Source organism: Lissotriton helveticus, chromosome 2_1 (genome assembly GCF_964261635.1).
Source record: "Lissotriton helveticus chromosome 2_1, aLisHel1.1, whole genome shotgun sequence".
Lineage (NCBI taxonomy): Eukaryota > Metazoa > Chordata > Amphibia > Caudata > Salamandridae > Lissotriton > Lissotriton helveticus.
Window position 1 is genome coordinate 1,126,402,642 of NC_136059.1, and position 144,179 is coordinate 1,126,546,820.

Genomic DNA, 144,179 nt, shown 5'->3' on the forward strand with positions numbered 1-144,179 from the left:
AGTTCCCCAATTTTCTATATCTTGTGTTAGAGTTGTTTTATGTACCTTTTCCTCTAGTATTGTGATTTATTTTTCATGTGGTTATGGCACCTTAAGGCTAGCAGCCTTTCCCCCCCCCTCGCTTCTGCATCTAGTTACAGCAAGCAAATTTTCTCTGGCCAACCCCTTGGCACATTAGGGACCATTCTTTATTGTTTACTCACACTCCTAGCCACTCATCCATACAGTCAATTACACAGTCACTTACTTGCCCAGTTACTCACACACCAACTTACTCATACAAACAATAACACGAGGTCACTCACCTATACAGTCACTGAAAGAAGCATGCACTCATCCATATAGCTGCTCTCACATTCACTCACTCATGCATACAGTCACTCATATACCCAGTCACTCACCTAAACTGCCTTTCACATACCCAGTTACTCACCCATACTGACACAAGCCTTCAATCACCGACACAGCCATGCAGACACTCACTCACCCATACAGCTTCTCACACACATAATTACTACCCCATACAACCCCTGACTCACCCACTCACTCAGCCGAACAGCCAGTCACCCACCTCCTCACCCACACACACAGACACCAAGACAACCCTAGAGTTAGTCAGACAATCAATCAATCACCAATATAGCCATTCATGTACCCACTAACACACACATACACCCACTTAGACATCAACCGACAGATACGCACATTCACACAACCAGTCACCAACCCATACATTCACTGAGACACCTAATCACTCACTTATACAGTCAGTCACACACCTACTCAGCCATTCATAGTCACTCATACACCCACTGATTCACCAATACACCTAGGTATATATATTTAACACTCATAAACTTTATAAAAACACTCAAAGTCATTGGGTGATGTCATTACTGATGTCCTCAGTGATGACATTTGTGATGTCCCTGACCATGTCATGAGAGATGTAATATGTGAGGTCATAAGCAGTGCATTTCGGGGACGTGAGTTATAGTTAACTCAAGTAACTATAACGGCTCAATTTCAATATATATATATATAAAACATACTGGCGGTCACCAGTATAGAGTTATAGTTAGGGCCTATTTCCATAGGAAAGGCATTTTATGTTTTGCCAATAGCTTTGTTGCAGTTTGATGAATTCTCACGAAAGCTTCAACACTAGCTTGTCACTCACTTCAGCTGCTATCTTAAAAGTTTGAGGGTGATCCATCGAGCAGAGGATGAGAAAAAGGGGGTCCCAAAATGAGTTTCCTCATGCATTTCCCATAGGGATTTTAGACACAGCTGCAGCCCGAACCGCTGAACGGAATAACACCAAATTTGGCAGAAATGTAGATATTGGTCCAGAGAAGGGCCTTTTTCTGATTTGGTGAAAATCCATTAAGCAGTTTTAGAGAATTAACCAAAATCCAAATTTGTATATATAGGGCCGTGGATCATCTGAGGATACAACAGTCCCAGTGCTAAAATGTGATTGACTACCAACACTTCAACCAGGAAGTATTGGCAGCCATCTTGGGACTCAACTTCTATTGAGTTCCACAAAAATATCATTAAAAAAAAGAAAAGGGGTCTGGATAGGAATTCCCTGACCCACTAGGCCTCTTGGATGGAGTCCCGAAGGGAACCCACCTGCGCCAAAAAGCATTTTTTCAAATTTTTCAGCAGGAGTTGCACTGGATCTACAGTTCCCACCCATAAGATTTTTTAAAAAAATGAAGTGTGGGCTCCCATGCTCCCATGCTTCTGTAATGTTTAGCCCCCTGGTGGGCCAGGTCCTGGGAGCATGAGGAGTTAGAAAAAGGAGGAGCGTGCAAGGGTTCCCCCTTCTCAGGCTTATGAAAGCCCCGGGGACCGCCACCTCACTGGGGCACTGCTTTTAATGTATGCAGGTGTGCCCGTGCAATATCCAGCAAACTGGAGACCAGGAGCCAGCCCTGTGAGCAACCTTTCACCTTGTAGACACACATACAGGGACCATCAATATGTTGAAATCAAGGAAAGGATGACACATGATTATTGAGCCCAGGAATTCAACTCTACCACCCACAAAAGGACGAACCAAGAGACACCGTTGTTCACAAAGAACCTATTACCACCTATTATACAGGCCTATTAGCACTCTCACGGGTCAAACAAAGCACTAAAATCATTCAGTTGGAACAGTGATGCTATAACAAAGACAATGACACACTCCTCATACATACCAACACCGAGACAAGAGAAAATATTAGTACTGCTGTACCCTTGCTCACACAACCAGTGTTAGAAACATAGTTGGCAACAGGATACCCTGCAGAATGCAATCTAACACAACTGGTGAGGTAAAAGATAATCATTCATGCTTGTGGAAAAAGCACATTCTTACAGTTTACATTCAAACACAAAACATACAACACAAACATATGCAAGCTAAATTAAAGCAAGAGGAACCATCATTAGAAACTACATTGAAGAGACAAACTGTGCAAAGAGGACTCACGGTTTCAATCGAGTGCAGATATCAACTTGCAATTCTCAGCAACAAGGCCTCAGGCCAGACATGTGATTTTCATAATGGTACCAGAATTATCTCATGGGATGTAGCAGAGTATCACTCAAAACTGTCCAACCAAAAATGTATATATTTTGTTACTGACTATGATGTCATTTGTTGTCGGGAGACATGGGTCATAGACATTTCTGTCTAAATGGTTAATCTTCATTTGATGTCCCGGCTGGATTCTTAGTCGCAGAGGAGGCTGGTACCCTTGATTTCAGTGAAACTCCCTAAACTAGTTGTCAAGGAACTCCATTGCTGTCCTTTTTTTATCAAATGATATTATTCAAATGTTTTGAATTGTTAGATCTACTACTGATTAACTTTTACAATAATCTTTTGATGTTTCAAATTCCCAAGTTGTGGGCGCCCTCGATGAATACCTGACAGACATTTTGCCCAAGCATATAAAAGAGGTCCTAATCTTGAGGGTAGGTGATTTCAACATAGGTGTGTGTATTTTAAGTGATGCAACTATATGCAAGCCGCGAACGACGCCTACCGACGCGCATGGGTACTGCTACGCAAAAAAATTCCGGATCCAGTCTGACGAATGGTGATATTCTAAGGTAAGGAATCTATCACGAACGTGTCTCTTTCAGATGTGGGTATTTAAATCTAGAAGTATTGGGGCTGACGCATCTCAGGCATGTCCTATATGGCGATGTATTGATAGGGTGATACTGTCTAAAAACCTGGGGGCAGATTTGCAATAACTGGAGCGTCCCTGCATATCAGCAGGGATTCGCCAGTTATTGTGCGCCACGGCTCCGCCACCATGGATGTGCCGCATTTACAATGCGGCGCACCATGGGTCAAAAACGGTGCAGATGCGTGACGCATCTGTGCCGTAAAGGCAGCGCATTGCTGGAGTTGCGTCGCAAGCGCGACGCAGCTCCAGCAGTGCTCTGGGGGGCCCTATCTTTACAATGCTGCGTCAATCCTTACGCCTGCTTCAAGCAGGCGAAGGGTTTTGACGCAGCATGGGCTCTAAAGTGACTGAGTGAAATCTTGTAGATTTCACTCAGCCACTTTTAGGAGGCATTCCTGCGCCGGAACGACCCCCCTCCTGCGCAGGAACGCCTACATGTGGTGCAGGGCTTTACAACATGATGCATCTACCAGATGCGTCACGTTGTAAATACTCCGCAGCATGGCGCATCTTTTGCGCCGCCGCTGCATCACAAAAGTGACGCAACGGAGCGTAAAAGAGGTGCAAGGGGCTTGTAAATCTGCCCCCTGGTGTTTGCCCACACTTATAAGACACCACGCTCAATCTTACCTCCTACCTTAAACCCCTTCCACGCTCATGACGAGCTGAGCTCGTCATGAGTTTCGCCGCTCGCATGCTCATGACGAGCTCAGCTCGTCATGTAACGCGTTTTTGTTTTTTAAACGCCGCACAGCGCGAAAAAAGCCGCCGCACGCATGCGGTTAAGGGATCTGTTAATTGCAGCAATATTGACTTCATGTTACTATCGCAGGACCCTTCCCACATTGTTAACAGAGTTTGAAGTGATTACCAGCTGTGTTAGTGACCACAATCCCCTCATTATACATTTAAACCTCACCTTTGCAAAACCATTGTTGTAAATGTAGAAATCGAATATACACAGAACAAAGGGATCAGAAATAAGTGGGAGAAGGTCAACAAAGCTCAATTTATGAACGCAGTATTAAGGGAGAATCAGCCTGCTCTTGCCGTGGCCGCAAGATAAGGAGAAGACCCCGGGGCCATTATTGTGTCCTTTAATTCATTATGCCGCTCGGTCTCCTCTATGGCGAGCCTAGAGCAAAACCTTGGGAGACGTGGATGCCGTGGAGCATCTAAAAGATCCTGCAGTCCTTTGGAACGCTGTAAATCTCCATTTCTTTACAAATTACGAAAGTCCACATGCCGAGTCATTTATAGCTTGACATACATGGGTAGAGCACCTTACCAAGATTTTTGATCCACCTCGCAGAGGCTTAGTGAAAGCCATTATTGAAGAGGCACATTTTGATGTAGATGCTGCCTTTGTTTAAGTGAATCCATTGCTGTCAAGGACATTATCTGTGCAATTAATAAGAGCCCCCCACCCAAAACACCTGTCCCACCTCACCCCCCAGAAGAGCAGCTAGACAGGATGGAGTCCCCATGGACTTATTTAAGAAAATATAGCACGCTGTGCCCCTCTGATAACAAACTTCATTAGAGATGCTATAACAAGCCCTTTGCCTCCCTCAAGGCAATTGTTGCTCCAATATTTAATAGGGGACTAGGAATCTCTGAAATTCCTATTGCCCGATTTCTTTACTGGACAGTACTGTTAATATCTTAGGCAGGGTTATACTGCAAAGGCTCGAGGATTTGGCAAAGGAGAACAAGATTCTATCCAATGCCCAGTTTGGATTTCACTCGGGGGTTGGAACGGTCAATTTACATCTCGGTACAAAAGGGGGTGGCGAGGGACGGATCATCTGAACCAATCAAACACTCACACCCAGTCAACAGATCTGGGTTTAATCCATCACCGTTCTTTAGCCCACTCTGCCACCCCAGTTCAGACATGGCAATATGCAAATCAGTCTGACCCTGTGCCTCATGGGAACAGTCCAGCCCGAACTGCCAAGCCATGCCTTCCCTGGACCGGAAACAAGCTTCCTAGGACCGGTTTCTGGCATTACAGCCGTCTTCAGCCAGGCTTACTTGAATCCAGTGGCAAAGTGAGCAAGGGACTCACGTCTGAGCATACCCTGCCAACTTATGGCGAACAAAGCGGTACAAAAGAGGGTGGTGATGGACGGAGCATCTGAACCAATCAAACACTCACACCCAGTCAACAGATCTGGGTTTAATCGATCACTGTTCTTTAGCCCACTCTGCCACCCCAGTTCAGACATGGCCATATGCAAATCAGTCTGACCCTGTGCCTCATGGGAACAGTCCAGCCCGAACTGCCAAGCCATGCCTTCCCTGGACCGGAAACAAGCTTCCTAGGACCGGTTTCTGGCATTACAGCCGTCTTCAGCCAGGCTTGCTTGAATCCAGTGGCAAAGTGAGCAAGGGACTCACGTCTGAGCATACCCTGCCAACTTATGGCGAACAAAGCGGTACAAAAGGGGGTGGTGATGGACGGAGCATCTGAACCAATCAAACACTCACACCCAGTCAACAGATCTGGGTTTAATCGATCACTGTTCTTTAGCCCACTCTGCCACCCCAGTTCAGACATGGCCATATGCAAATCAGTCTGACCCTGTGCCTCATGGGAACAGTCCAGCCCGAACTGCCAAGCCATGCCTTCCCTGGACCGGAAACAAGCTTCCTAGGACCGGTTTCTGGCATTACAGCCGTCTTCAGCCAGGCTTGCTTGAATCCAGTGGCAAAGTGAGCAAGGGACTCACGTCTGAGCATACCCTGCCAACTTATGGCAAATAAAGCGGTACAAAAGGGGATGGTGATGGACGGAGCATCTCAACCAATCAAACACTCACACCCAGTCAACAGATCTGGGTTTAATCCATCACCGTTCTTTAGCCCAATCTGCCACCCCAGTTCAGACATGGCCATTTGCAAATCAGTCTGACCCTGTGCCTCATGGGAACAGCCCAGGCCGAACTGCCAAGCCATGCCTTCCCTGGACCGGAAACAAGCTTCCTAGGACCGGTTTCTGGCACTACAGCCGTCTTGTTTATGTAGGTTCCATTCCTGCATGTAAACAATCAGAATGGCGTTTTACAGCTTCTATGTGTGCTGCATTAGCACACATAGAACTTGCAAAACATCATTGTTTTAATGATTGTTTACGTGCAGGAAGGGACACCTTCCTGTACATAAACAATCACCAGAGGTGATTTCCTCTATCTATATGTGCTGCAGAATGCAGCACACATAAACAGAGGGAAAAAACAAAGAGAAATGAATACATTTTTCCTCTTTGGGCCTACCCTGGGGAGGCGTGGCATTCAGACGCATTCCCAGATTTACGATTTCTTGTAAATCTGGAAATGTGTCCGGTTCCATGGGTGTTGGGTAGGTGCACCCACAGCAACACCCATGGAACACCCCTTTGACGCAAAGTGCTGCGTCTAAAGGGGGCGTATTTACAAGGACAGGAAACGTCACGCAAGGTGGCTTTTCCTGCCCTTGTAAATATGGGGCAGCAAAATGTGCTGCTGGTGCGTCACAAAAATTGACGCGTCGGTGGCGCAAGGGGCTTGTAAAGCTGCCCCTCAGTCCCAGTACTTTGCCATGGTTTGAATTTTTAGAGCCGCAAATGACTTACAAACGCTTTTAGATGCTTTCGGCACTCTTATGAATGATGTCGATTTAAAGCCCAAGTTGACCAAATCCTTTGTCATGACATCTGGGTCTAAAAACAGCAAAAATAAAAGAAATTCCATGGCGCAAGGGTTGAGGTAGCTAAAGTGCAAAATTTCACACCCCTGGGCATCCCCTTTGATGTAGCTTCTAAATGGAAACTCTTATTCTAAGGTCTCATCAATTCCAAAAGTTTGTTGCTGCCGTTTTTCACTTTGCTTCTAAACTAGGTTATAAACCAGTGAGAGATTTAGGGGCAGATTTACATGAAAGTGACGCATCTGTAGAGATGCATCACTTTCCCTACGCCACCATGCAAAACCCTTGCGTCACCATGGATGCCCCGTATTTACAATACAGCGCACCATGGCGCAAGGATTGACAGATGCGTCAGAAATTCTGAAGCATCTGTTGATGGAAAAGTCACGCATTGCTGGAGTCGTGTCGCAAGCACGACGCAACTCTAGCAATGCATGTTGCGGCCTATTCCCAATACACTGTGTCAATCCTTACGCCGCAGTGGCGTCCTAAAAGTCACGTAGTGAAATCTTGTAGATTTCACTGTCACTTTTACGATGCTTTCCTGCGTGGTAACGCCTACTCTGCATACATTATACTTGACTCAGGTATAATGTCACGAAGGGCTTTACAACGTGACGCATCTCCCTAGATGCGTCACGCTGTAAATGAGCCGCAACTTTTACGCCACTGTTGCGTCATAAAAGTGACGCAATGACGGTGCAAAAGTAACGCAAGGGGCTTTTAAATCTGCCCCTTAATGTGCATTTTTTGGAGCAAATACGCTGCGATAAGAACCTATAGTGCTGGCGTCTGGGGCTAAGCACAGGATGAACGGCTGCAAAGGTTTGAAAGCTGCTTTTTACGAAGGCTATTGTCAGTCTCACAATCTTATCCAACCTTTAAATGTTACTGAAGTTGGCAGGATCACATTAAATTAAGCCCATTGTATGGTTGAGGGTGGTGGAATCCAGAAGCAGAATTTACAAGATCAATTATTCTGGACTGCCTGGCCCTGGATAACGTGCCTGCTATTCTATAGTTAGCTTACATTAAACAAACATTTACAAAATTGGGGGTTCCTGATCTGATTGCAAAGCTGGCACACATTGAAAATAATTCAATAGATTTTGTCAAAAGCCGGTTTCTTAACTTTAAAAAAAAAAAAAAATTGTGTGCAAGAGGCACAAAAATTTCAGACTAGAAGCCTCTGTTGGCAACTGAACCCGTCTTTGGAACCCCATGCTATATTTATCCATCACCACTATTATTCAGCACAGATTTCTCCTCAGCTGTTTAAGTTTAACACTATTCATTTCCCACTGGGATTCCCGTCAAAAGGATCTTTGGGGCATATTACCAAGGGCCATTATCGCCGCTTTAGCGGGACTTTTTCTCGCTAATGCGGCGATAATTTTATCGCCCTATTACCAAGCTGTCGCTAACACCAGTTAGCGACAGCTTGTAGGCGATAGCGGGCATTTAGGGGCCCACTTTGCATGTCAGTGATAATTATCGCTAATGACATGCAAAGTGGGCGTGCCAAAATGTCAGCGACTGAAAACAGTCACTGCAATCGCTATCGCCTATGATCAACACAGGCGTAGTTTTGGAAATATTCGCGCTAAGCGCGAATATCTCCAAAGGCTAACGCCTGCCCTGACCAGTTCTTAGCCATGTTATCCAATGAGAGGTGGATAACATGGCTAAGAGCATTGTCACGGTAATGCCTGAATATCGCTGTATTGACAGCGATATTCACGAATTTCGCCTGTTTTTTATCGCTCCTGAGATAGACCTTGCTAATAGCAAGGTATCTCAGCGATAAAAACAGGTGAAGGGCGGCGATAGAAATATTCCCGCTAAGCCAACTTAGCGATAATTATCGCTAGTTGTTGGTAATATGCCCCATTGTCCCCATCACTTCAGGTGTCCCTGTGATAATGCGCCGATGCAAAGCACCGTGCATTTGATGCTATTTTGTTCCTTGTACACTTCTCATCAATTCGCATGACTTCCTGTCGCTGCCCAGTACTTAGTATGGTTTTTGATTGTTATGCTGGTTTCTTCTGCGCACAATTTCTCTCTATGGTAGTTTTTCTGTATGTCACACATGACGATGTATGTCCAGCAATGACGCTTGTGAGCGGAGCATATGGGCAAACATTCAGGCCGCTGTGATATCCTGTACTGCCTACCTGGCGGGTAAGGTAACTTGTGATTCTTTATTTTTCTTTGTTGTTTCGCGGCCTGATAGACCAACATGTAATGTGATACCTGTGCAGTATTGAAAAAAAAACAAGTAAAAAAAAAACTTCTCATCGGAAATGTTTAGTTCCACATTTCTAGAACTAAACATCAGACAATATAACCAAGCTTTTGCCTAGTTACAGCAGTTAGATTGCCCTGGGGTATGTCATGCCGTGCTCAGCTGTATAAAATGCTCAAGGAGCACGAGAAAGGGATATGGAGAATCTGTTTGAATGCAAGTGCTTCTTTTATGCTGCCAGCAGACGTTTCTATTGTATCTATTTAAATACAAGATTGTCTCGCATATATTGTTTTTAACAGATCTGTATGAATTTGAATATGAATTTTTAATAACTCTTGTTTTTACATCTGTATATATTAGTGAATTTGTAAATATTGACTTATATGGCTAGTTTTAGCCGAATAAAGAGGTTTTGACTGACTGACCTACTGTTGTCCAGACCTGACAAAAAGATGCCAAACCACCATGATTCAGATCAGTGACTTTTCACTCTCCCCCACTCGTTGTCCACTTGCCTGCTTACCGTGAGAGCGAAGATAGATAATATTGGTGACTAGAGACTGGTATCATTGGTGCATTTGCAAGTGCTTTGGAAGAAATGTTCACAGCTAGCAAGTCTGAATTATTGTGAGTCTCTTTCTTGAGGATGTTCATCAACAGCACCTACTAGAACAGCTTTATCAGCTGACATTATGTTTGTCATGGCACACCTTGATTCAAGATGGAAGATGGTCTTGATTATCAATGACGTCCTCCTGCTTGTCCGGCTGTTCGGGCTGAATAAACCAATGGCTCTTACTCTTTTGCTTAGTCTAGGCATGAATGTCCTTGTGCACAGCTTGCCAAATACCAGAGACAAAGTCACACATTGAAAGGGAGTACTTGGCTGCTATGGGCTGTGTAACAATAACCAAAGTGGATTGTGCACCACGTTACAAAAAAAGAGGTACATGTGGAACTGGCACTCTTAGCGATTGAAGAAAGGTTTAGCAACAAAGGGCCTGTTTTAGGTCTTAAGCAGATAGAATACTCCATCACAAACGTGATGAATATCCAGCTTGCCGTATTACAAGTGCATTATATTCTATGGCACTTGTAATTTGGTGAATGGCATATCCATCATGTTTGTGACGGAGTCAGTTTTTAATCATGACCCAGGGTTGAAATCTTGATAGTGGAAACAATATTGATCACTCTGTTTTCGTGTCTTGACGTACAGCAAGGCTCTCCACCTTCAAGTCCCTTGTTCACTATTAAAGCATGTCTGGTGCACTTACTATTGGTTACTAATCATTCTAGCTATAAGTGGGTAGTCAGTGTAGTGTGTATGTGTGTTTTTTGTTTTGCTTGTGCCCACCTTCTGTAACACTTTTGTAGTCCTGGATGCTGGGTTAAAATAAAGTATTTTTTTAGGTTTAACCTGTAATGGCACTTGCACCATTCATGGCTAATATTGTATTCTATGCATACGCTCTGTTTCAGTATCTTTTTTCCATTGACTTCCTTGACTCAGGAACGTTCACCAATGGCTTAGGGCATTGTCCGTCGCATCTTGGATGAACACACTAGTATTTCTTTCTCCCTCTTCCAATTGGTGTGTTTGGCTGTATCCTTCCGCATCCACTAGAATGCATGAGGGACTGTTTTACATCCGAAGTATACACCTGTCACACCATCATATCTGAGCCATTCATATTGATTGTTCTAAGGGGTCTCCATAGACAATCCTCACCTACCACCCTTAACTTGTTTAGTTTAATGAAGTATACCTATCATACCTACTTACCTAACCTGCCCCCACTTCTGCAGTGCCTACATTTAGCACACGCCATGAGGTGGTTGATTTTGTATAACAAAAATAAAAGAATTAAAGGCAAGTTATTCCATTCCAACTGCAAGTATTTGCTTACAGTATTGCGGCGTGCTAAAGCTGCACTGGGAGGGGGCTGACAGGACATTTTGATGGGGTTAAAATGTGTGCCATTGCTATTGTAAAAATATCACCACCTCGTGGCTTTGCCACTGCTTGTTTGACTTGCTTTTGTTGGAACGTGACTATCAAACCATTGGCAGTAGTTGTTTTTACTGAGTGAAGTCCTATCGAGGACTGTGTGTCATGTTGCTTTAAATCTATTTCAGGTCAGGTTGTAGAATGTTTTTATTCAACATGATTCTATTGTAGTTTGCATTCTTGTACAGAGCCAGCAGGACAGTTGCTGGGAATTAAGTCCTGTGTAGGCTGCGCCCTACCTTGCTCCTGTGTTTCTTTTAATAAACCCTTACCTCTTTTATATCTGGAAGAGTCATACTTTACAATTGGCGACGCGGTTGGAGAAGAAACACTAGGAATCCCTGAACTGATTTTTTTTTCCATCAATTTCATTTCGAATTGGATTTACTTCTTTACATTTCCTTCAGCGGATTCAAGACTTCTACATTTCTGACAAATAGAAATGTTTTGTGAGTACTCTGCTAAGAATTTTATTTAAGACAAGACTATTTTTACTAGCTGGAATATGACTTAGCGTTTGTGATGATTTATTTTTAATATTTCAACATCGTTTATTTTCTGGACTTATTATAAGCCTCCGTTTGTTATAAAAGACTATCGTTTGAATGTCTTCTGGGTAATTTTGATGCCTGTCAAGTTTCATCAAGCTGCACAGAAACTAATGCTTCAAATATCGCCGCGCATCTTTTAACTCGTTTGTTACCTGTTGGGAGATTTGCGCAAGGGATTCTGTGCTGACAAGGCTGTGGAGACATTCTTTTGGTGACGTTTCAGCGCTGGATTCTACTGCTTCGTCCGAACGCTGCTCCTTACTTTCTTCTTCAGTGTGTCTGCAACGTTGCGTTCACGCTGGTCATGTGATACTGCGTGATGACGCAGGACGTCGGCGTCCATTTTAAGTTTCCGAGACAACGGAAAACAACACTGGAAGCTGATTCTTCGTTTCTTCACGCCGGCAACTAGCAACTTCATCGTTTTGTCTCACGATTTTACATTTTATTTTATAACATTCAAATAGCGTTTTGGTAATTTAAGTAAAGAAAGTTACATTTTTTATTTTAAAAAAAATTATTTTCTTTAACATCTTAACCTTGGAAAAGAAGACTTTGGCTCAAGTACTTTTAGTAAGATTTTCATTTATTGTTTATCAATTAGATAATTGACTATGTCTTCACAAACTTTTACTATTCAATCACCTCAAGCTTTTTGGCCTACAGGTTCGGAACCATGCATGAAGTGGTTACAATGGAAAGCTTATTTCCTTAACTTTACTGAAACTATTGATGAAGATGGAAAAATGAAACCTGAGAGAAAAAAGAAGTTATTTCTTCATTCTGTAGGTGCTTGTGGCCTTAGGATTTATGATGAAATGAGTAAGAGTGTTGGGGGTGGTGATACTAATGTATTTATTGATATTTTGAAGGATTTTGACAATCATTTTTCCCCAAAGGTTTGCATAGGTATTACCAGATATAAGTTTTTTTCGCAGAAAACAGCTTCCTGGTGAAACAATTGATGTTTATGTTTCTGAACTCAAAAAAATGGCTGAAGATTGCAAGTTTGATCATCTTCAAGAACAGTTTATTAGGGATCAAGTTGTTATGCATGCTTCTGATCCTGCTATTCAGGATAGGCTATTGATCAATTGGGATTCTGACCTTAAAGATGTTTTAGCGATTGTCAGGAAGGCTGAGTTATCTGGCAGAAGTGCTAGAGCTATTAAAAAAATGACAAAACTGTTTCTGATAAAACTGTTACAGATCAAACCGTTACTAAAGTTAAAAATAAACCTAATTTTAAACATAAATTTCAGAATAAGAGCAAACCTTAAGAAACCAAAAAAAATTAGCAACTTAGATGTTTTCGCTGTGGCAGCGACTCGCATTTAGCCAACAACAAGTTGTGCCCGGCTCTAAAAGAGAAGTGTTCCAACTGTGGTTTAATAGGACATTATTCATGGGCTTGCAATAGGACTAAGAACAAAAAAGTGAAGGTTATTTGCGATTCCTCTTCAGATGATGAAGAGTGTATTGTAAAGAAAGTTATGCACTGTTCTATGGAGGAGAAGTGTGATCCTAAACCCTTGGAAAAGGTTTTTATTTTTAATATCAATGACTCTTACAATAAAGAAATTAGGAAAAAAACAATTTGTAACATGTTGATAGGTGGAGTTCCTATCAATATTTGGTTCTCCATATACCATTGTTAATGAGAAGGTATGGAACTCAGATTTTTTGCGTTATTTAGGGAACACTGTTTACCAATCGGATATTTCTCCTGAAGGATTTTCAGGGGGGAAAATTGACATGTTAGGGTTTTGACCTTTGAAGTTTAGATTTAAAGGAAGAGAGTCTCTTGGTAAATTATATGTTGCCAAACGTGGACCTTCTGGTCTAGGCTGGCATGACCAAGGGGATTTAGACATCATGTTGGACCCCAATAGTCCTGACCCTGTTCTCATTGTTAATGAAGGTGTGGAAATTGGAAATCACATGCTAACTAAATTTCCTAATGTTTTTAGTGGTAAAATTGGTACCTTTAAGGGTTTTTCACACCGCATTGTTTTAAAAAGTGATGCCAATCTCAAAACATTTAAAGCTACAAATATACCTATTTAAATTCGTGATGAAGTTGGAAAAGAATTAGACAGACTTGTGAATGAGGACATAATTGAACCTTTTGAGTCCTCAGAATGGATTTCGCCTGTCGTCATTGCTAGACGCGCTAATGGGAAAATCCGTCTTTGCATTGACCTTCGTCATTTAAATGACAATATAGTTGTTGACAAATTCCCCTTACCTAAGATTTCAGAAATGTTGTTTTCAGTGAAGGGTGCAACTATATTTTCTACAGTCGATTTATCCTCGGCTTACCACCAGATTTTACTAAATGAGGATAGTAAACAGTTCACCGCCTTTATCACACCTATGGGGTGTTATCAATTTAAGAGAATGCCATTTGGGTTGGCTTCGGACGCCGCCATCTTTCAACGTATTATGCAACAATTATTTGGCAAGCATCCTAACGTTAGATTCTTCCAGGATGATATCCTTATTTTTGGTACGGATAAAGTTGAGCATAATACTATTTTGGAAGAGGTTTTAAATATTCTCGAGAATAAAGGTTTGACCATAGAATATTCAAAATGTAAGTTTGGTGTCAAATCTGTTACGTATTTAGGCCATGTATTGTGTTCTGATGGTGTTTCTACCAGACCTAAAATAGTGGATGCCATAAAAGAAGCTCCACCTCCTGCGAATAAAGATGAGATTCGATCATTTTTAGGCATGGTAGAGTTCTATGCTAAGTTCATTAAAGGATTCTCAAGTAAAGTTTTTAACATCCGACAATTACTCAAAAGCAATGTAAAATTTGTGTGGTCAGCAATATGTGAGAATGAATTCAATAACATCAAATTAGAGATTATTCATGCGCCTGTTTTGAGCCCTTTTGATCCTGATTTGAAGTCTGTAATTACAGTGGATGCTAGTAACAAAGGTTTGTGGGGAGTTCTCTCTCAAATCAATACCAATGGAAAAGAGTGTATTGTTGCATTCGCTTCTAGAGCTCTTTCTACTCCTGAGAGTAAGTTTTCTGTGATTGAGAAGGAAACATTGGCTGTGGTTTGGGCTTTAGAACATTTCCGCAGTTTCATTTGGGGTAAAGAATGTGTTGTCAGATCAGATCATAAACCTTTGACCAAGCTCCTTTCTACTGATGGTCTTTACAATGCTACTGCCAGGATAGCAAGGATGTCTATGCGTCTTCAAGACTTTTTGGTTAAAATTGAATATGTTCCTGGTAGAAGCAATGTTCTAGCGGACTTTTTATCACGCATGCCTTCTGATTTACAAGAGTGTGATGTGAATGAATGGGATTCATTACAGGTGGCAATAGTTCATGATGAGAATCATTTTTGCATAGATAAAGGGAAATGGAGTGATGAATATTTAATGGAGAATATTTTGGTTTCGGTCATTTCCTATATTTGTCACGGTTGGCCTAATAAAAACAATTTAACTTCGGAGGTTAAACCTTTTTGGGAAGTTAGGAATGAGTTAACAGTTGTGGAGGGCACAATTTTTCGTGGTGATAGGGCTATTCCTCCTACTTCTTTGAGAAATTCCATTCTTCAATTATGTCATAAGGACCATTGTGGAATAGCTAAGACCAAACAAAATGTTAAAAGATGGTACTGGTGGCCTGGTGCTGACTTAGCTGCTGAAAGAAATGTTCATGATTGTATCACCTGTGCCAATTCTGATAAGGTACTTACGGGCGAAAATACCGATTTTCGTCCGTTTCCGACCGGTATTTTGACATTGGTATGTAGGGGTTTGAAAAACCTACAGATTCGGTAAGTTTACCGAATCGGTAAAATTACCGATCTGTAAAAATACCGAATCTGTAATTTGCTATGTAGGTAGCACTGTTAACAGTGCTACAGGCCATTCAGGATTGGAATTTACCATGTAATACTATTACATGGTAAATAACGAATTCCTGTGTACATGCACATCTGTGCATGTACACCTGTGCCATGTGGCACACAGACATGCCCTAAGGGCATGTCTGTGTGTCACATGGCACACAAGCCTGAAACAGGGGTGCAACAGGGTGTCAAAGTGACACCCTGCCACCCTTGTAAAATCGGTACATTTACCGATTCGGTCATTACCGATTCGGTATTTGCTATGGAATCCTATGGGCTTCAAGGCCCATAGGATTCCATAGCAAACACTGAATCGGTAATTACCGAATCTTACCTACATAGCAATTACCGAATAGTAAATACCGATTCGGTAAAATTCGGTATTTACCATTCGGTAATTTGCTATTACCTACATCTGGGACTTCATACTTTGAGACCTGACATGTGTGAACCTATCATTCCTGATGGTCCGTGGCATACTGTTGCGATTGACATCATGGGGCCTTTGGGAGATTTCCATAAATATATAATCTCTATTATTGATATTTTTTCAAGGTGGCCTAACATTACCATCGTGGATAAGGTAGATTCCGTTAAAGTTTTGGAATTTTTGGATAAGGTTTTCATTGAGGAAGGTCTTCCAGTTCAAATCATAAGTGACAATGGTGTACAATTTATGTCTAAAGTGGCGAAATCTTATTTTGAAAGAACTGGCATAATTCATAGAACCACTTCCTTGTACAATCCTAGTGGAAATGGTCTTTGTGAAAGATTTAATAAAGTACTCAAGAATGCCATCCAAATTGCTGGTGTCCAAGGTGAAGATTGGGAGGCACATGTGTTTAAGGCAGTTTGGTCTTATAGGACTAATATTCATGATGCGTTACAAATGTCTCCTTTTGAGATTATGAGAGGCCGTATTGCTAGAACTAAGTGCAATCCTGATTGGTTACATAAGCAATCTTGTGTTGACATCAATATGAAAGATGTTAAGAATAAAATTCTGGAGAAGCGTCTTCAATACAAATGTAATTTTGATAAAAAATTTGGTGATGGTTTAGTTGATGTTAAAGCAGGTATGTGGGTTAAAGTCAAAAAACCCTGGAAAGTAAGAAAGGGTGAATCACAATGTTCTAAACCTTTGTTAGTGAAGAAAGTTTTACGTAATGCAGTACTTTTAAGTGATGGTAAGGTATGGAACCTCCGAAGAATAGCCGTTTTCAGAGGTAAGAATGAGGATAGAAATGATCATGTTGTGTCTTCCTCTTTGTTGCCTTCTGGATTTGGAGAGTTCCATACTCCTCAAAAAGAGGATCATGGTGGCATTATTGTTTCAGAATGTGCTACTGGTTCATCTGGTGGAGTCTCTGAGGTGGTTCAGTCTCCTGAGTTTGCGGATTCTGTTCAATCTTCTAGATATGCTACTTTTGTGCCTGCTTTTTCTAGCAATGAGGTTTTGCATGATCCTGTTTGTGATGCCACTACTGTTTGCAATGATATGCTGTCTAATTCTGATTTTGTACATAGAAACGTTGTAAATAACAATGTAGATAATCTTAAGAAACGTATCCCTGTCAAACCTAAATGGTTAAATGATTTTGTGTGTTAATTCTTATTTTGTTATTTTTGTTTTGTTACAGAGGAAGATGTGTCATGTTGCTTTAAATCTATTTCAGGTCAGGTTGTAGAATGTTTTTATTCAACATGATTCTATTGTAGTTTGCATTCTTGTACAGAGCCAGCAGGACAGTTGCTGGGAATTAAGTCCTGTGTAGGCTGCGCCCTACCTTGCTCCTGTGTTTCTTTTAATAAACCCTTACCTCTTTTAAATCTGGAAGAGTCATACTTTACACTGTGCCAGTAATGAAACCGTAGCCTGACCCTGTCGCTCTGTCGAGTGCGGAACATCAGCGTTGGATCCCCCTGAAGATGGCACCATATAAGCTTGAAAAGGATGGCATTTCACATCGGAATGGTTGCTGCATCTAATGATATCCTTAACTGAATGGGGTATCGGCAATTAAGGACTTTTCACCGTGTTGATGTCTCGATCATCCCCAGCTAACCAAAATGACGGATGGAGTGTTTCTTTTTTCTCCTGGAGGCTACGGCGGGCAGATGAGGTCACAATGCATCTTGCTTATGGTCGAATCCTTGTGTCCACATCATCATCTGAGGTCCGGTGAGGAAAAAAACCTTTTATATTCAGATTTGCGCCGAGATGAGCATTGCCGCACTAAGAGATATCTCGTCTGGCTTTAAGATGGCAGCATAGCGCAGCCGAAGGAAGATGTTTGTCTCCTGGGGCGATTCATCGTGTCTCTACCTTGTACGTCGACCGCAGTCACCAATTTGTAGCAGCAGTTTCAGCGAGTACAGAACCGGAGAAGCGCTGTTGGTATTTGATGAGGTTGGGGTTCTGAATTATCTCTCCTCCATTGGCGTTTCGATTGGGGGAAGGAGCCCACAAAGGTATGTTTGGTGCTTCTGCATTGACTTCCACTCTGCACCCTGCTTCCTGGTGGCTGTGACCTACTGGAATCATTATTGTGCCACGTCACATTCCACCCGCACTTACCATGTCTTGTGCCACTTCAACTTCATCCTGAGCGTCCTGGAGAACCTATGCCTGCTCCCTCTGACACACGTGTCCTCTACAGAGAACCCTGCCGTCAATTAGTTGGCCTTCATTGGGTTCTTGATCTTCTCCCTCAGCCTCATGATTCTGAACTATCTCCCCTGGATGATGACTGGATTAAACACTGTTAGTTCTGAGCATCATCCTCTGCACTCAAGAACTTAATATGAAAACATGTGGATTGCTGATGTGCAGCGTACTATAAACTTCTGTGAATTGTGAAAAATAATTCTAATTAATAACTGTGTTTCATGTCCTGGATGGCAAAGCTTCTGGAATGGCCTGTGCTAGGCTTTTACCTTAGAGATGGGGCAAACTCATGGCCACGGAGAGAAAACAGTTTGTCCCCAAACTGATGCTGTTTGTTCCCATTTAGTATTCTTTATTTCTTTGTCTACTTCCTTTGCTCCTATCCCTTCTCCCTTGAATCTCTCCCCTTGCCTGCCACACTGCCTAGCCCCCTGTCCTTTTGTGCCCTCTGACTAAGCACTCCTTCTCCCCTTGTTGGGGAAAGATCTAATATTTATACTCTGGAGTCTTAGCGAACCCGTGGAGAGGAGAGAGTCCACAGTGCCAAGGGAGCCACTCACAGTTGAGGTATGGTACGGTATGGTATGGCACCCCTTGCCAAAGCACTCCCTCTCCCTTTTTTGGGGAAGGATCCAGTATGTAGGCCTTGGAGTCACAGAGACCTCTCTGAGAGAGTCCACTGCGTAAAGGGAGCCTCGCAACAGAGATGGGGAAATGATACCACTTCCCCTGGGATCACAGCTTACTGGACTTTGGACGTTGCTTTGACTCGTCTACCGGTTTGTGTCCCCGTCACCCTCCCCTCCTCTTTCCATGCTGTCTCTCACCCTCTCATCCTCCTTCCCTCCTTCATTCTCTGTCTACTTCCTCTGCTCCTACCCACCTCCCCTGAATCTCTCCCCTTGCCTGCTTTTTCCCTTACGTATATGTCCTTTTTGTTTGTCTCGACCTTACATGTAACTGTTGCCATGCTCTAACAACTGTGTAACCTTTGTTACAATGTAACCTGCAACTATGGTCTGATACTCATGTAAAGCGCTCTGATACCTCCGGGTCTAGCCAGCGCTATATAAAACCTTTAAAATAAATAAATACATTTTTTTTAAATACCATCCGCATACATCTAAATCAGGCCCATAGTCATTAAAGAAAGTGAAAAAGAACAGTTCTTCCATAATGCATTTATGTTACATTTCTATCGATGAAATTGATTCGGATCACTTTTTCCTTTAAGATTGGATTTTGGAGTTGAAAACGACGATAGCCAAGAATTTTATAACTTAAAAAATAACTGGTGCTTTGAACCTATTTGAGGTCAACTCCATTCAATTGTTTCTCTAAATCAATAATGCCAAGAATACCCTCATCTCTCACACCACCAGGCCTAACACCATCTTATCCATCAAGTTCCCGGCTCCCAAGTAATATACACATCAGCAACTATTGCAAGTCACGTGCCGCTGATTCACCATTCATTGTCAAAATCACCTATACGTGCAAGAGACCTTAAGCGAAGGCAGGTGAGCTGTTTCTTATTTTCTTGTTTCATTGAACCGTCAGTGTCCAGTCTCTCCCTTTCATTAAATGACTTATAACAACCAGAGGCAGTTGTGTAGGAGCTATGGCATTGGTCGCGAGAAGGTTGTGAACAGCAGCTCTAATGATGGTGTACTTCAAGGAGAAGTAGATGGTAAATATGTTTGTGTTAATGGCACATGTCCACAATAGGCAGTAAAAATCAGGCCTACTGTTTGAGCCTGCTAGTCCTTTACAGCCATCAAACTGTGTGTGACAGAAGAGATTGAGGGGCAGATTTACTAGCCCCTTGCGCCTCTTTTACGCTGCCGCGGCGGCGCAAAGCCAGCGCCATGCTGCGGGGTATTTACAACATGACGCATCTGGGAGATGCATCATGTTGTAAAGCCTTGCACAACATGGAGGGGTTCCGGCACGGGTTGGGTGTTCCGGCACAGGAACGCCTACTAAAAGTGGCTGAGTGAAATCTACAAGATTTCACTTAGTCACTTTTAAGGCCATGTGCGTCAAAATCCTGCGCCTGCTTGAAGCAGGCGTAAGGATTGATGCAGCATGTTAGGGATAGGGCACCCCCGAGCCTTGTTGGAGTTGCGTCGCGCTTGCGATGCAACTGCAGCAATACGCGGCATTTCCGACGGGGGATGCGACACGCATCTGCCCATCCGTGCGCCACGGTGCACCGCATTGTAAATGCGGCGCATCAGTGGTGGGTCACGGGTGGGCAGATGCATCGCAACTCTTCTGGCGCATCCCTGATGATTAGCAGATGCACCAGAAGTAGTAAATCTGCCCCTGAATGTCTGAATTTATGCTAAAAAATAGCTTTCTCCATCTTATTTTGTTTGTACTTTTAAATGAATACAAATGCAAAGAGTTACTGCAAACACATTTATTGTAGTACTTTAAATTAAGCAGTATCAAGGCATTGCACATAATACAATAATAAGTTGTGCACACAAAGGTGTCCATGTACCCGCTGAGTTTTCTGACAGTTATGTAACCACACAGAAAAAGTGTTCTATTGTACATTGTGACTACAAAATCCACATGGTACAACAAAATGTTCAGTGTCTTTTGCATTCTAATGAGGCAACAAGCAACTCGCCGATACTTCAATTGGCAGCAACCAAAAAGATAAACGCTGATGAATGATTATACTGAATGAATAAATCAAACATTAAAATGATGTCATTGACTGTCATATTGTACCAAAGTTCACCTTTCTTGGCTTTGGACTTTATACAGGGATTGTGCGTTACAATATCAAGGGCATGCATATTCATGTTCACATATACAGACTCGCCAATATCAGCTCTAGCATATTATCAGGGTAAGTATATATTGGGCAATGTAAATTTACTATTTATAACTTCATATCCAGTGACCTAGAAATATGTTGGTAGTCAATACTGTGCAGTCTGTATAACTGCAGGGCAATATTTAAACGTCAATACTGTGGTAGAACACTACACGACTGTTTGAGCATGTCTCTTTAAATGTTTGGATTTTAGCCTCTAAAAAGTGCATAATACTGAACCTTGTACATTGGAAGTAAATACCTCGTTTCCCCCCTCAGGCAGTTATTCCGCCCTTCCTTTAGTGCAGGGCCATAAAGATTTAACCACAGTTTTATCTTCAACTTTAGTTATCAACATGATAAGCAAGTGCATCAAAATGGCTGATGGTTGCCCAGTCAATTTAAGGAAGAATTCTGTATGGTGTTGGTAATGACGACTTTCACTTGAACGATAAAATCAGTACTAAGGTAACATATTACATAGCTTTGATAGAACGTGTGCCCTTCTTCATTCAGATGGACTTTTAACCACGGATTTGCAGTTACTGATTCATATGACTAATGGGGTTTTGATAGATTTTTAAAGTACTGACATTAGAAGGATCATTCACAAGTGAAATAATGTGTTGCTGACTTTGTGGTTATGCATGGTTCATTTTAGTATGACATCACAAAGCACCAATGTCTGTACCTGTATGTCCATGGTGGATGCTAGCAGAATAAAAGCATTAAGCATTGGAAAAAATGGAGAACTATCCCAGGTAAAAATCAGCAGTGTGCTCCTTAAAGTGAATGTGCAGTAATTTGTCTGTACTCACTTTGTTGGTCAAACAAAGGAATCAAGAATCACAATAGTAAGGTACAATCTTTGCAATACAACAGCAGTGTGTAGCTGAATGTGGGGCTAAGACTCATTTGGCAACATCACCGTTGTATCGAACCATGACTCCTGCCAACTTATTGTGTGAACCAGTGAATACTTTATATGGGCCCAAACTATAGGAAGCCTTGTAAGGAATGCCTTGTCGGTTATTTGTCATTTGTGCACATGATAGCCATCACAAGTTCTCAGGGTCTCCGGAATTATGTAATCATGCGGCTGCAACATTTTCTGCATAATATTGAACGTACCGCTCTTTCCTCATAACCTACAATCTGCTGCATAATTTGCAGATTGCAAAACAAAAAAGATCATTGATTCTAACTCAAACAGATCAAATGTTACTAAAAAAAGGACCACCCATGGTGCCAGGCAGAGGCTGTCCCGTTGCAAAGTGTAACTAGTCACCTTTCACCTGCTGATTACTGTATTCAGGGAGTCAGCTCAAATGTTTTCTCAGGCTGTATTAATGTGTGTTAAATAAACAAAATAGCAAAATAATACTGCCACAGCTTGTGATGCAGAATGCCTCATAATTTGCCTCCTTCTCCCACACCATAAACTGGTTGATCCTGCTGCATAATTTGGTCACATTATTATTTGATCCTCCATGGGTGAATAATTCCAGTGGCCCTGTATATAACCTACAATATATCCGTGGTCACAAGGCCTGTTTATTGCGTTGTCGTGGTATTCTATGTGGTTGTTCTGTACAAGCACAGTCTGTCCTTTGTAGAGATGCATGACCCCATCCGTTGCTACAGCACCTCAAGTCATTCAATTTAAGTGCTGCTGTTATTACCTCAGTGAAAGTCTTGATATCATTATCAAGGCCACTGCTCAATTCCTTCAAGACACTGAATGTGCTTTTGATTTAAAATCCCTGAGACTATACCTCTCAATCGTTCTGGAGATGTCCATGTTCAGATCTGGAATTCGCCTAAATCGCAATGCAGATTTCTTCTATGTCCCTCTTACAATCCACTCTGCTACATAAAATTCTATTGACAGCTACCTTCATAGCTGCACATACCTAAAGCAACACATTTTCAGCTCTCTCTTGGTAGGCTAATGTGGAGAAAAATAAAAAATAATAAACGTCTTACTAAACTCACCCAGTTCTCAACTATTGCTTTCATTCCATTAAACATTACAACCTCTCCTCTTACTCACTGACTTTTTGCCCGTCTTTGGCCATGTACAACGCTCCGCTGCCTTTTGTCCAGGTTTGCGCTATAGAAATCCCATACACATACGTACATTTGAGACATGTGGTGGTGTGAACAGCAGCTATAGAAGACCGGATGTAAATAATGTAGAATCCAATATACACTAATAGCTAAATAAAGCGATTTTCTGCAAGAAACTTCCCTTCTACTCCCGAGTTGCTACTGTAATTATCTATTCCTAAAGCTGTGTAAAAATTGACACATGCGCACTGCGACCACCCACTCATCTTGCACCCCTATTACTATTTAAAGTACTATGCTGCCCCTTGTGGCCAGTTCCATGGTACAAAATTCTCCCCAATTATATCAAAAATATATGTTACTCCTCTCAGAAACATTAAATCAATGAAATTTTGGTAGCAGACATTTCTAGCCTTCAAAGCAAAGACTCGTGTTGTGGGCCATGTATGATTCCTTGTAATTGTTAGCCCATTTGTTGGTATTACCCTGTCTGAACTAAAATGGTTTACGACACACTGTAGCTTCTTCATTGGAGTAAGAAATAAATAAAACACTAATTCTATACTCACACTAAAATGCAAAAAAAAAGATTCCTATAAATAGAATAATGATAGCTCTGCTACTGTGACCGTATAAATAAATCTTGCAACAGCTTGCACTCGGGATTTGAAAACCCAACCTGCACTAGGTGAGGCAAGATTTAAGTAAATAAGGGTTGTCACGGTTTTTGATATATTTTGAAAAAACACAGCACTGTTAATAAGACAAGAGTAAACCGCATGTTGGTGATTTAGCAAGGAAGAATTAAGCTTTCCAGCTCCATTTCTAACTGCTTATATTTTTTTGCAAACACTGTTTGGTACATTGGTTTTGAAACATACAATTATTTCTTAAGAAAAATAGAGATTATGGGCCTGATTCACAAAGGTAATTTACACTTTTGGGTAAGTTTACACTTTTGAGTAAGCTTGCTACTTTTCGGTATTTGCAAACTGCACTTTTTTTAGTTCGTTACACTTCAGTAGTAACTTGCACCTTTGTAGTTAAGTCCAGCACTACACATGGCCAACTACTGGTACTGCAAAACGCTCCCACAGAAAATAATGGAGGTAGAGACTTCCTACAAAATTGTTAGTGACTACAAAATTGTAAGTTACTACAAAATTATAAGTTACAAAAGTGCAGTTTGTGAGTAGCACTTTATAGTACGTCTTGTAGAACTACTATAGTACTACAACACATACTACAAAGTGCAGTTTGCGAATCAGGCCCTCCATGTTCACAAAATTCTGTAACCACCACACTTGGATACCACACCTGCTTGCCCTCATACCATAGTCTAAGAAACAAGACGTAGAAACTGCATCAATTCTCAAACACGGGGCAAATATTTCATGCATTATATATCAGAGTGACCCTACACTTAATTTCCAGCATTGCAGAGTGGATGTTGCTGCATTAGTTGATGTGTCATCATGTTGTGTGACGGTTCAGAGTCTTGAATCCAATCGCAGGTTGTGCATTGCAACAGTAGTGACTATTATCACTTGTTGACCAGGCCAACTTAGCTGTTGGTAGAAGGAATGTATGTGCTTTTAGAATGTACATAGTGACACCAATGCACTTGCAATCCCGGTGTCACAACAACGGTGTGGCAGTTTAGTGAAATCACAAAAAAGGTTTGCACTCAAAGAACTCGCCAGGAGCTCCATCAAAAACATCAGGGAAAAGAAAAATAAATCTAGCACACTAAGCTGTACCTAAATTGAAATAAATACATAAATAAGTAAGCCAGGAGTTCCAAATCACTGACACCAAATGTTCCTCGGCTCAGAGAGTGAAGCCTGCACCCTCTGCGCACGGGGCCTACACCTGCAGACCTACTGTGCAAATGAGCTTGACGACACCAGCCAACGATAATTGAGTTTTGTCTTACATAAGACAAAGTGTCCCAGGTACACATTAGCAACCGTCTGCATGGCATGCTACATATAAAATCAAAGTTTAAAAAAGTTTTGAGTAGAGCACTTGGTTGTCCTCCTAAACAAAGTTTGTATGTGCATACAAATAATCTATTTAGCTGGTTAACAAAACGTACAGAAAGAAGCACTGCTTCTTTGGACTTAGAATTTCTATCACCAGTAATTTGTAATAGTCTGAAAAATTAGGATCCGAGTAAAGAGTTATCCATTGAACGATAAACCAGATGAAGACGCGCTGGATGCAAAGGGGTGCTTCAGGCCATCTTTAGTGCTGATTTCTCATTGGCGCACAGGAGGGTGACGTAAGGCACGCCAATGAAAGCCCACTTCTCACTGGGCCAGAACTTGATGACAGGACCTTGTTCCGGGATCTCAGAGGCAGCGTCAAAATAGGCGAAGCAGACAACGCCAAGGTAAGCAGCGAGGCAAATGAAGAGATGCCTGAAGGAAAAGAACAAAAGGTCAAAAGAGACACATTAGTGGGAGTTCTCCTTCCACCCTTTCAGTACATTATCACTTTTAGGAGTACTGTCATATATGCATGCAGTAGCATGGATGTGACAACTTTGGCAGTGGTCATGCTTCACATGTTACACCGCCTTAATACTGAAGCTTACAGCCCTTAGGAATAAAAACAGAGGTCCACTGGTCGGATTAGTAAAAATCACTCACCACACTGACTCATGTAACTATAACATATTAGGTCCTGTAATTAACCACCTACTTGGGACACTGAGTTCCCTGAGAGAACAGGAAAGAAAGGAATATTTATTATCAAGGCAATCAAGAGGAAGCAAGTGTGCCCTTTGATGGCACTCTGCATTTATACACATTTTTTTGCAAAAGATTGTATTTAAAAAACTACAAAGCCAATGATGGAGAAGGTCTGTCTTCACAAACTGAACTTGTGTTCCTGAAATCAAACTGAGAAATAGCTAATATGTGTGGGGATTAGGAGTTATCAGGTAGGTAGGCTGATTTACTGTACATTGTTGTGAAATGTGTTGAACTGGCATAGGTTTTTTTAGATATGCATTTTCCTTGAGGGCGTTAAATAATATTTGTATACATCTGGCTCAACAATCTTGCAGTATGTTAGTGTGGAAAGCAACATGTGCTACTAGTTATGTGGAATAGCGTTGTATCAGCCATAGTTTGGATTGTTAATACGGGAGTTTACTGGCATTTTGCCCAGTGCTAAAAGCTTTCCAGTTGCGTCAAATAATCTATGGCTCTATATTTCATCATTCCTGAAAAAATGAGCTGGTGATGTAGATTTTTGCTGCCTAAACCCTGAAGCTGTGGTAATGAGCTTGTTGAGCCTATCACAATGCATTTACTACCATCAATATCACTGAGCATCTAACCTTTTAATTGGCCTTCAACATCCACTTGTTACATGAAATTATTCTGTCTTTACCCTCCTACTGTCTTTTATCTTAGGCAAATAGTAACAAGCCAAAGTCTGACAGCTGTGGACTAAAAAAATGGATCACTTACTAGTAACAATAATTTTGATGCTTGAAGGTCCCCCAGAGTCACATGCTGTGCATTATTCCTCCATCCAGGCTTGGGTTCGGAAACTTTGTAAAATTCTAAAACCTTTTTCTTCTGGCTATAGCTCATAGGCAGAATTGAGATGACGCACTGCAACATCAAGCGTAAGACCACAGGGATGTAGGAGGGTCACATGTGAATATAGAGTTTCACGCTACAAAACATTTTGTTACAAGTAAGTAACACATTTCTTTTGCAGGATAAATACCCTTTACATTCACATACTGTGCATCATTTATATAGAGGTATTAAGTATCAGTGGAGGATGGAAGTCAAGTGTGGGTGGATGCAAATAGTTGCTTATGCAGGGGTGGCTCCTCTGCAATGGTGGAGCAGTGTAGCCCCACTGCCTGGCGCAGAGCCAGCAAACGAAAAATAAAACGATGCTCTAGCATCGATTAATTGTTCATTTGCAGGCTCCGAGCCAGCTTGTGCATGGAGGGGCGGGCATGGGAGGTGTGAGGAGGAGTGCTTGTGGACTCCCTAAGTATGCATATGTGTTTGACCGGCCGTCTAAGGAGGACCAAAACACACATGCGCACTTAGGATTCTCCAGCCGGCAGCATTCCGCATTCAGCTGGAGAAACCCCACAGACTACACGACCTGAGCGGAGCAGCTATCCTGCTCCCGCTCAGGCCAATCCTGCAGCACGGGAGAGGGTGGGAATTTGTCCAAGGAGCTGCTGGGACCAGGAAGAGGCCTGCAGGAACAATGCGACGCGGGAGGCGGCTAGCGGTGTTAGGCAAGTTTTATTTATTTATTATTTTTAACATGTCCCCACCCCCGCGCACACTAGACCCTTATTAGAAGTTAGGCGGAATAGAGTGATGTCTTTACTGTATAAAAGTAAGATTATGTTACTTACCCTGTAAGCATTTGTTCATGGCATGTAGGTAGGTTCACATTCCCTGCATACTCCTGCCATCTAGTGTTGGGTTCAGAGTTGTACGTGTTTTTTTTCTTTGAAGAACTTTTTCGAGTCAGGAGGTAGAATGACTCCTCCTCTTGGTAATACTGAGCATGGGCATTGACTCCTTTGTTAGATTGTTCTCCCGCAGGAGGATGAAAAAGGATGTATGGAACGTGTAACAATAGAGACATCCATGCTAACATGAATGTATCAGAGAGATGTGTCAAAATGTAACTGCAATGGCCACAAGCTAACGGGGAGGGCGCATTTGAATCTACAGCACTACATGCCACGAACAGATGCTTACAGGGTAAGTAACATAATCCGTTTGATGGCATGTGTGGCTATGGTGACACATACTCTGCATCGACTGTAAAGCCGTCCCTCTTTAGAAGTGGTGGCTAGCATGTGGGAGCTGCAGTAGCTGGAAAAGGGGTATGTAGCCCTGCCTGACCCACATTAGCTTGATGGCTTGCTAAAACATTCACCCAGTAGTGTTTAGAAAATGTGTGTGGTGTACAACATGTAACTGCATTACAAATATCAGTTATTGGGATACTTCCCCTAAAGGCCATAGGTGCTCCTTTTTCACAAGTGCAATATGCTCTGGGAGTTACATTCCCTCGTGTATCCCTCCGTTTACTTATCCCAAATCTCATCGCAATACTATGATGTCCCACATAACACTTTCTAAACTCTTCCCTCTTCCATGCCTCTATTATCCAATTCATTTAACAGACCTGCATGTCCACTGCACAAATAAACTCATATTTCCCTTTACTAATCCGGCACTAATAATTATTGGGCTCTGGAGTAGCGAGCTATAGTCGAAAAGCGATTTAACACTGCGTCGGGTAGTTGGCGCTATATAAATACAAGTACAATTACAAATTATTGGTCTTTTGTCTTTTATGTAAGTAGTTTGAATGCATTTTACTATCCACCTAGATATGCCTGATTTGGATATAGGGTTTCCTTTGTGAGATGGAGAAAAGGCTACAAACAGTTGTTTCATTTTTCTGAAAGTGTTAGCTCTATCTATGTAGAACATGAGCACTCGTTTTACATCTAGAGTATGAGCACCTCTTTCTGTAACAAAATTCGGGTTAAGCAAAAAACAGGATGCTCAATAAATTGATTGAGATGAAACTGTGAGACTACTTTAGGATTTGGACGAAGAACCAGTTTGTCTTTATGTATTTGAAAGAAAGGTACTTCTAAGGTAACTTAATGCCTGGAGCTCACCAACATACCTGAGTGAGGTAATAGCAACTAAAAATGCCATTTTCTATGACAGAAGTTGAAGGGAGCATGAGTGCAAAGGCTCCAAAGGAAGACCCATGAGCCTAGTAAATACAATATTTGAGTCCCAAGAGAGTGCTGGAGGTACACAAAGTGGAATTACTTGTTTCAGATGAATGCCTTGATGACTAGAATCCTGAAGAGGGATAGATGATGTGAATTTTGGAGACAGGCAGCTATGGCAGAAGGATGCAACCTAATGGAAGTTTATGCTAATTTGGATTTTCGTAAATGTAGCAAATGACAAATAATGTCCTGTACTGTGGCTTTGCTGGGATTTATTTGTGTAAGTTGTCAGTAGTAAACAGAACGTTTCCATTTTGCAGCATAACAAGCTCTAGTTGTGGGACTGCATGCTTGTTTAGGAATGTCCATAAAGTCTGTTGGTAAATTCAGGTAACCAAATTTTAAGACCTCAGATGCCAGATCGCTGGTTGAGCATCCTGAGATCTGGGTGCCTGATTTGTCCATGATCCTGAGTGAGAAGGTCCAAACTGTTGCAGAGCTCTTCGTGTGGGACTACTGAAACATCTAGAAGGGTTGTGAACCAGGTTGATATGCCCAGGTGGGAGCTACAAGGATCATGTGCAGTGATGTTTGCCTGAGTTTCCAAATGAGAAATGGAATGAGAGGTAGAGGTGGAAAAGTGTAGGCAAATATCGCTGGCCAACTCATCCACAGTGCGTTGCCCTTGGATCGTGGTGTCGGAACCTGGAGGCGAAGTTTTAGCATTTTGCGTTTTCGGCTGTGGTGAATAAGTCTTTCCGAGGGAACCCCAACTTGTAAAAATATGGAAGGAGAACTTTTATATTGAGTTCCCATTCGTGGCTTTGCTGGTGAGTCCTGCTAAGCAAGTCTGCAAGAATGTTGTCCTTTCCCGGCAGATATTCCTCCAAGAGATTAATGGGATGGTGAAGAAATATGGTCTGAGCGAGGTGTGACAGCTGAGATCACTGTGCCCCCTCCCCCCGTTCTTGTAGGTAGAAGTACATGGCTGTCATATTGTCCATCCAGACTAGGACAACCTTGTGTGATAGAGGAGGAAGGAAAGCTTTCAATGCTCGGAAGACTGCCTGAAGTTCCAAGTAGTCGATGTGAAGGGATTGTTGTTTGGCATCCCAGAGACCTTGTATTGTTAGGCCTTGTAGGTGTGGACCCCAGCCTGTTTCTGAGGCATCTGAGGTTAGAATGATATGAGGCACTGGGTCCAAGAAACGCCACCCCTTCAACAGGCTATTGCAATACCATAATTGCAGAGATCGTGAGCGTGGCAGTCTATTAACACTAGATCTTCCAGGTGAACCTGTGCTTGAGAACATAGGTGAGAGAGACACTTGCAGTGGGCACATGTGTAGTCTTGCATTTGGAACTATGGCAAGGCAAGACACCATCATTACCAGTAGACATATGACAGTCCAAACTGTGAAGTGAGGTAGAATTGTTTGAAAATGTTGTGTACGAGCTGGACTGAGATAGGCTAAGCACAACTGTGTATTGAGCATTGCTCCTAAGTATGGTTGATTCTGAAGAGGTTTTAACCCCTTCGATGCTTGTGACGAAACGGTTCCGTCACGAGCGCCGGTTGGGCTGTGCTTATGACGGAACCGTTCCGTCACGGCCACGCCCGTTTTTTAGAACCTTCAGCACAGCGCGAAAATTCGCGCCACGCTGAAGGTGTTAAGGTGAGGATTGGAGACATTGATGGTGAACCCCAAGCTGTGGAGTAGATCTATTGTCAACTGAATGTGTTATTCACATTGTTGATGGGTGCTGGCTGTGATTCGCCAGTCCTCTTGGTATGGGAATGCATGAATGTTTTGTCGTATCAAGTGTGCTGCCACTACTGCCAAGCACTTTGTGAAAACACAAGCCACAGTAGTGACTCCAAACAGAAGAACTTTGAATTGGTAGTGTTTCTCTGCTTTAACAAACCTGAGTTATTTGCGATGAGCAAGGTGTATGGGTATGTGAAAGTAAGCGCCCTTTAGGTCCAGTGTGGCCATAAAGTCGCCCTGTTGTAGAAGGGGAATGGCATCCTGTAGAGCAGGGGTCCTCAAACTGTGGGGCGCGACCCCCAGGGGGGGCGTGGAGTGTTACAAAGGGGTCGCGCATTCCCAGGCAAACTTCTGCCGAGGCCCGTAGAAAACTACAAGGGCTTCAGCCCCCCTCCTCCTCGTCTGTGTCTCAGCCTGGGCTGCTGCAGTGCAGCTCGAGCTTCTGTGGGCTGGGCAGTGTCTGGAGTCTTATCTCCGGCACACCCGAGTTTTTGACGGGTCGTTAAAGACCATTTGCATATTTACATGCCTTTGTAAACTGGCTTTGTTTTTTTTTCTGGTTCCAGTACCCCCGGACCCCCCACTCTGCCTATTCCTTACATTTAAACAGTTTTATCAAGTGGTAGCTGTGAATAAAACTCCAGGAAGTTAAGAATGTCACAGGTCAACAACAAATAAAATTAACTAAGAACAGAAAAGACATTCATACATCTTAAAAGGTTTTTTCTGTACACCAAGGGGCGGATTTACAAGCCATTTGCACCACTTTTGCATCACTTTTCCCATGTTAAAAGTGGCGCAAAAGTGGCGCAAGGGACTTGTAAATCTGCCCCAAAATGTTTTTCACTTTTGCCAATTTCTATTATAAGAATAATTTATCTTATAAAAACATTGTATACAAGTCCCATTGCATCTCAGTACTCGTGAGAATTTGGTCCTATGGATGTGTTGGAGTTGTAAATTTTTTTAAGTACTTTAGGGCAGATTTACAACAAATAACGTAGCACGGTGCAGCAAGTCATTTTGCTGCACCGTGCTCTGTTAGTTTGGAAAGCACAGAGATGCGACATATTTACAAGAATATGTCGCATCTCTGTCCTTCCCCTGCGCTGGCGCACAATCTTCAGCCAATGCGCCGGTGCAGGCACCCTTGCACCATGGTGCAAAGATGTCTGCGTCGTGGGGAGATTGTTTTTGTGCAGGAAGGGGTACCTTCCAGTACAAAAACAATCACTACAGGCATTTTCCTCTTTCAATGCGTGCTGGAGTTGTACATTTTTTAAAGCACTTTAGGGCAGATTTACAACAAGTAACGTAGCACGGTGCAGCAAGTCATTTTGATGCACCGTGCTCTGTTAGTTTGGAAAGCACAGAGATGCGACATATTTACAAGAATATGTCGCATCTCTGTCCTTCCCCTGCGCTGGCGCACAATCTTCAGCCAATGCGCCGGTGAAGGCACCCTTGCACCATGGTGCAAAGATGCCTGCGTCGTGGGGAGATTGTTTTTGTGCAGGAAGGGCTACCTTCCTGCACAAAAACAACCACTACAGGCATTTTCCTCTTTCAATGCGTGCTGTAGAATGCAGCACGCATTGCAAGAGGAAAAAATGAGGAGAAATGAAAACATTTCTTCTAGTTGCGCCTCGCTACGCCACCTCTAGTGTGGCGTAGCATTCACACGCATCTCCAGATTTACTATTTCTCGTAAATATGGAGATATGTTTTGTTCAATGGGTGTTGCGTGGGAACACCCACAGCAACACCCATGGAACACCCCTTCCATGCATGGTGCTGCATGTGAAGAGGCAATATTTACAAGGAGAGGAAAAGGCTTGCAGGGTGACTTTTCATCTTGTAAATATGGAGGGGCCCCCTGCCCCACCAATACGTCACAAAAAGTGACGTAGTGGTGGCGCAGGGGGCTTGTAAATCTGCCCCTGAGTATGTAGTCTTAGGAAACCGTTTGTTAACCTGCGGCGCTGGCAGAGCCATGAATCCAGGCTTTTTGCCCGCTCCTGCTCTGGGACCAAAACTTGTTGTACTGCCTGGACCAGAGCTGAAGTTTGATGCATGTGCAGATTCTGCCTACAGGTTTGGAAATTTTTGTCATGAGGGGGTCCTTACACCTGAAAATGTCGACAGGGGGGTCTCGGCATCCAAACGTCTGAAGACCTCTGCTGTAGAGTGACCATTTGAAATGTTCTGTGAGGATGTAGTCATTGAGTGGTCTGAGATCCATTACTGGTATTAAGGACCCATCCATTTTTGGAATGAGAAAGTATAGCGGGTAAACTCCTATTCCCTGTTGTTGAAGAGAGACTGCTTCTATGGGCCCTTTGAGGAGAAGGGCTTGCACCTTTAGCTTCAGAAGTGTTAGGTGATTGTGTGTTAACCTGTGAGTGTGAGGTTGGGTGGTGTGGTAAAAAGCTCTAGACAATAACCATGTTGGATAATGGCTAGTACCCATTGGTCTGTGGTGATGGATTCCCAGACTGGATGGAAAAACTGAAGTCTTACCCTGACAGGTGACGTGTGGTCAGGGGGGAAAGAGTTAGGTAGTCACTGTTTTGCAGTGGAGAATGTTCCACGGGTGGATACCCCCCTGCCTCTGCCTTTATTGTTACCAACTCTAAAGGAACCCCTGAAAAACCTTTGGAGTAGGTGGGTTGGCCCTGCGTCTGTTGGGAAGTGGAGGCATCAGTGTTTGAGGACTTATATCCACCCCTGTAACCTGAGCGACAAAAAGAGCCTCTAGATGTATTAGTTTGCAAATCACCCATGGCTTTAGCAGTGTCTGCATCGTTTCTCATTTCGTCCAGGGTGATATCAACCTGAATGCCAAAAGGATGATCCTTGTCAAAGAGCATGTTAGGCATTGCTTGCTGTACATCTGGCTTAGGGTCAGAGTACCTGGGCCAAGCATGTCTGCTGAGAAGGACACTGGTGTTTATTGCTCTTGCAGCTGTATCAGATGCATCTAAAGCACATCTGATGGAGTTATTGTAATGGGCTGACCCAATGCCACAATTTGTTGCCCCTTTTTACATTGCTCCTCAGGGTGATGTTCCAACAACTCTTCCATCTCATCCCAGTGAGCCCTATCGCAGCAAGCTAGAAGGGCCTGGGAATTGGCAATATGCCAGTGGTTAGCTGCTTGAGCTTCAACCCATTTCCTTGCTGCATCAATTTGCTTGCTCTCTTTTTCAGAGGGTGGCATATTTCCAGTTGCTTGACTATTAGCTCTTTTACTTACAGTGGTAGCAACTATAGAGTCTGGTGGTACCGGACTTCGTATAAACAGAGCGTCTGATGGGGCTGCTTTATATTTTCTATCTACCCATGGGGAAATAACCCTGGAATGGATAGCCTCCTTGAGAATATCATCAGCGTACCGCAACATACCAGAAAGCATACGTATATACTGTGTGTCCTTGTGTGTTGAGAGGAAATCGTCTTCCAATGATTCCTTATGTAACTGAACACCATGGTAGGTAGCTGTCCTAGCAATAACCTGTTGGTAGGCACTAGCATGCTCAGGAGTGGAGGGTCTAGCTGAATATAGATCCGGATCATCAGGTGTTATGAGATTAGTATCATAAATGTCCCATGGGTCCGGGTCTCCTAATAGGTCTTCCATACCAAAGTATTTAATCTAGGTGAACATAGAGGTGTATCATCTATAGGTTCATGATGTGGAGATGAATGAGTGGAAGGAGGGGATGGTGAAGGTGGTGAAGGTGGTGATGGTGGGGAAGGTGGAGGAGGTGGCGGAGTAGGGCTTGTAGCAGTGTCCTGTGTCCTTTTTTTAGAGGCACAGGAGTGTCTAAAAACTCCTTAAAAGTCAATTGCCTTTTTGGAGTAGGAGAGGCCATTATTATCCCAGTTCTGTATTGAATCGTGATCTTCCTTTGACTTATATATATGGTTTCGAGGCTTGGCTCAACAGGAGACATCGAAACTGTAGAATGTTTCAAAGTTTTTGTCTCAGATGGTTTCAGAACTGAAGACTGCTTTGAGAATTTAGATTCGTTTGGTTTTGGAACCCAGGCTTTCGAAGCAAGGGAATGTTTTTTGAAAAGCACCGAGGCAGAAGCAGTCAGTTGCCGGGTCAGTTAAAAAGAGTGGGAAGAGACCGACACGTGCCAAATCCAAGGAGGTCAATACCAAGGATTTAACCTTGGTGGAGGTTTTCGGGGCTGAACCTGAGGGTTGTGCATTCAAAATGTCTTTTCGGATCAGACCATAGCCAGGTGGCAGTGGCAGTCCGTTACCTCTAATAATGGAAAGGGCAAAGGCTTGGAGGTCTTTTTTGGTGGAGAAACAGAGTCAGGGTCAATAGTACTCACGCGCTGCTCAGGTAGCTGGGTGTACTCCAATTCCTCCATCACGTCAAAGCCAAAAATGTCCTCGACGGAGAAAGGGTTCTCTTCCTCCTCTGCAGCATGCTCTTCCTGGGCATGCTCTTCTCTGAAAATGTTGTGAGTGTCGTCTTAAGTGAGACATTTTCAGTCGAGGCGACCTTAGATACTGGAGAATCTTTTTAGAATGAAAGACTAACAGGCATCCCAATTAGCCTCACAAAGATCAGGCGCAAGGCAAAGATTGCACATAAGATGTTGGTCCGTGTGCAGGTACTTGGCGTGACACTGCAGGCAAAGTCAAAAAGGTGTCCGGTCCATCACGAATACATCTTCAGCACTTTGTCTTGGAGTACTAGGAAGAAGGGGGTGAGAGACACTGGGATAGTATCAGCTCAGTGAGTGAAGTGATCTGTCTTCTCAAATCCAGAGACCTTGAAAAGAGAGCCTCCCCCATGACTTGTGGAATTCAGAATTTGTTTCCACTGTAAATTTAATTAATGGTGAGTTTCGATCATGTTTAAAAGATAAAGAAAACAGAGTTTTTTAATATCTGTGACCGTAAAGTAACCAATGCAGTTTTTTTTCTCGCAACTCGCTCTTTGACACAAAGAGTGAGAAGCATCAGAACTCGGTGCACAAAGAAAATATCTGTTCATGGTCATCGTAGAAGCGCGTTGAGTCCTGACACATTAAGGCTAATGCCTGGGGGAACGTAAAAAACCCTTCCACTGAAGGAAGATGCATATTCCAGGGAGCGAGGCAATGCACTGCCCGTTGGTACTACACTGGGAGGCCGTGAAGATCACACAGTTTATAATTAAACCCACTATTGAGTTGGAATTTAAACATGGCTGCCTGCTTGGCCCAGCTTAGGAATGAGAGCTGCTGAAAGAGCTGGAAATGTGGTGTGAGTTGTATTATACCCCAAATACTTTGTAGTCATACACAAGATTTACAGTGAGCAGCAACCCGACGAGTTACTGCGAGTAGGCTGTCCTTACTGGAAAATACAAATTTTATGGTAAAGCCCTGCCCTAAGGGTCTGGTAGGCGAGTTTATAGTTCATTATCCCATAGCGCTTCAGTAATAAAAACATGCAAAAAACTAAGAAATTAGTGAAACAGGTAAAATCAGATGGCAGCATATGGCCTTGTAATACTATTGCAAACATAGCTGTTACAGTAATTCCAAAATTAAGTGTGAAGCAATTTGGATGGAGACACACTGGCACGATAATACTACAAATGTAACCAGCACAATAACTTTGAAGTGTATATTAAAAAGCTCCTAAGTGTTTATATGGAGTGTTCTCTCACCTACTAATCGCCAAAAAGCGCTAAGACTACTTGTCAGGGGTCATATGACCTATTTAATAGCAATTACAATTACAAGAATCTATTTAAAGTTCTAATTAGCTGTGGTCTGGTGCCAACTTCACACCCAGCCATTGTAATTGCATCTTCCACAAGCAAAACAATGCCGATAGCTTAATATAGGGACACGCTATTTATAATGAAAGTATTTCAGCCAGGGAGTGGGACGGATATAGAAAAGAAATAATTGTGTCAGTGATTGCTCTCATTATTGTGCTGAAATCCTCCCAGCATACATAGTAGATGTTTGCTTTATTTTGGGGATAGCGTACTAGAGCACCTATCGCAATCATGGACCCAAAACCTGGCATCTTAAAACAGCTAAATAGGTAGAATTGCTCTCTGTTAAGTGGATTCCAAAGGCTTATATACAGTTGCAGCCTAGTGCAAACTCAGTGCCACATCTTGGTAGATATATGTTACTTTTTAGTAAATCTAGGCCTGCTTTCCTCTTTCCCTGCGCTGGTGCACTTTTGGCTGCCATGCGCCAATGCACACACCCTTGCACTATAGTAAAATGGCGTGTGCGTTCTGTAAGGGGTAGTTTTTGTACTGGAAGTGGACCCTTCCAGTAGAAAAGCTATCCTTTAACACTTCTGCTTTGTATGAGTGCTGTACAATGCAGAAAAACAAGGAGAAATGAAAACATTTTTGCTCCAAGGAGATGTAGATTTTGGTGCAAATCCCTGTCTGTGATTGTTTGTAGATAGGGATTTGCATCAAAACCCATGTGTGGTTGAAGAACGCCCGTGCAACTCCAATGGAACGCCCCCTTAAGGCAAAGCAATGAAAACTAGCGCATAGCACAACTTTTGCTGGTTTGGGATGCCATCCAATGCAAGTTCTGATTTGCGTTGGATAGTAACTCCCAACATACATTGTGTCAGGTTTGCGTTACGAAATGAATGCAAACCTGGTGCAATGCATCAGCAAATCTGAGCCTTAGTGTACATTAACCTGTCCCCATAACTGGAAGTAGCCCGTAGGCATTTGCGATGGGTATAAGTGTAAAAAGGAAATAACACACAAACTGTACTCTGAGGAACTGGCTGACATGGTGAGTGTTCGCAATGCAGGGGCTTCTAGTATACAGGATTGGGCTGCCAATAGAGGGTAACAAAAGCGGCCATCCACATGACTGTCTCCAAAGTGGAATTACCATACAAGAAAGGTGGGATCGCAATGAGAACATGGCTTCGCTGCAACATGTGAGGTGACGATAGGCTGGGCTCGGTATCAGAAACAATCCGACCTGGGAACTGTTCTTTTATGGAGGACAGGCGGACCTCATGCAGAATCAAATTGTAGACTAAACCAAAGGTGATGTGATAAAACAACCGGTACACACTTATCGAATGTGGTCTCAAAAATTCATCCAAATAAAGTGAAATTGCCCAATAATTAGCAGTAGCGAACAATAGCACTTTTGCAGTCCTTATTGAGGTGTGATTGTTATGACTTTTTTTGGTTGGAAGCTTTGAAAAAAGTATTGGCAAAGCTAATAAGTCTGACTTGCATTTTCAGACCAATTGGCTTTTACAAAGCTACCGGGTCTGTTGAAATTGTACTTCAGCATCAGCCCAGGAGGTAAGCATGCCCAGGGGTCATTCACAGGATTTTGCTGGGCTGGCTACTGGGCCGCATAAAGACAGAAGGTAGTTATCTGGCCTTCTCAAAGAGTACTATATTTATATGCCTACAAAATGATTAGGCGATGGAGGTAAACGCATTTTAGCCTTATACAAAGCACGTTCCCATTGAGTTCTGTAGCAATTAAAATAAGGCTAAAGTGAGGAGCAATTCGGGGAGTACTACTTTCAGACAAGGAATGACCACAATTTATTTTGCATAAAATGAAAACACAGGGCGGCTCCTCCGCTAAGGCAGATCTCGGGTTGGCCGGCCGTCTTGGCCCGGGCAGTCGTGCGCACTTTGCATATTCCCCACCAGGCTGTATTGAACAGCCTGGTGAGGAATATGCACAGGCTCCCTGTTCCCATCTGAGCGTCGAACAACAGCGCTCAGACCAATCATGACGCTGCTATGAGCATTGTCGTGATTTGGCTAGAAGAGTTTGGAGGCCTGGGTGCTTCCTGTTCCTGCGTAGTGGCAAGAAGGATAGAGGAGAGGCGGACGTCGATAAGATAAGCTGAATATTTTTTTTAATGTTTCTGTTTTTTTCTTTTAAACCTTCCTTCCCCGCCCCACCACTGCTGTCCCTCAGCAGCCGCTACTGTGAAAACAAGTAATGTGTCTCCATGTCCTCGATGCAGGAAGGACACTGAAAGTTTCTGGTACGTCCGGTGGGCGTGTAAATAAATTAGGTGTGACTGGAACCAGGTGGTAAGTCACAGTACAGCATTTCAGGGTTGGGACTTGCAAGGCACGCCTTGGTTAAGCTTGTTGGGTGAGAATTTGCCAGACATAAAAAGAACTGCAGTCCCCAGGTAAAGTGCTTTGCATTATGGCTGGTATTGACATCTTGAAGGCCCTATCCACAGGGATGATCTAACATCTCTCAGAGGTCCGGATTGGCTGATCAATGGACGAAAATATTCTGCTGCTGCTGAAGCTGATTGAAGGGTTGACAGCCTCACCCTAGGGGGTGTACTGGTTATACATATATGATATTGATTTCGGAACCATATGCTACCTCGAGCATTCCTCTTTATGAGTGACTAAAACGGAACTACAAGATTTATAAGTAAAACGATTCAGGTATTAATTAAGGGGAAGGGTTGTGGGTCATAACAGTGCAGTGTGTCGGCACTGCTCAAAGGTGGTATCAGCGAATAAAATAAGTCACGAAGGGAACAGTTGCTTCGTTATCTATGGAAGCATGTTTACGAAGGAATAGCGGTTTATTACAAAAAATAATCGAAATTTAAAAAAAATATTATTTCTACTGAGGCTGTCTTTTTCATATCTTAGCGGCAGCATAATCTGATGGCATAATTCCCCATAGGGAAAGGATTACGAGGACTACCTTTTAAGGAAATAACATTCAGGTAGCATGGTTCTTTAAGTATAATAAAGGCGCTGTAAGCCTGATAGGCAACATTTTTCATGGCATAATAATGCTAATGCCAATTATTTCTAGTGACACCTAGCACTTCTTGAGATCACATTGTCTGCTACAGTACACTATGCCTGATGGGCACAATGTATTTTTGGTAGACGCATAGTTTAGGATGAGCAATCGTTCGAACGTGGAATAAAACGCAAGCCGTGGCTCAGCAAGCCTCGGTCCTTGACTAGTTTTCAGGACATACAAATGCAATTTTCTCTATAGCAATACGTATACATCCGAATCAATTGATTCTGGGGTTGTCTGGCAAAAAACGGTATGTACAAGTCTTCGTAGACTCCTCAGTTAGTAATGTCGTTGACACCTGTCCTTTCTGCCTGATATTCCTGAGAAAAGTGTCTTATGTTTTTTAACAATGCTTAGAAGAGTCCTTTACCTCACTTAGACATGTCCATGACATCTATACATCTGGTGAAGGTCTAACTAGGTCATATATGTATCTAAAATGCTTATATTATACAGATATTACTAGTGCCGACATAAGAACTGCATGCAACACTAGTTACAGGCACCATCTGGAAGATGAGATCTGTGGTAACGTTCTTAAATACTGTGACACAAATTCAATTAATGGTTAAGCATAGAAACTCCAAGAACAGATGGGTCTAATGGGAGAGGATGAAGATGTTGTGTAAGAGGAAGCTTGATTAGGTAGGGCGTAAAGGGTGACTGAAAGTGATCATGGTAGACAAGCATGGATGACAAAGAAGATGTGCAAATGGTATTGGGCGATATTGGTACTATATGTGAAGAATCACTTATTGGGCACATAGGTCACCTATTTAGGCTAAACATGTGAGCAAATAATTGCAGAGCATGCATTTCTACTAAGAAAAAGTGAAATTTCCATTACGACAGTGTAATCTTGCATAACATCTGGCATTCCGTGTTGCAAAAAGGGTGGGAAATTACACTATCATGCCACATTGTGTAAATTTTGTTTGGGGAAAAATACTATCACAGGAACAACATAAATGAACAGAATGTGAGTTGCAGCTGTCGTGTCATGTGATTTACCAAAATGTTTTACTGCAAAATGCGTTCTGGTGTTCGCTCGAATCCAAAATATACACGGGAACACATTTTACACAAAGAATTGTGCTAAATGCTAGTTTAGCGGGACGCATAATTGCATGTAATTCCCAAATTTTCTTGGAAATATGCAAAAGGAAATTAAGTGAATTTTGCACACTCTTAATTTATACATATTTTCAAAGTTCCCCTTCCTTTCCGCCATATGACTAATGTTTTAACCAATCTACCCATTTCTAGTTAAAACTGGTTTACGTATATGTCAAATGCATGTCATCCAAAGATGGGGTACATCATGGAACAGAGACTGAAATGAGTGCATGCTACAGAGCATACAAAAACTAAAAAATTATCCCACGTTTTTTCTCTTTAAATAAATGTGGACAATGGATATGTTATAGCAAATATGTGCTCTTTCTACCGCATGTGTAAATTGCAACACACCTTTAGGAATGTGCTACTGTCACAAAACTGAAAAATGACTTTTGCAACAACACACTACAAACACATTTCATCCCTTAAGTCCACCCATCTCACATTATTAGTAATTCAAAATATTCCCAGGAGGGGGCAAGAAGGATTATGAAAAAGTATTTTAGCAATTGTTTAACGGGCCTTCATCAGTATTTTCCGAAGGAACAAAGCTTTCCAAAGGCAGTATCAAGTTTCCCTCCCACGGGCCTAGGCAACCAGACACACCTTGACAACAAACAGCTGTGATCAGATGGTCATTATTAATGAAACAGTTTATATTTGTGCTTCGTAGTAGGAGGGGTTGCCAGTGTAGGCCTGACCCGTAACCACGCGGAAGCACATCGTACTGGGCAGCGCAGCGGCCCATCAATAAAAGAGTATTTTATGAGAGTAAGATGATGGCAACTCACCATACACAGTGTAAATAGGGAAAGTTGAATGAAGACCAGATTTCACAGAACAATTGATCGCTGATCCAGCAGAGCAGGGCTAGCGTCCACCAAAACCCCGCAAGCAGGCCAAGCTTGTACACACGGATGTTTTCACACCTGAAACATTAAAACAGTGTTAGGAATATCCAGTTTTTACTGTCTGTAGAAGAATTAGCAACATACTGTTACATGTCATTCCATAACACAAAAAAACAATGCACAATCAGGTATACATGAATCCAAAATGGCACTCTGTTTTTTCTGGGGGAGGTGGGGGGGGGGCGGAAGCCTGAGTTTGTCTTGTCATGACAAGATCTTGTATGGCCTGAGATTTGCTGGGATGTAACAGCTGGTGGTATCGACCTCATGGTCAAACCTGTCACACGCCTTGCATCACAAAAACATTTACAGCAAACTTAGGTGACATATTCTGTATGAATAACATGGCTGTGGTGGTCGCAGCAGCTGCAAGGGTGCCCAGGGTCGGGCTGGGTCACAAAATAAGCCCAGGCACTAAAATAAAAGTAGCCCCCATTAGCAAATCCGATACCTAAAAATGTCGCACACATTTGCAAATCAAGCCAGTCGTCTACTTGTAAAGACGCGCTGTATACATATTTTTTTGCAAGGTGTGGAAGAGTGCATGAATTTGAGCTTACTAAAGGCAATGTTTGTTATTGGGAAATCAACGGTAAAACTGACTAATTGGGCTATACAACAGGCCGAAATTAACCGAAAAACAGTTCACACACTGATCTGTCAGACCAGCTTATCAGGCACCGCCCGACTGCCTAAAGGACAGTCCGACCCTGAAAAGTGCCACATGTACAGCTAAATGCCCCCTGCATAAATGTGGTACCCCACACGTGAAGCACTCAGCAAGCAACCTTGGAAGCTAAACATCAAGTGGTTTCAGATGTCCTGGGCAGTCGAGCCATGCGATAGGCTGGATCAGGTATCCTGCCCTATAGGCAAGGAAAGGGGATCTTCTTGTCCAGGGTGTCAAATAAATCAAAGGGATTGTGTGAGAGCAACAAAGCAGAAACGCTGGTGTTAATACCTCACAGAAGGTTGTCAACGACAGCTACAGCAGCTGTATTAATTCTGCTGGTCATTGGTTGATGGCAAGCTGCATTTTTGGAAGTTTATGTTGTTACTTGTATCTTTTGGTGGTTTTGTAAATCATGCACACATATTTGAAATGTTTTTGGTATCAGCTGGGTAGCACGGGTTCCCTCTGGCCACAACTGTCGCCCAGCTTCAGGTGCCTTGCTCCTAGGATGTCACTTACTTCTGCCCTACAAATAAGCTCCCTATCCCAAATGTATAAATGCACTCTTCCTCCCCCACTGCCCCCTCTCTCTATCATCTCCTGTGATCTCTGAACCCCCCATCCCCTTCTTCCCACGGTGCTAGCTGCCTTCCCTCATCCATGCTCTCAATCCCCAACTGGCATGCTGCCCACCCCAGCCAAGCTAAACCTCTCTCCCGAACCCTTTTTATGCTCTCTCTGTCACAAAGCGTGCCCTCTCTCTGCCCAGCTTCAAATTGGACTCTTCCCCTGCTGAGCTATGTCTCTCTCCGTATCCTCCATTCACCGCTACCCGCTCTCCTGTCCCCAACGGGTGGGCACTCAGACCGCCCCCATGCCCGAGTTTTGGAGAAATTGCTGTGGAATTTCAAAGTAATTTTGAAATTGCATTCGTGAAAGTCTCCAATCCTGAAAATCGAACAGTCTGATTGGATAATTTCCCCCCTCATGGATGAAGAGTGAACGGGGTAAGCAAGTTCTCTCAATGCAAAGAATACAGCAGCAGTAGGTCATTGACTGCAGCCGCCATTTGGCTTTGCCCAGCTAGATCACGTAGACACACTGCCAGCAAGAAATGATCACTAACATTTAAAGACGCAAATCTAAGTGTCTCACAGACTGCTCTGCACTCCAGAACCTCCACGACCATCAACAGCACCACACAGAAGCGAGGGCCAACCTGAAGAGAGGCCCATTGCCAGGGCTGGCCCTACACCGGATTGCCTAGCGACATCTGTAACTCAAATTTGGTAATTGGAAACTGGTAATTTGGGTAATCATTCAGTGATTTCTTCTGCTTTCTAACTTTCTTTGGTTTTGTTAAGTGTATTTACTTCCTTTGGTATTGTTTTGGTTCAGTTCATTTACTTCCTTTGGTTTTGTTCAGTGTATTTACTTCCTTTGGTATTGTTTTGGTTCAGTTCATTTACTTCCTTTGGTTTTGTTCAGTGTATTTACTTCCTTTGGTATTGTTTTGGTTCAGTTCATTTACTTCCTTTGGTTTTGTTCAGTGTATTTACTTCCTTTGGTATTGTTTTGGTTCAGTTCATTTACTTCCTTTGGTTTTGTTCAGTGTATTTACTTCCTTTGGTATTGTTTTGGTTCCGTTCATTTACTTCCTTTGGTTTTGGTCAATTTAGTGTTTGGCTCGCTGGTAATCACTGCCCCCCACCCCGTTCTCCCGCTTCTCGCCCTCCCGCCTCCCTGCTACCCCCTCCCACCTCCCAAGACTATTAATGGAGGCTGCTGCGCAGCAGGCGCGCCAAAGGCAAGCCCATCTGCACTCATTCACATCTGGAACGCGCCCATCGCCACGACCCCTGGCTCTTCCACCCAAAGCAGATACACCACCGCTGACCTTAGAGCCCTGGACCCTGGACTCACCAGGAACGACTGCTGATGCACATCCCCATGCACCACCAGAGGACTGTTCTCCTGCCAACACTGCAGCTCCACCTTCAGCAGCATAGCTGAAGGTGGAAATAAAGTGCAAAAGGGAAGGTGTTCACGCCTCCAAGGACAGCAGTTGTTCACTGCTACCAGTTCTGCCTTTTTTAAGACCAGCACGATTGCTACTACTACTACGACTAGTACACTTACTGAGATCATGAATAGTGGCGTTCCAACAGTACCACCATGATACTGAAACAACCTCTGCCACTAACCACTAAGATGAGATCTACACCTGTACCATAGCTATAATTATTATCACTACTGCAGGTCCTACTCCTACTATTACTGCTGCTGGCACTACTACTGTAACTACTACTTTTGTTATTATAACGACTCCTGCAATTAAAACTGGTGTCACTACTATTAGTATCATTACTACAACAAGAACGTCAGCTGATACCTGCAATGCTAAATGTACTAAACTAGCGCTACATCAAGTGATGCAACCATCCTGTTGCTACAAATACTACTACTTGTGCAACTAGTACTGGTTCCACCACTGCATTCAGCACTACTATTAGTATCATTACCAGTAAAGCTGCAACAATCCTTCAATATTGAGCAAACCCAGTCGCCCCCTCATACTTTATCTTGTCCTTTATTCATGTCGTCTATGGAAAATAATTCTGGGTGAATAACGTCATGTATAGGTTACTCTATGAAACGGACTGAATGTAACATGCAGTCAATGGCTGAAGATCAAAAATATATTTTATAATTTATTAAAATATTTTTAGCTATTTTGAATTATTAAATTTAACATTATTTCTTACAGGGTTTTATTTTAAGTCCCTACTTCCATTATTTTCTATGGGAGTGTGTTGCAGTACAGGTGGTTGGCCATGTGTAGTGCTGGACGTACTACAAAAGTGTATGTTACTACAAATGTGTAAGCTACTACAAAAGTGAAGTTTGTGACTACCAAAAAGTAGTAAACTTAATAAAAAGTGTACATTTATTCAACAGTGTAAGTTATCTATGCGAAGCAGGTCCAGTGAGTTTGAGTGGATCGTATTTGCATTTTGAAGGTCATTCTGGAAATATTCGAGGTTTCTGATATTCCGTTAGTCAGTGATCTGAGAGAGCAGTGCAACTGTCCAATTGACAGGTCATGAACCATGCATACAGAGGAGTCACATTAACAAAGCAAGAACATTTGCCATTTAGTAAGAGTGGTTGTAACGGAGAGCAAACACGACTGCTATTAACAGGAAATCACTAGACTTAGGCCGTCGTAATGAGTGGCCAGTGCTATAGGTTGGATTCCGCATAATACAGGGAGTACCATTATCTCCAGGGGTGCAAAATTACCTAAGATTTAAAAGTGAAACCCTGAAGTTCCACTGAGGAATAGAGAGTTATTGTGAAATCAGTAATTCCGGGTCTGAATAGACTTGATATTTCCCATTCTCCCCAGGGTGTTTTCTGAAGATTTTGGCTGGTTTTCGCAGCCCAAGTCCCGGAGGGAATATCCGCAGTTTTACAGCAAATTTTGGAATCCTCCTGCATCTGATAAACCCAGTTACCAGCCCTAATGGAGGGTCTAGGAAGCTCGCAATTGATGTCTTAGAGGGCGTATACCTTATTTTGAAAGCGAACCCCCCTAATAGGCTTTGTGGGAACCCAAGGGGACCCCGGACCATAAATTAAGAATCACTGCCTTAGGGGGTGTATATCTTATTTTGAAAGCGAACCCCCCTAAGTAGGCTTTGTGGGACCCCAAGCGGACCCCAGACTATAAATTAAGAACCACTGCCTTATAGGGTGTATATCTTATTTTGAAAGCAATGCTATTCCTCCTGTGGCAGGCTCGCTAAAAAGCTCACTTACAATCCAACCCAAGCGGGAGTTTATTTAGTGAATTAATCCATCATTGCCAACAGGCTAAACAGCTAACAATGTGAACCAGGACCGAATGCCCTGGGTCAAAGTACATTATTTGTCAAGCAGGGCACTGAAATGAAAAGAAGTTTGGTGTGGCAGGCACGTTACATGCAGAGTTGGACACAGACTGCTCTATTCCCACATAGTCAAAGCAGAGGTTCTGTACACCCGTGTTTGACTTAAAATGCTAATTTATTTATTCTTCATTACTTGCACAGTAACTTTAACAATGGGCAAATACTGGCAGTGGTGAATTCGTTCATGCACTTAGGTTCAAGAAAAAGAATTAAAATTGAAAATGAGAAGAATTTGAAAATGGGGCATTTGAGGTTTTAAAACACATCTGTATGCAGGTATGCCTCCAATCTATTCAGATTGTAAAATAATTAAAATTCGAGTAGAGGAAAATAACAAATGACATTTGTGGGTCTTGGAAAGTCATGTGTGAATGGGGAAGAGGCTTAAATCTTAGGATAATCAAATTTTCTGTTATATCTCTCCTACTATATAACCAATTATTTCTCAAATTGATATCCTTTTCTGGAAAGCTGTGCGAGAAATAGAGAAACAAAGTATTAGCCTTGTGGCCCTAATAAGCCAGAGGAGGTTGGGATGGCTGCTTTCCCTGTTTCCAAGCTTTATCAGCCATCCATACATGTCACGCATGTGACAGACCGGTGGGCTCTACTGCGCACAATGCAGTATTCCTCAGTGTTCAAAAGCCGATTTAAAGATGGAAGGAAACGAGATGTTTATCTGACACTTTCATAAATCCAAGATTTGAAGCACGATTTGAGAATGTTTAAAAGAGAGAGACAGAGTAAGACAGAGTGTGTGTGCAAGGGAGAGAATCTAGACCTAAGGTCTTGAAATGTGGCATGGCCATACTCCTCTTATTGCCTGCTCCAGGGGCGGTCACTGCATTGTTCGATGGAGATGATACTTTGGGTAGTGAGCAACGTAATCTTGAAATATGGAGGGTATGATCCCACTAGAAATAAAGACGGGTCCACTTGGAGCTCTTCACATATTATCGATTCGGGGCACGTGCAGGCTGGTTATCCCAGGATTCCCTGAGGAGCCCTTTGCCACCATTGATAAGCTACAGGATACTAAAACCACTACACTTTGTCACTCTGCCCAGGGGGGAGATCCTGTGGTGTCCCACAGGGCAAAGCTGGGATAGGGTGGGAAAAGGATTTGGGACAGGGGATTTCGAAGATAAATGGAATTTTGGTTGCTCCCGCACTGGATTGTTCGCCTCTAGTAAGTCGGCTCTGGATTGTTCACTATAAGTTCCTCCATCGTGCTTACTATCCTCCAATACGTCTATGTCAGTTTGGGCTGAGGGAGGAGAATATCTGTGACAGATGTGGTACGCCAGTCCTGTAATTCATTGCAACTATCCTGGAAGGTAGTCATGGCTGCGCTCTCAACCATGGTGTAGGGCATGGAACCGCCATACCACAAGGTTGCCTTTCTAGGCCATATAAAGGACGTTGTGGCATCACACGGGACGTTTAAGGAGCTAGCCTTGGAGAAGGGCCTCCTTATTAGAGCAAGTGAGGACGTGGTCAACTGCAATAAACAGATGGAATTATACACAAATGACTCCCTCATTCCTCTGGGCCTAGAGACAATTGGCAGTCTTTGAAGACATATTTACTGAGCAATTCGGCTGATGCCAGGACTAGCAATTCGGATGGAGTGTGACCAGGGGGCCCTAATGAATGATGGGTATGCTCGATTTGTGACCGTCTCTGGTATAGCACCACATGGTTGAATGCATCCCCAGGTTAATATTATGTGCCGCAGGAGATATATGGATGCTTATTGTATCTTTCTCTGACATTCTACTGTGTACCCTGGGTCCAAGGTATGCATAACTCTATGCAGGCTGTGAGAACTGAGGCGTTTGTCCCTATTATGTTAATGGGTTCGCTGAACTATAAGTGCTGATATACGATATGAGTGCAATTTCTCTATTGCAATGTTGAGTTATGTTGTTGTATTGTGTTGTTGGTTTTCAGTTGAAAATGACAAGTAAAATGTTAAAAAAGTAAATAAAGACAGCTATTGGCAAAGCCAATAGGCCTTTCAGGTTTTGGCCTATTCTCACTAAAACATTTTTTTTAACTGCTGCAGTGAAAAAAACAAATGATTTGATTGTTTCTGCATATAATGCTTATAAGAGATAAATAATTTAATGTATGATGATCTTGTGAGCTTTTAAAGTGTAAAATAGTCCCTTATGCATTTCAGGGAAAGCCCTCTTTACCAGGCGAAATGATACAAAAAACAGCCAATAGCATGAGGTGGGAGAGAGATAAACAGTGCGCTAGGCAGAGACAAAGCGTACTCCATGTATATTTTAAACAATTGTTAGGACAACTGCACGGTCAAGCCAGCATAGAAAAGACTTGTCTGTGTCTTGCATAGGTTAGTAATGATTTTGCAGCCTACCGACTGGTCTCATACAGGAGAAAAGGGAGGGACATTCTATTTAGGGATACGCTAAAGCCCTAACAAGACGTGAAAACAGTGACAACGAAAGAATGCACCACCTCGTTTTCAGCTCAGTGAAGACTATTTAAAAACTTATGTAAATATATTGCTCAAAGTTTTAATGGGCACAGGCTTCACCTCTGCTTTTCAGGTGTATGATAAGTGGCAGAGTTGGGCTTGTTTTTTCTGCTGCCAGTAATTGCTCAACACCTTGGGAAAGGAGTGGAGCACACTCTTTATCAATAAATGTAATAACTTAAGTCATTCTTCCGCTGGTAATGACTTGGAATAAAGGGCAGAGGGTTTCTTCAGCTATCAGGTTCCAGAATCCGAAATCCGCTTTTTTTTGGTTGTAGGTGAGACCAAAAAATGGGGCTGAGTTATAATGTTATTTTTCGAGCAAACAAATCTTAAAATGGTATTGCAAATTCTTTATCAGAGTACACTGTCATCGTCAGTATAAAATGCTGCAATTTATATCTGATAATGCTTTGCTATGGTACCAATTGCAATAAATTATGATGAAACCAAGTGAGTGGAAAATATTATCGATCTTGTTATGCAAAAAAATATTTATATTAGGAGCTTGCAAATTTTGAAGGCGATGAAGTTTTTTTTTTTTTTGCAGAGTTTTATATAGTGCGAACTAGACCCGAACCGAATCAGGTATCAGAGCGCTTTACATAGCACCAGTTACGTTACATGAGGACGGACACCCATTCATTTTAGGCACGGGGAGACTAAGTGATTTGCCCGAGGTCGAGCGCCCTAGCCGTTAGGCCAACTCCTCTCCCAATATTCATTCACCTTCCCTAAGCTTTAGAGGGGACTAATAAACATTCTTCATACTTTTATTCTTTCCGGACATCATGGAAAAATCAATATCATGAGAATCCTGTGGAAAGAACAGCCATTAAAGAACAAGTTGAATCAACAACTACTGCGTTCTAATATCCTCCTTCTTGGAGGATTCACAAGCTCAAAATGCTCATGTCAGATCTAACATTGTGCTCTGATGGTACTTCTTCCAATGATTCAAACAACACATCTTTTGTAGAACCTCTGCCCATTGTTTCTCATTAAACAGATCCAAAGTAACCAGAATAACCACATATGTTTGTCTCTGGTGTTGGAATGTCAGGAGCCTTAGGAATAAATGCCTGTTGTGCAGGCAGGCAAGCAAACAGGAGCCTTTGCAGGCCTCATGCAGTTATGTGCATAGAGGAGGGAGCAGAGTTTTACTACTGCCCCAATGTGAGCAGTGAGCCTCGCCAACAGCAAACATTAGCCCCGAATGACATCCTTGAAAGGGACAAGTGGCGTCAGTTAAATTGTTGATAACTCCTCCAGGATATCTATATCTTGTAGTCAGTGTGCAATCAGGGTAAAGACACAAGCGGTGATTCTGGGATCCCAGAGGAGAAGCTCCGGTCACTTATCCTGCTCCATCCAACCTAATGGAATTTAAATTCAGCTTGGGTCCCTGTCCCTGCCAAGTGCCACTACCCATCACAACGGTGTGTGTTTAAATATCACAATTTTACAAGACACACAACTCACTTTTTTTCCAACCAGCCAAATCATCCCAATCTTGAAAGTCTGTTTAGGATGTCATTTTTATGAACGAGCGTACAGACTCACTTTCGATTGAAGGCACTTTAAGCATTCTAAACTACTCAAAGACAATAATACAATAAACAATATAGCCTTCTGGCCATTAAAGGTCCCCCCCCCAGCGTTAAAGGTCTGAACTGAACACAAGGGCCTTTAACAAGGGAGCGGGCTTTTAATGGCCAGTAGAGCCTGCTACGGAGGGCTATAAGGCTATTAGAACATTCCGCCCCTAGAGAGCAGAATGTTCTAATTTGTAAAACAAAGGCCTCACGGATTCCAAGGGGATAGAAATCGCCTCGGGCTCCTTGAGGCCTTTAGTTTACAGCAACAGCTGTTAACAAACATTTGAATGTTGGAGCCCCGGGCTTTTACCGGCCATTAGAAGCCCGGAGCACTCCATTGTCTTCAATGGAGCTCCCAACATTCCAATGTTCTAATACTGGATACGCTTCTGATACAATGAGTGAAAGTGAGGTCAGCGAGTCATTCTAAGCCTACACGTGAGCTATCAAAACAACAGCACCATTAAAAACACACTCAGAAACAGCACCCTGGTGCCCAAAACAGCCCAAACCACACCCTTGCAAATTACAATGGTCACAAATCAAAATCAGATCATATTTAAAACCTGGGTCCTATTTCTAAAGACATTTTTATAACATTGGTCTGAAACTTACCTTTTCAACTCTGTGATGAGTAAGACTGTGCAGGGCACACCCAGCGTCATGAGGGTTATGTGGTTTAATGCTGGTTTAATGAAGGCGAGAACTGTTGTGATTCCAGAGAGAACGGCCACCGCAACTTTAAACCGAGTCCTGAAAGCACCATCAAAAATGTCATGAGAACGATAAAAAGTAGAGTTATGTTACAGAGAATTTACCTACACATCATAATCAAGTCACCTGTTATATATAAGATGCTCTTATATACCTATAAAAGCCCTTTTTACATTGAGGGGGTTAGCTGCTTACAAGGGGGGGGTGCACCCCTACATCTCCAGATCAATGATTTGGTTGCACACTTGAAGCTTTCACCATGAGGTGATGGTGCAGGCAGACATGCCTACAGTTATATGTGACAATATTGAGGTCAAGAAAATGTGCACGACACTTTTCGACTACCCATTTCCCTTGGAAAAATAAAGTCATAGTTAAATCTGAAAATTCACATTTATGATGCATCTGAGCTTGCAGAATTATAAAACTGGCTATAAATCAGCACGTAGAAATATTACACAAATGAGTATTCCCTGAAATCTAAGACTTGCATACATTTCCAGAATTACTCTTGGAATTTTCCGAAAATTCCACAAAAGGCATGGCCTTTACTCGAGTACCCAAACTGGAGCACATTTTGGACCTCTTCCCCTACACCTTTGCAAATGGGGTCGGTAGTGTCTACTAAATAACGGAACATTGAACTCTATGTCTAATGGCATTGCAACATTAAAGACAAAATTAATTGGTGCAATTCACTGAAGCTTCTCCATTCAGCAATTATTCTTTAATTCACAATTATTACGGGTTAAGGAATACGTCTTCTGGAAAACCAGATCTTGATTACCCAAAAACCTTACTCTTTTGTAAGCCTACGGCGATCTCATTGTATTCAATCAGCATACTGTCACACAGGACAATGGTTTGAGACTTTAGTAATAGAACAATGTAAAAAAAGCCTAACAAAAACCCACCCTGCTTCATAAAAAACAATGATATGGCTTGCAAATGATAACTACAACTTAACCCTTTAAAGACTCCAAAGGCCAATGAATGCTCGTGTGATGTTGGCCAGTGGTGGTAACAGTGGGTGCCACATCGTTTAGGCGAGAAATGTTATCCACCTGGTGGCTGTGCAGGAAGAATTTGCTTTAAATAGAATACCAGGCCTTCTAATGTCAATACAGCAAGAACTCCTTGTTACCTTTCATGCAGATTTGTGCAATGCACGTCTGCCATCTCCCTACGTATTTGTTTCTTGATGACTTTTGACCATTTCCCCTTCCAACATACCCCAAAGAGGGGTTGCGGAGACCAAGCTGCTAAAATCTGGAAGTCTTACTCCCTTGAAGCCACCATCCCAAATATCCTTCATAAGTGGCTTAACTCCTAGCTTTTCCATTTGGGTTAGTCAGACGCAAATCCAAGAAATCGCTCCAAGGTTGTGCATTATTTGAGTCTAGTCATTCATTCTCAACAGTGTTTATTCAGTCAGTCAAAATTATTGGATGTCTTGTGAATTAAATTTTTGGTATGTGGAACAGTGCAGGGCTCGACACAAGGTCTAAACAGATGCAGGTTAATGGGCGAGAGTTGTTATCATGCATATGGCAATACAAACCGTCTGCGCCTGTCCGCGCCTGGACCGCGCCCAGCCCCAGAACTCCTGGCCCCCGCGAACGCCACAACGCCCGTCACCACTACGATGCCATCACCCTCCACGCACTCAACACCGGATGATCGCACACCTGCTTCCGGGCCACCCCGAAGCGCACCTAAGGACCCTTCTCCTGCCGGAACTGCAGCTTCACCAGCATCCGACCCGCCAATCCACCCGCCAAGAAAGGACGCAACCACCTCAGATGCACCCTACTCAACACCCGCTCCGCCCACAAGCAAGCCATCGAACTCTGGGACCTACTCCACTCCACCTCCCCAGACGTCGCCTTCCTGATGGAGACCTGGATGAAGCCCTCCTCGGCAGCAGACATCGCCATAGCCATCCCGGACGGCTACAAGACCACCCGCTGGGACCGCACCAACGAACAGGAGGAGGAATCGCCATCATCCACAAGAACACACTGAGAGTCTAGACCAGCACCAATGACACCCTCAGCACCGCCGAACACCTGCACTTCCAGATTCACACTGATCCCAACACCACCCTCAGAGGAACCCTCGTCTACTGAACCCCCGGACCCCGGACACAGTTCAGCGACTCCATCGACATCTTCGTCAGTACGCACGCCCTTGCCTCCACAGACTAAATCCTCCTCGGGGACCTGAACTTCCACCCCGAGAACAACAACACCAACTCCACCACCTTAATTGACAACCTCGCCAACCTCGGACTCAGACAGCTCGTCACAACACCCACCCACTCTGCCGGCCACACGCTTGACCCCATCTTCTTCGCAAGCTCCCACATCTCCTCAGTCACACCACCGAACTCCACTGGACCGACCACCGCTGCATCCACTTCACCTTCCGGAAACCCACCACGCACCACCGCACTCAACAGATCACCCGCCTCTGCTGGAACAAATCACAGAAGACCAGCTGAACACCACCCTCGCCGAAGCCCGCCCGCCGACCCCACTGACCCCGACACCGCCGCCCGCAACCTCAGACAATGGATCAACGACTGCGCCAACACTCTCGCCCGATCAAGAAACTCTCCAACAGACACACCAAAAAGAAAGCCAGCTGGTTCACCGCGGACCTCCAGGCCTCCAAGCAAACCTGCCGAAAACTAGAGAAGAAATGGCACCGAGAACGGACACCGGACAACCTCACAGCCCACATGGACGCCATCCGCAGACACCACCACCTCATCAGAGCCGCCAAAAGGACCTCCTTCAAAGACATCCTAGACAGATACGCACACAACAGCAAAGAATCCTTCAACATCGCGCAGGAACTCTCCAACCCCAGCTCCAACGACATCTCACCTTCGCAAGACCTATGCGACACCCTTGACACCTTCTTCCATTGTAAGATCGCAGACATCCACGGCAGAGCTTCAACACCGTGACCGCCCCGACAGCCACCGAGACCCCCGACCTCACAGCCACCATTCAAACCGATCCCCTGCTCACCTGGACTAACATAAACAACGTCAAAATCATGAACACCATCCACTCTGGCTCGCCGTCAGACCCTTGCCCACACCACATCTTCAACAAAGCCAGCGCCACCATCGCACCCCGTCTATGCAAGGCCATCAACATCTACTTCAAGACCACGACCTTCCCGGAGAGCTGAAAGCACGCCAAGATCAACGCCTTACTCAAAAAACCCAAGGCTGACCCAAAGGACATCATGAACTTCCGACCCATCTCCCTGCTCCCGTTCCCGGGGAAGGTCATTGAGAAGACCGTCAACAAACAACTGACCCACTACCTCGAGGAGAACAGCATCCTGGACCCGTCCCAGTCCGGGTTCCGCAGCAACCACAGCACCGAAACTGCCCTCATCGCCGCCACCGATGACACCAGGGCCCTGCTGGACAACGGCGAAACCGCTGCCCTCATCCTCCTGGGCCTGTCAGCCGCCTTCGACACTGTCTGCCACCACACCCCACTCACACGCCTCCACAACGCAGGGATCCAAGGGAAGGCACTGGAATCAACCACCTCCTTCCTCTCCGGCAGAACCCAGAGCGCCCGCCTCCCCCTTTCCGATCCAAAGTCACCGAGATCACCTGCGGCGTACCCCACGGCTCATCCATCAGCCCTACATTGTTCAACATCTACATGGCACAGCTCGCTTACGTCGCCTGACTGCACGACCTCAACATCATCTCCTACGCTGACAACACCCAGCTGATCCTCTCCCTCACCAGGACCCCCTCACCGCCAAAACCAACCTCCACGAAGTAATGAAGACCGTAGCCGAATGGATGAAGAACAGTCGTCTGAAGCTGAACTCGGACATGACGGAAGTCCTCATCCTCAGCTCCACCCCCTCAGCCTGGGACGACTCCTGGTGGCCGACCCCACTGGGAGCAGCACCAACACCCACCGACCACGCACGCAACCTAGGGTTCATCCTTCACTCAACACTCGCCATGACCAAGCAAGTCAACGCTGTCTCGCCCTCCTGCTTCAACACCCTCCGCATGCTCCACAAAATCTACAGGTGGATCCCCACCGAAACAAGAAGAACGGTCACCCAGGCCCTTGTCAGCAGCAGACTAGACTACAGAAACAACTTGGCTATTCGAGCAGTAGCAGCACCCCTCCATCCCCAGCGCCTTAAGACCCTCACGGGTGAGTGGCACGCTTTACAAATGTTCTGATTGACTGACAAACTAGCCCATGCGCCTTACAACCGTGACTCATGTACTACGTTATTCATGTGTTCTAAGAAAGAGGTATGTTGCATAAAACCAAGACAAGAGATTACGTTAATGGTAATTTGCTCTTTAGAACTCACAGAGAAATTAGGTTTCTCCACAAAGGCCAGGTATGAGCTTTCAGCCTCATTTGGCAACCAATAAGTAAAGAGCTCATCTGAAAGTGAACAAGCATCGAAACCAACAGGTCTGGCAAGCATTTGAGCCCTAACGGCAACGATGAGGACAGCCTGCTTCAGTGAAACAAACACAACACAAATGGATATGAATTCATGTTCATTCCGAGAACTTTTAAGCTGTATTACAATGCAAGGGCACCCCAAAAAGGAGTCAGAAATATTCACCAACCAAAAGTAAGAGTATAAGAGATAAATATGCCTTTGGGATGCGCTAATGCACAGTAGTTACATGTTTAATACTTATTAACAAAAGGTAAGCTCACAGTAGAGCTGACAATCCAGAACTAAAAATAAAAATGACACACTGTGACCCACAGCACAAAATGTTGTAGATTAAGTTGTTTTAAAAACACTGCTCGGAAACCTGATGCAAAGGTCATTTGTTATAGCAGAAGGCAGCTTGAACCAGTCTCCAAATCCACACCACCCTCTCTCTAGGGCGCCTGTGGATACTTCCGGAGGGCCGCATGACCGGACCTTCCAACTTCCCACACAGTGAAACAAACTGAGGCATGTGCAATATGCAACTAGGAAATAAAGGCAAAAAAGCTGATTATTATGTTTTCAAGTCGGCAACTAAGTACGGTGTAAACTCACTGAGACATGATTTTGGGGAAAAAAAGAGGAAACACCATTTTTTCCTAAAAGTGTAGTGTTTGAACATAAAATACAAGGCTGAATGGGTGAAAGGCATAGTTCTCGAGGTTGCCTTATGAACACAGTTGTGTATATAATAAGAATAATAAGAATAATAAAGGGCCTGGTTCACCAAGCAGATTGAAAGGGGGCATATGCACTTGTTGCAAATGTTAACTTGCATGTGCAAATGTTAACTTGCACAATTACACGACTTGTACGTGAAGCCTAATTTAAAAAAAATGTTTGCCCAAAATATGCGCAGTGCAGATATGCTCTCATTAGCATTTGCACAAAGTATACCCTTTCAGTGTGCAAAATTGTACCTCCCCTGTAATGCATGTGATGAAATACTTATCTGCCTATCGCTTGCCTTGTTTACAATAAAAAGATCTTACAAAAAATAAAAAGTGCACCTCTCAGCTCACCTCTGAATGGGTTGTTCCTCAGTGGTACATAATGGTTCCTAATTTTAGAAGGACAGGTTAGTCCAACAAAAAAAACTAAACAGTGCAACTATTTCACACATCTGCAGCTCACACATCTCCACCCTGATGTGCAGGCTTGATCCTAAATCGTTCGGAGGTGTTTACCGCTGAGTTGCATAATCGCAATATACATAATTTATGCACAAATAGAAACTCATTGCAGCCACTTTGTGTTTTTTTAATGATTTATCAGTACATCTTTGTTTGCTAAATGTATTGCTATAATAAACCGCGAATAACTGGAATCCAGCCTTCGTCCCCACTTAAAGGCTGGCCTTGCCCCTTTCTCAAACATCTTGAACGCCCAGTAATGTTAAAAACACCATCAGAAATCTTCATTATCCAGGAAGTGCAAACATCATTAAATAAGACGGGCAATGGTCGAAACGTTCTGCGAATACACAGCGCGAGCATTCAGTGTGCCACGGAGCGTCTGCGCGCACTGCACGTTAACGTAAGCATGCGTAATACGTACAAAACGGCTACTTGGTGTAAGACTAGATAAACGCTTTCGAAATAATGAGTGAGTGAGAATGTTTTTTATCACACAGCTAGAGCAACTAAGGCATTAAGGAAACACCCGCAGAGAATGTATGGAAAGAGCTCAGAAGACAAAGGAAAGGAAGAGGATTTTACGACACCCTGATAAGCCAACTAAGCCAAAAGTAAGCACAGTTTAAATCAACTGGTTTAGAAAAGTCCTTACATTGTGTATACAGGTTAATAAGATTTGCACACTAATGTAGTAAAACTGTGCCTCGCTATAGAGCTTTGTAAACAGACGAGTTTAATAGATCAATCTAAATGTGCTGAGAAAGTGTTTTTATTGTGGCATTTCTCTTTATGTAATTTTACTTCCTAATAAGCCAGGTGCATGGTTTGAAATATGTATTTATTATTATTTAAAAGGTACTTGTAGAGCGCGACACTCATCCGCAGAGGGACTTTTTTTGGGACAGGGAGGTTAAGTTAGGTAAGACTTTGAGCCGAGGCTGGAATTTGAACCTAGTTGCCCAGTTTCAAGGTCGGCGGCTCTACCCGCTAGGCTGTCACATCTCCTGCCTTGATGCATGAGAATGAAACGTGGTTCTACCTCATTGGTGTTCTTGAGAAAACAACAAGTCACTACCTCCACAAACTAAGGAGACTGAGCCCAGCTGACAGAAGGGCAAATCCAGGCAGTAGTGTTACTCCGTTGACGTGCTTAACTGAAATGTATTGCAAGAAAGTTGGAAAAAAATAGACAGGAGCAAAGTGACTCTAAAGGGTGATATGATAACATGAAGAAAAGGGACATTGACATATATGTTTAGGCATGTCTTAATTTCAAAGAAGATATACATTTTTAATATTTTTTAAACAGTGTAAATATCCTCTTGTAAGTGAGCTGTTTGTCAGTATTGTATACAGCTTAAAACATGAACTCCCAAAGAAATGTATCTCATTTTGTTATATTTGGGTATGATTGAGTCTGCTCCATTTGCATACTCAAATAGGCCGCCAGGGGGATGTATGATGATGCAACGCAAACAAACACAACACACACCATTGCATCGCATTCCTCACATCGCAAGCACTGTTACATCGCATGCATTCACCACGCAAACCATTACATCGCACTCCGCCCTCACATGCATGCAAAAGACCTTTACACTGCACACAAAGACCACGCATTCTATCACACCGCAAAATTCTCCCTAACGGTCCCCCCCAAACACAGGACAACGCCCTGACACTTCCCTCAATCCTAAGGTGTAAACAGTAAAGGCAAAACAGTACCATACACAAACATTAACCCTAAGCCCTTACCCTAAAGCCTAAAACACTACCATATATGACTCCTAACCCTAAGTCCTAACTCTAAAGGCTAAAACACTACCATATACAACTATTAACCCTAAGTCCTAAACCCTAATCCTAAAACACTACCATATACAACTTTTAACCCTAAGCCCTAACCCTAAAGCCTAAAACACTCCCATATTCGACTCTTAACTCTAACCCTAAAGCCTAAAACACTACCATATACGACTCTTAACTCTAAGCCCTTACCCTAAATCCTAAAACAATCCCATATTCGACTCTTAACCCTAAGCCCTAACCCCAAAGCCTAAAACACTGCCATATACGACTCTTAACCCTAAGCCCTAACCCTAAAGCTTAAAACACTGCCATATACTACTATTAACCCTAAGCCCTAAAGCCTAAACCCCTCCCCTCCACTACACTGCCCATAAACTACCCTAAGCCCTAAAACAATCCCCTCCACTACACTCCCCACCAACTACCCTAAACCCTACAACATTACGAGTACAGCGTCGCCCTTACCTATCTCTCGTCGTGGTTCCAGCGTTGTGTCCCCGCCGCCCGTGTCCCAGCACCTGCGTTCTAAATGCGCCCGCGATGTAATGGCGCCCGCGATGTTATGTTGTGCGTAGTGAAAGCACGAGTTGTAACGTCGCGTGCGTTGTGACGGCACGCGACGTAAACGCATGCGATGTGACGCATGCGTTGCGATGGTCGTTCGCCCTCCAGGGTGGTATTCTATAATGCATATTCAGAAACGGGTGATGCTTTATCTTCCGCAGACACGCTGAACCATTGAGAAGACCTTAAAGCCACTCCTTGAGAGTGGCTGATGAGTTTTAATACTTTCAAACCCACAATTCAGGACAATTTATTTATTATTTCAACTTGGTCAACCTAGACGAATTTTGTGATCAACATCAGATCTTTTATGTGTAGTCTCAAACTGGTCAGATGGGGTTGTCCTCTTAAAGCAGAAAGCTAATGAAGATGTGTTATTTGACAACTGATTTTAGAATCTGACTTGCCCATCTCTCTCGGTCATATGGGTAACAATTATCCTTTAACGCCTGTAAACCTTTCTAGGTTTCATGGTTTAGATTTAAAAAATATTCATATAGGGAGTGAATCTTACTCTCTATCAGGATGGTACAAGGTCAACATACCTTCCTTATGAAAACAGAATAAAACATGTCGAGACAAATGGGGACAGCAGTACATTTCTTGGTTAGGCTGCATTGCACCAGTAAAAATTAACTTCATTTTCAGACTTCTATCCATCTTCCAGGCATTCCGGCCTTGCATCGATACATCCTCATTAGAAGATCTTGAGAGGCCCCTGGTTAAGTTTGTCTGGCAAAGCAAAGCGTTGAGGGTAGCTTAAAAAAGGAATTGCTAACAGTAAGAGGTATAAGTGGCCTGGGTTTTCCAAATGTTAGGAGCTATTACAGGGCTGAACAATTGATAATAGTAGGGGAGTGGTCTAAAAAGGACTCTGACAAGCACTGGTTCAACAGGAAGAGGGCAGTTGTAGGGACAGCTCTATGGGACATAATTTGGTCACCAGCAAACATAGACTTCAAATGCGCATAGTAGTCCGATCACAAACACATTACTTGAAGTTTGGGGCACTGTTGCTTTAAGACACAATATTACGACCTTCCCATTTAATTTAACACATTTTCTGGACAAACCAGAGTTTATATCAGCTACTCACATACGCGAAAAAATGATTAACTACATACCATGGCCCCAAAGGATGTATCACAGTCCTATATAGATTCTTACTTTTCTCTTTAGTGCCACCCTCCTGTGCTTACATGAAAAGGTGATCTAATGCCTTACAACGTGAACTAACTGCTAAGAGATGGGAAACAATATGGAGGGACATGTATAAATATAACCTCTCCATGGGTCATATAGAATCGTCCCTAAAAGATATTACGAGCCGGTACCTAATAGCAGAAAAACTTTATAGGATGTTGACCCATACTACCACAAACAGTTGTTAGAAGGAATGGTGGAGAGGTGGCCACATCCTTACATGCCTGGTGGAAATGACCCAAAATACAAAAAAATTGGAAGGAAGTCTTGGCGGACATAAAAGAGATAATAGGTCTTCCAATACAAGCTGACACAGATGTGACGATTTTGAGCATGCGCCCTTTGCGGTGGGAAGGTTGAATGCTGGACAACTGGAGAATAACTTACTTACTACTACTTATAGCACAAATGGCAACTGTTAAACATTGGAAACAGATGGCACACATGGTTCTGGCAAATTTGGGAAACAATAGCCTTGGAACGGTTGATAAAGACAGAGATAATTTCATGGGTGTTTGGCACCCAATATAATCGTACATGGAGGAAGAACGGGAGAGTTGGCGTTTTCATCCAGGCAATGCGCACTATGGATGTTTGAGCAATGATTATGTCAGTGATGTTGTAATACCAAGATAAGGAACGATGGAGAATGTGGTACAAACAAGGACTTACAACTGGGGGAACAAAGTATCCATAGCTTAGTCGGTCGGGGGTAGAGAGGCAGGGAAATGTATTGATATTATTATGCTAGATATGGTTTCAGTGTCATTGATGTTTGTTTTAATAATGTGTGAAAACCTCATAAAATGCATTTGCAAAAAAAATTGTACATATATATAAAGAGATATGTTTCATGAGGTCTCTTGGTTTGCCTGTCATAATTACTTTTGCAGCTTACAGGCCAAACAGACAGAGAAATCGGAAACCCATGCAGGTGCATGGCTAAGACTTGTAGGGATTTACCATTTCGGGCCACATTCATCGAGAGCCTAGCTATAAATCAGAAAAGGCAAGGATAGCTTCAGTACTTTCCCTGGTTGTAGTATCTGATCATAGGCATGCACAGTTCTCTTTTTGCTGGAAATCTGCAGGCTTAGGGATGGTTAAAATGGGAAAATCCAAATACATTTTTGTGTTCATTTTTTCTTTATATGCATACTCATTTTCCGTTTGAAGACGCCCCCCCCCCCACCACCGAACTCCACTCGACAAACGGGAGATCCATGTATGCCCTTGCCCACACCCTCAGTGCCATTTATGCCTGGCTCTTACATCTGTAAGTTTAGAAGAGCATGGAAAAACCCAGCAAATATCTTAATACGCACAGTTGTCAATCTGTGTGTCATCTCGTCATTTTCACTGTCCATCACCTCACAGTCTGCTAGTACCCAATGCCCCGCTCTTACTGGCATATCTGCATGCAATAACGTAACAAAACGCAACTTTATGAATAATGAATAGGAGTTTGAATGCAGAATGTACATTTTTGTACATAACTTTGATTTGGGCATTGAAAATGTGTGTGTGTGTTAGGTATATACATCTGCTAATGAGTAGGAGTTTTAGAGGAGGAGTTGTGGCTTTGCAGCTAGAGTGCGCTGACCTTAGAAGTGGGGAATCTGGTTCAAATACTGGCCTTTGCTTCATATCCTGTGATTCGGGGCAAATCACTTAATCTCCTGATGCATAAAAAATGTGTAACATATTCTGGTGCTCAAGTACAGCACCCCAAAATCCTCCAATACCGCAAAGGGAAACAAGCATTGGCAAAGGCAATAGGTCTCGCCTTTGAGACCTTATAAGTGTTTAACCATGCACCAGTTAATGTTGTTGCACCAAGGATATTGTGCTGCATAACTAAATACTTATAAGGTGCCAAAGGCAAGACCTATTGGCTATGCCAATGCTTGTTTTGGAATTAGCAGAGAGGAGAAAAGGCCTCTTTAGGAAAGGAGTCTTAAAATGCTTGTTTTCTGTACAATGGCACAAAGTTAAGAAAGCACATAGTGAACAAATTAAAAATGTATGACCGCATGGGAACCTACAAGGCACAGAGACAAATAATCTCAGGATTATTTAGCACAATTAAATTAGTGTCATAAAACGCAGCTAGATATGGAGCGTACGGTCCATTTTGGTACCATTCATCTCTAGGCTTTAAGCTGCAAATAGTGCCAAAGGGCTGTTGCCAGTGGTAAATGCTGCATTATATCCAGACACATCAATATGAGATAACGTAAGGGAAAGGTTCTTTTGTGAGAGTTCTGCACATTGGATGTATATAACTTTTGTTAAACACAAGATGCATGACAGAATTTAATGTCCAGTACAGATTCAGGTCTTGGTGTGACATCATAAGAAAAGAGCAGTTTGGTAACTGCTTTGTTTCAACTGATTGGTGCTTGTGCTTTGCTCGTCCCAGGGGCTGGCTTGTTGGTACCTGGTGGTCAAGACCAGATGTTTTCACAGTGAAATCCTAGGAAGGCATTTGCCATGTACCATAATCCCAGAAGAGAAAGCAATAGCCTGGTTAGGATCCCAGCAAGAATCATTACTGTCCTTGGTTAAAGAACAGGAGGAACAAATACAGCAAATATTGTTAGCAAGTGGTAACACAGATCTGAGGATCTAAGATGAACATGACAAAAATGTTGTGCGTACAGTCAGATTCACAGCAGACTACCCCACTTACGATGAACAAAATCTGACTTCTAATTTCTGAATTTCCATTTCCTAATAAACAGACTGCGATTGGGACATGGCCCATGCACATGTTTTCTTTGGAAGGCAGCACCTTGAAATTGCTAAAATGTTCCACTCCAAACATCTATCGGGCACAGTTCCTGCGGACCAGCACCACGTTTCGGCTCCTTTGGCGTTGAGAAGCTGTGCAGTTACAAAGAGATCTGGGCGAGAAAACTGCAGTACACGCTCCACAGTCCTCTGTCAGCATGTGGGAGCTGCATCTCAAGCTTCGTCCAAATCCAACACAAAAAGATGTTGTGGTCTTCCGCACCACCTTACATGAAGTGAAGCCGCAAATGAGTGCTAGGCGATGCAAGGAAATGAACTTTGCTAAGAAAATAGTATTAACAAAAAAGTAGGAGAAACATTTCTGAATTTACGTCCTGGAACCAGCATTTATAAATTCAGAAACTATCCCAAACCAACATTCTTGAGCTGTTCTTTTTCTTCAGCTTTTTCTTTTCTTAAGATCCATCCTTCATTTTGCAGCTTGGCACTTTCAGTTCAATAAAACACTGCAAGTGATCCCCTAAAACTATGCTAACTGAGGCAAAGGAAATATATTAGAGTTTGAATGTTGAATCTCTAATGTAAAGCTGATTATCGACGCAAAGGAAAAGACGTGACCCCAAACCTTTCCTCCCCCCACCTCCTCAAAGTTGGCTCTCTAATTCTGATCTGAAAAGAGAAAGCTTTAACTGTTTGCCACAACTCCTGTACTTACAAACCGAGATGAGCGGCCGCGACCGGGAGTGCGTGCGCTCGCAAAAGTGGAATGCGAAAGTGAACCAGATGGTGCCTCGGATGGTGAAAGCTGGCAGCTGCACACGCGCGTGAACGCAAGCGCTAGGCCATCAAATGCATTGGGTAGCACTTTCAAAACCACGCTTACTAAATGTCTCGCCAGAGCAGCGCATGTGCTGGCTCAGGTGAGACCTAAAAAATATATATATGTATTACCAAGTTGCAGTCGCCACTGGATAGTTAGATCACCTATTCCTTAGGAAAAACATTTTTTGTGCTGCTACTAACTTTGGCACTGTTTGAGGAATCTCCAGAGAACTTTCCTAAAAGGTGCTACTTTTTGATTAGTTTGTGCATGGGACGTTTCGGGGTGATCCATCAAGTACGGACCAAGAATAAAGGAGGGTTCCAAAGCGCAAAATCCCCATGCATTTTCCTTAGACTTCTTTAAGACGGGCTACAGCAAAAACTGCTGAACAGAATTACACCAAATTTGGCAGGAAGCCTTGGTCCACAGATTATGCTTTTTGTGATTTGGTGTAAATCAGTTCAGTAGTTTTTGAGAAATTAAGGTTAAAATATAATTGTATATCTGAATGGTTGGGTCTCCGAGAGACTTATGAGACTCTAGCGGGAGCGCCAATTTAAGAATAGAGCGTTCTGATTGGCACAGGGAGCTTCATTTCCCTTGGCCTATCTCACTGCCAGGGGAGTCAGACTCCTTCTAGAGCAAGCTTTCTAATTGGCATCCAGCAACATCAGAAAAATGTAGCAGACAGCCAGCCATTACAGGGCTCGGGGAGTTATTCCCATTGTCAGAAGTAAAAAAATAAAAAGTAATATAATAGGGCAGGGTAGGTATACCCTGACCCCTTAAGTTGCAATGTTACAGTTGTAAAGTCCAAGGTCTCTCTCCCCTGAGAATACCATTACTCTCTACATAGAAATAGTATCTATCTGATCGGGTATTATAAATGACCAGCCTATTCCATTTGAAAATGGCTGCATCCTCTTCCATTGAGAAATGAAAGAAGGAAGGCATTACATGCCAGTAGTGTGATCTACATCAACTTCAATTGACAGGCATTCTTTTATTAATCTTGATAGCGGTCTAATAACCAGCATAGAATATGTAAAATTGCAATCTGCATGTAGAATAACACAATGCTATACAAGCAGTTCACTTTAACTAGAAGCCGTTCCAAAATGGCGCTCAGATCTTATACAGCCTAGACAAAGGACCCGTCCCAATGTCCTTTTTCTAGCATAATAAATATGGTGTCCATATAACACACCACATACCACCGGCATACATGGATGCGAGGGATTTGACCCAGGAAGTAAAACTGAACAAGCATTGGAAATGCAATAGGTCTCGCAGCATTAGAGTTAGTGCTTTTAGAATTGTTTATGGGTTTTTGTGTAAATCTTTAGCATTTTTGTTTCCTGTAGCCAATGCTAAAGAATTAAAAAAAAAAGCCATAAACATTTCTAAAAGCTCTAACTCAAATGCTCCGAGAACTATTGCACTGTGTGAGGGTGAGGGGTTGAGGGTGAGTGAGGGTGAGTGAGGGTGAGGGTGGGTGAGGGTGAGTGAGGGGTTGAGGGTGAGTGAGGGTGAGGGGTTGAGGGTGAGTGAGAGCGAGGGTGAGTGAGGGTGAGTGAGGGTGAGTGAGAGTGAGGGTGAGTGAGGGTGAGAGTGAGTGAGGGTGAGGGTGAGTGAGGGTGAGTGAGGGTGAGTGAGGGTGAGGGTGGGTGAGGGTGGGTGAGGGTGAGTGAGGGTGAGGGTGAGTGAGGGTGAGGGGTTGATGTTGAGGGGTTGAGGGTGAGAGGGTGAGTGAGGGGTTGAGGGTGAGTGAGGGTGAGGGTGAGTTAGGGTGAGGGGTTGAGGGTGAGTGAGGGTGAGGGGTTGAGGGTGAGTGAGGATGAGTGAGAGTGAGGGTGAGTGAGGGGTTGAGGGTGAGTGTACAGCCTGCTTCAATAACCACGTTTTCAGGTAGTTTCTAAACTTCACACTTCCATACAGGGAGAGAAACGAAACAATTCAGAAATATTCAGAATATTGGAAGAGCGGAAACTGTGGAGGCTGGGAGGGAGGGGGGAGGCGGGGTTCGAAAAATGGTAGACATTGTGAGAATTGGCAGAGTACTACAGAGAATGAGAAAAATAAATTGTGGGCGTGGAGGGTAATTGAAGAGCGCAATCGGAGAGGCAAAGAAATAATGACTAGAACTAAAGCGACCAAAGGAATTAAAATGAACGGATTAAACAGATATGAAATAAGTGCATCCATTGCATGTGCTTGTACTATCAAATTAACTGTGCAGTTCTACGCTGTTCCCCTGTAAACACTTGTAAAGCACGCAAAGTCCTTCTTAGATTTAAAGATTTACTTCTCAGCACGAGCTTTTCTTGGTCGCAGTTTTCGATTTTCTGTATATTCTGATATTTCGATCCATTAGCTATTTCTGGGAGAGTCCAACAACATATGACAGGCTGTGAAAGGAAAGTAAAAGTTAAAGAGACAGAAAAGCACGAGACACGGAGAGAATTTCGCGTGAACTAAATCCCGCGGGATCCGAGTTTAAGAGGGCCTGCACGAGGAGAGCGAGCCGAGCCGTTCCATCTGAATGGAAACACTTCTGCAGTGCTCTGAAGCTGGCTATAAATATTTGAAAACATCAAAGGCGGTTGTGTTAAATTAAAAATGCTGTCGCACAGATAGGAACTAGCCGCGGGGGCTGCCAGCTCCGACATGTGAGCCTGGGATCAGACACAAAGAGGCAGAGCAGCAGCAAGGCAAGAAGAGAGCCGGGGAGTGAGCGAGAGAGAGAGCGACAGCAGAGGGGAGAGCAACGGAGAGACGTGGGGAGAGACCAGGGGTGAGGGGATACAGCAGGGGGGGGGGGGGGTGAGGGGATACAGCGGGGGAGGCAGTCACAGCACGCTAGGAAGAGAATAGACTCAGAGCTTCATATTGTCTGTTTGGTCACGGATTAGCAGCGTAAACTGTGAATAATCACGTTTTTATCGAAAAAACAGTGGTGTGGAAAAATGTATATTTACGACTTGGCTCTGATTTTAACATGGCCATAGCAAATAGTTAAGGCAGCACAGTATCCCATGCTTTCTAGCGGCAGGCAGGCAGGGGAGGAGAGGAGGAGGGGGGAGGAGAGTAGGGGAGGCACGGCCTAGCGGCCGTGCAATCAAGTAGTGAGGGGGCGGAGCTGGGGGAGGGTGCGAGAGAGAGTAGGCAAGGCTAGCGGCAGGCAGGCAGGGGAGGAGAGGAGGAGGGGGGAGGAGAGTAGGGGAGGCACGGCCTAGCGGCCGTGCAATCAAGTAGTGAGGGGGCGGAGCTGGGGGAGGCTGTGGAAGAGAGTAGGCAAGGCGACACGGCGGGAGGGGGCGGAGCGGGTAAACAAAGACGGACATGCACGCGCCCGTGACTTTTAAGGTCAATGCGCATGCGCATAAGCTTAATGCGCATGCGCATTGACCTTAAAAGTCACGGGCACTGCAAGGAATCGCCACGATTCCTTGCAGTGTGGATAAAGAGTGGATGAGCCCCTATAGTCTCGCTTGCTCGATGCGCATGCGCATCGACAGGCGAGACCTAAAAAGGAGTCTAACTTCGTGAGTAGTATAGCTAACGTTAAGATTGTAACAAGTTTTAACACACTTATAACTATTGTAGGATGCCAATGAATTCAAATCCCAGACACCCTAACTCGTTTTTAATGGCTACTCAGCGGTGACATTTAATATGTTACCTGCCAGAGTAAGATTGCCATTGCACTCCCAGCATATTTTGGACATACATACACTTTTTCATTGAAACATGAGAAACGAGGGCTCCTATCCCATTTGTTTAGTCCTCCGCAACGTCACTTTAAAATATTTAACATATTGCCCAAATAGCAGACCATAAATGCTTTAGTTGAAAATCCATTACTGGGTCTTATCTATCTTACTGGCACGGGAGGATTCTAAGAAGTTTACCATAACATAATCGGACGGGATCAAGCTTATTATATTAAAGGCTTTTCTAAATGCCTTTGATTGTTATAATAACTTCCTGCAGGTTTTTGGGTAATTCCACCTAAACCTCTTGCAATATAATGTTTTGTGTTTATTCAAAAGAATAATACATCCGGTTAACTGTTATTGCTGTTTAACACCCTTCAAGAGATACATATTGCAACGTTGAGAACTTTGATGTATAAGTTAATATAAGAGGAAATTGTCTCAATCATGTTTGTATAAAAGTTTATATAAGTTTGTGCGTTAACTTGAGCACGTCATTTATATACATGGTTGGGAAACTAATAATTATCACACACTAGGAAACAAGATCACATACCATAAGTATTAGTCACCTGCAGGAAGTAAATTACACTGACGATGGTGGAAACAATGCATGATTGTTCAACATCTAACTCTGTCCATAACTTCGATTCCCTGATTATAACGAATTTGCCAGCACTTCTGTCAATCCTTGTCCCCTGCATGTAGTAAGAACACACTGACCACAAACGGAATGCATGACAGTCAGCATCCCGGTCATACGCCTGTTTCCTTCAAAGGCTAATAATTTACTGCTTTGAAGTGACAACAAGACCTAACTATGTTGGCTTCACCTCTCTGTCACTAGCACACCCTGTCCTTGATACTACTGGCGAGTAATTCCTAATAGAGGTATCTTTGCAGCCTTGAGAAAGCCCAAAGGCTGATGGGCCACAAGGGGGTGCAACACGTGTCGGCTGTTCCTACAACTATCAATCTGTGAAATTGAGATGATTACGATGGAAACATGTGATGTAAAATAAAATAATAAAACCACAAAATAAGTAGTATTCAGACTCATTAGACTGCATTACACTCAATCATTGGAATAAGACATTACTTCAAACTAACAGGGGGGTGTACTCAATCTCTTTACATACCCTGACCCCTTAGGCCCCATAAAAGAGGGAGGGGCAGCCCAAATGATTCCTGGGACTAAAAAAAATAAAAATAAAAAAAGAATCAGCAAAAAATGCTGTGATCCTACAGTACTCCCACGGGAGTTGGAAGTAAAACAACAACAAAATGGTGGCATTCATCAATCATAAGCCCCGGGAAGCCCATCATCGAGGCCGAATTCAATAACGGCAGGGGTGCCAAGATGCCCGCTTCGCATAGCCATTAAAGGCCACGATGATCCCACCCCCAGGGCCAAAATCATGAACGAAGGTGAGGAGGCCTGCAGTCCCCCTCCCTGAGCCGTTAAAGGCCCCGGGCAGCCTACCTCCAGGTCGCACATCCCCGGGCACAATTTCAATCACACAGGGGAGAGGGCGGCAGGTTCCCTGCAAGAGCCATCAGAGGCCCCAGGGAGCCCATACCTGAGCCCAAAAAATTCAAAATGGGGCAAGGGGCCACACAACCCCCTCTGCGAGCTTCTAAAGGCCCAGGGGAGCCCATCTCCGGGGCCAAAATTACTTCAATTGGGGTGGGGGGAGGGCACTCGCCTCCCTGAACCATCAATGGTCCAAGGGCCACAATACCTCCGGCCGGCCGGCTACCATGCTATGTCCCGGCGAGCCCACCCCCAAGACATAGCGGTTTCCCTGCCAGCACCACACGGGCAGAGAAACCTGTGTTTGCTTGTGCTCAACAGGAACATTTTGAATCTCCAACCAAGTGGGAGAAAACATAAGGTCTGCTTCCAGCAGTAGGAAGCTTTACCACCATTGGTGGCTGCTCCCACTGGGTGGGAGCAATGCCTCTTCCCGCTGCATGCAGAAAGCCGGCTGGGGCCGCAGAGGCCCTGGGATCACCCCATCAAGTGTATGGTGGGTGCCCTGAGTATACACCAGGGCACCCACCTTAAACAGTGTGGGTCCGATGATTCAGGGAGGGGGGTCACGCAAACCATTTTCCCTTTAAATTTTACTAATGGCCCTAGGGATGGGGGTCCCTAGGGCCTAACAAAGCTGTGGGGTGGGGCGTTGCCTCCCTCCCTTTTAATTAAAAAAAGGCGTTCCTTGAGGATGGGGTCCTGAGAGCCTAAAAAGGCTCTGGGAGGGGGTGACCAAGTGGCACCCCTACCTTTTCTTATTAAAAAAGGCCATGAGGTCCCCAGAGCCTAATAAGGTTCAGGGAGGCGGGCAATGAAAACCACAGAAATTCTCCAGTTATAGTTAGCAGACAGAACTATAACTTGCGCCCCCGCCATGTACTGCTTATTACCTCACCTATTACATCACTCATGACATGTTCTATGACATCATTTATGACATCACCGATGACACCTCAAAGGACATAATTGAGAACATCACTGATGACATCATTCAATGAGTGTGTTAGTTTGTTTTATAGTTTACGTAGTGGTGGGTAACTACCATATTACGTTTCTACCTAAGATTGGATAGACTTTGTCCAGCTCATCGATATAAGTGTTTACAAAACGTATGTGCTCCTAATGCACCATAGGTGTGAATCAGGTATCGTACACGTTAAAAATCTTTGCATTGAAGAGAAACTCTGTGTACAAGTGACAGTTGACGACTTGTATTTATTATGTTCCACACAAGGTTTTTGGTACTGCAGAAAAAGTTTCCAGTAGTGCAAAGAATCTACGTACTACATACTAATTATTGTAAGCAGCCTTGAGTTATTAGACAGAATTGTCTCTGCATGACAATTTTGACTTAACATAGAAGACCTTGTGCACCAGGTACTAACCCATGTACATGTGCTTGTTTTGCTTCAGAAGGTGGGTTATCTATAAAAATGTCACCACAGGATGAAGGCTAAAGGTAGTACGATCTTTAGCACCTTCAGACCTTGGTTATTTTAATCGAATAGTTGCTCTCTGGTCAAGTTTTGCATAGACTGTACACTGTTTTTAGTAGATACTTTTCAATACTCTGTGGTATATTTCTCATGAAAGTTTCACTGTCGGCAAACAGTGTGGTATAGAGTAAACTCGATAGCGTAAACAGTGTTAACAGTACGCACTTTTCTACATATATCCACTTCATTTCTCAATGTAGGTTCAAAAGACCAATCAGAATTTTGTTTAGTTGCTAGATTGTGCTGCCTGATCTTACACTGTCAAAAAGTAATATCTGAAAGTGGTTGTGTGAAACATCAAGGTTGAATTGTTTGATATATGGGATATAATAGACCTGCTGTACATTATAATGCTACTGAAAGTTATTGAGGCGTTCTATAACAATATAAAGGAACCAAGGTTATTTATTAAGTTCATTTGTAACAAAGGTGGTGGAGCCATCAAACAAGTAACTGGCAGATCGGTTCTTCAGAGGTTATGGACCTCCCAATTACAAAGCAGATGCAGCTACCTCTTCATGGTCTAACATGTGGTGCCACTTCTGATAGTGTACCACAATAAGGTAAGCACTGTTCAGTAAGACCAAAGACATTTTCGGGCCTCTATACTCTGTCAACGAAAACAACTCCAGAATCTTCTCCACAAGCAAAGCTCTTTTTTATCTAGGCATGCCTCCCCCAGCAGAATGACCCTTCACCATAGGACATTCGAAGGAGCCAAAGCTGGCACTGACAAAGAAAAAGCAATATTGGCTGTCTATTGGACAATGATAGTGGAAGACACTGCCTTGTTTCCTGGGGAGAATCACACCAACGGCCTCCCGTCAGGCAGTGAAGGTAACCCTGGTAGAGGTCAAAGTGTTAAAAAAGAAGCTAAACTACGAACTTGGAAGGACATAAATCTAGAGAGGGGGCTCTAATGGTGTGTGTCCAGAAAGAAAACATTTGCTCCAAAACTTGGTTTCAATAGCCCCATCAATTGAGAAACTGCAGCAGATATGGGTCTAATCTGTAAACCATAGGATTAAATCCAAATCCATTTACCACGGTATGCACGCAAAGTAAACCACCCCTCCACAGCATGGAAGGATATCGCACCCACCCCAGCACATTCACAGCACTAATCCACTTTCCTACACACAGTTCAAGAAAAAATATTTACAACACTCTCCTTCCCACCTGCATTGTACAGCAGAAAGTAAGATTGTTAGACACAAGTCATTAGAAAAACATGTAGCTGGTTTTGATGGGCGATACAAGAAAGGGAACTCTTTTTTTGGGTGCTCACTTTACATGAGCACCAGTTGTGTCACAGATGGACACATTCATTTTGTTAAGCATTTTGTTAAGCACTGGATGTTGAGCGTCCCTGGTGAGATTCGAACCCAGTACCCTAGCTTCGAAGTCGACCTCTCTCGCTGTTAGGCAACATCCTCTTAGGATCCCTGTCTTAGCAGGATGAGGTTTGCACACAAGTTTGTGAGGTTTGTATTAAGGACAATGCTTAACCTGGGCTAAGGTTTTGTGGGGGAGGGTTTAATACGTTGCATGATTGGACATAGACACTGCCTTCAACCTAGTCCTTTCTGCAATTAATGTATGATATCCGTAGAGGTAGTGGGAGACTCCAATCTATGTACTATACACCCATCATGGGTAGACAGGCCTATAAGGAAACAGGGATGCATGCCTTCAGCCTGTAATTTTTAACGAATGGGAGAGCTGTGACAGAGTGAGGTGCGTATCAAACGGAGACTGCTGTGTGACCGACCCTTCTTCAACCCTACCAGTCATCAGGAAGCATTGACCAGTCGGGAAAACTTGAATTTTCAGAACAATTCACATCAATATCCAGAATCAATGTGTTTCCCAAAATCCAGATCTCAAATAACCACTGTGCCACTGGGCTTCCTTTAATGTACAAATCATATTAAAAACATGAGTGCAAATGTTAAACTCTTTGCACACCCAAGTGCAACATGACTGTGCAAATTATTGGATTCTCATTCACAGTTGTAAAATCCTGGTTGACTGAATGGGCATTAGTTGATTTTTACAAACTCAAATATGCTTACTTCTGCAAAATAAATCCAGATTTGTATGTGTAAGAGCGCTTGAATAAGGGGAGAGAACATGCGGTCAACAAGTGTTTATGGGGGCAAGGGTGGTCATGCACCCCCTTACAAAATGCACTTTGTAACGTTGTGGGTTTTCACAAAAGTGTCCATGGCTACTCACACCCTGGATGAATGCAGAAATCTACTTCGGCACAAAGCTGGAATAAGTGTACTTCAGTGGTGGGAAATGAAGGGATCACCCTCATGTATATTGAGGATGCAGGGCAAAGGATTTTTCGTTAAGAAATTATTTCCAATTTTACAAAAATAAAGAAATAAAGTCTTATGTGAACCTGCACAATTATACACTACTCTCATGCATAAGCATTGTCTACAGATTGCCAGATACAGAGAGGCACAGTTAGGCTCAGCTCCACTCAGTGAAATACTGTTTGCGCATTGGTATTAGGCAGTTTTTTGTGCCAGTTTACAAGTTTTGTAGTATTCATGGGGAATAAAGTGTAAAACCTATATTTGAAACAAATACTGGTTTCTGCTTTACCTACACAATTTCCCCCAGGAAGGCCAAGGAGGAAATTTCGCACGAAATGTTTGGAAGTGAACACTTTGGGTCTCCAGAGTCGTAAAAACTTTGCACTCAATTTTACACTTATCACTAATAGAAATGAGGACCTGAATGGAAATTCTATAAGAGTAGGATGTTAGGAATTGACATCTTCCATTGGGTTCCTCGAGTACCCTCCTAGGATCCATGGCTTAGATTTTCTTCAGATTTTCTGTGGAATCCATAATGTGGCAATTCTACTCTAAATTGTTTTGTGAAACTCTGCAATAAATATATATTAAAAACGTGTTTTTTGTAAATTCCCCCTTAGTGACTTCCTGCTAGCTAGGGAAAATCTAGCCATGGTTATTGGTCTTCCTGTAAGCTTCAGACAATGCTATCCCTCAGCCACGAGTTGCTAACAACTGCTAATCGTTTCTACGTTAAAATATATCACATATTTTTTACATCACAGAACAAGGGAAGCCTGTACTATTTTGGAACGTCCTACTATTTTAGTTCCTCTTTAATTTAGTGCTTCGGGTTACCTGTCATTTCGGAAAATCCTTGGAAGATATCTCCTAGGGAACCACATGGCAAGAGCACACATCAGGACCCATAGAATGGAAAGCTCGTCCAGCATCTGCCCAAGGAAACTGAGGGTGGCATGGAAGTAAACAGATCCAATTCCTACAGCAAGCAAAAATAGAAGCAGAGGTTACAAAAGTGCATAGACGAGGCTTAAGCAATACAAGCACAAGGGTATGAAGGGCATGGGAGCACATTGCACAACAGATACTCTTTCTAAACCCCACCACCCGCCTCTCCACCCATCTGTTTTCGGTTAGCAGGATAGGGGATCCCTGGTGGAAATCATGTCTGACCAGATAAACTTCTTTCTTCTGGAAATAGTTGTTGGGAGTGTATTTTTGGGCATTTACTAATGCTCTATCCTGGCAATTACAGTAGTTTATATCTGTGTCCTGGTACTAGTAGCTGGTGTCAGTTGCTATTTTTATTTACCTAGTAGAATTCCCCTTATTTAATCTCTGGCCCAGATCCACAAATGTTTTTGCAGATGCAAGTGCTACTGAGGCCAAATGCTAAAAGCAAAGTTTTTACTGAGTCCAACAGATAGGAGCAGCTCTGCTTGGCTGAGTTGTTACATGAGCTTGCAGACGTTTCGCAAAGTATTCTGCAGATTGTGTTTGTGGGTGACAGCTAGAAGAGTGATAGAGGATGTCCTTAAGGGGTTGTGGTTAGGAAAATGCAACACAAACGATTTGTAAACTAACACAATCCTTATTCTATCGATATCCACCAACAATCGAATGCTGTAACTACACTTAACTGCAATGCTAAATTAAACATAAAAGACACAGGTATATGTGTTGCACAAAGAATGGAAAAGTGAAACACAGCTGTCTTTTATAGACCGAGAAGACTACACGAGGAGAAATCTCCCACTAAACAGAGATTTCAAAGGAATCAACAACAATCTTTAAAACTTGGCGATTCTTTATAAACAAACAGATGAGGATTTTACACAATGTGAGATTCCAACCACTCAGGGCCAGGGAAAAATGGCATACACAGTTTTGTGTGTACCCTTCATGTATACCTTCCCAAATTTGAAGGTAAGGCATATGTATGTCTAAGGTGTTTGTGGATAACGGAGTCAGTCGTTCAACTCTGCAATGCATAGTCATACGCCATGCCTCAAAAAATCTATAATTGTATTTGTACATATAATGTAATAACCATGAGCCATAGCTGGATCCAGTATAAACCCTTTCCAACTATTCAAACTGGATTTGCAGAAGTAAGATAGTTAAGATGACCCGACTGCTTACAATAGAAAGGAGAGTGACCTGCAGTTCATATGTTTGAATCAGGACAGGGAATACTCAGAATTTCATCTTTTAAAATAAAGTGGCTCTCACAAAGGTGGCTAATGATATTAGTGTGGTGTGCTTAATGAGTAAGTATGCTCAGGATTCAGTTACAATGTGACGCGTCTTTATGATACAGTGATATCAGGCATTACACAACATTGCTTTAGGTTGTCCCAATGTCTTTCGGTACTTAGGAGAACCCGTTTCTCAGTTCAAATGGGGAATGCCAGTATCAATTCCTTAACAGAACATTTGCAAAAAACCACACATCTCTGACAGAGGGTGGGAAAGGTCCTCATTGATAAGCTGCAGTGACCTCCCGTTCATCATCCTTCTCTTTTCCCCCTAGGCTCACCACTGACCCACCAGTGTTCCCCCCTTACATTCCTGGAGAAAGAAAAATTAGCTAATCGATAAGCTGGTGCTGCCTACTGTGATGTAGTCCTGACTTGCGGCACAAATCAGGTTACATAGTTCAGCCCACTTGTAATGGGACCTTGTAAATCCCTCCGCATCTTGGTGATTGGGGTAGGGGAAAGAGGAATATAGCCCGGATTGGTCCTATTTTGGTGAAAGTGTTTTCTGGACCTGCCCCTTTTATATGGAGCCCTTCCTTCTCTTCTATATCTTTGCTGATGATTTGGCAACACACTTGGACCCTGGCTACTGTATGCGTAATCCTAGCGGCATCCCTCTTTTGGATCGGTAAGGAGGCTCTGGGTTGTGTACCTGAAGCTGGCTCCCTCTTCCTCCCTTACCCACCGCTGCTCCAGCTGAAGGAGTTGGCCAAATCCAATATTGATCTAGTTATCCAATGAACCAGTGCAAAGGTGGGAATACCCGAGTTCCGATACTGCTCTGTGTGGGCTCAAAGCCCTGCATGGCATTGTTGTGAGGTATCCGAGACAAAGGTACACAAAGTCATAAGACTGATTTTGAATGAAGACGTAGGATGTCTTGTGGCAGACGTAAATAACCTCCAGACAGGACTTGTTGTCAGTGCATGAAAAGAAAGCTCGGAGGGAGATTTCAAGGATGTTGTTTAACAATGTAGTTGAAGACAAGTAGGAAAATAGAATGTTGAAACAGATCAAAATGAGTGGCCTATGACCTAGGAGGCACCTTTCATTTTTAACTTAGGTTTAGTAGTGGCAATGCGGCCATCTTTCTGGTGCTGACTTTCACATCTCCCTGAATGTCAGATCCAGATATGTTGATGTTGATGTAGATTTGGGCAGAGAGAGTACTCCAAAGGAGCAGTGATGGAGTATCTTCCTGGCCAAACTGATGGTTCATCCACCTGATTTACAGTATGTCAGTGACAAAACCTACTCCAACTCTGTTGCCAACATACTCCTCCCACAGAATAATGGCCATTGGAGGTTTGGCCATTCCACTGCTCACCCTATTTGGAGCGGGGAGTTGAATGGCCAGTTTTTGCAATCCCTTACTGCCGTGAAAACCTGGTGATAAGGGACAGTAAAAACGTTTAAATTACCTCCACACCATGGGAGACAGCTCTGGTGGAAACAGGTCATTCGGTTTTGTTTCTCAAAAACAGAATCCTGCTTTGGGATGTTTTTGTTTGAAGAAACAACAAAAACAAGTTAAAAGTTTGAGGGACGGCTGTCATGTTTGACAGAACCGTTACTCAAACTTTGAACTTATTGACAGGAACAGAAGGGATGGCGGTTCCTGACAATTACTAGAGTATTTTCCACGATTGCCCAGACAGTATAAATACTGTACTCCAATCTCTAAATCAGGCCCTTTGTTACTACAGTGCAAAGGTCAGACCCCATGTTCTTACCATAGCACAGCCGATTCTTCTGGGTATTCTATGTCCTTGGATCTTCACTGCTCAATCGATGGGCCTACGCAAAGAGACTGTACTCTGGTTCCAATTAAATCTTTGCGTTTTTGAGTAATAGGCAAGAATTTGAATTTAATTTATTAAGCACGGAACTCATGCCCGAGGACGTCTTGGCGCTATAGGGAGCGGGTACAGGACTGTTAGGAAGAAATCTAGCTTGCAGGGGATCGAGTACCTACCAGTCTTGTGAAAAAAGCCAGGTCTTCAAGGCCTTTCTGAAGGCAAGTAAGGAGGGGCAGATTTTAGTGGGTGTCAGTGGTTGACCATTCCAGAGCACCCCAGTGGTCCTGAAAAAGCTCTTTCCACCCTAGGTGGTCTTCCTAAATGGGGAAACACTAAGGTTCTTGGCAGAGCCGGAGTGGAGAATCCTCCCTGGGACATACCATGTGAGCGTCTCCTTAAAATGGCCTGGTCCCAGTCCATACAGTGATTTGTAGGCCAAACAAAGGGCCTTGAACTTACACCGATGCCTGACTGGTAGCCAGTGGAGTTTCCGGATGGCTACTTTAGCAGATTCAAATTTTGGAATTTTGAAAAGGAAGCTTGCAGCTGCTTTGTGCAGTCTGAAGCCTCTTTATGGGACCTACTGCAAGATTAAGATAGAGACTGTTGCAGTAGTCAATCCTTTAGAGTACCAGGGCGAAAGACAGCACAGCAGAAACCAGATGTCCAGAGTGTAATATGTTATATACTAATGTCGGACGCGAGAGGCCGCATGACCCACTGGAAGCTTCTCCTCTTGTAAATCATGTTTCCTCCCCACACATTGGTAATAAATGCAATCTTACAACAGTGTTATCCTGTTTGTTCCAGCTGAGCAGGGCCAACTTCCCAATATAACAGTCTACATGACCTTTTTTGAGCAGAACATAAAATAAACAAACTTGTTTTCTCATTTCCAGGAACTTGAAAACAGCCATGATAAAATGTGAGGTGAGACACAGAAGGGGCGGAAGGAATGGTGATAATGAAACACGTGAAGCCGTCAATGCTGATAATAAAACAAACACTGTGTACTTTTTGATTTACTAGCACAGGCCAAATAATCTAAAAAGGCATTTTTCATACTGGATCTGAAACTTGCAAAGAGGAAGTGAGAACACAAAAGTGTGCTTGGCAGAGTGTCAAGGGCAAACCAGCCAAGATCACTTGACATTAGCTTCATGTTCTTTAGCGTTAGCACATGCAAGACGTCAGAGACACATTAGCTACGTGAGAATACAATGCTCAGGAAATAGACAAGGGACTTCATGTCCTTTTACATCAGGGAAACCACCAAGTCACCATTCAAACAGACAGACAAATGACAGTCTTCAACTTACCAACCACTACTAGCAGAGTCCATATTATATATATTCCATTGTTGAAGCAGGTTGCATATTGACGAAATAAATACATGCATAGAGGTGGTAAAATGAAAAATAAAATGTTGCTGATCTACAAAAACAAAATAAAATAATGTGTCAACATAAAGCAAAACATGACAGCGTGAACTACAAAATGTATACATTTACAGTACAACTAAAGCAATAATTTATGCACCAATGAGAAACATGTTACAAATGTTATACTATCTTACGTGCACAGTACAGTCTAACTTTTGGGTAAATTCACCAACAATTTTCTTGGACAAGAAATAAATCCCTACATATAAATGCACACACATTTGTCCCAGGGTATCCTATGTGACATAAAATTGTAGGGTTTGGGTCTGTCTCCACCATTTTGCAAAAAATATGACTCTGTGGCACTAAGCTCCAAATGATATGTTCAGAATCATGATTTCAAATCATACACTCCTGTTATTTTCTCAAAGGAGAAGCTGATCTCCAGGGTCAGGTAAGGGTATTGGCCTGCAGTCCTCACTCAAGCCTTTTATGCCCTTCTTGGCAAAGAGGTCTTCATACGCAGTCAGTTGTATGTTGGTGGTGGTAGCTGAAACGTGGATGACTTGCCTACCACTTGAAATATGTGTCAATGCTATGTGTGGAACACCACTATACCGAGCATCAGCTATGCAGGAGCGACTGCTTGTATGGACAAGGGCCATCAAAGACGCCAATGTATTTTGCCTCTCTAGGTATGTCTCATTTTGCTTGATTTCTACTTATAATAGGATGAGTGAGGGGAGTAAGTGTGGCCAGGGGGATCGTGGTGAGTGGTGACATTACATCTCCCTGGCATCTGTCTGGAGTAGAGACAGAGGCATCACTGTCTTTTGGTTGCATCACTGGTAAGAAGTGGAGAGTTCAATTCATCGTAAGACGAGCTCAAGGATGCGGACACCTCATTCTGGTTCTTGAGATTAGTACTAACCTAAGTACCATTCCTCCTTTTCTGACCTGGTTAGGTCTTGCGTGAACCAAGACCTTTTGATTTTACTAAAATTCAATGTTTAATATACTTACTTGTTGGAGCTTTCAGCCAGCCCTCTTCATCCTTCGGTCTGTTATCGTGTCCTTTACATTTTTACAGCATAATGCATGGGGCAATGGGTCTGCCTACTTCAGCCATTGGCTAACTTCACTGTGAGTAGTAAGTAGCATTCTGCTCCTTCAAAAGGAGCACATCCACACACAAAGTAGTTCCCTTTACTGATATGGACAACTATGGCAAGGTGTGCATTCTGAGGGCCAAAAACAAATTGTTGATTTTAGCCATGTGCTTTTTTAGATTGTAGACAACTAGACTCCATCCTCAAAAATAAAGCTCTCCAAATAGCTTTGATACGCCGTGCCAAGTCCACTTTGGTCGGATGTCCCCTTGTCGCTCCCGGACTCTCAAGGCTCACCGATATTCAGACTTGAGCTGGAGGCTGGCTCCTGTGGGCACGACTGAGAATCCACTGGTAGCCTGTAACAGCGAGCGGAGCTTTGTGGCCTTCCCCCACTGCCTCCCACAGCCAGATTTGAAATCTGTATCGGTGCACGGATCGCAACACTACTAAAGGTGCGGCCGTACCTGGACTCTTGTCACGATAGGGGTGCGAGCAGGTGTCACAATAACATTGGAGGATTCACAAGAGCTGAGAGGGTGAACGGCGGAATATCTGGGGAGTGTTGCTGCCTAATCAGGACCATGGGGGTTGGTTAAAGGCCACAGGAGGGCAGTTGGCTGGTGGAGGGAGCTGACGAACATAGGTTACACCCTTGGAGGACGGGAGACGCACTGACGCATGCTCCAACCACCTACAAGCAGCGCGTACCTGCTGGGACTAAGAGTTTGGCCCCATCTGCTGGGCCCTTGTATGGTGAGACCCTAAAGTGGAAGGTATGGCGATTCCCTGTTGAGGCGCCTTGAGATCTGAAATAAGACATAAGGCACTGTGAAAGGCAGACTGAGTGACGCAACATGGGCGATAAAATGAAAAGCAGTACATATTTTCTTGACCAAAGAAAGCAGGAAATCAGTGAGGAATCACAGTGGTGGGCTCTTCTGAAGAAATAGATCTATCACCAGGTGAAAAAACCCTACTGATGTAAATTTCTGCACATTACACAGATCTAGAAAGGAAAACAAGAAAGATCGAGGCAACAGCAGAACCAGTTCAGCACGTTAGAAGGACTATCTGAAGGAGCAAAAAATGTGGAGCAAGGCCTAGAACCAATGACAAACAGGATGAAGACAGAGTAGCGACTGACAGAGATCGACTCCATGTTCATGGACTTAGTAATTTTGAAGGACTGTGCAATCAACAGAATCTTAAAGTTGGATGCTCACTTGGGACTTGTGGACAACATTCGGCGACGTGCACAACTTTGGAGGACCTGTGAGGTCCTCATCGCTCCCTCTCTACTGGAAGAGATGGATAAAGGACAGAGGAAACTATTGGAATTATCGGTAGATCAAGACCATTGAATTGTGGAACTTGCATGCCATCTCACCCCAAAGAAAGGTATCGCTCCCTCTCTACTGGAAGAGATAGATAAAGGACAGAGGAAACTATTGGAATTATTGGTAGATCAAGACCATTGAATTGTGGAACTTGCATGCCATCTCACCCCAAAGAAAGGTAGGGGAAATATATCAGCGGATATACACCCGGATGGACAGTGATGTTGTCTCTTGCCTCTGTGGAAGAGAGAGAGAGGATCACTTGAACAGTGGTTCTCAAAAAGACTTTGAAATTTGGCAGAAGCAGCTGTTTGTACACCCTGACACTCTGCACATAAAACAGGAATTACTGAAGGTGAAAGGTGAGATGGTGGCCATGGGCCTATTTGGCTCAATGGGATTCCCACCAAAGCTCTGAGTGGAACAGAGTGGAAAACGGGTTGTCTTTCTTCGGTGGAGTCCGCAAGAGCATATCTTGGAAGCCTGTACAATGACCCCGTTAATGCTTTTGGCAGCTTGGTGTGGTTTAGGACTCAGTGCCCCGGGCGACATAGAGGAACTTGTAGCCACTTATTTCCATGGGGTAATTCCAAAGGGTTGGGGAATGGGGAACGTTTCTAAGTTGGATGGTTTTTGTTTTGCACTGAATATGTTCTGTTGTCTTAAGCTTTCCTTCCTTTTCTTTAACTTGGCCTTTGGTTTGTGGTGGAATGCGATAGTGCGAATTTTGTGAGGAGTTTAACCAAAACAGCTGGACTTGCATTCTGAGGTTTGGTTGGGGACAACTGAACATAGTTGCAGAAAGCAACCAACTGTGCTCCAACTTCTGATTGTTCTCCTGAACAACCAGATTTAATCATAATAAAGTTTTGCAAATACCATGACAAAAACAAACAAGCATTCTCAAAACCAAAATGCTGGCAGCCAAAGCCAGATCTAATGGCTTTGCCAATGGCAGTTCTGTTTTTGATTCTAGCGCAGTCAGCAGAGTCCCATAGATTTCGTGGAGGAGGATCTTCCTCACGCACTGGATATCGGATGTGGGAGGGGGTGCTAGGAAAAAAAGAGCAAGTGGGTCAAGATAGGACAGACAGTGTGTGGGCTTCAGACACCTGCATCTGAGCGATGTCTACAGAGCCATCACTCCAATACGCATTCCTCTTGCTGTAGCACTCAGTGGAAAGGGAGCATTAGCTCTAAAACCTCTTGTCACAGAGAAACTCACCCAAAATTAATAATGTAACAATTCTGATCTGCAAGGATCTGGCATAACACATCAGCCAAGGGTGAAGCAAGCCATGAATGTGCTTGGACCACAGAACGTGGAAGCCATGCGCTCGCACAACTTGACATCCCAGCAAGCTTATTTAGCAAAGTTCAGGTAACATTTTGATGCTATTCCACCTATGACTAGGAACAGCTAGATGAAGGAATATAAAACAATACATTTCTAAAACAGACAAAGAATGTTCATGAAAATGTCAAAACATGCTTTGGAACCATCTACATGATTAATATACTGGGAGTCAGTGGAGCCAACCTGAAACCTATACTCTAAAATCATGTTTGCTTAATTCTTGATGTCTTCTTTGGCTATTACCGCCATGAAACCTTATGGTGTACGTGCACTCTATAAAAACTTTTAACAAAACATATAGTAACTGTGACAGGATCTCACTGATGTGCAGGTGGAAACAAAGAATCTCAGGCGTGGTCCCATGTGGATGCTCACACTGAGGACAAAATGCCGGACACCCTCAGATTGACAAACATCTTCCCCTCCTAAAGCAATCGTACTCTGGAAAAGCTCCATGGACCTGGAATGATAGACGACATATCTAACAAGTCACTACCGTCTCCAATTTAAAAGGAAACTCAAATAACCTACAAAAAAACATTCAACTAGCCCCATCTATTGTATTTGGTCTTCTCAAATCCTCGGCTACAAAGATGACACCATCTTTTTGAAGATCTAACAATCCTGTTTAGAACGTGTTCTTGGCTTGTCTCGCTGTTACTCTATGTTTGTCTCACTGTGTCCCTATGTCACCTCGTGTCCTGGGTCCTGACGCTCTACGTGAATAACCTAAATAAGGGAAAAAAACACTGCCATCTTTTAGGCCAATATTTAAAGGCGCTCATGTCTCAAAACATCAGTACAGTCCATTCCAGTGGCTTGATTCCACATAACTCTTATGGTTGAAAAGTTTCAATCTGACATTTACCCATGCCTAAGCCAAATGTAATATAAATAGGCTGTTGAAACGCTCTAACCTCTCATTGACTAACGATATTATTATGATGAGCAATTATCTGCAGCACCATCACTTCCTATTTGTCATCATTTATTGCAGATCTTTAATATTCCTTCGCCATTACGTATTAAGTGGTTTGGGTGTTAAGTGCAGTTCGTCTTGGAACTGCCATTGCAGGCCACAACCTATGTACTCCCTTAAATACACAGCGAGAAAGCAACCTTTTTGCATCACACAAACTAACTTTTTTTTATCGATATAGGCCTGTGTCTTTCAGAAGTAATATTTCTCACATGGAGTAAATATGGCAGTCACATTGACCCCCGAGGCCTTCATGGATCAAGGGGAGTTAAACCCACAACGTAAGTTTTGGCCACTTGAGCAAACGTTCTTCAAGCCAGGGCTACCCATATGGTGCAAAAATGCTCAAATCATGTATTACTTAGGCTTAGTTTAATAGAGTCTGAGATCAGATAGATGCCCCATTCCAACATGGCACCTACGCAATTTTTTGTACGCATGCGTTTCTGTGTGCCCCTCATGCTGCAGGCACTAGCTGTACTCTGCTCCGCTGCATAGATTTTCAAAGCACCAGGCAAAATGACATTTCGCCATATGGGTTCTCCCTTTTCAGGCTCAATAAGACCTTTTATGAGGACATTTGCTGAAATGTGGTAACCACATGAGGCCATCTCTGGAGGCCACCAGGCTACTCCTACTATGTACCTCAATGTAGCACCAGTCCGGATCTTACATCAATCACAAAAACCAAAATGAGTACACACGTTCTTAGAAGGCACATTGTGGGTGATATATAGAGTCCGGGCCATATGTATCATTGAAATTCGCATTCGCAAAGGCCGAAATTCGCAGAATTTGGCCTTTGCGAATGCGAATTCGCAAAATGATATGTATGAAGGAAATCCCGATGCAAAATAAGGAATTGCAAAATTTGCGATTCCTTATTTTGCGATTGCATTTAAGGAATCGCATATTTTGCGATTGCTTAAATGCAATGTAAGAAGGCAAAAAAAATTGCTACATGGCCTTAAGGAATCGCAAATTACCACCAACTTCTAGTTGGTGGTAAGTTGCGAATTCCTTTTTGCATTTTTCAAAGTGCCATGTGACGCACATACATGCCCTTAGGACATGTATGTGCACCACATGTACACCTATGCTTATTTCAGGGGTGCAACAGGGTGTCCTTTGGACACCCCTGCACCCTTGAAATTATTCTCAATTTGCGATTAGCAAACTGCGAATCGCAAATTGAGAGAAAATTCCCATTCCTTCCTATGGGCCTCCTGGCCCATAGAAATGAATGGGAAAGTCAGCCAGATTCATGAAAGAAAATTCAGCTCGCAAAGGGCCAGATTCTGCGAATCTGGCCCTTTGCGAGCGCAATTTTTGCATTTGGGATTCATCATCCCAAATGCAAAAATCGCTATTTGCGAAATCGCATATTTGCGAGGAATTGCATTTAAGGAATCTCTATTTGAGATTCCTTAAATGCAATTCATTAACCATTTTTAAATTGTGAATTCGCAATTTTTAGTCGCTATTTACCACGAAGTCTGACTTCGTGGTAAATAGCGAAAAATTTGAAAAAAGCACTTTAGTGCATTTTTCTCAATTGCATGTTACACACACACGTCCTTTGGACATGTGTGTGCGCATCACCTGTGTAAATTTACATTTCAGGGGCGCTACAGGGTGTCCTTTTTTCACATCCCTGGCACCCTTGAATTCGCATCCTTATTTGCGATTAGCTAATTGCTAATCGCAAATAAGGAATAACTCCCCATTGGCCCATAGGAATGAATGGGGAGTTATTCCTTATTTGCAATTAGCAATTAGCTAATCGCAAATAAGGAAGGTGTAGGAATCGCAATAAATATTGCGATTCCTACATGAATCCCGTTTTGCGAGTCTGTAATAGCGATTCCTTATGAATCGCTATTAAAGACTCGCAAAACGGGTCTTTGATGAATCTAGCTGAGTATTCCTAAATTGCGAATTCGCAATTTGCGAATTCGCAATTAAGGAATATCAAGAAATCGCTAAAATATTGCATTTTTCTTGATACATACCATTTTGCGATTCTGAAATAGCGATTTCTTAAAAATCGCTATTACAGAATCGCAAAATGGTTCCTTGATACATATGGCCCTTGTTCCAAGTCTCCTTTGCAATGCACCAAGAACAAAAAAAAACTATGTGGTATGCTCATGGTATTAAGTGGCTTGTTTGAAAGAAAGATTGAGAAATACAGTAAGCTTAGCTCAATAAAGGCTAAAACGAATTTCTCTGAAAACCATTCGACTATATGGAGGAGTATGAAAGAAAAGAAATGCCTTTTATTTTGTTTTTTAAAGGCACATGGTAATAAAGGTGCGTTGGTAACATGTCTACTTTGACTGGGCCAGAATTAAAATAAACTTGTTGATCCTCTTTAAGGAAATGCTCAGCTACACCCATGTTAATCATTGTCTCTTACACAGCCTTAAACATACTTCAGGTTATTCATGTTTGAAAATGTGTGGAGGAGATGGTGCAGACTGAATCATTGTTACTCATGGCTGATGAGGTCAAAGGTGTTGTATCACTAATAATTACTTGCGTTTTCAATAGTGCTTGCTTTCACCGACACTGTCCTCTCTAAATCACAAGTGTTTTTAATTCTCAACTCTGTGGTGGTTGGTTTGCCACCTACAGAAGAATGACAAGCTGAGGCAGCCCTAGTTTTTAGGTTTTGCCTGGCGAAAAGATGCGTTCTGCGCATCTTTTTCGCGCAGGCGAAATCCTGATGAGTTCTGTAGTGTGGCTTTGGGTCGGCCCTCGTCATTCATTGGCTGGCTCCATAAATGGAGCCTAGCCATTGGACGAGGGGCCTGTCCGTCAATGCCGGACCAGATTCGGGGGCGTTCCCGCGTTTCTTTGGCTTTTGCCGACGTCACGCGACGCCGGGAACGCCCCCGATTCTGTTCCGGCATTGCCGGCACCTCCCTTGCTCCCCCTCCCGCTTGTTTCCTGGTGCCCGCCTTCGTGCTCCGGCCGGCCGTCGTCAGCGTCTCTCCTCCCCCTTTCCCGCCCCCTCCCGCTTGTTTTGGTGCCCGTCTTCTGCTCCGGCCGGCCGTCGTCAGCTCTCTCCTCCCCCTTTCCCGCCCCCTCCCGCTTCTCTCTGATGCCCGCCTTCCGGTGAGACACTGTGATGAATGCCACTGAAAGCCCTGGATGGACTGGGCTGGGTCCGGGTCAGTCTGCTCGGTAGTGGGCTGACTAAAGCGTGAACGCTTGAAAACAGCTTGAAACATTGAAAGAACATATTTGAACCAGCCTTTGACAATAAATTATGACGTAATGCAGCTAACACAAATGTAACGTGTGAAACTGCAGACTGTTATGTTCAGCCAGAGTGGAGCTTCAGAGTGGAGCTTCAGAGTGCAGAGTGGAGCTTCAGAGTGGAGCTTCAGAGTGCAGAGTGGAGCTTCAGAGTGCAGAGTGGAGCTTCAGAGTGGAGCTTCAGAGTGGAGCTTCAGAGTGGAGCTTCAGAGTGGAGCTTCAGAGTGGAGCTTCAGAGTGCAGAGTGGAGCTTCAGAGTGGAGCTTCAGAGTGCAGAGTGGAGCTTCAGAGTGCAGAGTGGAGCTTCAGAGTGCAGAGTGGAGCTTCAGAGTGCAGAGTGGAGCTTCAGAGTGCAGAGTGGAGCTTCAGAGTGCAGAGTGGAGCTTCAGAGTGGAGCTTCAGAGTGCAGAGTGGAGCTTCAGAGTGGAGCTTCAGAGTGCAGAGTGGAGCTTCAGAGTGGAGCTTCAGAGTGCAGAGTGGAGCTTCAGAGTGCAGAGTGGAGCTTCAGAGTGGAGCTTCAGAGTGCAGAGTGGAGCTTCAGAGTGGAGCTTCAGAGTGCAGAGTGGAGCTTCAGAGTGCAGAGTGGAGCTTCAGAGTGCAGAGTGGAGCTTCAGAGTGGAGCTTCAGAGTGGAGCTTCAGAGTGGAGCTTCAGAGTGGCGCTTCAGAGTGGAGCTTCAGAGTGGAGCTTCAGAGTGGAGCTTCAGAGTGGAGCTTCAGAGTGGAGCTTCAGAGTGCAGAGTGGAGCTTCAGAGTGGAGCTTCAGAGTGCAGAGTGGAGCTTCAGAGTGGAGCTTCAGAGTGCAGAGTGGAGCTTCAGAGTGGAGCTTCAGAGTGCAGAGTGGAGCTTCAGAGTGGAGCTTCAGAGTGCAGAGTGGAGCTTCAGAGTGCAGAGTGGAGCTTCAGAGTGCAGAGTGGAGCTTCAGAGTGCAGCTTCAGAGTGCAGAGTGGAGCTTCAGAGTGCAGCTTCAGAGTGCAGAGTGGAGCTTCAGAGTGGAGCTTCAGAGTGCAGAGTGGAGCTTCAGAGTGGAGCTTCAGAGTGCAGAGTGGAGCTTCAGAGTGGAGCTTCAGAGTGCAGAGTGGAGCTTCAGAGTGGAGCTTCAGAGTGCAGAGTGGAGCTTCAGAGTGGAGCTTCAGAGTGCAGAGTGGAGCTTCAGAGTGCAGAGTGGAGCTTCAGAGTGCAGAGTGGAGCTTCAGAGTGGAGCTTCAGAGTGGAGCTTCAGAGTGAAGCTTCAGAGTGGAGCTTCAGAGTGCAGAGTGGAGCTTCAGAGTGGAGCTTCAGAGTGGAGCTTCAGAGTGGAGCTTCAGAGTGCAGAGTGGAGCTTCAGAGTGGAGCTTCAGAGTGCAGAGTGGAGCTTCAGAGTGGAGCTTCAGAGTGCAGAGTGGAGCTTCAGAGTGCAGAGTGGAGCTTCAGAGTGGAGCTTCAGAGTGCAGAGTGGAGCTTCAGAGTGGAGCTTCAGAGTGCAGAGTGGAGCTTCAGAGTGCAGAGTGGAGCTTCAGAGTGGAGCTTCAGAGTGGAGCTTCAGAGTGGAGCTTCAGAGTGGAGCTTCAGAGTGGAGCTTCAGAGTGGAGCTGCAGAGTGCAGAGTGGAGCTGCAGAGTGCAGAGTGGAGCTGCAGATTCAGAGTGGAGCTGCAGATTCAGAGTGGAGCTTCAGAGTGGAGCTTCAGAGTGGAGCTTCAGAGTGGAGCTTCAGAGTGCAGAGTGGAGCTGCAGATTCAGAGTGGAGCTGCAGATTCAGAGTGGAGCTGCAGATTCAGAGTGGAGCTGCAGAGTGGAGCTGCAGAGTGGAGCTTCAGAGTGGAGCTTCAGAGTGGCGCTTCAGAGTGGAGCTTCAGAGTGGAGCTTCAGAGTGGAGCTTCAGAGTGCAGAGTGGAGCTTCAGAGTGGAGCTTCAGAGTGCAGAGTGGAGCTTCAGAGTGGAGCTTCAGAGTGCAGAGTGGAGCTTCAGAGTGGAGCTTCAGAGTGCAGAGTGGAGCTTCAGAGTGGAGCTTCAGAGTGCAGAGTGGAGCTTCAGAGTGGAGCTTCAGAGTGCAGAGTGGAGCTTCAGAGTGCAGAGTGGAGCTTCAGAGTGCAGAGTGGAGCTTCAGAGTGCAGAGTGGAGCTTCAGAGTGCAGCTTCAGAGTGCAGAGTGGAGCTTCAGAGTGCAGCTTCAGAGTGCAGAGTGGAGCTTCAGAGTGGAGCTTCAGAGTGCAGAGTGGAGCTTCAGAGTGGAGCTTCAGAGTGCAGAGTGGAGCTTCAGAGTGGAGCTTCAGAGTGCAGAGTGGAGCTTCAGAGTGGAGCTTCAGAGTGCAGAGTGGAGCTTCAGAGTGGAGCTTCAGAGTGCAGAGTGGAGCTTCAGAGTGGAGCTTCAGAGTGCAGAGTGGAGCTTCAGAGTGCAGAGTGGAGCTTCAGAGTGCAGAGTGGAGCTTCAGAGTGGAGCTTCAGAGTGGAGCTTCAGAGTGCAGAGTGGAGCTTCAGAGTGGAGCTTCAGAGTGCAGAGTGGAGCTTCAGAGTGGAGCTTCAGAGTGCAGAGTGGAGCTTCAGAGTGGAGCTTCAGAGTGCAGAGTGGAGCTTCAGAGTGGAGCTTCAGAGTGCAGAGTGGAGCTTCAGAGTGCAGAGTGGAGCTTCAGAGTGCAGAGTGGAGCTTCAGAGTGGAGCTTCAGAGTGGAGCTTCAGAGTGGAGCTTCAGAGTGGAGCTTCAGAGTGGAGCTGCAGATTCAGAGTGGAGCTGCAGATTCAGAGTGGAGCTGCAGATTCAGAGTGGAGCTGCAGATTCAGAGTGGAGCTGCAGAGTGGAGCTGCAGAGTGGAGCTGCAGAGTGGAGCTTCAGAGTGGAGCTTCAGAGTGGCGCTTCAGAGTGGAGCTTCAGAGTGGAGCTTCAGAGTGGAGAGTGGAGCTTCAGAGTGGAGCTTCAGAGTGCAGAGTGGAGCTTCAGAGTGGAGCTTCAGAGTGCAGAGTGGAGCTTCAGAGTGGAGCTTCAGAGTGCAGAGTGGAGCTTCAGAGTGGAGCTTCAGAGTGCAGAGTGGAGCTTCAGAGTGGAGCTTCAGAGTGCAGAGTGGAGCTTCAGAGTGGAGCTTCAGAGTGCAGAGTGGAGCTTCAGAGTGGAGCTTCAGAGTGCAGAGTGGAGCTTCAGAGTGCAGAGTGGAGCTTCAGAGTGCAGAGTGGAGCTTCAGAGTGCAGAGTGGAGCTTCAGAGTGCAGCTTCAGAGTGCAGAGTGGAGCTTCAGAGTGGAGCTTCAGAGTGCAGAGTGGAGCTTCAGAGTGGAGCTTCAGAGTGCAGAGTGGAGCTTCAGAGTGGAGCTTCAGAGTGCAGAGTGGAGCTTCAGAGTGCAGAGTGGAGCTTCAGAGTGCAGAGTGGAGCTTCAGAGTGGAGCTTCAGAGTGGAGCTTCAGAGTGGAGCTTCAGAGTGGAGCTTCAGAGTGGAGCTTCAGAGTGGAGCTTCAGAGTGCAGAGTGGAGCTGCAGATTCAGAGTGGAGCTGCAGATTCAGAGTGGAGCTGCAGATTCAGAGTGGAGCTGCAGAGTGGAGCTGCAGAGTGGAGCTGCAGAGTGGAGCTTCAGAGTGGCGCTTCAGAGTGGCGCTTCAGAGTGGAGCTTCAGAGTGGAGCTTCAGAGTGGAGCTTCAGAGTGGAGCTTCAGAGTGGAGCTTCAGAGTGGAGCTTCAGAGTGCAGAGTGGAGCTTCAGAGTGGAGCTTCAGAGTGGAGCTTCAGAGTGGAGCTTCAGAGTGGAGCTTCAGAGTGGAGCTTCAGAGTGGAGCTTCAGAGTGCAGAGTGGAGCTGCAGATTCAGAGTGGAGCTGCAGATTCAGAGTGGAGCTGCAGATTCAGAGTGGAGCTGCAGATTCAGAGTGGAGCTGCAGAGTGGAGCTGCAGAGTGGAGCTTCAGAGTGGCGCTTCAGAGTGGCGCTTCAGAGTGGAGCTTCAGAGTGGAGCTTCAGAGTGGAGCTTCAGAGTGGAGCTTCAGAGTGGAGCTTCAGAGTGGAGCTTCAGAGTGCAGAGTGGAGCTTCAGAGTGGAGCTTCAGAGTGCAGAGTGGAGCTTCAGAGTGGAGCTTCAGAGTGCAGAGTGGAGCTTCAGAGTGGAGCTTCAGAGTGCAGAGTGGAGCTTCAGAGTGGAGCTTCAGAGTGCAGAGTGGAGCTTCAGAGTGGAGCTTCAGAGTGCAGAGTGGAGCTTCAGAGTGGAGCTTCAGAGTGCAGAGTGGAGCTTCAGAGTGCAGAGTGGAGCTTCAGAGTGCAGAGTGGAGCTTCAGAGTGCAGAGTGGAGCTTCAGAGTGCAGAGTGGAGCTTCAGAGTGCAGAGTGGAGCTTCAGAGTGCAGAGTGGAGCTTCAGAGTGCAGAGTGGAGCTTCAGAGTGCAGATTCAGAGTGCAGAGTGGAGCTTCAGAGTGCAGAGTGGAGCTTCAGAGTGGAGCTTCAGAGTGGAGCTTCAGAGTGGAGCTTCAGAGTGCAGAGTGGAGCTTCAGAGTGCAGAGTGGAGCTTCAGAGTGCAGCTTCAGAGTGCAGAGTGGAGCTTCAGAGTGGAGCTTCAGAGTGGAGCTTCAGAGTGGAGCTTCAGAGTGGAGCTTCAGAGTGGAGCTTCAGAGTGTCAAGAGCAATGCCAATAGCTCTAACTTTAACAAAGGCAAAACCATTGCATTGTAAATGCTTGTTTTTTATGCAACCAAAGACTGTCAGACTACAGAGAAATCTTGACAGGGAGTACATTAACCCAGTGAGCTATCAAACAAGCTAGCTGTGGCAACTAAAGCGGCCAGAAGCTCTTACAGCTGAAGCAGGGTAGAAAGCAGTGCCTGCTGCCCAATGCTCGATGCCCGTGCCCAGACTTTGGCCGTGGGCTGCTGGAAGAGGCCCTCAAGACTTTCGGATACCCCTGAGAAACATGTGTCTGAGTAAAACAATATCTTTCCCTGCCACCGGTCTCTGAAAAGAGGCCAAGAACTGAAAGATCTTTAAGTCGGACATCCTCCCTCCATAAAAAGGTATTATAGATCACTACGTGAAATTAAAGTAACTGCTCTGCTACAGGGTATCTCATCTTCCGGTGCTCTCACAGTGGGGCCTTCGGCGGCCTTTAAATCAGTATTTTAAATTCACCCGTAGGAGAATGAGCAGGAAGGAACCAGGCAGTTGGGGCAGGAATCAAGCCCAGACTCGCAGAAGTTGTGGGTCATGATTGCTGCCTTTGATATTATGATTACAAAATATATTAAAGTCCCTTAAAGTGGTTTCATTCCCAGGGTGTGGCAACCCCACCCTCTCACAGAACTTCCATTGGTGTCGATAATACGCAGATATGAGCTTGTTCCGTCACACCTATAGAGAGATAACTGCCTTTGAAAACCACTGGGAGCAGGCAGGGCCCATGAGTCAACTTCCGTTCTGATTCTGGCAAAGATCACGGTCAAAAAGAATAAATACTGCCCCCATGCAAATCTCCTTTGCATCTGTAGAGTCCTTTACTGCTAAACCGGATACCCTGGAGTCAGGGCTCGAGTCAGGGTACCACGCGGGTGGACGGCGTCCTCCCACTTATTTTACTGGGGGGACGCCGTCCCCCCTGCCAAACAGCTAGACTTCACTCTTTGGCCTCTCTGGGACGAGGAGCTCGGCACCTTTCATGACGTCACTTCCTGTTGTAACATCACTTCCGGTGACAGCGTCTCCCCACTTCTTTTTTTACGACTTGTGCCCTGCCTGGAGTCCTCTACCACAGGGGCTTTCAGTTGGAGTCTTTCGCGTTGTCCAGTAAAAACACATTTTGTCTTGCGTGTTTTTAACGTGCTACTGTGAGGGATCGCCTCAATTACTTATTGTAGTTACCTTGCTCTGAGTCTTTCCTCACTTTCATTCATTACAAAATGAGGCAGCCATGCCTCTCGGACACCACCAATCCCATCCACAAAGCGTGTTAAATAACCTCTCCCAACTTACCTCCTCTTGTTTATACACAATCCACAGGCTATTCAGTTGGCCTGAAACACAGGAGCGAGGGAGCGAAGCACTCGATTAAAGCAAGGAAGGATTCAGAGCAATTCCCGGTATTTTAAGCATTACCGCCTCGTCCCTTCACTTTAATTCCTTACAAAAATGAGAACACCAAGCATATAAAAACAAGGAAAATTGAAATCTGAATCCCCAAAATTTAAAATCGATAAAATGTCCCCCAATTACTGCATAGAGGAAAGAACCGTTGCCAAGATTTTGGAGAACAAATGTGGAGCTGATTTGAGCCCAAAATGCAAAACTCTGAATTGAAAGTGGTGATCTTTTGAAAACGGAAGAAATCTCTGGTAATTCACAGGAATAGGGACGTGAATCCTGAAAATCTATGGCCGCTAGGACGTCTCCCTTGGAGATCATGAGTGAAATCCTCTGCAGTACGATCATCCTCAAGTGGGGTACAGGTTTCAATGCAGGTTGACTTTTGTTTTTAGATCGAACACTGGTCTGTAGTCTCCTGATATCATCTGCACTAGGAATATAATAAAATACACCTCACTTACTATTTAGTCTGGAGAAACCTGGACAAGAGTTTTGTTCTCTAGTAAAGCATGTACTCGGTCGGTCTCTTGATGGTATTCTGGGTAATAGGAGTAGGGATAATGCCTGGGACTTGAGGCCAAAGGTTATTCAATACCATGTCTAGATGATATTCAAGACTCAGAAGTCTGTGATGTTCCTGTTCCAAATCTTATAAAAATCTAATATTCTTCCCTCCTACAACCTCTGACATGGAAGGAGAGCAATATTTATCAAAATTAACGTTTCAAACCCCCTGACTGATTGGTTGACTCTGATGCCTTAGAGGACTTTCTAAACTGAAACCTCTTACGCCGAGAATCGGATGACTTGGAATCCTTCATTCCTGGTGATCTCTGCCCCATGGTTGGGATGACTTGGAATCCTTCATTCCTGGTGATCTCTGCCCATGGCTGGGATAACTTGGGATCATTCATACCTGGTGATCTCTGCCCCATGGTTGGGATGACTTGGGATCCTTCATTCCTGGTGATCTCTGACCTATGGTTAGGATGACTTGGGATCCTTCATTCCTGGTGATCTCTGCCCATGGCTGGGATGACTTGGGACCCTTAATTCCTGGTGATCTCTGCCCATGGCTGGGATGACTTGGGATCCTTCATTCCTGGTGATCTCTGCCCATGGCTGGGATGACTTGGGATCCTTAATTCCTGGTGATCTCTGCCCCATGGACTGAAAGATCCAAACAACCCTCCTTTATAAAGGTATGGTATGCTTCCTGTCCTTGATGACTTTATAACTAAGGAGTCAGCCTTATACCCAAACAACCTGCGACCATCCAATGGGATTTTTAGCAAGGAAGACATATCGGAGAAATCAGCTTTCCAAATCATCCATAGGTTCCTTCCTGCCAACACCGCTATCCCAGAAACCACTACTGCTGATTTTACAATATCTGTAGAGATATCAGCAAGTACTCAGCTTCTTGCTCCATTTGCACCAGGAGTTCCGAAGAGTCAGGGCCTTCTTGAATTTCTGTTGACAGGAACTCAAAATCCCTCACCAGGGTCTGAGAAGTATACAGAGCATAGGAGCTTGAGAACCAGTCTGTTAGCTGCGAACGACTTCTCAAGACCACTGTCTAGCAATCATCAACTGCATCCACTGGTTAACAGACTTCCATATTGATTGCAGTCCATCCAATCAAGGATGACAAAATAGAGTCAACTTTTACGTTATGAGGAAGGACCTCATATGCCCCTTCCAACGCAAAGCGTTTTTGAAGGATGTATGACACTACAACGCATGCTTTTACCATGCATGCTGTTACGACGCAGTTTTTACAACGCATGCTGTTACAACGCATAGCGATTTGGGGTTCTGGATAGTGAATAGTAATTTACTATTCCAACTCCAGTCCCCGTGGATAGTAGGGAAGGTGTTGGATAGTAAATTAAATCTATTGCCTATACTAGAGCGCCCCCAGCGCAATGCGTTGTAATGACATGCGTTGTAATGACATGCGTTGTAATGGTTGCGTCGTAAAGGCACTGCGTGGTAAAAGTTGCGTTGTAAAGGTTGTTTACCGTTTTTGAAGAAACCTGGGGCCGTAGATGGACCTATCTCTTTCCGCTGCCTCCAGGTTGAGCCCTTGATCTTGTCATGAATAAGCATTGCAATCTGAAGAGATGGATCAGATTGCAGGAGAAGTCCATCAGATTCGACTGAGGTAACATATCAAAGCCCAAATTCTCTCAAATGTGATCAAGCAACTGAGGTATCTCCTCTCTCTGCACATATTTGCCCTTGGGCAAAGTTCTGGGTGCCTCAAGAGTCCGAACTAGAGGAATGTTACTCCTGAGATCTGGACTTCAAGTTCTTCAACTTTCTTTCCTCCTCTATGATTTTTCTGCAAAGCCTTAGCTACTAGCACCTGAATCAGATTTAGCTCCTGAGAGTAAGACAGTAATGCAGGACTACCAGGCGGAATGGACTTGGACCGCCTGGACTTGTGTTTTTTCCGGCATGTCTCCATCCTCTTCAGAAGAAAGAAGATACATGCTTTCTTTTCACCCGCTTTTTTCCTTCCATGCTGGACTCACAAATGACACCACAAAGAAGGTAGCTCTGGACAAAAGTATATGTATGGAAAAAACAGGCTCTGTAAAGACTAATTGGAAAAATAACCACCAGCGCCTTCCCTCCCATCAGAAACCTGGTCTGGCAGAATTTGCGATCTACCTGATTCCAGATCTCACTAATACCCAATCAGATCTTTTGCCAAAGTTGATCAAAAAAATACGCACTTTATGCTTTACGCTAAACCCAGAAGCATGAGTCTCCGCCCTCTCGACACGATTGTGGCTTGCTGATTCTGGCGCTGCTTGACCTCCATGGCCGCCTTTAGCCTTGATGGTGCCTGGTGCAACAATAATTTTTGGCGGCCCTCATCCCCAATGTCTTCTTCCTCAAATCAACTCACTACCACTGACAAAAGTGCCCCTCATCTCTCCATGGTGCCCTTTTCACATACATTGTATTTGTTATAAAGCGCTTTACTAATCCACCCAGTTATCCAAACAAAATACAGATTTGTTCTTTGCAGCAGGCATATTAACCCTCTCCGCTACTTTATGGCGAGTTAAAACTGCCTCTAGACATAACTCCGATCTTTCGCAAGCGTCCTCTTGACATTTTTATTGCTGCCTGAAAGCTGGGCGCACCAGGAACTCTGCAGCAGGTGCCTTTAATTCGTAACTTATGCTAAACACAGCGCTGCACTTGAGGTCAGTGCCCCCCTCCAGGTCAGCCCCCGTGCGGCCTCACAACCCTAAAGCCGGCCCCTACCTCCAGGGTGCTCTCAGCATGAGGCCCCCTGCACCCGGTAAAAAGCCCACCCGCGCCACCATACAGAGTTTCAACTCGGTAGCACACATCATATACTACAGGAGTCGCTGCCCCGCACGTGACTGTCTAGAGTCTATGAGACACAACAAGAACAGGAAGTGGTAAGGGGGAGGAACTTTTATATGCACTTGGTGGACGGGATTGGTGGCGTCTGAAAAGTCAGACTGCCTCATTTGTATGGAATTAAAGGGGGGGGGGGGGCAGGAGGTGACCGTCTTTATCACAAGGATAAAAGCGGAATCGGCTAGGCTGCAAACGTGCGGCCTGCACAGATAAATCTCGTCAGATTGCGCAGGACCCGTGCAGATGTTCGTGACGTGTTTGCCGTCCTTTACTAGGTTTACAACTGAAATTAATCCAGCAAAGTGTACAACAGACATCTGGGCAAAGCACGAGAGCTTGTAATCCCATAGGAATGGGGAATGTAGGAATATTAATAACAGTGCAGTGCGTAACTGGAAAGGTTAAACACAAACCATGTTGTGTTTTCGCCTGTACTAATCCCCTCGACCTGTAATCCCCATATTTTCAGAAACCAGTCATGCCTAGAATACGTAGCTGTGGAAGCAAATTAAAGGTGAGCACAGAATACAACAACCAAACCAGGCACTGCTCACAGCTTTCATTTATAAATAAATATTCGCGTACTTTAATTAATGTTACGACCACAATGCAAACCAATTGTGAAACACTCTCTCCCAGGGGTGTAGCTACATTGGTGCAACAGGTGCAGTGGCACCGGGGCCCAGAGCCCTGAAGAGCCCATTGAACCCTGATAAATGCTGTATTTTACCACCCGAACAGCAGTCAAGGGGGCCTTTTTCCTTGCTTGTACCATGACCCAGGACACACTTGCTAGGCTACTGCTCTTGCCACTTTATAACAGCGTCAGAATGTAGTCACACACTGAGATTGCCTTCTGCAATTTTTTACAAATTTAATTGACAGTTGTGACTATAATGAGCAAGAGGGTGGCATGTCACCAACATTTAAATGCCACACAAGAATAAATGACACCTGTACAGGTCACACAGGGGGTGTGGTCCAAAGCACCTGGCTGGAGGTACTTTATCATAGCTGCTTCTCTCTCCACATGGGCGTAGCTATCAATGGTGCAGCAGGTGCAGTTGCACCACTGTCTGAGTTACCCACCGAACCCCGATTATTGCTGGATTTTGTTACCCACGCATGGTCGGGGGCGGAGTGGGGGGGGATAGGTTGGTAACTTCCATAAGCGCCTCTATTACCCTTGCTGGGTCACTGTCTCTTAATGCCCACTGAAGACCGCCAACATCTCCATGCAACCTGAGTCAAGGGTGTAACGCAAAATGGCGGTGCCCCATGCATAATATGAGTCGAGCACCTGAGATTCCTGCCATGGACTACATAACTGGGCGACCACAAGCTTGATGGCACAAAAAACCCTGCAGCTTAACCACAAGTGATTTTGTCGTGTCCAAGACACTCAGTTTTAGTGACAGTGGGTTCTGATCAGATGTCAGTTTCTTATGCCCCTGGGATGACTGCTGCGAGGGCTGCAGTGCTTATGGACACAGTATAATAGATATGCTACAAGACTCTTACTAGGCAGCCCTCGCTGCTGCTCCATTACTAATGTAACTAATTAACTAAGCAGTGGGCGGGCACCAAGCCCCTACTAATAAAAAATATCTCTTGCGGGAGCATATGTGCATGGGAGACCTAAAAATGACCATCCTCACTCCATGACTGACCACATTGGGCCAAATAACACAAAAATACAGAACTGCCAACTTCATTTTTTTTTAAATAAACTATGTGAGGAGGGGCTAGTCTTGAAGAGTGCTGAACTTTGTGCAGAGCACGACCTGTGAGGCACTTCTACTCTCTCCCTCTACTTCCACATCTTCCCTGCAAAAAGGAAAAAACAAACTCAAAAACTTCTCAGTCTGCCTCCAATGTTCTAGATTTATTTCAAAGTCCATAATGGACATTGATTGTGCAGGTCCTCCAAACATGAGCTGGAAACACTTTCTATGCAGAGGTTTCGACCTCGCCTTGTGTTCCACCTTGTGATACCGGTTCCTTAATCGGTGATGATTTGAAGAGAGCTAATATCTGTTGACGCGCAATGGCACTGTTTATGTTGGCAGGTCTGCAAATAGAACCACTGAAATTGTAACAGAGTTGTACTTTTCAGTTCTATCCTGCGGAGATCTTTTCCTGGAAACTTAACAATCAAGCTTCAATGGATTGCATTTGATTTTGAGTTGACTCTGACTCCTCGCTCTCAATGAACCGTCAAATCAACGCAGTATCCTCATCCTGTTTCCACACGCTGCACCTGCTTCACAAGACATTCAGATGGCTCCTCACAGACTCCAGAAAGACGGTCACCCACGCACTCATCACCTGTAGACTTGACCACAGCAACGCACTCTATGCCGGTGTCACCCAGAAACAGCTCAGGAAACTACAGAACGCCGCAGCCAGCCTTGTCCTCGACATCCCCCACCTCAGCCACATGACACAACACCTTCGAAAACTCTACTGGCTCCCTATCAACAAGAGAATCACCTTCAAGCTCCTCACACATGCCTACAAAGACCCTCCACCTGCCAGACAACTCTGCTTTGCCCAACTCACCCTGACCTCCATCCCACGGATCCACAAGTCCAGAACGGAGGAAGATGCTTTTCCTACCTCGCCGCCAAGACCTGGAACACCCTACCCCTCCATCTCAGGCAATCCACGTTATTGACCCAGTTCAGGAAGGACCTCCAGACATGGCTCTTTGACTGAATCTTCACACCCACGCAGATAAGCGGCCTCCCCCTCAGCGCCTTGAGACCCTCACGGGTGAGTAGCCGCGCTTTACAAATCCCTGATTAATTGATTGATTGACTCCTTACGTAGTGCTATGTTATGTGTCAGAATATCAAAAACAATAATGTGCTACCAAAATATCATTGCCTAAATATCGGCCACCAAAATATGGTGAAGGCAAGTGATACATTACAAAGTATATACCCCACGGTCCAGTCAACTAATCCCTAGCAATCTGTAAGGAACTTTATGATTTCTTCATCAAAATGATCATAAAAATGTGTATTACCATTTACCGGAATCTCAAAGTCAGCATAACCCAAACCCACTAATCAAACCAGTCAGATCAGCCAGAGATCCCCACCCTTCTCACTCGCAAGCATGCTCTCCAGAGCTCTGTCTTAATCAGAAGCAAAGATAATGGCACCCTGCCAATTTCCACAATCCCAAAAAGAGCACACCAAGAGTGTGTGGTCGTCTTTGGCCCATCCCTAGCATACCCCATATGCAAGGACTTTGATGAAATATCAATTATCGACCAACTCAACAGTTAAAAAAACATCCAAGAGAAACTGTGGTAGCTCTAACACAAACTCATCTTGAGACCCATCAACTCCATACGCCACTGTAGTCTTTCTTATGCCCCAGTCCAACCAAAAAACAGGCCAACTCAAAATCTGAGATGTACGGCTATCTACGAAGTGAAATGACGAGTTGCTTGCCAAATTCTAGCATCTGAACATCGCAATGTTTGGAAAAGCTAGATCATATAACAGTGCATAAGTGCTACTCAGAAGGAGCCCAAGTACCATTTCCCTCCATTCACTGGTTTGCATCTTTCCAAGGAAACGTCACACGTCTAATGAAGCCAGGCCTTTTCTACCTTAAACATGTGAGGTGATTTGCGGAGCCCCTCAAGGGTTAAATAAAGCCATCTGTACTCTTAAATATATAGCTACGCCCCCTTCTTTTCTCAACCAACCACTCTCTGTTGATGACACTGATAGCTCAACCTCTGCCTGCCCAACCAATACCAAGCCTATTACAACTCGTTCTCCAACCAATACAACCAATGCCAAGCCCACTACAACTCATTACTACCATCAAACCAGGATTTGGTATGCCCATGTACAATGGCCTGCCTAAACAGCAAACCCCCATCATCCATTGCATCCAATTTTGTAGACCACCTTCATCATTCACAATAAAAATCTCAGAATACTTCAGTGGCACAATAAACAGTAACTGAGAATGCTACCTTCAGTCAAAAACCCAAAATGTGCTAAACATCCTCAGAACAACCATCAAAGCCAAAGGTGGACAATACTTCCAAGCTCAAAGACCAAGACCATGAAATGTGCCCTTTGCTGCCATCTGCAGAGAGACAAAACACGTAGCCTTCAGAAATAAACTAAAAAGTACCCCTTTAAACCATTTATGTTTTAGAGCCTAACCCAATAATGTGTCCTCCCTTAATTTGTTTATGAATGGCTGAACGTGGGTGGGATTAAAGGAGTAAAACCTTCGTGTGCGAGGGGGCGATAGGCATTAAAGGCTGTTTATTTAGGGGGAAGAGGCACTCTTTATTTCATATTTCACATAAAACAAAATATATAATCAGTGATGACAAATAATCATTTGCTGATAATAAACAGTGATAGACAGACACACAGTGCAGGAAATTAAAATCCTCCACTAATAACCACTCACAAATAATCTTAAAAGAGAATTAAAGCAGAACATTAAAACAGATTATTTACATAAGCAACCATGATGAGCAAAAGCAAATGTAAATTGATCACTACAAGCAGGCAGCAGTTTAAATGACAAAAAGGCCTCTTCTCTCACCCACAGGCAGAGTCGGCTGTTGGAAAGCGGGCTCTTAAACAACTCATCAGTAAGTCATATAATATGAATGAATTTTTACATAGAATGCCATGCCACTGTGATTGCCTCCGCGTGCTGCAAAGCCTCAATGAATCAAGGCCAGGTATGCAATGCCAAAGGACAGGTGGACGGCCTTATTTCTGTAGGAAAACAAAAAACAAGGCACTTGACAGTGGCAAGAACCATAGCCCCATAACCCATTGGTGAGTTCTCAGAAAAGAAGACCGGCCAATCAATGTTCCATCACTATAGAATCAAATTGGACAATAGTACCTAAAAGGAAAGGAAGAAGGGGTGGAAGAGATTGCCCGAACACATAAAAGGTGATTGAAGGAATACTTGCAATATGTCTAACCACTGGCAATTGCTCAGCGTAGCATTGCAACCTATCGCTCTTTTGCCCACCATACCACCTCAGATTAGAGCCAACCATATGCAAACCAGTCTTGGTCATGGTCCAGTGAAAATAGTCCAGCCCGAACTGCCAAACAGGTCCTCTATGAACCGGAACCCAAACAATCCAAGACCAGTTTTACCCTGTTAGGGGCTCCTCAGATGGGTGCAGCTTGGTTCCTGTGGCACAGTGAGTCAGGGACACAAGTCTGAGCATAACTGTGTCAACTTAGTGTTTTACGGGATGGTAGGAACACTTAAAATGTGCCTTACCAATGGCAATCGCTCAGGTTGCAGTAGGACATAATTCTCCTACAAAAAAGCACAGCTCCTTCAACTAAATCAGATTTTTTTTTGTGAGAACCAGTGCAAGGCTCACTTAGAAGAGGTTGTGAGGCCTTTACCCCAATAAGTAAGCTCTGCACAAGCTAGAGTCTTCTTACCTAACTGTTCGGCCGAGAAGACAGCATCATGTGCCAACTAAGACTTAGGCCCACATGCATCATTGAGACATTTTGCACTTCTTAATTTGCGAAAAATAAGGATTCGCAAATTAAGAAGTGCAAAATGGTATGCATCATTATTTTCGGTATTCATTTGTGATTCGGTAAAAATCGCAATTTTTACCGAATCCCAAATAAATACCGAATTCTTAAGTTAATTTTCGCAATTCCCATTGATCCCTATGGGCCAAAAGGCCCATAGGAGTAAATGGGAAGGCATTAGCAAATTGCGAGTGGCACTTTGAAAATTTCATGGGTGCAGGGGGGGGTCCAAAGGACCCCCCCATGCACCCCTGAAATGTATTTTTCGCATCATGTTTCACACACACATGTCCTAAGGACATGTGTGTGTGAAACATGAATGTTGAAAAAAAAACATTTTCAGCATTTTAAACACTTTTTCCAAATTTACCGAGTGGTTCAAACACTCGGTAAATTTGACACCCTAATTGCGATTTTGCACTTTTAAAAGTAATGATGCATTGCTTTTAAGAAATCGCACATCTGCGACTTCTTAAAAGCAATCGCAATTTTAGAACTCGCAAAAATGTTACGAATTCTAAAATTGCTTCATGCATCCCAACAAGCACTTTTGGAATCGCAAACGGCCGATTTTAAGGAATCGCACCGTTTGCGACTCCTAAAATGCTTGATGCATGTGGGCCTTAGGGCCTGGTTTATAGTTTGGCAGATCAGGCTACTCCGTCATAAATGTGACGGATATCCTGTCCGCTGTATTATGAGTCCATTATATGTTTTGGCACTTGTAATACGGAGGTCGGGATATCGGTCACGCTTGAGAAAGGTAAGAGTACAAGTCTAAAATGCAAAAATAAAAACATATAAAAGCAACAGAAGTCACCTGTGAAATTAATAATCGAGAGTAGGTTCACACATTGAAGGTCGAGTTGACCTCTCTCTCACAACAGGCTACGTGTCACACCTCGTAAGAAAGGCTAAAACATGATTACTAAATGTGACACTTTTCAAAGCTCTGCTATACACAGAGGACCTCCTACAAGTAGAAAAGATGGCCTGCGGTAATTGCACCATAACAGGAACCCGTCTTCCAGAGCCGGCCCTTATTAAGATAGTGCCCTGGGCGGAGAGAAATTTGGCACATTTGCTGATGCTAGTGAATACAATGAGGCAGCCGGGGCCCCTTTTGTATTCACTGGTCAGTCCCTGGCTGAGCAGTGAATGATCCCTGACCACAAACCTCTTCGGATCTCCCTCACAGTTTCGTGCACCTCAGAAGATTGCTCTTACCAAAAGCTGGCCTGCCTTCTACAGACTGCATCAATGAAGCCACTCTGGACACACAGAGTTACTATGTTTTACTTTTGAAGTCTGTGAGTCTACTTCGGTGAAGTTTTGCAGTTGTTTTATTCACTTACTGGTTATTTGAATGATCATATCTGGGGCCCATGCATCAAACTCTTCATTTGCGATTACCAAATATCGATTTTTAAGGAATCACTATTTGGTAATCGCAGAAGCCTATGCACAGTAGCGGCGGGTGGTGGGAGTAGCTGCCGGGCGGTAACGTGGGGAGGGGGAGGGGCACGGTGGGGGGTAGTAATCTATGGATTACGGAGGATTACAGGTAAGTAAACATATAAATAAATAAAACGAATTTTGTTGCGCGCACTGCATCCCCAAATACGACGCTATGACGCTTTTTTTGCGTTGATTTGTATAGCATAGACTTTGCCCGAAGGCATCAGAGCACTTTACAAGAGAACATGAAGTAAGTTCTGGTTAACAAACATCATAAAACAATCTATTAGCACCAGGAAAACATGGAAGAAACAGTGCATACCAGCAGGGACCATTACAGGATAACAGCTGGGGCTACATTACTATACACTCATCAGCATGCTCCAGGTGACTGCGCGCGTTTGCGCGTGCCACAGAAAGGGTCAACGCTGTTTCATCGGGGTATAAAGGGCCCCGCTGTTGACACAAAGGCGCGTGCAGGCTACTTCCACGAGGGCAGTGCTCGTCCTCGAAAGTCACGTGACTGCTCCCAAAGACAACAACAAGGGCTGCCAAAGAATGTGGAGCTGATTGGCCAGGAGCAGGGCCTTTGTGTATACCCAGCTGCCGGCTCCCAAAAACAAACCGGGCCGGGCCTGCTGAATGGAGCCCTTTCAGAGGTTTTACATTAGGGCGGCTGAATAATTCAGGCCCTGTCAGGCAGCCTGCCTTCAAGGTGCTCCTTTGTAACCAGCTGCCACGAGCACACGTCTATACGTGAGATCACTTTGTGTCTGGCAGACAAAGAAGCCGCTAATGAGTTTTTAGAGTCGAAGGGCCCTCTGTGCCAAAGTTTTCGATCCAGAACAGCAAACGTGAAACAATATCAGTTGCTAGCAAGAATGGGCGCCCTGACTAAACCTCTTCGGCGCCGCCAGATGGGGGTGCCAAATGGCCATGTGATGCATCAAAGTGGGCACTGTCTTGAGTGATAGCGGCGAGATAATGACTGCACTTTCCTCTCTGCTCTCCCTTTCTGTTGCCAGTCGCGTCATGCCTTAGCCATCTCGAGGAAGACTCGTCAAGCTGGAAAGATACCTCAGTGGCTTAATGCACCTGCTGAAGATATACTCGCACCACAGAGTTTGGCAGATTTCTCATGTTGAAGCATTGATAAAATGCCCTGTAACCCCAGTTTGACCACTGTAGTCCCAGGCCTTAAGGGCTTCGAAGCGCTGGATCATAAAGAGGTATCTGAGGTCTAAGAACAGAGATGAAACCAGCTGACAGGTACACAGAGGCCGGACATCACATACATGCACTGCAGAGCAATGCATTGGTTAAAAGCACTAAAGATGGAATATTAGGCAGAAATGTATATGACAAAATGGATATGATTCTGGAGTAAAACACATGTAAGGGCACGTGAGCTGAGCTGGGAAAGCTCAGCTGTCTCCATTAACCAAGTTTTTTTTTAATTATCCCCCAATCAGTCGCATACCAGGATGTTAAATCCATTCAGGCCTAGCGAATCTCCTCCAAGTCGAAAAGGTCCCTTTAGCCTTTTCTTCCGGGGCCAAACGGATCCGTCATTCCCCTTTGTCAGAATTCCCCACATCTCTTACATCCTCTCCGTTTCCACCCTTTATTTTGTTTTTGGATTTGACCTCCCCCTCTCTAACTCTCTCCTCAGCTGTCGTCTACTCTCTTCTCTCTCATGTTTTATTCTCTTTACCACGCCTTCTTCCCAGGAGCGTAGTGTCCATTTGTGCAGCAGGTACAGTAGCACCGCGGCCCAGAGGGGCCAACAGAACTCCGATTATTATTGCATTTTATAATTCAAACAGCAGCCAGGGGCTATTTCCATCTTTGCCCTAGTACCCATGACACACAGGCCACGCTACTGCGCTCGGGCAAATCCTGTGTACCTCAGTCCAAGTATCTATCCCCTACTACTTTTACCCTTTGTCTAACTATGCCCTATACACTATACGTCTACCTGTACCATAGCGTATGCCATTTTTTCTTTCAAATTTTCACACTTTTTAAATGTATTTACCTCATTTTGAAAAATCACTAAAATGGAGTTTCGCCCCCCTCGATTCTTCGTTTAGATTTTTTCAGCGAAATGAAATGGAAAGGCCGTGACACGCGCTAAGGAAGAGAATTCCACAGCCGGGCTATTTGTCTCGGAAAGGGCTTTCCTGCAGCGCGTGTCCAGCTGCATTTGAGCTGAGTTAGCAGATTGTTTGAACTTCCGCCAGCACTCGAGTCTGGATGGTCATAGAGCGCTCACAGCAGGGGATTTCCAAACGCTGACCTGTGGGCTGAGGTCAGTGCATCGCCTGTGCAAGTGCAACACCCGCCCCTCCCCCATGTTACGACTAGAAAGGCTGAAAGTAGCTCCAAAAAGACGCACAACTGTGGGGAAACGTTTGTATAAAACACGTGTTATATTTTTGCCACAAGTGAACATTTTCACCACAAAGGTAGGTTTGCTCTAAACAACATGTGACTGAAATCGTGTAGGTTGTTGGCACGTGGGCATTTTATGGGTGCTAAGAAGGTGTATGTATCAGCTTTTGAGGCCTGCCTAACATGTTCCTTTCGTATAATCAGATGTGCAGTAAAATACCGAGAAATAGTTGTTAAGATACCTTCAACCTGCGCGAGCCCTAACCCTAAATAAACAGTTGATAGTCTACACAATGTAAACGTCTTGGGTTGTTTCCCAGCGCACAGCCCTCTGAGGTCACCGCTCGTGACCCTGTGCACTCTGGTGTGGATCTATTGCAGCGCATCAGCATCATGCGGAAGAAAGGAAGGCGAGAAAGAGTTAGAAACTGAAAAGAGTAAGAAAGAGTAAAGAGAAGTAAGAGGGAGAAAGAGTAGAGAGGGAGAAAAAGAGGAGAGAAAGTGGAAGAGTGGAGAAAGAAAGAAAGAAAGAAAGAAAGAAAGAAAGAAAGAAAAAAAACTGATTACCAATATAAAACGGTTACAAAACAGCAGTAAGCCATTGAAATGTTAGCATGAAGAAGCACGAGCGAGTCTGGTAAAAAGGTCGTCTAGTGACGTGCCACTTCCAGCAGAGGGAAATGTCAACACGAGCACATGACTTATTATTGCTGCGTAGTGCCACAGAGGGAAAATACAAGAGCATTGATATATTACCGCGTGTGACATGTCTCCATTTCTCGGCGCAGTCTCTATTACCCCCCTCCCTCCCTCCACCCCCTCCGCCCCCGTGATTTGTCCACACAGACACATAAATAGCCCCATCAGTGGAGAGGGACACTCACCGTGTTGTAGAACTCGGCGATCGCGGGCACGATATTATAGTTGCCCTCGCACCAGTCCACCTCCGAGCTGCCGGCCTGCAAGTGGTCCCACAGGTGATGGGCACCCATGCTGCCAGGCCAGACAATGGTGGTGCCAGGGGGTCTTCTCTGGATATGTTGTTTCAATGAAGAGGTACCCAGTATTCTCCACCTGTTGTTGTTCTGGCTGCCTGGTTTTCTTGCTGCTGTCTGTGACTGCTGCTTTCAGTGAGTGTTGTGTCTGCTGTCACTGATCGCTCTCAGGCAGGGAGTCAGTGAGTGATGCTCCGGCCTCGGGTGGAAGGCTTTGTCCCTGGCAGCGCTCAGTGTCCCGGTTTATAACCGCGGCTGTCCAGTGGAGGAGAAAGGGGTGGCTCCCAAATGGAGCCCCGGGCTCCTCTTCGTCACCGCCTATTGTGGGATCACAACAAGAGGCCGGATGCCACCCGTGGCCTCTCGCGCTCATTCCTGGACAGCGCCTCACATGACCACTGGGAACTGTTTACAACTGGGGGGGGGGGGGCGTTTGTCCACGAATCCGGGTCTGGGGGGCCAGGACATCCTGTCCTCGATAGTGCCCGCCTCACCCTGCTTAATAACTCGGGCCACTCCCCCAGCTCCTCCCTTCCATGTTAAGCCTCAGAGCAGCGCCGCCTTCAGCGAATGATCGCCGCCTCCAAATATACAGCTCCCTCCATCTGTGAGACTCTGGTCTAGAGCAGCTCCCATTCTCCCAAGGCACGCTTCCATATACCTCCTCCTTCGCTCCAGCATGCGAATGTAAATATATAGCGAAGCTATCAAGGTTTAGATTGCTATGTGTGACATTTTCGTAATTTCAGTGTAATTATGAGTGACATTCAACAACTATGAGTGACTCTCACTAGCATAAATCAAGCAATGAAGACACAGGAAACATTCATATCAGAAATGACACCAATTTGAGCAACCAGAAACTCTGAGAAGCATAGCTGGCAAGTTTTCAGATTGCTTATGTGTGAACATTTTCATGGTTTCAACAGTGGCGGGCGACACAATTAAGAGGTGGTAGGCGGGCGGAGAGAGCGCGTGGAAGCGCCGAAGGGGAATGCACGGGGTGGTAATAATGCAAAACAAGCATTTAAAATGCAACGGTTTCGCCTTTGTAAAAGTTAGAGCTATTGGCATTGTAAATGAATTTTTTTATGTATGTGTTTTCACTGTAATCAGAATCGTCAAAGTACAAAATGTCAGCTTCGAAGGGCTACTTCTCAAGTTGCAATTTTTGCTTAATGCCATTCCAGGATTGGGCACAAAAAAATGCGTACGAAGGAGATCAACATGGTTCTTACACCCCCAACCATTTTTATTATAGGGGTCGCTGTTATAATATACATTTGCAAAAAAATCTTTCCCTTGCAAAAACAATATCCAGGTAAGTATGCTAATTGTCCAAAATCAGAACATTCGTTTTCCTGGGTAATCTGCCATCATAAATATGTAATGCTGTGAGAGAAGGTCGAAAAACTGCCTCTTTCTCGCCTGTCTCCCCGCCCCAACACACAAAATGGATGCTACAGAGCATTAAGACAGGCCCGGTTCATTGTCTAAAAACATATGTTCGTTTTGGGGATTTATTTCAACAACACGTCTACGAGTGGAACATTAAAATAATAATGGAGTTGTGTCTCAGCAAACAGTTTCTCCAACATTTGAAATAGCAGCACTTTTGTGGTGCTTTGTTGAGTGGCGAGGGGAGACCTCTGCGATCAAAAGACAATAAGAATAACTGGATACAGCATGCTCTTCCCAAAAATTATTTTGAGCATTTATCGTACGCGAATTAATTTTGTTTGGCGCATTACTTCAAAAGAAGTCATCTTGCGGAGATTTGTATCTCCGCGAGCGGGATTACAAGGATGAACGAAGGACAAGTGTCCGGCAGCAACACTAGCACCATAACACGTGCACACACACCCACGGGACCCGTAGTGTGGGTGGCCACAAACCCGCGGCCCCGTGCAAGGTCTGCTGACATCAGAGCAGAAACCTGGACCTTTTCTCCACACAGAGCATTGTTTTATTTCTGCGATACTATGAGGGGTGGGGAGGTCAGGAACCTGGGAGAAGGCGAGAGGGAGAGAAACAGGAGACATTGAGGAGAGAGGGAAAGGGGGGAGAGAAGAAAGAGAAAAAGAAGCGAGATAATGTGAAGGGGCAGAAGGATGCGGGCTATCCGTAGGAGAGGAAGGAGGGGAAGAGGAAACAGGAGAGAAATTAAGGAGGAAATGAAGTCTAGGGAGAAGAGAATGAGAAAGGAACGAGCGTGAGAAGGAATAAGGGAAGACCCTGAGGGAGAGACATGTTTATAAGAAGAGCTGCTGCCTGGAGGGAGAGAGAGAGGGAAGGAGGAGCTGGAGAAGAGAGGGGAAACAAGACGAGATGCACACGGAGGGGGATACACGACGAGAGGAGACCGAGAAAGATGGGTAGGAGAAAGAGGACAAACCAGAGGATGGAGGGAGATAGCAGTGTCGAGGAAGAGAAGCATGGAGAGCTACAAGTAGTGGCGGAGGCAAGATGAGAGCAAGGGATGATTGAGTGAGAGGAGGAAGATGGCGCCCACAGGGGAGAAGCAGATGAACGAGGAAAGGGAACACGAAAGAGAAGAACAGAAGAACGTTCGACTCGAGAGAGGAGAACCAAGAGGCAGGAGTGAGGCTGTGAAGAAAGGGGCGGAGTGACGCTGCAAGGGCAGCTCAGGAGGCGGGCCTCGGGGCGTGGACAAAGAGGGCGACGCGAACGCGACAATATCATAGATATGTTACATTAACTCTTCCATCGCTGCAAGGCCATTCTAATGTTAAGGTGCTCTCTGTGCGCATCATATAACACAATGGGCATATAAAGAGCAAAAGCATAAACAGAGAAAACTACTTAAATAGAATGTATCACCAGAAAGCAAAAAAAATAAAAACGATCAAACAAAATGCCACTCGATTTAAGGCAAATCAAGGTCACAAATAGTTCAGCAGTCCCATTAATTGTTTATTAGCCTAATATTACATTAAACCACTTTGATATAATAACACCCTTTAGGAAGTACTTATGATTTTACATAGTGTATATTAGCAAATGTAATTACGTTACACATTATTAAGAAGTATTAAAGTGACTTAATGTGTACAATCTAAATCACTTCTAATATTTTTTTCTATGAATATTGTAAGGAGCTCTCCGTGCCCAAAAATGAATGTCCCCTTGTTACTTTCTTATCAACTGTAATATGGCATAAGAAATTTATTTTCTGGTCTAAGATAGCAAAATATTACCTTTTTTGTATTGAAATATCACCAATTCCAGGGAGAAAATGCACCCACAATTGTTAATCTGTGCTCGGTGTTTTGCACTTAAAATGGGGGTGGGGGAGGGGGTGCTCAGACGAGTACTTAGCAGTCAGGTGGAATTTGCAGTGCATTGTGTAGCAGGTTTGAGTAGGTAGTTTGGTTTCACTCGTTTATGACCAGGGTATCCTACGTCTGTTGAAGGCAGCTAGGTCCACACCAGGTTTTCAGGACAACCAGCGACAGAGTAAATGAGTTCTATTCATATTCCTTAAACATACATTTAACATATTTGGATATCCTGAAAGTCTGTCAAGGACCAAGCTCGACTTGACCGTCTCTGAAAACCCAGAATTTATAGTATTCAAAGTAATTCCAGAGTGAGACCCAGTGCATTCTGGTACTTGCTATCTTTCTCACGACATTATTTAATTTTGTTCTCACTTGTAAATTCTATTGCAATTCGCATGTGGGCAGTCTGATACTTTTTACCCTCATATCTTCAGTAGAGCTCACCTTTTCATCATTTGATTTGGCCATGGGGACTTTTCACAGTAGCTGACAACTTCCTTCATTCAGAAGCAAGGGTGATTTTGTTGGGCTGTTAACTTCCGCCATCTGAAACTTTAGGAAGAGATAATCTGCTTGTCCTAGATACGGCAGTTTCAGAATTTCTAAACTTCGCGTCGGTGCCTAGTGAGGTTGCAGTGAATTCTGGTACTTGTAGTCTTTCATATTTTGTATGTAACGGGTTCTCGGTCACACTAGTCTCGGTCATTCAGCAGGAAGGGGTTCAAAGGACACCAGGCCATACTCCTGAGATGAGAGTTCTGTGTTAAAACTTTGTGATGTCTCTGTGGGGAGAAACATCACCAATTAACATTCTCCATAGGGGAAAGTACATGACGCGGATGCCCCCCTCCCAAGCCTTAATTTTCGTAATATCAGATTGTGCCAGCAATAATAACAGAAGCCGCCACGGCTCTCCCGGCTGGTAATCCACCGCTATTATTATGTTTAATAGCTCGATGCCGGGAAATGTATTCATGTAAATATTCATGTAAATATCAAAGCGTAGGGGCGTAATCTGCAGCCTTTGTGGAACTGCACACTCCGCCGTTCAGTGCCAAGAAGGTCCCTCCCGCGGCGAGCCCCCCAGGGAGCGGGCTGAGCACAGCAGTTCGGCGCTAGCAAGGTGTAGCCGTGATGTGGAGGGGTCGGCGCTGCCTCCCTGCTTTGTAATTACATAGCGTAGCTTCGGGCTGTTCGAGCACGGGAGACGTCTGACCTACTTTCGTGAAAGCATTAAGCAAGAGCGAGCACATTGCAGGGTTTGTGCCTTTCCGAGCAGGAGGGCCTGCCCGCGAGCATGCAGCTGCCTACTGTACATTTGGTGCCTGGCGCTCCTTCTAATAAAACGTCTTCATGAAACTAAACAAAAAGGAAAAGCCGAGCCCCGTAATGACATAAACATTATCAGCCGGATGTCTGTAATAAAGGGAGCTGAGGCGTGAGCTAATATGATGGATTCGAGGTTTCTCGCTCCTTTAATTTGTGTCACTTCCTACGATCGGTTTGCTGCTCAGATAATTGAAAACAAATATTAAAATGTGCTGACGGTTCTGTGGGCACACCTTATGTGGAGTCGTAAAAAAGAGTCCAAGATGTATTAGAATGTTGTGTGCTCCATTGTAGGCAATGAAGTAAACAAGTCAGGTCCCGGGCCATGCTGTGATTGGCTGACGTCACGGGGGTGTCCCGGGCCGGCAGCCAATCACAGCGCGGCCCGGGAAATGACATCACTGGGGTGTCCCGGGCCTGCAGCCAATCACAGCGCGGCCCGGGACACACGGCAACAAGGGGCGGGGCTTAAAAAAAGACCCAGAAACGTCCCCGAATCGCGTTTTCACGGGAAAACGTGATTGACGGCCAATCTCTTCCAATGGCTAGCCTCCATTTATGGAGCTAGCCAATGGAAGAAGGGGCGGTTTCAGGTCCCCACTATAGAGATAACATTATATTTCGCCTGGGCGGAGCAACTGCTACGCAGTTGCAACGCCAGGACGAAACCTAAAAACACCATAACCTTTTGGACTCTTCCAGTGTCGAATCGTGCATCTGTGAACTTCCTTGTCCCAGCAGGCACTGGGGCAGTATCACAGACTCCCTCTGCAATCTCTGCGCTGCTCTTCTATGAGAGCAGCACAGGGATTTGCCTGAGGGGGCTGATAAGATGCTCTGCTCAGGTCAAGGAGTCTGTGGGGTTTCTCCAGCCCGGCTGCTCAATACTGCCTGTTTGGAGAAACCTAAGTGTACATGTGTGTTTGGCCGGCCTGAGGTGGGTGGCCAAACACACATGAGCACTTAGAAGTGCACATACCACTCCTCCTCCTCCTCCCATGCCTCAGCCCGCCCCTCTCTGAGAGCCAGCAAGTGAAACATAAAACAATAGTAAAATATTGTTTTGTTTTTCATTTGCTGGCTCTGAGCCAGTGGGGCAGCGCTCCTCCGCCATTGCGTAGGACCCACCCCTGGATTTAAAAACTGACCAACGAAGAACATGGAACAGATAAATGTCAGAAGTTATACCCATTTGAGTAACGAGAAACTCAAAGTGCTTTCAGTCATAGACTGGGACTTCATAGCACTATATATACACAAGTCACTATTCCTGAGCACAAAGAGAAACAGGGTATGAGGCAATAGTGACAGCACCTATCATATCATTGGGTTAGAATTAGTCTTTTTCTCAGGGTGCCAGGGACCTGAGGCTCAATACCCCTAAGCCTCCTAGGCAAAATCCCACAATTTTAGACAAAACAAAATGATCCAGCACTCCACTGAATATCAAAACAGGTCTAATATAACAACATTTCAGATCCATTCAGCAGGTCTTGTATCAATTTTCTTTATTCATAATCTTCTTTAAAAACGGCCGTAGCCAACGCATTTCATCCCTAAGGACTTCCTCAGGGCGAGTATAGTGTCAAGGAATCTTTCTTTTTATTCATCAATATAATACTCGAGATCAGTCGGTCCCTCCCAGAACAGCCTCCTCAATTGCTCCAAAAGCTGTTTTATTCTAAATATATAAATATTGGAATCCCTATTTGTTGGGGATCCAATTTCTGTCATCAATCTCTGGAGGGATTTCGGTTTTTAGCCTGACACAATTTGTGAACAGCATCAGTTTGCGTCCATCGCGTGGTCCTTCCATGGAGCCGAAATCCCTCAAGAGATTGATGACGGAAATTGGATCCCCAACAAAAAGGGATTCCAATATTTAGAATAAAACGGCTTTTGGAGCAATTGAGGAGGCTGTTCTGGGAGGGAGTGACTGATCTTGAGTATTATATTGATGAATAGAAAGAAAGATTCCTTGACACTATACTGGCCCTGAAGAAGTAATTTGGTCCAAGATAACTCTGTTCGGAGATGATACAATTATTTGGGGAGGAGATTTTAATGCAGTCATGCAAGATTCAATGGACCGCATAGGAACCTCTAGGTAGCAACACCCCAAAACTGCCAAAGTACTCAACACCATCACACTGGATCATGGCCTCATAGACATTTGGTGCTTATGGAACCCAGCTACTCGAGAAGGGCACATGTATTTGTTCCTGTCAAAACGCCTGGTCTCGGCTGGATTTCTGGCTGGTCACCCAGGATGTAGCCTCCTGGATCACTAGTTTCAAACATACACCACGCACAATGTCCTATCATTCCCCGGTTCTGCTAACCTGGACCATACCTTTAACTAAGCCGCAAGCTTTCAGTTGGCGTCTGCCATCACATGCACTGCATGACACAGTATTTCGTGAGGAGGTCCGTGAGGAACTCCAACAATATTTTGTTACAAACGTTGAATCCGTTGATTCCCCCTCTACAATTTGGGAAGCCTTCAAAACTGTTATACGGGGGGTCTGCATTTCAAAAGAATCCGGGGTGTTAAAATCCATCCGCTCCAACTTGGAACGTATAGAGAGAGAAATACAACAGGCGGAGATGCTATACTTCCAAACCGGCCTAAAATCGCACCTCGCCACTATTCGCAGTAAAATTTCAGAGTATGATGATGAAGCGATCCGTGAGACAAATTTCTTGGGCAGAAATGCCAAAGCCCACAGGTACAGAGAGGGGGATCACCCGGGCAAAGCCCTACCGTACTCACTTAAACAAAAACACACTTCTGGGGGGGAGGAGCTTGGCGGGCATCCGAGATGGCCGCGTGAGCACAGCGCTCTCCGGACCCCCGCCGCTCCCGGCTTAATATCCTGCTTTAATCCTGATTTTTTGCGAGGATTCATATAGAGGACGTTGGGCTGATCTACCTGGACCTTTCAGAAACTGATTTGGACATCGGGTGCCTGAATTATGTTCAATTGAACTTTTGGGCTTCACCCTCGAAGTACGCCCGGGACTGGGTGAGGTTCGGTGGCCGTCTTGGAGTTGAACAACAACGGCAGGGGGATTGGTCTTGCGGGTCCCCTTCTTAAGTTTCGGTTTCGTTTCTGCCTCAGACTGGGACACTGGTGAGAGGGTCGGGCCAGAGCTGCGGCCGGGACACGAGTGGGTTGTCTGGCCCTTGGCTGCACTGTTCCTGGAGTGGGCTGCCTCTATCCTGGTGATACCCCTCTTGTAGTCCTTTGGTCCCGGGGCCTCCATTTCTGGTGCCCGGTCCGTCGACCCTGGTGACTTTACTCGTGACGCATCTTCAAAATGGCGGGCAGAGGGGACCGAGAGACGCGCAAGACGAAGACACCTCTGCGCGGGGGTCCGGTTCAATCTAATGTTATGGATCGTTATACCCACTCTAAAGGGTCCCCCGGAGCTGCCCTGCCCGGTCCCATTGCGTCCGATCAAGTAGTGGATGCATCGACGGAGCCCTCCTTGCAGGACATCATGGGCGCCATTTCTGGCATGAGGGAATCCATAGGCCAACAGTACGAAACCTTGGCCCACAAACTTGACACTGTGGCAATTGAGGTGAATTTGATTCGAGCCGATCTCTCCAAGACGAACGAAAAGGTGAAGTCGTTGGATATCAAATCATCCAGCCTCACGACGGACGTCTCTGATATTCAGACGGAGATTGGCAATCTCCGTAGGGTGAACGATTTCATGACCCGGCGCTTGGAGGATTTTGAGAACAGGGCACGTCGCTGTAATGTTCGCGTGGTTGGTGTGCCGGAGAACCCAGAACCCCACTCGGTTGATCTCCTGGTTGAAGACCTCATCCAGAACCACCTTTCTCCGTCTGGCCTTAGTAAATTTTTCGCAGTGGAGCGCGCACATCGTGTTCCAGGGGGCCAGGGCAAGCCAGGCGCCCCGCCGAGACCTATTATTGCAAAGCTTTTCCACTATAGAGATCGGGACGCTATCCTGCAGGCCTCGCGGGTGAAGGGCCCGGTGGCCTTTGAGAATGCCACGGTGAACTTTTATCCGGACTCTTCCCAACAGGTCCAGAAGCAGCGTATGGGATTTCATGGTGCCAAGAAGCGTCTTAGGGACATGGGGATGCGTTACGCAATGCTCTTTCCGACCAGGTTGCGGGTGGAGTATAATGATCGTACTTTCTTCTTTGATCGGCCAGATGCTGTGAATGACTGGCTAGACTCCCTGCCTCATCGACCTCCTGAGACTGAGTCCGAAGCCCACCCGGGCGGTGCTGAAGGTGGCGTAGAGAGCTGAACATTTTATCTTTGACTGATGCCTTGTTTTGTATACCTTCTCCAGGGATGTAAGCCTATGTTCCTCTACCTCACATGTGTTTTGATGTATGATCTTTTTCTCGTCATTGGTTTGATCGGGAGACGGGTGGGACAGAGCCTTTCCTCCTCCGGGGTCTTTGTGTAGAATAGGGGTTCTTGGGCGACAGGCACACTGCAGGTTGGGGTGGCTTTTTAGCTTTTTGCAGGGGTGCAGGGTGGGGGGTGTTTTCTTGTTACCTGGGGGGTGGGTGGTTGGGAAGTTTGTTGTTTGTGTGTTTTGTGTTCAAGGCGACTTTATTCTGTATCTGGACTGCTTTTTATGGTCATGCTCATTGGTGGGGGGTTTGGGCTTTTTCGGGTGGGATGGGGGGTAGCGGGTTGAGATTTGTTTCGTGGAACGTTAATGGTCTGGGAGATCGTATCAAGCGAAGTGTGGTGTTGAAATGTATACGACGTTTATCTCCTGACATTGTTTTCCTGCAGGAGACTCATTTGATAGGCAATGTTTGTCATGCAATGAATAGGTGGGGCTATCGCCTCGTAGCGCATTCGGGGTTTACCTCGGGTTCCAGGGGTGTGGGTATCCTTGTCCGGGCTTCCCTCCCCCTGGCTATTGATGATGTTATTCAGGATGATCGGGGGCGGTATGCTGTTCTTGTGGGTCGATATGAAGGCCGTGCCCTCTCCTTATTAACTGTTTATGTGCCCCCCGGCTTGCAGACTTCTACCTTTTCAGATTTGGGCCGTGTCTTGTTGGACCTCCCTGATAGTACTCTCTTTCTGGCTGGTGATTTTAATTCGGTAGTCTCCGGTCTCCACGATCGCCACCCCCCTAGGGATACCCCTGCGGCTCAGCAGTGGTTGGGTGGATTTTTGGATACCTTTGGCCTGGTGGATTGCTGGAGGCTTTTGCATCCTACGCAGCTTCAGTACACCTTTCACTCTGGGGCCCATGGGAGTCTGTCTCGGCTGGATTATTTCCTGATGCCTGCGGCTCAGTCCCCAGCGGTGCGTGAGATAGTGCACCTGCCCAGGGGTATCTCTGACCACTCTCCGCTCTGGCTTCGTTTTGAGGTTAGAGTGGAGGCAGTGGGCCGGGTGGCCCCCATTAATCCGTGGTACCTCACCTCCCCCGAGACCCGCACCCTTTTGCTTAAGTCCTTTGACTCGTATTTTCTGGATAACGAGGGGTCGGTTTCCTCCGCTGTGTCCCTATGGGAGGCCTTTAAGACCGTGATTCGTGGGCAGGCCCTCTCCCTTATTGTTGAGGCTAAGAGAGCGAGAAATAGAGAGGTGGTTGATCTTGAGGGGGAGATTTCTGCATTGGAGGAGGGTTTGGAATCTGGTGTCACGCCTGAGAAGCTCCATGCCCTGGGTCTGAAACAATTTGCTTATAAGTCCATGGTCACAGATGCCGCCAAAGTGATGTTTCGGGAGCAACAGGGTCGTTTGTATGATGTGGGTGACAAAGCGGGTAAATTGCTGGCATGGCTGGATAAGAAGGAGAGAGCTAATCGTGTGGTACCCGTGATTCAGTCTGCGAGTGGTGTGAGTGTAACGGACCCGATTGGAATAGTTGACCGGTTTGCCGATTACTTCCGTGTGGTGTATACCCCTGTGTCTGAGAGGGATGTGGTTGACTCTCGCCTTTTGTTGCGTGATATAGCCCTGCCCATTGTTTCCGATTTAGACCGTGTGGCGTTGGACTCCCCCTTTACGGTTGATGAGATAGCTACTGCCATCCGTTCCCTCCGTTCGGGCAAAGCATTGGGCCCGAACGGGTTGCCGATCGAATTGTACAAGTTGCGTCCCGATAGGGTGGCTCCGTATCTTCGCGCCATGTTTCTGGAGTCCCGGGAACGGGGTATTCTCCCTTATGATCAGAGACTGGCCACAATAGTTGTCATCCCCAAGGAGGGTAAACCCCGTGATCTTTGTTCCTCCTACAGGCCCATATCCCTGCTAAATGTTGAACCCAAGGTATTGGCGAAACTCCTGGCATCCCGTCTCTTGACGGTCATTAGTGACTTGGTCCATCCGGATCAATCTGGATTTATCCCGCATCGCAACACGGCTCTGAACCTGCGTCGTCTTCACGGCGCGATTGCGGGGGCGGGGCTTCTGACGGAGCCGGCCATTTTGGCATCGTTGGATGCTTCCATGGCCTTCGACACGGTGGAGTGGCCTTATCTTTGGGCGGCTCTTGAAAAATTTGGTTTTGGGCCTGAGTTTATTGGTTGGGTCCAGTTACTGTACGCGGAACCTCTGGCGCAAGTAGTGGTGAATGGTAGGGTCTCGGCTCCTTTCACCCTTGGTAGGGGTACCCGTCAGGGATGCCCCTTGTCTCCGTTACTGTTTGCGCTCGCCATGGAACCATTGGCTGCTTGGCTTCGGTGGGAACCTTCCCTCAAGGGGATCCGCTGGTCTCCGGACTTTGAGGACCGCGTGTCGCTTTACGCGGACGATATCCTTTTATATCTCACCTCCCCGCGTAAATCTCTGTCTGTTCTGTTTGACGTTCTTGCTTCCTTTGGAGCCAATTCGGGCCTTGTTATTAACTGGACCAAGTCCTGTGTATATGTTCTTTCGGGGGTCTTGCCCCCCTTGCCGAGCAGACATCCGATTCAGGTGGTCCACTCGGGTTTCAAGTATTTAGGGATTTTTATTACGTTGGACCCGACGCTCCGCTTTGAGCGTAATCTCCTCCCACCATTGCTTAGATTGCGCCTGGATGTGGCCCGTTGGCGTAAGCTTCCTTTGTCTCCTCTGGGCAGGGCGGCTCTGTTTAAAATGATGTCCTTGCCGCGATTCCTTTACGCGCTCCAAAACTCCTATGACGCTATTCCTAAGACCTATTTCCAAGAGATTGAGAGTCTTCAGCGGCAATTGATATGGGATGAGCGTCCGCGTATCGCGCTCGCAAAGCTCACCATCCCTTGGTATGACGGGGGCATGGCGCTCCCCGATATCAAGCGATATTACTGGGCTTCCCAGTTGTCTGCCATTAATCACGTGATGTTTTCCCCGGGTCGTAATCCTGCATTCGAGATGGACAGATTCCAGCTCCCGGGTGGGGACTTTACTAGAGCACTTTATTCTCGATCGGCCGGGCGCCATCTTGTGGGCCCATCCAAGATCGCAGTAACTGTATGGCGAGCTGCGAATGTGAGTTTGGGGTGGGAGGATCGCTTGACGTTGGCGACGCCGCTTTACGCCTCGGAACGTTTGGGCGGACTTTGGTCTACCAAGGGTTTCGACCGCTGGGATATGATAGGGATTTGTAAGGTGGGTGATGTGTGCTCGAACGGTTGTGTGAAGTCGTTCCAGGCCCTCCAGGCGGAATATGGTTTGAGTGGTAGGGAATTTTTTCGCTACCTGCAGGTCCGGCATGCCCTCGCCTCAGTTTTGGTTCCTAATGAGGCCCTGCCTGAACCTTCCCCCCTCGAGGACCGTGTCCTTGATGGGCATCTTCCCGATAGAACTATTTCTCTGATTTACAAGAAATTGATCAATAATCGGGCGGACTTATTGGTCCGACTTCGGGAGGCTTGGGTTGGCGATGGGTTGGAGCTGGACGACGAGGATTGGCAGTCTGCACTCTCTTCTCCTAAGGAGGTGGCCATTCCTGCCCGTCTCCGTTTGGTTCAACTTAAGATTCTTCATCGAGTTTATGTCACGGGTCCGCGTCTGGTGACGATGGGCTTTTCTTCGGATGGGCTATGTAAGCGTGGTTGTGGTTTGAATGCGACCTTTTTACATATCCTTTGGGAGTGCCCGGCTGTAGCGGCTTACTGGACTGCTGTGCTTGAGGTGATGACTGCTGTGACTGGTGTTGCCCTGCGGCCGGAGCCACGACGGTGTCTGTTGAATGTGTGGGAGCCCACTGACTACTCTGTGGCCCAGACCAGATGGGCTACCCTGGGATACATGATTGCGAAGCGGGATGTTGCGCAACTCTGGGGCGCTTCCAGGCCCCCTGAGGTCTCGAAGTGGGAAGACAACATGGACTGGTCCATGTTTCGTGAGAAGACGGTTTATGTGGCATGGGGCAGACCCAGGGCGTGGACGAAGGTTTGGGGCCAGTGGAATGATTATCGTGGGGATATTTGCACCCCTCCCCTTGTAGACACTGCTGAGATTGTCCTATCTCCCTAGATGTGCGTTCCCGGAACCTCCCCATACGGGTTTTTTCTATATTTCCGGTTCTCCCCGCTGCTCCCCTCCCCCCCTCCCGACTCGATTGGAGCCTCCGGGCTCTGGGTGTGTTCTCCTGATCGTGGACCGTCCCCTCCTTTCTTTGGGCTGACCTTAATTATCGTGCATTCGCCTTTTAGTGTTTGTTTTTCTTTTGTAAAATAAAAAATTCGAGTTGCTCTGTGATATATGTAGAGTGATGCTTTGTGCTCGAGCTGTACCCGACCACGGGTGTACATTTCTGTTTCATGCATTGTGCCTTGTTATTAGCGGCCAGCCCGTGCGGTTGTAGGCCCATTCTTGTACTTTTCTATGCTTGCTCCAATAAAGGTTTTTGGAAAAAAAAAAAAAAAAAAAAACACACTTCTGCTTACATTACTGAGCTCTTGGAGGACAACTCCGGCTCTACACGTGGACAGTCTGCCACCCTGGACAGAATGAAGAGATTCTACGAATCTCTCTACACTGCAACCCAGACCTGCCCTCACGCGGAGTTGCAGACCTACCTAGACTCCATCCAGTTGGTCTGGTTAAGAAACGCCCACCGTGAATTTAACCTCATCGATGCGGCGCATATTTCCGCTGTGCGCTAACCGCAAACGGAAACCTATGCGTTCATGACGAGCTCAGCTCGTCATGAGCGTAGGAGAGGTGTACCTTATGACGAGCTGAGCTCGTCATCAGCGTCGAAGGTGATATAGACGTGTCATTCACCAAAGAGGACATTGTCTAGGTCACTAACAGCCTACCTGGAGACAAAGCACCTGGCATAGACGGCTTATCAGCTTCCTTCTATAAAACCTATGCTACTGAATTGGCTCCTTATTTATTAGAAGTATACCAAGAATCCCTCGAAATAGGCCATCTCCCCCCAACGATGCGCAAGGCTGTAATAGTGACCATCCTGAAGCCAGATAAACTGGCAAACAAGTGTGATTTTTACAGCCCGCTTTTCCTAATTAACATTGATGCGAAAATACTGGCAAAACTGATTGGCAACAGATTGCAGCCGCTTATGCCCATTATCGCTAGACCGGACCAATCCGGCTTTATCCCCGGGAGGTCCACCTCTCACAACCTACATACCTTTTTCTCTATACTTCATCAGTTAGACCCCAACCTACATGCGCTGTCTACGTTCTTAGACGCTACGAAGGCATTCGATTCTCTCGAGTGGCCATTTCTATTTACCATACTCCCCAGGATTGGCATGAGTCCTAATTTCCTGAAACTCATTCATTTACTTTATACCGACCCGACAGCCAGACTCCGAGTTAAGGACTTACTCTCTGAACCTTTTCCCGTACCCGTGGCACTAGGCACGGGTGTCCATTGCCCCCCTTACTATTCATGATAGCTATGGAGCCCCTCGCGGCCATGAAACGTTAACACCACACAGCCAGGGAACTTGGTCTCACAGACAGGGGTTTGATCATATCCACATATGCAGATGATATCACACTATACATTCGGGAGCTCAACACAACCATAACCTCATGCTGCGCGAGATTCTCCTGTTCGGTGGCATGTCTGGTGTACAGGTTAATTGGTCCAAGTCAACCCTTCTCGCCTTGACGCCGGCTCCAATTGCATTGGACATTGACTTCCAACTCACCTGGGTGGATTCAGCGGTCCAATAACTTGGGGTTTGGCTTTCCAGTGAGATACAGGAAATCGGGTGCTTGAATTATGGCCAACTCATTACCTGGCTGGAGAGCAAGATTTCCTTTTGGATTAAGCTGCCACTGTCACTTGAGGGCAGGTTAGCAATTGCTAAAATGATTATATTCCCAAAGTTCCTATACCTCTTTGTCAACATTCCCACCCCCCTCATGCAGGCCTTCTTCAAACGGCTATGCTCCCTTTTAGTCTCTCTCGTCTGGGTGGGTAAACCACCCCACATCTCCTGGGAAGTCCTGACACTGCCATTGACACAGTGGGGTCTTGCAGCACCGGACTTTGAACTCTACGCTCTGAGCGCTCAGGCCCAATACCTTCACTACTGGGTCCATCCTGTCCCGTTTCAACCCCGCATGGCGGTGGAAAGGGATGTTGCCTTCCCAGCACCTCTCCCAGATGCTATATATTACACATACTAACAGCCTAATGCCGAGATCAATACAGTGGAAAATCTACGCTGGGCCTGGGAGGGACTTCGACGCCGGGCAAACCTACCAATATTACACACCCCATTCATTCCCCTGACCCACCACCCAAGCTTACCCCAATGCAGGACACTGGCTCTATACAAAGAGCTCGACGGATGGGTCTATCAGCCTTTGCTGACCTATACCCAGCTAACAAGTTCCTCACTCGGCCACAACACCTGGACGACGCACGCGCCCCTCTCTTGGACCTCCTACTGTATCACCAACTCAGGGCTAACTGTCGGTAAAAACACAGTTCATTTCCCACAGCACCTGCACCCTTACTCTCGCTGGAAAACATTTTAGTGAACCCCTCGCCCAAGAAACGCATAACCTGCTTTTATAACATCGCACAACAAACTAACCCGATCACTACACCTAATGTGCTGGCGCAGTGGTCCTCCAACCTAGATCCACCACCTACTGACAAACAATAGGCCTTTTGCTGCGCTCAACTCAAACACCTCTCTTCAAATTATAAGCTGCGGCTAATGCATTTCAAACATTTGCACAGGCTATACCGTACACCATTGCAACTACAGAAAATGGGCTAGTGACTGGATGCCACATGCTGGCGCTGTGCGGACACACAAGCCACCCTCCTACATTTGGCATGGCACTGCAGCCCCATTTCACTGTTTTGGGGAAGGGTATTCAATATTATTAATGAAGTGACAGGCTTCCAACATGCCCGTACCCCCCTCACTGCCATCCTTGGTCACGTGGCTGATGCCCCCCAGGCGTTGGACGCCTGTCGGCCATGATGTTTCTTCTGGCCAAACGCCATATTGCAATGCGCTGGGGCTCACCCCACGCACCCAATGTCAACATGTGGATAAAAGACGTGACCTACTGTCAAGAGATGCTTGCAGCGTATTGGGATCTGATGCCCACTGCATCAAGACCCAAAGACATCTGGGCCCCGTTGATTACATGGGCAGCTGCACACACGAATGCAACAGCTCACGCTCTACAAACGCGCCCAAACCCATAAGCTCACCTATACAAACTGTTAACACAACACGTCTTGCTACCACTTGTATTTTGTTCAGACACCACGTCCTAGCTCAAACAGGCCACACCTTACTTGCTTAAATACTTGGCTTTCACATTGCCATACACACATGCCAGAAATAAAGCAGCTTCTCTGCCTTTATGTGCCCTAACTCATGTTTACTCTGCTTGAAAATGCCCTGTGGCTGCACTGTAACAATTGCCCTGGTAAACCGTGCTCGCTGGGAATTGCCGCTGTCATCCAGATACTTAGAAATATGCACTGTGTCTCCATATTTGTACCAAATGTGACCAAATGTGACCTGTAGCCAACTTTTTTTGTTCAGTTTAAAAATGATAAATAAAGGTAAAAAAATGTTTTTAAAAAGGATTTCTCCCCAACTTGTGTGCAACATTGACTGGTCAGCAACTACTAGGACTTCAGAGGGCTCCCTGATCTCTGTGGCCACAATCAACCCACATCACAGATAGACACCCAACAACAAATATGCTCTGTCTATCGCACCTCAGCTGGAGCATCCTTTGAGCATCTTTTGCCTGTATCCTCAGCATCAGGACCACTCCATTGATGTCTAAGGTGGTCGTCCTGTAAAGTTTGGAACTTGCCTTAAAACGCTCTGGTGGCGAGGTAACTGTCCGAAGTATCCTTTCTGGCGCCAGAGAGCTTTTCCCTGCCGGATTTGGTAACCCAACCTGGTCTGGAGTACCTGCACTAAGTCTTTCAACTTTTGAGAAGTTTACAAACTCTTTGTTGACCAATGCTTGTTTGCAGTTGCATTTAACAGTGATAAACATGTCCCAAATCTGTATCTCCGGAACTCTCTGGTGAATTTTGATGACGTTCCCGAAAAATGCATAAAAATGTGCACTATTTTTATAAATTGCTGACATGTCTCTTCCTTGTTGTGTGACTTTCCTATTTCATTGTTTGGTGCTGTTAAATGCTACGTTACTTTGCCAAGCCTTACTGCTTGCAGCCACAGCTACCCCAGGTTGAGCTAAGGTTAAGTAAACGAGACTGACTGGACCCAAAAGGGTATTTGCGAGTGTACTCCATGATAGGGCCCCAAATCCATATCATATAGTACACCCAAATCTTCACAGGAAGATTAAGTGGGCACCTTCCAGTAGACACATCATGTAGATACATCATGGCCACCTGATCCTCAGAGCCATGGAGGCAGAGACACACTAAAGGCCAACCAATCAGGGAGTGGTGGCAGCAACAGTCCCAAAGTCCTCTTACCTGGCCATAGGGTTGCCACGTTTGCTGGATAAAAACATCAGCCAATGCGACTCTCCACCACTTGATCAGATGCACCATCATCACGGACAAGAACACAGACTTGAGAGCAACAGATTCAAGTATAATGTAGAAGTGAACATATGACATCTCAACAAACCCCTTAGGAGTAAGGCTGCAGTGATTGGTCAGTAAGTATGCACATCAGCTACTACCATACAGTACTGAAGGCAGACCATCCCGATACAGTAGGATGTCATACTGACCCCTGCTACTCTCACTGATACATTTGTGCATGTATATAGCTCACTAATTACTATAACACGTTTCTAGACACTGACTAACAGCAACAGAGCCCAGACCATCCCACAAACACTGACATGAGAACTTTGTCAACCACTCATACCTGGCAGTGTCTAAAAGTTTCAATCACTGACTTTCATAATGAGAACGTATATGAAAAATATAGGAAAAAAATGCTTTAGTTGACAGCCAATGGGTCTCATTACAATGACAACTCCAGTCAGTCTAACAAACTCCTTCAAATGCAGTCCCGTCATTTTCCCAGAGATTGTGTCTCCAATTAGAGTTTTGTTTTTCCCGACATTAAACAATGTATTCATCTCACTGGCCATGTACTTTGTAGCTTCCTTCCACAATGCATCACCACTCTTACTTCATTGCACTACAATGCTGGGTGAGAATTGGTGAATAGTGTTGGTTTCTATTTGCAGGAGCTGATAGCTCTGTGCTTTGTTGTTGACACAAGCGTCTCTCACGGGCCCCTTATCTCACACCACCCCACAAGCTTGTCTCTAGCTGTCCCTTTTTGCGATCTCCCCTAAGACAGCGCATGCACTGGTTGTTGCGAAGGCATATTGCTATCTTAAAGTGGATTTAGAGCCTGCCATTGCTTACCATTGGTATACTTCATTGTCACTCTCATTTGATTGCCTCTTATTTGTTCGTTCTGTGCGCTTTTCTTCCTCTTCTCGTGTTTGTCCTGTTCTTGGAGCATCAAAGCATTACTATTTTTAATGCGATTTTCTATAGCGCAAACATTACCCAAAGGTGTCAGAGCGCTTTACAAAAGAACCAGTTGCGATACATTAGGATTACGTGTGTTACATAAAAGATACAAACAGGAAAAAAAATTGCAAATGTACAAGTTGTAAAGTCACACAGGGAAGAGATACAAATAGAAAAAATTGCAAATGTACAAGTTGTAAAGTCACTCAAGGAAGAGATACACATGGATAAACTCTGAGAATCACATAGGAATGGTAGTGAGTACAAAGGTCTACTACATACTAGTGGTTAGAGTTACCTCTCTCTCTATATATATATATACAAATAGTAGATTTTCTCAGGATTCCATTTTACCAGCGATTCGGCTTGGACATGTATATATCACATATTTACAGAGTGAAAAGTAAAGAAAAAAATCTAAAAAATAAAATAAAAAAGGGTAGAGAGCGGTATGAGGGGGAGAAGAGTTGGAGGCTGAGATTGGTGAGAGGAGAGAGGGGGACCTGAGGGGGGAGAAAGAGATAAGGCAGTCCAGCATAAGAGAAATGTCTGAAGGTCAGCAGGATGGAATCCAAGGGACCAAAGGAAAGGACAAGAATCAACAAAATGGCGGACCCGGGTCGTGGGCATCGATGGAAACCATCTCAACATGGCAAGATGCACCCAGGGCAAGAGCGACAACAGGAGAGGGTCCCAAAATGGCGGGGCACACTCGAGTTTTAGTCCAAAAGTTACGAGGGCCAAGTCCAAAGAAAACCAGGGAGCCGACCCAATGGAGGAAGAACAAGAGGAGAAAAGGAGCCAGACAGACCTTTTTATTTGTGTTTAAGACTCTATGAGAGTGCATGTGTTTTCCCTCTGTCTCCTTTGTGTGCTTCTCTCACCTCCGTGAGCTCCATGTTCCGTTCTCTTTCCCATGCGCTGCCTCCCCACCAGCTCCACTTTGCTCTTTTTTCCCGTTTGATCCCCAAACCGTGCCTCTGTATTACTGGCCCCACCAGGGCCCCCATTTTACTCCTGCCCCTCATCCCTTGTTGATTTGCCCCAACTGTGCTCTGGTGTTGCTTCCACCCATCTATGTTGCTCCTCCACCCATTTGAAGAAAACACCCACACCTGGATCTGCTTACCGCTTCTGGCCCTTGTCCTCATGCTGCTTCTTCTCCCCACCCCCACCACTTCCCCAATGTTGCTTACCACCACAAGCTTTAGAAAAAAAAAAAGCTTTTGCAATTTTTTTTCCTTCTTTTCTAGTTACCAATCCAACATGGATCGATCACAAAAAAACAGGGCTTTAAGTGGGATGAAAAAACTGGGGGGGGGGGGGTCTCTCAAAGGGGCGTTGCCGATGTAATTACAGGTGTGGCTTAAAAACACGTAAGCAAAAAACCTGTGCTTAGCATAGTGTGCCACCCGACTGGTATTTTGCAGCTTCTGTTGGTATCTTGCTGCTTCTGTCATTTCATCCAGATATACAATACACAAGGTGATATTACAACTACAAGAAGACAGGACTATTGACTTTTTCAGTAGTCGTTAGTTGCATAAGAGATATAAGCAACAACTACGGATTTGGTGTATCTAATATTGAAAATGCTTTAATTCTGAAATGATGAGACTGTGAAAGAACTATGAGGAGTCTCTTTGAAGTTACCTCAAAGGCAGTGAAGGGTGGTAGTGCTGCAGAGTTAGGGTTTTTTCCCCGGAGGGTGAGTGTAACAGCAGAGCACCCAATAGGGACCCGTCTCAGCAGCTGCCTGTTAAAACTGCTGGTGATGAGCACTGGCAGGACCCAGCTCACTTAAAGCACTGCTAAAAACAAAAAAAAGTGACACATAATTTTGCAGCCATGCCCACGCACTGAATGGTCGGTTGTATCAAAAGCTTTTTTTCCAAAATGAATTAGCCATGTGGCACGACATTGTGGATGTTAAACGCATGGCTAAAACCATTGGCAACCCCTTTAGGTCGCAAAGGCAAGACCTATTGGATATGACAATGCTTGTTGTCTGCCAGACCAACACTGGATCCTTGCACTGCAGTGAATAATATATCATTTTATTCAAGAACGAAATGAAGAATGTCAATTAAAAGCATTCAAATTATGGACAAAGGTGGTCCGTTATGATTACAATCACAGACAAGGAACATTTACCATAACTAATGAACATATAGTCACCCTAACAGCTTCCCCTTCTCTGCTGTATTTAAGTATACAACTGTCAGAACATGTAAACTATGCTGTGTTGAGAGAGACTCCTGAAACAACACCTCTCCTGCAAGTGTCATCGGTGGAGTGATGAAGGAGGAGGAGCTCTAAAAGGGGCGTGGCCAAATCCTTTCCACCAGACATGACCTAAGGCATCAATAGTGAATTAAAATCATGTGCTTCACACAGAGTGCCACCTGAATGCTTATTTATGCATTTTTAAATACGGCACAAACTTGGCCAAAGGGCATCAAGCACTTCACATGAGAACCAGACATTACACTTTCTTAGCCATGTTGAAGGTAAGTGATTTACCCAGAATCACAAGATGTTGAGACGAGCTCAGGATTTGGACCTTATTTACCAGTTCCAAGTCAGCACCTCTAATCACTATGCCACATCTCCACCCCAGACTTTTTAATGCCTCCAGACTTTTCACACAACAAACATATGCCTAAAACAATGTAATCCTATTAAATTTCACAATGCTTGTCAGTAGAATTAAATAAATGAGTAACAATGATTTTCTTGTGAAAGATTAGAAATGAAAATGTTTTTGCCTGCACAGTTAAAGACATGAATACACTGCCCAGTGGGAATTTGTTTCAAAGTCACTTTTTAATTACGGCTGGTTCTGCAACTGATCAGGAATTGTTCCACTTAAATCCCTGGGTGTAATGGAGCGAGAGGTTCAAAAGGAAGGTGGTGATGAAGCAGATAAACTGCTTGGTCCTTACTTGACACGTAAAACTACATTTTGTCACCTTTTGAAAAAAAAAAGACAAATGTGCACAATTGAGGCTCATTTATGTTGAAGTGTTTTGAGATATAGTTGATAGAGAAACTTAGTTACTGCATCAGTCAGTCAGTCAAACAAAACTTTATTTGGTGTGTTACAACCATAAAAGTACATTTTACCTCTTATACTGATAAAAAGAAGAACAACAAAACGTAACACGGCGGTATCACAACACATATTACACCTCAAAATACATATAATAGTTACTGCATCATACAAGCATGCAGAAAAAGAGTAGAGTAGACCTCAAATTGCACGTGTGAATAACATAGGTAGGTACTTACTAAGAGTCTGTGGTGTTCTTTTAACGTGAAATAGAAACGTGTAGGTGATGACTCACATCTGCGGAAATATGTTTTCCTTGGATAATGATATATATGTGAAGCATTCACAGCACTCAATGCAAATAGATGACATTATGAACAAGTATTGAAGAGTTGCTTATTACTATTTCTGCTCATTTTAAAGTGTGCACCAATCGAGAGAAAGAAATGATGTTGCACCTAAATGCTATTTCTGATTTCACTGAAACTTTCACAATATGATCTTCATATATGTACTAATGTAATGTGCCTAAAACAAAATGTATTTTTAAGATTTTGAGATAAAGTTACAAGTTTGGTACTTATGAAATGTAATAGTACGTTATAGTTACAAATGTCATTTACGATGGACTACTTACTGTAAGCACATATTACACTGCAAATCATATCTAAATGTCATAATTCATAATAAAAATGCATATATTCAATGCTTATGTACTTGCTTATATTAGCCTAAGTTCAAAAAGGCTTATTTGCTTTTTCATGCATATTTTTTCCTTTCCTGTTGCTCGATTCTGTCTCTGTGTGGAGAATATCTCAATTTTACAATGTATTGCAACTGTTTCCTGTTTTCAGGAGTTGTTATGGGCTTACAAGGACTATTGGATATAATTATTGATACACTAGGAACATCTGTCTGGGAAACTGCCCTTTCAAACTTGGTCAAATGCCTTGTTAAAGGATCTCTGTTTAAAAGTCCACCTCTACCGGATGATCTGATCATTTACGAAACATGAAACGCCTATATTCCCGAAAACTGTGTCTTCTTTACGTCTCATGATAAGCATCTTAAACAAGCTGACCAATGTACTGAGTGGTCTGATCTGATGAGGCAACCTAAAAAGTGCCACCCGGAACTATGAAAATATGATATCCATTGGATTGATAATTGAGGTTCACTCACATTCTTATTCGCGCCTTTCCCATGCAGATTGCTTTCTATCCGATTGAAAGACAACTATTGGACTGGCGGACTCTCCTAGCTGGTGCATACATTTTGCGCGCTATTCTCAGACATCTTTCCCCCTTGGGAGAGAATATTTGAGCTGACATGATCCATGTCCTTTCCTGAGCTATCCTTCCAGAACTTTGGTAATTGATGGCCCAAGGAGACCAATTTGATGATTCTGTACTTTTAGCTTTTTTTTTATTTCTGTAGTTTTTTATTGTATATATAAAAATATATATATATATTTACATGGAGCATGGTATATACATGGGTGGAGGAAGAGGGAAAAAGAAAGGAAAAGAAAGAAAGACGGAAAGGAAAGAAAAGAAAAGAAAAGCGCCCGGGGGGGGGGGGGGTATAGCTGTCTGCTTCCAGTCTCATTCGGTTAGTTCGATTACTAGTCATCAAAGTTCTGCTTGTCGTCGTCGTCTGCCGCCCCTTCGTGTTGCTTGGCTTGCATCTTGTCGCACGCCCCGGAGGATGGAGAGGATAGAGAGGATAGGGAAAGATAGAAGAGGAAAAAGAAAGGAGCGTTGTACGTTATTTTCCTTTTGTATGCCCTTTGTATGCACATGGACCGACCTGATATTTGTGTATCTTAGTTTCAAAATACTGATAAATCTAACTATTTACAATTCCTGTTTCTGTATCTCTAAGACTAGTCTCCAATAACTGATTGTGCATTTCCACAGTTTAAATGAGGGATGGGAATACTAATAGAGGGGTCTCTATGCAACAGGTCCTAATGTTACTAATTTGTATAGCTCTAACTGAGTTACTTGTTTGTATGATCCTAGCTCGTCTGAATTTCTTCAGGAGATTTGGTTTAGCAGTAATAATTCTGTACTTGTATAGTGTAATATTGAGAGTTATATACATAAATCTAATTACTAGTTTAAGGGTCCGTTATCCGATTCCTGGTCCTCATTGGATGACTGGATATATCCGCCCCTCACGGCACAGTTCAAGATCCACCAGAGGACCGAGTTAAATGACCCTGAGGTGTAGTGCCAGATAAATTACAGATCAAAAGTAAATGGGCCCGGTGGTGCTACAGCAGTGGAACAAGACATCCAAGCCCTTTTCTCCTCTCTGTAGGATTCTAAGTGCTCTAAAATACTGGAAAAGCATTGTGATCAGCATACAACAGAGATAAGAGCTCTTACGTTTCCCAGGCTCATGCACAACCAGTTGATCTAGTCTAGGACTTTACTGCTTTTGCAGCTTTGGCCCATATTTGTGTGTTGTTCCAGCTGCCCACGCAGGATGGCAAACATCAAGCCTTTTGCCCGACAGAGCACCTCGTGCCTTCTGGCAGAGTGCCTACATCTCACTATTTCAGACATCTGTGGGCTGTGAAAGAGATGCCTGTCTGTGGCTGCGAGGCTGGGGCTGTATCACAGGGAGGGTACAGCTTCTGGGACACAGTCGCCTTTAAAGATGCTAATAGGGAATATAGAGACCAGCAATTAAACAACCCTGAATGTGTGAATGAAAACCATGCTGGTCCAGCCTTGGAAATATGCCCATGGAATGTACGTCTTCCATTAAACCTTCTGTAAGATGTCAAATGAGGGGACAGAAGCATACAAGGGGTATGATTTGCCCGAGATGAAAGACTTTGTTAAAGTTGGAGACCTGAGATTGTAATTCAGTACTGCTTGTTTCCAAGGCTATTACATTTTGGTTAATAGATCATGTGGAAGGACACTGTGTACCCACCCTCTTGTGAGGCAATATCCAGTATAGCTTTTTATTTTTTTAACCACAAATGTACTAATAGCTTTCGACAATTCTAATTACTCAGAATCTTGGTAAAAAATGGGGCTATAGGAGTGACTTCAAAAGGTGATTGTCCAAGAGTACATTATTTTACCAAATGAGGAGGTTGGGATTAACCAGGCCTGCTGGTTCAACAGTTTTTAACTAGCCCAAAAGACCATACTTGGGATGGTAGTGAGTCTGATGTAAAGGCCAAGAGACTCCCTTCTCAGGGAAATCTTACTGTAATATGGAGATTGGCCAGATTTATAGTTCAGGTTAGGTAAAGTTGAATTCCTGTAATAGTTGTTAAGTCTACTGATTGGGTCTGTCCACCCCAGTGAAGGATCTATCTTGTTAGGGGTGGTGTCAAGATTGTTTTAAAGCACTCACTACCTGTATTGTTCCAGTTTATCTCCCCCCCCCCCCCAAAACTTTCGGATAATGGAAAAAATGCAGAAGTCATCCAGGATACCTTTTCTTTAGGTCTTCGGGCAGTAGGTAGCTACCGGAGCTGCTCGCCTCCCTTCCCTTCTGCTTTCAGGAGCTGCTCGCCTCCCTTCCCTTCTGCTTTCAGGAGCTGCTCGCCTCCCTTCCCTTCTGCTTTCAGGAGCTGCTCGGCCCCGCTCGCCTCCCCCCGCCCCCCCCTTCCCTCTGCCCTTCTCCCCCACCCCTCCCTCCCTCCCTCTCCAGCGGCCAGAGGCATCATCGGGTCTGATTAGGACCGGGTTGGGGGGACCGTCAGTCCAGGAGAAGGAATGTTGAAAGATAAGGATAGGGGAGCCGGCGAGGGTTTGTATCTCCTCCTTGTGTGACTTTACATCTTGTACATTTGCAATTTTTTGTGTGTGTCTCTTTTATGTAACGCATTTAATCCCAAATCCTGATGGTTTTCAACTGGTTCTCATGTAAAGCGCTCTGACACCTTCGGGTACAGTTCGCGCTATAGAAAATCGCATTAAATAAATAAATAAACAAGCATTGGAAATGCAATAGGTCTCGCACCATTAGAGTTAGTGTTTTTAGAATTGTTTATGGGTTTTTTTTGTAAATGTTTAGCATTTTTGTTTCCTGTAGCCAATGCTAAAGTATTACAAATAAAAAAAGCCATAAACATTTCTAAAAGCTCTAACTGAAATGGTCTGAGAACTATTGCACTGTGTGAGGGTGAGGGTGAGTGAGGGTGAGGGTGAGTGAGGGTGAGTGAGGGTGAGGGTGAGTGAGGGTGAGGGTGAGTGAGGGTGAGTGAGGGTGAGTGAGGGTGAGTGAGGGTGAGTGAGGGTGAGTGAGGGTGAGGGTGAGGGGTTGAGGGTGAGGGTGAGGTGTTGAGGGTGAGTGAAGGTGAGTGAGGGTGAGGGTGAGTGAGGTGTTGAGGGTGAGTGAGGGTGAGGGTGAGTGAGGGTGAGGGGTTTTGGGTGAGTGAGGGTGAGGGGGAGTAGTTGAGGCTGAGTGAGGGTGAGTGAGAGTGAGGGTGAGTGAGGGGTTGAGGGTGAGGGTGAGGGGTTGAGGGTGAGGGGTTGAGGGTGAGTGAGTGAGGGTGAGGGGTTGAGGGTGAGTGAGGGTGAGGGTGAGGGGTTGAGGGTGAGTGAGGGGTTGAGGGTGAGGGGTTGAGGGTGAGTGAGGGTTTGAGGGTGAGGGGTTGAGGGTGAGGGAGGGTGAGGGTGAGGGGTTGAGGGGGAGGGGTCGAGGGTGAGTGAGGGTGAGTGAGTGAGGGTGAGGGGTTGAGGGTGAGTGAGGGTGAGGGGTTGAGGGTGGGTGAGTGAGGGTGAGGGTTTGAGGGTGAGGGGTTGAGGGTGAGTGAGTGAGGGTGAGGGGTTGAGGGTGAGTGAGTGTGAGGGGTTGAGGGTGAGTGAGGTTGAGGGTGGTTGAGTGAGGATGAGTGAGAGTGAGGGTGAGTGAGGGGGTGAGGGTGAGGGGTTGAGGGTGAGTGAGTGAGGGTGAGGGGTTGAGGGTGAGTGAGGGTGAGGGTGAGTGAGGGTGAGTGAGGGTGAGTGAGGGTGAGGGGTTGAGGGTGAGTGAGGATGAGTGAGAGTGAGGAAGATCACCTGCCAATGTGAGCCCAGCATTCACTCGAAAACTGAACTCCAGTTGTCTTACAGGAAGTATGCAGCGGGCGTAGATAAATGGGTGAATAGTTGCGACAGTCAGAGAAAGTGTATCAGGCCCTGCGAAGATTATATTTCTATAAAGCGTACTGGAGCTTTACAAGGCCCCTTACTATGTCAAACTCAACCCTACTTGTTGGGCCCTCCGAAGGAGGTGAGGCTGGGTTGGAACAGAGGGAATCGAATCAGTAATTCAAAATAGTGCTCCCAGACATGTCACATTGGCGCTAGGCAGGAGTAAGTACGCCATCTCTGCAAAGAATGCTCATCAAACCAGAAGGCAAAATGAATATAGTTTCTACCCTGGGAGTCATCCATTAATTCTATTTTAAAGTGCCCCAGAAGTAAGGCAATGCAAGAACTCAGTTAAAGACGGTGCGAGATAACTGTATTCTAAACTTTTTTTTTCCAAACAAAAGGGGGCAAGAATTGTTCAGTTACAAAACAGCTGAACGAACTAAGTAGTGCAAAACATACAAAATATCAGGCAATAACTTTGGAGCCACGGTGGCTTGCACTTGAAATCTAGTAAAGCAAGCTTTGCCAAACAATGTCCACAATAATGTCACTCAATGGTCAGTTTGTGGCATTGTTTTAGAACAGTCGACGTTTCGATCCCTAGCTCCTAGATAAGGGGGATCATCATCAGGACTAATTTAAATACAATTGCCTGGTGTCTATCGTTGGAGCCTGTTGGGATAAGGAACAGGAAAAAGGGGGGAGGAAAAACAGACAACAGCGACCTGTCAGAATTACTGTAATAGTTGCATTTCAATATGTCAACAACTGGTGTAGGGATCAAGTGCCACCATATTTGTAGACAACATAAGTTAAAACAATGTTGGAGTCGGGTACTCGTGCCACCTGTGAGATGTGTGCTCCTAGATAGCACTTGTGCATGTCAGGAAAACTGCTAGCTTTGTGTTATTCGTGGCGAGGTATACTGTGCAAGTGTTTTCACAAGTGTTCAAGAAGGTGATACTTATGTTCTAATGGATTTATGGGGGTGATCGAGTGTATGCGGAGGGTCAATTAATTTAGTGGCGAGACGTGGGAAGAGAAGTTTGCAAGGCGGCAGGGTAAAGTGAACGAATGGGCGGAACTTCGTAAATGGACTGCCTTACCCTAGTTCAAGCGAAATATTGCTTGAATCCGAATGATTAAGGTGTATAGAGCGCTGCGTCATTCCTTTTGAAAGAAAGTGATGAATGTGAGGGCTGGTTGCCGGGCATATGGCGTCAGAAAAGAATGTGAATAGCCAAGGGTTGAGCATTACCTTTTCTTCGCTCAGTGCGGTCCTTGGAAGTGGTTCCATGGTTCGTATTTGCTCGGAGTGGCTGGTAGGGCAGCTTAACCTCGCTGATTAGCGGTTTCTTGCTGTTGGAGCTGGGGAGTGGGAAAGGGTGTAGGTTGTGTCAGCGGTGCCATCCTTTACCATTGAAAGGTAGAAGGCATGGGGAGCACAAGGGTGCGCTCAGCATGATGATAAGGGCTTACCTCTTAGGAGTCTCGTGGAGGTTGCAACGGTGTGCGGCTCCGGTCCTCGGCACAATGGCAGGAACCTCGATAGTCTGAACTAGGCTTCGAATAAAAAAAAATGCGACACGGCGGGCAGGGGAGGGGGCGGAGCGGGTAAAATAAACAAACGAGACGGAGGGAAGAGAGGGGAGGGGGGAGGAGAAATGAGACACGGCGGGAAGGGGAGGGGGCGGAGCGGGTTAAATTAAACAAACGAGACGGAGGGAAGAGAGGGGAAAGGGGAGGAGAAATGCGACACGGCGGGAAGGGGAGGGGGCGGAGCGGGTTAAATTAAACAAACAAGACGGACGGAGGAGAGGGGAGGGGGGAGGAGAAATGGTACACAGCGGGAAGGGGAGGGGGCGGAGCGGGTAAAACAAGACGGACGTGCACGCGCTTTTAAGCTCAATGCGCATGCGCATTGAGCTTAAAAGTCACGGGCACTGCAAGGAATCGCCACGATTCCTTGCAGTGGATAAAGAGTGGATAAGCCCCCATAGTCTCGCTTGCTCGATGCGCATGCGCATCGACAGGCGAGACCTAAAAAGTATGCGCCCCGGAGCACCCCTCCAGTTCACAGTCCTCCTAGCCCAGTGCGCAACAGCAGCACCCCGCCGGGCGCCATCTTCATTTACAAACAGCCCAGCCGCAGCCATTGTGTGCAGCCATCTGGGGCAGGGCAGATTAACACAACAACTAGCACAGGGGAGGGGTCCTTCCCTCACTGTCAAATAAACGCATTGTCCACACGACACCCACCTTGAGGGAGGGCCCAATTACAACTTTACATCACAAAATAACTTCTTATTAGCCGGTGCCGAGGCACCACCGGCAAAGGACTGAATAACAGAGGCTTCGACTGCAGGAAAACACAGGAGGGGATGCACCCGACACCGCCCTGCAAAGACATGCAAAGAGAAATACAGCAATATACGCCCAAAGGAGCCTACGAAGGGCCTGGCTGGGCACCACCCGGAGTGCATCCACCCAAAGACTGATGGCCCATCTCGCAGAACGCACCGAGGACCTGCTGGTGGGCGCTTTAAGGCGTGGATCCAGCGCTCAGGAAAGTTTGATAAATATCACAAGAGCGATAGAATTCAACACCGAAGGAGAACGGTATCCAACATTATCAACTGTGGTAGGGGTGTATGTTTTTCTAATGGTCTGTGCGGGCCGTCAGTTTAGCGTCTGCGTACGTACAACGCACCTTCCTTCCCTGTGTAACAAGAAAATAAATTATGCGGCAAAAAGTGGCACATTTCTTCTTGGTGCTTCATTATTTTGCAATTTTTACACAAAGTAATAGTGGGCAAATAATTCAAATCATTAGTTCCAGTTTAAGTACGAAATACAGAAATAAGCAACTGAAAGCTACGCCATACAGTTAGAGCCAAGTGCAGTGGCCGAGTCTATGGAAGTGTGCAAGGGGAGAGACGAGACCTGGTTCCCATCCAGGCTCAGCCCTGGGACCAATGTTTTTGCCGATGGGAGGCCAGTGAAGTACCAATGTGATAGTGAGGCATGGTTTAAGGTAGTTGACAAGAGGTTCAGAGGTGGCAGACGAAGTAGTAGCAAGGGTTACCTTGCAGGTGAGAAAACAGAATAGTCTTTATTTGTTTGGTAGAGTGCAGCAGTAGGCTTCTGCTGAGATGTTGCAGCATCAGGGCCAGTGGAATTATTTGATTCTGCTGCCGTGGCCTTTTTGCATAGTGAGGGATTTGCTGCATCTTCCACATAATCTGTCATATGCTGCATAGTTTGCAGATTTTAACAAAAAAAGTTGTTCCTAGCTCAAACAGATCAAAAGTTACAAAAACTCAGCAACAATTGTTGCCGCACAGTGGAAAAGCCTTCACGAAGGTTGACTGTCACCTTTCAGTAGCTTACTGCTGTATTTGAGTTTTAAAGTGGTACTAAGGTGGTGTATCTCCTGCTGAGACAGTGTTAACATGCAACAAAAAGACAAAATAATGAAGTAATAATTTCACAAAATGTGCTGCATTACGACTCATAATTTGCCTTTTTCTTGCCACATAATTTAGAAAACTTTGCCTCATAATTTGGCCCTTTCCTTCAGTGCAATTTCCGTGGCCCCGATTATCAGCAAATGACACAAAACACGGTGGGAAACTGTGATCTCTGAGTTCCCAGTGCTGAAGATACACTGGCGAATGGGGAAATCTGTGCTTAATTTGAGCCGGTTCGGGGCACCGGCACTCTTTTTATGGGACCAGGACTTTTTTTGTGCCTGTTACAGTGACATAGGGTACACAAACCTGGGAAATTAGAGCGTTTTCCTTTACTTCTAAACAGAAATGTGAAAACAGTTCATGGAGTTTTTCACACTTTTGGCATCAGGTCTAAAGCTGTAACAACATAGTAACAATATTGTTGCCACAGAGACAGAAGACACTCTTTCCTTTAGCGCAGCCTGTCACACTGCCACACTCCCAAAAAGCAACTTACATAAGTGCCACTCATTCAAATTTTTTTTTTTATGTGAGCTGGGTGCCGGTGTTCTGAGAAGCATTGTACCCCCATGTGGCTATGTCCCCCCTACGTCACGGGGTGCAGCAAATCTCAGCACCGAGCTATTCGCCGTCGCTCCCCCATGGCGCTTTGTACCCCCTACGTCATGGGGGAGGAGCGGTTCTCGTGCTTCAGTGTACTAGAAGAATTGCCGTAATTTGTTGAGACAGCGCTCGCGGGCGCCATTTGCTTTTTTTGGTTATTTAGGGCGGAGCGGCCCCCGCGCGGTGTACTCCGCAGAGCTTTGCCTACATTGACAGTGCGGCCCCTTTGACCAGGTTTAACTCCCCCGATGGCATGGTAGTTTTTCCCGGTTATTTGAAGCTTCGATTTTTATATCAGTGCGGTCCCTCCGGCCAGGTTTGCCTTCCCCCGATGGCCTTCTTGCACGGTGGAGTGCTCCGGGGAAATAAATAAAAATAATAAAATAAAAAGAAGCGGCGTACTGGTGGTGTTGCGCCTTTTCCCGCTGCAGTCTGTGGATGGCTCGGTGCACGAGGCTTCATGGCGCAGTGAGACAAAAGGGCAGGCGCGCATCACTTTGATTCAAGCAAGCTTTAATAGCTCAGTTGGTAGAGTGTTCGACTGCAGAGCTAGAGGACCCTGGTTCAATTCCGGGTTTCGGCATAGTTGCAACTTGTACTTTTTTTATTTTTTTATTTATGTATTTATTTATTTATGCGATTTTATATAGCGCGGACTTTACCCAAAGGTGTCAGAGTGCTTCACAAGAGGACCAGTAATGATACAAGAGGAAACAATTGCAAATGAACAAATTATAAAAACAAACCTTAAATTACATGATCAAAACTGACAATAGTGAGCAACCAAAATACATGAGGTACCAATCGGTACATTTCAGGAGAAAAAAGTGATATGTGTGCAGGTTACAAAAGCATACAATGTACAAGTAGAGGTATAATACTGCAATAAATCGCAGACACTCCAGCACAACAACAAACGTTACGTAGGCAATGGTGGCACTTGTGCAAGTATCTAAAGCAAACAAAATGTGAGAGGTAGCAAACAGTGTTTTACAAGAGAAAAGTGACATGTGCAAGTTACAAAAGGGTACCATCACAGGTACAAGGATAATACTGGAAAAAATGTTAAACATTCAAACTACCAGAACACACTCGGAAGGAACTTCCATAGTCCTGGACAATAGATTTTTCAATAATGGGAGGACTTCCTTCAGATGATAGCGAGGGTGTGAATTAGATTTGGAGGTGTCTTTGGAGGAGGAGTCAGTCTTAAGTCAAAATCAAAATCAAATTAAGATCAAAATACTCAACGCTGGTGGCCTTATTAGACTTATTTTTTATACTGTTTTTTCCTGTACCCGCTAACTCAAAAGGGAGCTTATACAGGCCTGTTCTAGTTTGCCAGTGTGCCTTGACTAGATTTTTGCTGGCGTTGATGGGGAGCAGGTAGGATTTCTGCTCCCCGTGGTGTTCTGTACCCCATAACTCCAAAGGGAGCTTATACAGGCCTGTTCAAGTTGTCTGTTGTGCGTTGGCTAGGGCTCGGCTGGCGTTGATGGGGAGCAGGTAGGATTTTTGCTCCCCGTGGTGTTCTGTACCCCATAACTCCAAAGGGAGCTTATACAGGCCTGTTCAAGTTGTCTGTTGTGCGTTGGCTAGGGCTCGGCTGGCGTTGTTGGGGAGCAGGTAGGATTTCTGCTCCCCGTGGTGTTCTGTACCCCATAACTCCAAAGGGAGCTTATACAGGCCTGTTCAAGTTGTCTGTTGTGCGTTGGCTAGGGCTCGGCTGGCGTTGATGGGGAGCAGGTAGGATTTTTGCTCCCCGTGGTGTTCTGTACCCCATAACTCCAAAGGGAGCTTATACAGGCCTGTTCAAGTTGTCTGTTGTGCGTTGGCTAGGGCTCGGCTGGCGTTGTTGGGGAGCAGGTAGGATTTCTGCTCCCCGTGGTGTTCTGTACCCCATAACTCCAAAGGGAGCTTATACAGGCCTGTTCAAGTTGTTTGTTGTGCGTTGGCTAGGGCTCGGCTGGCGTTGATGGGGAGCAGGTAGGATTTCTGCTCCCCGTGGTGTTCTGTACCCCATAACTCCAAAGGGAGCTTATACAGGCCTGTTCAAGTAGTTTGTTGTGCGTTGGCTAGGGCTCGGCTGGCATTGATGGGGAGCAGGTAGGATTTCTGCTCCCCGTGGTGTTCTGTACCCCATAACTCCAAAGGGAGCTTATACAGGCCTGTTGAAGTAGTTTGTTGTGCGTTGGCTAGGACTCGGCTGGTGTTGATGGGGAGCAGGTAGGATTTCTGCTCCCCGTGGTGTTCTGTACCCCATAACTCCAAAGGGAGCTTATACAGGCCTGTTCAAGTTGTCTGTTGTGCGTTGGCTAGGGCTCGGCTGGCGTTGTTGGGGAGCAGGTAGGATTTCTGCTCCCCGTGGTGTTCTGTACCCCATAACTCCAAAGGGAGCTTATACAGGCCTGTTCAAGTTGTTTGTTGTGCGTTGGCTAGGGCTCGGCTGGCGTTGATGGGGAGCAGGTAGGATTTCTGCTCCCCGTGGTGTTCTGTACCCCATAACTCCAAAGGGAGCTTATACAGGCCTGTTCAAGTAGTTTGTTGTGCGTTGGCTAGGGCTCGGCTGGCGTTGATGGGGAGCAGGTAGGATTTCCGCTCCCCGTGGTGTTCTGTACCCCATAACTCCAAAGGGAGCTTATACAGGCCTGTTCAAGTTGTCTGTTGTGCGTTGGCTAGGGCTCGGCTGGCGTTGTTGGGGAGCAGGTAGGATTTCTGCTCCCCGTGGTGTTCTGTACCCCATAACTCCAAAGGGAGCTTATACAGGCCTGTTCAAGTTATTTGTTGTGCGTTGGCTAGGGCTCGGCTGGCGTTGTTGGGGAGCAGGTAGGATTTCTGCTCCCCGTGGTGTTCTGTACCCCATAACTCCAAAGGGAGCTTATACAGGCCTGTTCTAGTTTGCCAGTGTGCATTGACTTTGGAGCACTTCTTCTCACCAAGCTTTTTGTTCCCCCCACCTAATGAAAATGGATCTTATACAGTCCTGTGCCTCTTTTTGTGTGTGTTCACTAGTGTTTGGCTGGTGTTCATTGCGAGCAGCTACTATTTCTACTCACCATGTTTCTGGTGGGCGTGGACTACGGATTTGCTCGAGTTGATGGGCGACAGGTATTATTTCTGCTGTAAAGGGAGATCATACAGGCCTATTCTATTTTGTTAATGTTCGTTGACTCTGCTTTCATTGTGGTTTATGGTGAGCAGATAGTGTTTTTGCTCTCTGCAGTTCTCTGTACCTCTTAAACTTAAATTGGAGCTCATACAGGCTGCTTATATTTTGGATTGTCCGTTGATAGTGTTGCTGCCCGTCCTCTGCTGCTTGTAAACCATTGTGACTTATAGTTTGTGCACTTACATTTATTTGTAGTACTACATTGTTACCCCCCAGTGTGCTAGGATTTCATGATATTCTACTGTTGTTTATTTGGGAACACCGCATTGTCATAGATATTTTGCACCTGCCATTGCAATCTGTTCCACATTTTGTCAGTTGTACTTTAGTATATCTCTTCAGCCGATTTTTCACATTCTGTAGAAGATCGTCTTACCGATTTATGCACTTTGGCTTCATTTTATGTTTCATGTAGGACATAGGCTCTTCCATGTTCTACTCAGTTCCGAACACACCAGGACATATGGGTAATGTGCTTTACCTGTTTACATGCATTTCCATCAACATAAAAAATTTTATGCATGTTGAATTCCACAGCTATTTGTCTCGGAAAGGGCTTTCCTGCAGCGCGTGTCCAGCTGCATTTGAGCTGAGTTAGCAGATTGTTTGAACTTCCGCCAGCACTCGAGTCTGGATGGTCATAGAGCGCTCACAGCAGGGGATTTCCAAACACTGACCTGTGGGCTGAGGTCAGCATCGCCAGTGCAAGTGCAACACCCGCCCCTCCTCCATGTTACGACTAGAAAGGCTGAAAGTAGCTCCAAAAAGACGCCCAACTGTGGGGAAACGTTTGTGTAAAACACGTGTTATATTTTTGCCACAAGTGAACATTTGCACCACAAAGGTAGGTTTGCTCTAAGCAACATGTGACTGAAATCGTGTAGGTTGTTGGCACGTGGGCATTTTATGGGTGCTAAGAAGGTGTATGTATCAGCTTTTGAGGCCTACCTAACATGTTCCTTTCATATGATCAGATGTGCAGTAAACTACCGAGAAATGGTTGTTAAGATACCTTCAACCTGCGCGAGCCCTCACCCTAAATAAACTGTTGATAGTTTACAATGTAAACGTCTTGGGTTGTTTCCCAGCGCACAACCCTCTGAGGTCACCGCTCGTGACCCTATGCACTCTGGTGTGGATCTATTGCAGCGCATCAGCACCGTGCGGAAGAAAGGAAGGCGAGAAAGAAAGAGTTAGAAAGTGAAAATAGTAAGAAAGAGTAAAGAGAAGAAGTAGAGAGGGAGAAACAGAGGAGAGAAGGTGGAAGAGTGGAGAAAATGAGAAAGAAAGAAAAGAAAAAAGAAAGAAAGAAAGAAAACTGATTACCAATATAAAACGGTTACGAAACACCAGTAAGCCATTGAAATGTTAGCATGAAGAAGCACGAGCGAGTCTGGTAAAAAGGTCTAGTGACGTGCCACTTCCAGCAGAGGGAAATGTCAACACGAGCACATGACTTATTATTGCTGCGTAGTGCCACAGAGGGAAAATACAAGAGCATTGATATATTACCGCGTGTGACATGTCTCCATTTCTCGGCGCAGTCTCTATTACCCCCCTCTCTCCCTCCACCCCCCTCCGCCCCCGTGATTTGTCCACACAGACACATAAATAGCCCCACTAGTGGAGCAGAGACACTCACCGTGTTGTAGAACTCGGCGATCGCGGGCACGATATTATAGTTGCCCTCGCACCAGTCCACATCCGAGCTGCCGGCCTGCAAGTGGTCCCACAGGTGATGGGCACCCATGCTGCCAGGCCAGACAATGGTGGTGCCAGGAATCAGGGGCAAGGGTGCGAGGGGGTCTTCTCTGGATGTGTTGTTTCAATGAAGAGGTACCCAGTATTCTCCACCTGTTGTTGTTCTGGCTGCCTTTTTTTTTTGCTGCTCTCTGTGAATGCTGCTTTCAGTGAGTGTTGTTTCTGCTGTCACTGATCGCTCTCAGGCAGGGAGTCAGTGAGTGATGCTCCGGCCTCGGGTGGAAGGCTTTGTCCCCGGCAGCGCTCAGTGTCCCGGTTTATAACCGCGGCTGTCCAGTGGAGGAGAAAGGGGTGGCTCCCAAATGGAGCCCCGGGCTCCTCTTCGTCACCGCCTATTGTGGGATCACAACAAGAGGCCGGATGCCACCCGTGGCCTCTCGCGCTCATTCCTGGACAGCGCCTCACATGACCACTGGGAACTGTTTACAACTGGGGGTGGGCGTTTGTCCACGAATTCGGGTCTGGGGGGCCAGGACATCCTGTCCTCGATAGTGCCCGCCTCACCCTGCTTAATAACTCGGGCCACTCCCCCAGCTCCTCCTTTCCATGTTAAGCCTCAGAGCAGCGCCGCCTTCAGCGAATGATCGCCGCCTCCAAACATACAGCTCCCTCCATCTGTGAGACTCTGGTCTAGAGCAGCTCCCATTCTCCCAAGGCACGCTTCCATATACCTCCTCCTTCGCTCCAGCATGCGAATGTAAATATTTAGCGAAGCTATCAAGGTTTAGATTGCTATGTGTGACATTTTCGTAATTTCAGTGTAATTATGAGTGACATTCAACAACTATGAGTGACTCTCACTAGCATAAATCAAGCAATGAAGACACAGGAAACATTCATATCAGAAATGACACCAATTTGAGCAACCAGAAACTCTGAGAAGCATAGCTGGCAAGTTTTCAGATTGCTTATGTGTGAACATTTTCATGGTTTCAACAGTGGCGGGCGACACAATTAAGAGGTGGTAGGCGGGCGGAGAGAGCGCGTGGAAGTGCCGAAGGGGAATGCACGGGGTGGTAATAATGCAAAACAAGCATTTAAAATGCAACGGTTTCGCCTTTGTAAAAGTTAGAGCTATTGGCATTGTAAATGAAATTTTTTTATGTATGTGTTTTCACTGTAATCAGAATCGTCAAAGTACAAAATGTCAGCTTCGAAGGGCTACTTCTCAAGTTGCAATTTTTGCTTAATGCCATTCCAGGATTGGGCACAAAAAAATGCGTACGAAGGAGATCAACATGGTTCTTACACCCCCAACCATTTTTATTATAGGGGTCGCTGTTATAATATACATTTGCAAAAAAATCTTTCCCTTGCAAAAACAATATCCAGGTAAGTATGCTAATTGTCCAAAATCAGAACATTCGTTTTCCTGGGTAATCTGCCATCATAAATATGTAATGCTGTGAGAGAAGGTCGAAAAACTGCCTCTTTCTCGCCTGTCTCCCTGCCCCAACACACAAAATGGATGCTACAGAGCATTAAGACAGGCCCGGTTCATTGTCTAAAAACATATGTTCGTTTTGGGGATTTATTTCAACAACGCGTCTACGAGTGGAACATTAAAATAATAATGGAGTTGTGTCTCAGCAAACAGTTTCTCCAACATTTGAAATAGCAGCACTTTTGTGGTGCTTTGTTGAGTGGCGAGGGGAGACCTCTGCGATCAAAAGACAATAAGAATAACTGGATACAGCATGCTCTTCCCAAAAATTATTTTGAGCATTTATCGTACGCAAATTAATTTTGTTTGGCGCATTACTTCAAAAGAAGTCATCTTGTGGAGATTTGTATCTCCGCGAGCGGGATTACAAGGATGAACGAAGGACAAGTGTCCGGCAGCAACACTAGCACCATAACACGTGCACACACACCCACGGAACCCGTAGTGTGGGTGGCCACAAACCCGCGGCCCCGTGCAAGGTCTGCTGACATCAGAGCAGAAACCTGGACCTTTTCTCCACACAGAGCATTGTTTTATTTCTGCGATACTATGAGGGGTGGGGAGGTCAGGAACCTGGGAGAAGGCGAGAGGGAGAGAAACAGGAGACATTGAGGAGAGAGGGAAAGGGGGAGAGAAGAAAGAGAAAAAGAAGCGAGATAATGTGAAGGGGCAGAAGGATGCGGGCTATCCGTAGGAGAGGAAGGAGGGGAAGAGGAAACAGGAGAGAAATTAAGGAGGAAATGAAGTCTAGGGAGAAGAGAATGAGAAAGGAACGAGCGGGAGAAGGAATAAGGGA

General features: G+C 44.9%; 1 protein-coding gene across 1 annotated transcript; it reads right to left on the bottom strand.

Annotated features, from left to right (window-relative positions):
- Positions 1-20,659: 20,659 nt before the first annotated feature.
- On the bottom strand, positions 20,660-106,592 carry ACER2 (alkaline ceramidase 2). Its single transcript, XM_078675960.1, has 6 exons — positions 106,089-106,592; positions 78,253-78,367; positions 73,711-73,852; positions 50,886-51,023; positions 41,421-41,558; positions 20,660-25,575 (listed from the first exon to the last, which is right to left on the bottom strand). Exons 1-6 carry the CDS (start codon positions 106,194-106,196, stop codon positions 25,389-25,391), a joined length of 828 nt encoding a protein of 275 aa, XP_078532086.1. The 5' UTR covers positions 106,197-106,592; the 3' UTR covers positions 20,660-25,388.
- Positions 106,593-144,179: the final 37,587 nt, after the last annotated feature.

What these genes read in the sequence shown, in the direction of transcription:
- ACER2 (XM_078675960.1), bottom strand. Translation starts at nt 106,196, where the DNA reads ATGGGTGCCCATCACCTGTGGGACCACTTGCAGGCCGGCAGCTCGGAG. An exon ending in TCGCCGAGTTCTACAACACG is followed by an intron (nt 78,368 to 106,088) that starts GTGAGTGTCCCT and finishes TTGTTTTTGTAG; the next exon opens with ATCAGCAACATTTTATTTTT. An exon ending in CTCATCACAGAGTTGAAAAG is followed by an intron (nt 41,559 to 50,885) that starts GTAAGTTTCAGA and finishes TTAATGTTTCAG; the next exon opens with GTGTGAAAACATCCGTGTGT.